The sequence below is a fragment of the Triturus cristatus genome, unplaced genomic scaffold (genome assembly GCF_964204655.1).
Source record: "Triturus cristatus unplaced genomic scaffold, aTriCri1.1 SCAFFOLD_196, whole genome shotgun sequence".
Taxonomy (NCBI): Eukaryota; Metazoa; Chordata; class Amphibia; order Caudata; family Salamandridae; genus Triturus; species Triturus cristatus.
In genome coordinates this window covers 1,103,976-1,248,154 of record NW_028187565.1, presented here as the reverse complement: position 1 = coordinate 1,248,154, position 144,179 = coordinate 1,103,976, and the positions used below count along the sequence as shown (strand labels likewise).

Here is a 144,179-nt window from a genome sequence, read left to right as displayed (position 1 = left end):
GCAGTTTGAAATGAAGAAGAGGGTACATGGCTCATGTCCTGTGCCCAGTGTATGAGATGCAAAAGACGGTACACAGCTCATGCCCTTGGCCCTGCGTGTGAGATGCAGAAGATGGTACATGGCGCATGCCCTGTGCTCTGTAGTGTGAGATGGAGAAGACGGTACACGGCTCATGCTCTGTGCTCTGTGGTGTATGATGGAGACAGTACACGGCTCATTCCCTGTGCTCTGTAGTGTGAGATGGAGATGGTACATCGCTCATGCCCTGTGCTCTGTAGTGTGAGATGCAGAAGACGGTATATGGCTCATGCCCTGTGCTCTGCAATGTGAGATGCTGATGACGGTACACGGCTCATGCCCAGTGCTCTGTAGTGTGAGATGAGGACAGTACACGGCTCATGCCCTGTGCTCTGCAGTGTGAGATGCTGAAGACAGTACACGGCTCATGCCCAGTGCTCTACAGTGTGAGATGCAGAAGACGGTACATGGCTCATGCCCTGTGCCCTGCAGAAGACGGTACACAGCTCATGCCCTGGGCGCTGTAGAGTGAAATGAAGAAGACGGTACACTGCTAATGCTCTGGGCCCTGCGTGTGAGATGCAGAAGACGGTACACTGCTAATGCTCTGGGCCCTGCGTGTGAGATGCAGAAGACGGTACACTGCTCATATTCTGGTTCCTGCTTCTGAGATGCGGAAGATGGTACACAGCTCATGCCCTGTGCTCTGTAGTGCGAGATGGAGAAGACGGGACATGGCCCATGCCCTGTGCTCTGTAGTGTAAAATGGAGATAGTACACAGCTCATGCCCTGTGCTCTGTAGTGGAGATGGAGATGGTACACGGCCTATGCCCTTTGCTCTGTAGTGTGTGATGCAGAAGACGGTACAATGCTCATGCTCTGGGCCCTGCGTGTGAGATGCAGAAGACGGTACACTGCTCATGCCTGTGAGAAGTTGGCCTGGTATATGCTGTCCACTAATTAAAGTGAGCACCTTTTACCAGTCCTAACAACCCTTATTGATGATTAGGTTAGAGACAACCTTTATTGAAAGCTATCCTAGTGGTAGCTATGGATAGCAGCCTTCAGGCTAAGTCTTGAAGGAATGTAAAGCAGCTTGGTGTACCAGATTATAACCTCCTGAATGACCAAATGAAGGGAGAACCACACAAGGTATATTTAAATATATGTATTTATTACTAAACACTCTCTACTATCCTCTTTATGAGATTAGAGAACAAGATACACAATATTAAAGCACTAGAACAGTAAATAGCACAATACACAGTGGGCCCCAGGGGAAGAACAAACCATATATTTGGAAAGTGGTATAACAACCCCGACTTGACTAGACACAGTGCCTAGAGCACGTAGAATCGCTGAGACCCCAAGGAACCACCCAAGATAGTGACACAGGGGACTCACGGGGGACACGTGCAGTGTGAGAACACAGCCGCGAGCTCCGTACAATCCTATAGGAAAGTCGCGCTTGGAATTTCAAAGCTGAAGGACACTCAGGAGAGGACTTGGAGCATACCCTTTCAAACTTAGAAGGTTCTAAGGCCAGCACCCATGTGAGCACCAGAGTACTTGTGTTACCTAACCCAGGGAAGCCGGGTGCATCGGTGTCAAATGGTGTCGGGCATGTTCGTCGTTTTCAATGGCGTGATGCTGCAAAGTGCTGCTGCCGTGAAGAGGAAAAGTGTCCAGTGTGATCCAAGCCTGGATCAGAGCTGAGAAGAACCTGAAAGCAGAGGGGACAGAGTCTGCCAGTGACCAGTGGCACGATAGACGAATGCCCACCGATGTCGGGTGTTTCAGGTGAGAAGTGGTGAAGCTTGATTCTACAGCCACGGGGACCAGGAGACATCGATAATGACCAAAGTCTGCAGGCGAGCTGTCCCACAAAGGATGTCGAGTGCTGGGGGGTCAGTGTCCGGATTGGAGACCAACAAGCCTTGGCAACTGCAACCCACACAGTCAGAGAAAAGATGCTTCGGTGTGGACCAGCAAGGTCCTGGCAAGCGATGGAGAGTCAGGGTACATCTGGAGCAACCAGGAAAGCCCACTGAAAGTTAAAGTACCCTTCTCAGGCACCCACAGGTCGACGGACCAGGGATCGCGAAGGGACCTCAAGAGGAATCACAAAATACCAGCCCACGGAACACTCTTGGAGTATAGGCCAGTAATCTTCAGTGGAATCACTGCTCAGGGTCTGGACTATAAGTAGCCCAAAGCACAGCCTCAGGGATCGCCAAAAAGCATATGCTGCTGCAAATTTGCACTTGTCCAGGGGTTAGGGTTGCACGGTCCCGAGGGCTGCGTGTCTCAGGTTTGCTGGGAGCACTGGTCAGCCTCGCGGAAGCTGAGGAACCCACCTCCTGTGTTGCAAAGTCTTCGGAGGCCGTCAGGAGCTGCATAGATGCAAACCGGACAGATGCGTCTTTGATGCCTGCCTTGCAGGGGAGTAACTCCTTTACTCCAAGGGAGATTCTTCAGTCATCCAACGTAGTATAGATAGTTGAAGTACTTGGTTTCTGTAGCAGAGTTTCGTCCAGGTAAAGCTAAAGTCCTGTAGCCAGGGGTTCCTACTTTATTCCCAAGGAAGGGGTGTAACAAACTCTGGGGACCCACCTATGGGAGGGTAAGGACAGAGGAGTGGCTACACCCATGTCCTTTGTCCAGTTTCGCACCAGAGTAGGGGCTGATGGCTCCTGCAACCGGTTTGAGCTGGACTATGCACAGGGACACCAAATGTGCCCCCAGTGCAGACATCAAAGCACTCTCAGAATGCACCCACCCAGCCCCAATACAATAAAACCTGTCTGGGAGGTGGTCACACCTCCCTGTGACAGGAAACCTATTGTCCAGCCTTCCCCTGCCGGAGTTTCGTCCAGCAGCAAGAGGGCAGACTTGTGTCTGTGGCTGGCAGCATCCATTTTGTGATGCCAGGGTATGTGAAGTTGGTACCGGGTGTACCGGTGCTGTCATATTTCTCCCTCTAGTAGGGTGGATTCATACCTTCCACACCAGTTACTAGTGTGGAGGTATGATTCCAAGGTGTTTGACATCAAACACAACATGTTTCCAGGCAGCCGTTTTAAAGTTAGCATTTACCGCAAGGTTATAATGCACTTAAGAGTATATGGTATGCTGCATCACCCAGCACCCTGCCTTCAGGATTGATAAGGCCTGCTATAGGGGTGACGGATAGGTTTATATGTGCAGTGATATGGCTGATGCCCTGTACCCAGCATGGTAGACAGAGAAGATGGTACACAGCTTTTGCCCTGTGCTTTACAGTGTGAAATGGAGACTGCACACAGCACATGCCCTGGGCCCTGCGTTTGAGATGCAGAAGACGGTACACAGCTCATGCCCTGTGCTCTGTAGTGTGAGATGGAGACGGTACACGACTCATGCCCTGTGCTCTGTAGTGTGATACAGAAGACGGTACACGACTCATGCCCTGTGCTCTGTAGTGAGATACAGAAGACGGTATACGGCTCATGCCCAGTGCTCTGTAGCATGAGATGCAGACGACGGTGCACGGCTCATGCCCTGGGCCCTGCTTGTGAGATGTAGAAGATGGTACACGGCTCATGCCCTGTGCGCTGCATGTGAGACAGAGAAGACGGTACACGGCTCATGCCCTGTGCTCTGCAGTGTGAAATGAAGAAGACGGTGTATGGCTCATGCCCTGGGCCATGCTTGTGAGATGTAGAAGACGGTACATGGCTGATGCCCTGTGCCCTGCATGGTAGACAGAGAAGATGGTACACGGCTCATGCCCTCTGCTCTGTAGTGTGAAATGGAGACTGCACACAGCTCATGCCCTGGGCCCTGCGTTTGAGAAGCAGAAGACGGTACACAGCTCATGCCCAGTGCTCTGTAGTGTGAGATGGAGACATTACACAGCTCATGCCCTGTGCTCTGTAGTGTAAGATGGAGACGGTACCGCATTCATGCCCTGTGCTCTGTAGTGCGAGATGCAGAAGACGGTATACGGGTCATGCCCTGTGCTCTGTAGTGTGAGATGCAGAAGAGGGTATATGGCTCAGGCCCTGTGCTCTGTAGTGTGAGATGCAGAAGAGGGTAGATGGCTCAGGCCCTGTGCTCTGTAGTGTGAGATGTAGAAGATTGTACATGGCTCATCCCTTGTGCCCTCCATGTGAGATGCAGAAGATTGTACATGGCTCATGCTCTGGGCCCTGCGTGTGAGATGCAGAAGACATTACACAGCTCATGCCCTGTACCCTGCGTGTGAGACAGGGAAGGTGGTACACAGCTCATGCCCACTGCTCTGCAGTGGGAGATGGAGAAGACGGTACACGGATCATGCCCAGTGCTCTGCAGTGGGAGATGGAGAAGACGGTACACTGCTCATGCTCTGGGCCCTTCGTGTGAGACAGAGAAGACGGTACACGGCTCATGCCCTGTGGTCTGCAGTGTGAGATGGAGAAGACTGTACATGGCTCATGCCCTGGGCCCTGCGTGTGAAGTGTAGAAGACAATACACGGCTCATGAACTGTGCCCTGCATATGAGACAGAGAAGACGGTACACGGCTCATGCCCTGTGCCCTGCAGTGTGAGATGCAGACGACGGTACACGGCTCATGCCCGGTGCTCTACAGTGTGAGATGGAGAAGACGGTACACAGCTCATGCATTGTACTCTGTAGTGTGAGATGGAGAAGGTACATGCCTCATTCCCTGAGCTCTGCAGTGTGAAATGAAGAAGATGGTACATGGCTCATGCCCTGTACCCTGCGTGTGAGATGCAGAGGACTGTACAGGGCTCACGCCTTGGACTCTGTAGTTTGAGATGGAGACGGTACACTGCTGATGCACTGTGCCCTGCATGTGAGACAGAAAAGATGGTACACGGCTCATGCTCGGGGCCCTGCATGTGAGAAGCAGAAGACGGTACATGGCTCATGCCCTGAAGTGTGAGATGCAGGAGATGGTACATGGCTCATGCCCTGTGCACTGCCTGTGAGATGCAGAAGATGGTACACGGCTCATGCCCTGTGCCCTGTGTGTGAGATGCAGAAGATGGTACACGGCTCATGCCCTGTGCCCTGCGTGTGAGATGCAGAAGATGGTACATGGCTTATGCCCTGTACCCTGCGTGTGAGATGCAGAGGACTGTACAGGGCTCACGCCTTGGACTCTGTAGTTTGAGATGGAGACGGTACACTGCTTATGCACTGTGGTCTGTAGTGTGAAATGAAGAAGACGGTACATGGCTCATGCCCTGTGCCCTGCGTGTGAGATGCAGAAGATGGTACACGGCTCACGCCCTGTGCCCTGCGTGTGAGACAGAAAAGATGGTACACGGCTCATGCTCGGGGCCCTGCATGTGAGAAGAAGAAGACGGTACATGGCTCATGCCCTGTGCTCTGCAGTGTGAGATGCAGGAGATGGTACACGGCTCATGCCCTGTGCGCTGCCTGTGAGATGCAGAAGATGGTACACGGCTCATGCTCTGGGCCCTGCTTGTGGAATGCAGAAGATGGTACATGGCTCATGCCCTGTGCCCTGCGTGTGAGATGCAGAAGATGGTATACGGCTCAAGCCATGTGCCGTGAGTGTGAGACAGAGAAAACGGTACATGGCTTACGCCCTGTAGTGTGAGATGCAGAAGACAGTCTGCAGTTCATGCTATGTGCACTACCATGTGAGATGGGGACCAGGGTGCACTTCTCTGGCGCTGAACGCTGTAATGCTGGGCATCCTGTATTGAGTGATGGGGTTGCTGATTGTGGATTAGAGATGAACACACAGGGGATTGTCATGGCGTGAGAACCAGTGGAGGCTCAGAAGCGATTCTTCCAAATGAGGACACTAGACAGACAGTGGTGTCCTGAAGAGAGCCACGGCGTAATTCCACGAGGGTCAAAACGTCACCACTCCCACAGGGTTATCATTCACACTTGAGTCAACACTATGATGTCTTCATGTTCATTCTGTAGAGTATAATATCTGGACACTCAGTGTTTTGTGTGTGTATATATATATATATATATATATATATATATATATATATATATATATACACACACACACACACACATATATAGATATATACATATCTATATATAAATTTATATATCTATAAGGATGTATATAGCTATACATATATATATTCAGTGAAAAAACCATAGGTTTCACACATGTTATAGTTAGCTGGACATTTTACTCGTAAAAAACCAATGAAATTCCCCCGTTATAGTTAGTTCAGCTAACTATAACTCGCGCGCCCGCAATGCACTGCTGATGACGTCACATATTACATCACTCATGACATGGTCAGTGACATCACTCATGACATCACTGATGACATCTCAAATGACATCACTCATGACATCATCCAGTGAATGTGTGTTTTTCTGAAAATTAAATATGTTTTATATATGTATATCTCAAGGTCGATGGAAGAATAAATGGGTATATTACTGTCTAAATGGATGATTTCTTTTTGAAAAATTGATTGTGTAACTGACTGATTAAGTGTATCATAGTGAATACATGGCTTAGTGAGTAATGTTTAAATATATAAATATCTGTATCATTTTTTCACTTTGTGTATAAGTGGCTGCATGGGTTGGTGAGTAGCTACATGGGTGTCTATATAGGTTATTAGTTGGTTTTTTGAGTATCAGTATGAGTGTCTGCATGGTTTGGTGGGGGGTATTACGTAGTGCATAGGTGCATGAATGAGTGACTCACTGTTTGTATGTGTTGAACAGAGCATGTGTGCAGGACTGCATGGGTGGATGTGTGTGTGTATGGGTGTGTTAGTGAGTGAATGACTGTCTCAATAGTGTCTTTATGAGTAACTACATATGTTTAAAACTAGTATATGTGACTATTGGTTTATATATGTGAGTATATGTGAGAGTGAAAGATTGAAAGAGTTCCTGTATGAATAAGTATGTATTTCTATAAGTGATTGTTTAAAAGACTAAGTATGTGTAAGTTTCCGTAGAAGTAAGTGTGGTGGTGTGTGTATAACTGTATATGCAAGTAAATGTATGTTTGATTCTTTATTAGCATGAGTGACTATGTGTGTGAGTAGCTCTATGGATGAGTGGCATTGTGTAACAGGATGTATAGGTGTATGAGTACATATGATAAGTGAGTACATGTATGAGTGACTGTATTGGACTGTTGGTAAATGAGTGGATGTGTATGTGGATCTTAGAATTACTGAAGAGGTTGTTGTAACTGTTATTGGTATGTCCATTCTTATGTAAATTTTAGTCTCTATTTTTGAATGTGTGTATCAAAGGTTTTATTAGGGGAAGAGGAGGTCTGCCACTCTATCACAAGGATGATGTCATCAGTGAGGTCATCAGTGATGTCATTTGAGATGTCATCAGTGATGTCATGAGTGATGTCACTGACCATGTCATGAGTGATGTAATATGTGACGTCATCAGCAGTGCATTGCGGGCGCGCGAGTTATAGTTAGCTGAACTAACTATAACGGGGGAATTTCATTGGTTTTTTACGAGTAAAATGTCCAGCTAACTATAACATGTGTGAAACCTATGGTTTTTTCACTGAATTTCTAAGGTTTTTTTAAATGCTAATTCCTAACTATAACGTGTGTGAAACCTATGGTTTTTTCACTGAATTTCTAAGGTTTTTTAAATGCTAATTCCTAACTATAACGTGTGTGAAACCCATGGTTTTTTCAGTGAATTTGCAAGGTTTTTTAAATGCTAATTGTTTTTTTTTTCTTCTATTTTTTTTAACATATTTTTATTTTAATTTTCTTACCTTTTATAAAGACTATGGTTAAATTTTTAAAATTCTTTAATATGTTTTTTTTAAATATATTTTTTAAAATAAACATGTAAAATTTATTTGCAGTACATTTTTTTTTTTTTTTTAATTATTTTTTTAGTACGCGTACCGTAAGCTTACGGTAAGCGTACGGTTTACGCAACGCCCGTAATTTATCTACGCTGTTTGCGTATAGTTACGCAATTTGCGTAGCCGCGCGTACTCCGCGTGGGACGCGTATGCGTGTACGCTACACGCGCACGTTACGCGGAAGTGTCGGGTAGTGACTGTTATGCGCATGCACGCAAGCGCGTGTCTTTTTTACGCGCATGCGCACTTTTGCCGTAAGCGTACCGTAAGCGTACGGTAGGTCATGTGATCATGAAACACAACTTTTGATTGGTTGAAACTACTTTCAGTTCTAGAACTCTCCTACACCACACCCATTCCCCTCATTTCTGCTTGTGATCCCTTAGGAGAAGGAGCTGGGTTGTCTTTGTGATACGATGGCAGAACAGCAGAGCTCTTCTGAGAGTGAGGCTAGCACTAGCAGCACTACCTTGAGGCAGAGAGCGAGGAAACAAAAGCCCTCTTATGTATGGGATTATTTTACTTTTCCTGAAGGCCAGCAAAAGGTAAATGCACCTTTAGTAACTTGTAAGCTGTGCAAGCGTGTACTTTCAAGAGGTAATCCTGACAAGAAGTATTCCTTTGGGAATCATACCATGAAGAGACACCTCAAGGATGTACACAGAAGGACACATGCTCGACTTTTTGGAGGTTACTCTTCAGAAAGTCAACCAAGCACATCCACAGCAGCTCAGCCTGGACCATCATCTGCAGGGCTGACTCCTTCTTCTGCAGGTCAGGTGAGCCCTTCATCTGTGGGGGGAGCATCTCCTTTTGCTGGCCCTCTGGAAATGAACCCTCGATTTCGAAGGGTTGATATTCGATGCGCCTTTTGTCAAGATCTAATTTGCCATAGGGAGACCAGTGTTTCCCTAGTGAACAACAAAATAGATCAGCACATTTGTCGCTTTGAATAATTTTCCCATTCTTTCTTTCCTCTGTCCCTGCATGAACACAACGGTTCTTTTAAGAGCCAACCTTATCTTTCATCTTTTTTTTACATATGTTTTTAAAAACTTTTTTTTTTTTTTTTTACCGTACGCGTACGGTGCGCGTACTTTTTTTAAAAAAAAACACTAAAAATCAATTATCACATTACAAGGTCCTTGAGAGACTACAATTATTATTATTGACTTACCATACCCACTCAAAAAAATATTTATTCATTTGTTTTTTAAAAAAATAGCTTTAAAAATGGTTCTAGTTTTCGAAATTTTTCTATATCAATCTGAAAAAAAAGAAGAAAAAAAAAGTATTAATATTTTTAAAACATTTTATAATACAGTACACATATTTACATATTTTTCAAAAAATATTTTTGCCTTATTTTTGCTGTTTTCAGAATATATTGCCTTAGTGATGCTGAATGTATTTGCATTACAGACTGAAACCTGAAAACCCCACTCGCTTGTAAATACTGTGCATGATTATACATGGCAAGCAGATGGGTGTGTGCTAAGAGTCTGCTTCTTCCCCCAAAAAATCGCTCCCCCTTTTTCCTACTAATGCAACTGTGAAATCACCAGAAAAAAACGCAATAAATCTCTGCCTGTAATTCCTATTTCCACACAGAGTCATGTTTTCACATTAGTCCCAAAACGAAATTTCTTTGCCAATTTGAAAGCACACTTACTGCTCTTTTTTTTTGGCAAGTGAAAATCACTTTTACAGACTGACACATTATGAAACCACTTTTTTGATTTTTTTAAATGCACATGTCCAAACTGCTTTTTCAGACCACCACCATGTGTAACCTGGGTGGCTGCCTACATTCCAGCAAGGGCAACCAGCCTTAGTGATGCTGAATGTATTTGCATTACAGACTGAAACCTGAAAACCCCACTCGCTTGTAAATACTGTGCATGATTATACATGGCAAGCAGATGGGTGTGTGCTAAGAGTCTGCTTCTTCCCCCAAAAAATCGCTCCCCCTTTTTCCTACTAATGCAACTGTGAAATCACCAGAAAAAAACGCAATAAATCTCTGCCTGTAATTCCTATTTCCACACAGAGTCATGTTTTCACATTAGTCCCAAAACGAAATTTCTTTGCCAATTTGAATGCACACTTACTGCTCTTTTTTTTTGGCAAGTGGAAATCACTTTTACAGACTGACACATTATGAATCCACTTTTTTGATTTTTTTAAATGCACATGTCCAAACTGCTTTTTCAGACCACCACCATGTGTAACCTGGGTGGCTGCCTACATTCCAGCAAGGGCAACCAGCCTTAGTGATGCTGAATGTATTTGCATTACAGACTGAAACCTGAAAACCCCACTCGCTTGTAAATACTGTGCATGATTATACATGGCAAGCAGATGGGTGTGTGCTAAGAGTCTGCTTCTTCCCCCAAAAAATCGCTCCCCCTTTTTCCTACTAATGCAACTGTGAAATCACCAGAAAAAAACGCAATAAATCTCTGCCTGTAATTCCTATTTCCACACAGAGTCATGTTTTCACATTAGTCCCAAAACGAAATTTCTTTGCCAATTTGAAAGCACACTTACTGCTCTTTTTTTTTGGCAAGTTAAAATCACTTTTACAGACTGACACATTATGAAACCACTTTTCAGTTTTTTTAAAAAGCCCATGACCAGACTGCTTTTTCAGACCACCACCATGTGTATCCTCAGTGACTGCCTACACTCCTTCAAGGGCAACCAGCCTTAGTGATGCTGAATGTATTTGCATTACAGACTGAAACCTGAAAACCCCACTCGCTTGTAAATACTGTGCATGATTATACATAGAAAGGAGCAGGGTGTGTGCTAAGAGTCTGCTTCTTCCCCCAAAAAATCGCTCCCCCTTTTTCCTACTAATGCAACTGTGAAATCACCAGAAAAAAACACAATAAATCTCTGCCTGTAATTCCTATTTCCACACAGAGTCATGTTTTCACATTAGTCCCAAAACGAAATTTCTTTGCCAATTTGAAAGCACACTTACTGCTCTTTTTTTTTGGCAAGTGAAAATCACTTTTACAGACTGACACATTATGAAACCACTTTTTTTTTTTTTTTAAATGCACATGTCCAAACTGCTTTTTCAGACCACCACCATGTGTAACCTGGGTGGCTGCCTACATTCCAGCAAGGGCAACCAGCCTTAGTGATGCTGAATGTATTTGCATTACAGACTGAAACCTGAAAACCCCACTCGCTTGTAAATACTGTGCATGATTATACATAGCAAGCAGATGGGTGTGTGCTAAGAGTCTGCTTCTTCTCCCAAAAAATCGCTCCCCCTTTTTCCTACTAATGCAACTGTGAAATCACCAGAAAAAAACGCAATAAATCTCTGCCTGTAATTCCTATTTCCACACAGAGTCATGTTTTCACATTAGTCCCAAAACGAAATTTCTTTGCCAATTTGAAAGTACACTTACTGCTCTTTTTTTTTGGCAAGTGAAAATCACTTTTACAGACTGACACATTATGAAACCACTTTTTTGATTTTTTTAAATGCACATGTCCAAACTGCTTTTTCAGACCACCACCATGTGTAACCTGGGTGGCTGCCTACATTCCAGCAAGGGCAACCAGCCTTAGTGATGCTGAATGTATTTGCATTACTGAGTCCAACCTCAAACCCTTAAACTATTCTTTTTTTTTCCAGTACACCTTAATTTATCGTGAAAACATAGTCCATATTATTTTACATGTTCCTCACATTTAAATTTCTCCCAAAACAGAAAATGATAAACGCAACTTCAACAAAAAGAATTTCCATTTCTATTATTCATTTCTTAATTTACCATATACATCTCCTCTCAAACTCTAACCTCACCTTTAAAATTAGTTAGTTGTGAAAGAAATGTGGCACTCAAACAGCAGATTATCAGAGCCAGGATCTCTGTTCTGTTCACCTCTCTCCTCTCAGCAGAACCAGATAATGGCAAACTTTCCCTCTATTTTTCCACACATATACATGTAAGTTTCAAATCTCAGTGCTTCCCCCTTTTTTTCAAATGTAATCACACATTTCTATTGGTTGAAAACCAACCCTTTTCCAAAAGTACCCTTCCCCCAACTTGACTTCTGCCTAGTACCCTTCCCCCAACTTGACTTCTGCCTGCTACCATAGCAACAGCTCATGGAACACTGCTGTGTGGAGTTAGGTCAGAAGTTCGCCACACAATGTTTCAATTCCACAGAGCAAGAGTGCTTGACTTTTCAAACCTAACAGCAAATCCATAGTACTGTTCTTTGGTAACACATTTTTTTGTACCAATACAAAACATGCTTCTATTAATTTACACATACAGCCTAGTTTTTATTCTAGAATGGTATGAAACAGCCAATCAGTTCTTTTTGTTTTGAAAAAAATATGTATGCCTCCATTTCCAAACTGTCTTTCTTTTCATATTGCCATTCTACTGAAAGACACCTCCTGAGTGCATCCAGTTCTCCTTTGAAGATGTTCACAGTGTGGATTGTAGGGCACAGCTATGTCTTCTGGAGTGAAAAGTTTGCAGAGAAAACAGATATGGTGAGAGACCTTGCTTTGCCAAATGTAGACATTAAATGGATTGGTCAGAGAGGGTTAAAGTGGCACCAATTGATGCCATTGGTGAAATCCTTCATGCAAATCCAACACCCTGACCTCATAATAGTGCACTGTGGTGGCAATGACCTAGGCACTTTGACTGGGGTAGGTCTGGAAATGCTTATGAAGGACACCTTTGCACAACTGTTTTCACTTTTCCCTAAAACTGCCTTTGTGTTTTCCAACATATGCCAAAGGCAAAAATGGAACTGGTCCAATCATTTCTGTCCGCAGATTGACAAAGCAAGAAAGCACGTCAACAAATCTGTTTCTGCTTTCCTCCGTGACTATGGTATGGGTGCCATTTACCACAACAACTTGCGTTATGACATGCAAGACATTTATAGAGGAGATGGTGTGCACTTCAATGATGAAGGGAACAGAGTCTTCCTCTTGAACCTTAGACTCTGCATCGGTACTTACTTGTAGGTACCACTAACAAAATGACTTCATAAACACAACAGCTCTTTTTAGAGCTCCCTAATATCTAAACTCTTAAATCTGCATTTCATTTCTTTTTTAATTTATTTTTTCTTCCGTACGCTTACCGTAAGCTTACCGTACGCGTACCCCGTGATTTTTTTTAAAATCAATAAATGTTTTCTTTGTACTTTACAGTCCTTCTTTGACCCCCTCACAAATGTAAGGGGGTCTGTAACTCTCCTCATTGCCCCCTTTTCTTGTTTTCACTCTTTTTTTTCTGAGTGAAACACACAAAATGGCGGCCGCCGCTTCCTGGTTTCGGCCGATTCGAATGTTTACTAAGATCTAACAGCCAATCAGAATCGCGCTCGCGCACGCCACCGTACGCGTACGGTAAGCGTACCGTAAGCGGGCTCAGATATATATATATTGATTTAAAGGCTATTTTCTCAGAATCTACTGAACAGATTTACACCAAACCTACAAAAGGCACTTCCTTGACATAGGGACTACCTCTCTGCCAAATTTCTAGTAATTCTGTTCAGCCGTTCGGGCTGTAGCTCGTTCTAAAGGTCCTATGGAAAAATGCATGGGAAAAACGCGTTTTGGGACCCCCCTTTTATCTCAGCCTCCGCTTGACGAATCCCCCCGAGACTTTCAGGGTAGGAGCGTAGCGCCCCACCTATTTTGAGAAATTCGCGAGGATTCATCGACCGGCGCCAAAGTTATTCAAAATAGAATGTTGCGGATTTCCTATGGAAAAGGGGTCCTAACTATAACTACCTACTGGCGACCGCCAGTAGCTAATATATATATATATATATATATATATATATATTATCTACTGGCGGTCGCCAGTAGATAGTTATAGTTAGGACCGTGTTTCCATAGGAAATCTGCAACATTCTATTTGGAATAACTTCGGCGCCGGTTGACGAATCCTCGCGAAATTTTCAAAATAGGTGGGGCGCTCCGCTCCGCTCCTACCCTGAGAGTCTCGGGGGGATTCGTCAAGCGGGGCTGAGAAAAAAGGGGGGTCCCAAAACGCGTTTTCCCCATGCATTTGCCCATAGGACCTTTAGTCCGAGCTACAGCCCGAACGGCTGAACAGAATTACTTGAAATTTGGCAGAGAGGTAGTCCTCAGGTCAGAGATGTGCCTTTTGCAGGTCTGGTGTAAATCTGTTCAGTAGGTCCTGAGAAAATAGCATTTAAATCAATATATATATCTGTAAGCGCGCTCCGTGCGCTTACGGTAAGCTTACCGTACGCGTACGGTGCCGTGCGCGAGCTCAATTCTGATTGGTGGTTACATGACTGTAAACATTCGAGTCGGTCGAAATCAGAAAGTGTCGGCCGCCATTTTCTGTCTCTCGGTCTGAAAAACAAAGGTGGATAACGTGAAAAGGGGGCAACGAAGAGAGTTGCAGACCCCCTAGCGTTTGTCAGGGGGTCCACGAAGGACCAAAAAGTACGAAAAATACATTTAATAATTTTTTTAAAAAATCGCGGAGTGCGCGTACGGTAAGCTTACCGTACGCGCACGGCAAAAATAAATAAAAAAAAAAAAAAACGAAATAACAATCACATTTATTAAATAAATTGAAGGACCCGCAAGGGAGAAAAAAAATTGTTACTGTGTAAAAAAAGGCGAGGCGCGCACGGTATGAACTGCGCAACGTGGACGCTCGGTGAAAAATCAGAAAAAAAATAAAAAATAAATACATAACTTAGCATTTAAAAAACCGTACAAATTCACTGAAAAAACCATAGGTTTCACACACGTTATAGTTAGGAATTAGCATTTAAAAAACCTGCGCACGGTGAACAATCAGAAAAAAAATAAAAAATAAATACATAACTTAGCATTTAAAAAACCGTACAAATTCACTGAAAAAACCATAGGTTTCACACACGTTATAGTTAGGAATTAGCATTTAAAAAACCTTGCAAATTCACTTTAAAAACCATAGGTTTCACACATGTTATAGTTAGCTGTACATTTCACTCGTAAAAAACCAATGAAATTCCACGTTATAGTTAGATCAGGTAACTATAACTTGCGCGACCGCAATCCACAATGTGTCATTTCAGATGTCATCATTGATGTGATGAGTGATGTCACTGACCATGTCATGAGTGATGTAATATGTGACGTCATCAGCAGTTTATTGTGGGCGCGCAAGTTATAGTTACCTGATCTAACTATAACGTGAAATGTCATTGTTTTTTTACTAGTGAAATGTACAGCTAACTATAACATGTGTGAAACCTATGGTTTTTTAAGTGAATTTGCAAGGTTTTTTAAATGCTGATTCCTAACTATAACGTGTGTGAAACCTATGGTTTTTTCAGTGAATATATATATATGTGTGTGTGTGTGTGTATATGTAAATATATGTCATGCACTGAGCACTTTATATGCTTTGCGCCGTCTGCTCTTACAGGCTGTTGCTTCACAGGTACCATGCTTTGCACTGGCACTTTGCTCTGATGTGCATGGGACTTGCTGCACTGTCCTCTATTGTGTATTCAAACAGACTTTACCACACAAGTACTAGTGATCATTGTGAGTTGCACACTAGTAAATACATCTACGCAAAGGCTTAATACCTTTATAGGAGGTTTTACCTCAAGTACTCCACGTCTAATAAATGCAGAATGTGATACACACCGACCAGCAGCCTAAAGGCTGCCACAGCTCAGCCCTTCGTCAGACTGACCCCCCTGATTTACACTCCCAGGAGAATGACCTACAGACCACTAAGAGCATCACGTCCCCAGAGTAGGTATAGGCAAACCATTAACAGACCTTTGACACAAAAACAGACCAGGGCACAACAGTAATGCGCGCTGTATAGTAAGTGTGGACAGGCAGCCTGTCCCTGCCTAGGGAAGTAACTTATTTTACTACTTCCATTCCACTAACAACTCTCCATATCCCCAGCCCGTGCCTCTCCGGGGTAGTAACTCCTATTAGTTCTTCAATTCTGCTAACATCTCTATTCATCCCCAGTTTGTCCCTCCCTCTGGAAATAACTGCTGTTAGTATTTTCATGAAAGTAACACCTCCACAGCCTCATCCTGTCCCTACCCAGGAACCTAAGTCTTCTTAGTACTTCCAAGTCAATAACACCGGTCCACAGCTCTATCTATCATTTCCTGTGGGTTAAATTCTGTTAGTCCTTCCATGACAGTAACACCTCTCTACAGCCCCAGCCCGGCTCTCGTCCCTCCTGTTTGTACTTCCATTGACATAGCCTTTGCATTTTCTACTTATGTACCACCACTGGATTTCATATATTAGTATATTCATGTATCGGAGAACACATTTTTCATTTACAAATGCAAGCTGCATTTAGTATTGATTGCATTTGTATAATGTATAACATTTGCTTTATTATAGTTTGATAGCACATCAATTATTCATATAAGTATTTATATGATTTAAAGAATTCATAGAATTTATTGAATGTGCAACAAGATTAATATGCTAATTCTTACATTTTACTTTATTTATCATGATGCTGCCTTTTCAAAATAATCAGAGTAGTGTATTCAAGCCTGGTACAGACAAGTAGAAGTCAAAGATGAATCTTTGCCTTCCTGGGAGATTTGGTTTGTGTCAGCAGAAGAGGCACTTCTAGAGCTAAAACAGCTTAATAAGGAGCTAGATGAGGAGGGTGTGGTGGGTGCGTGGCTTTGTAGGCAAAAATGGCGGATGCGTTTTAGAAACACTCTGTCCCTGCTGGTCATGTCTCACTGGAGCTGTAGTGATTTTGGAGGAGGAACAGTCTGGCTGGGGGACAGAGGACACAGCTCAGCGGTCATGGGGGAGGGATGGAGACCGATTCTACACCCACACTGAGGTGAGTGACGGAGGCCTAATTCCCTGCTAGCCTGCGACCCAAACATGGAGAAAACCAGGGCTGAATGACTGTGGCGGCTCCCGGAGCTTGCCATTTGCTCGTACTGCCGCCAAACATTCTGTGTGCGCAGTAAGTGGTCCTTCAGCTCGGGTGCCAATCTGGAACTACACCAAACCATTTAGGGGCAGAGGAATGACATCTGAGGTGGCTCGGACACAGCCACTGAGGAATTGGAGATGACTCTGCAGCGCCTGAATACCTGCTGAACTGACTGTGTAGCTGAGGCATTGGGAACCGATCGATGCAGTACAAGACGGTTGCAACAAAGTGACCTGGACTGGGTGACTGCTGCAGAACCTGTCGTTTTGCGTACCATTCATACCACCACAAGATATCCTCGACGCATGGCGAACTGTGCTCACAGCCTGGGCGCTGATATTGATACTGTCCTGGCCCTTCACCGAGCCACTCTGAGAAGGAAAGGAGATGCTTCCCTGGCAGTCCCTACTCGATCGTTACTGATTGAGAGCCCTGGCGTATGCAGGTAACGAAGAGCCCGGGCGTATGCCGGTACTAAAGACAGTCTTCCTATCATAGGCCTATTAGGCGACAACTAGATTCCTATTTCCTGGGGGTGACTGCTACTGTGTCCTACTGCTGATGCCTCTGACCAGCGATAAGTCAACAACAGAAGATAGAGAACTATACTACATCACTGCGGTCTAGCAACAGAATAACTGACTTGGTGATTGACATGGTTCTGGAAGATGAGCAACAGATGGGCCTACAATCATCAGCATCCCAGATCCTACGGGTCATACACAAATTCGAGGCGGCCAGTGAGACAAAAATAGAGGAGGTTAGCTGTGATGTGTCACTCCTCCGACAGGACCTTCGAAATGTGGTCGGAAGGGTGACCGAGGTGGAGGGATGAATCTCACAACTAGAGGACACATGAAAAAGCTGAAATACTTGGTTAACCACCTCAAAATTGAATTTTAAGACCTAGCTTTCCGAATCAATGATGCAGAGGTCTGTTCCCTCAGGAACAACCTGCGCATTGTGGGCTTTCCGGAGGGTGTTGAGGATACTTACCTGGGGTGATTCTTGTCTGACTGGCTATAGTCTCTAATCCAGGAATTTTCTCAATGCTTTGTCCTTGAGCGAGCTCATCGGCCCATGGGACCATAGCCAACTCCAGGCACCCCTCCTAGGCCCCGCGCATTGCAATGTTCCTCAACTTCTGTGACCATGAACTGATCCTGTGCACAAATAGAACTTGGAAGGATGTAAAATACACTTTTAAAGCTATCATGATTCTACCTAACTACACTCAACTGTTACAAAAAAGGACCAAAACGTTTGACTCTGTAACAGAAATTCAGAGCAATGGGACTACAGTATGTGTTGCTCTTTCCTGAAAAGCTCAGAGTGATCCACTGGTCCAAATCAACCTTCTTTGAGTCTCCGGAGCAGTCATAGCGACAGGTGGAGGAGCAGCCTCCTCAGACAGATTTATGATTGCAAGGGGGCGGGGGGTGGAGGGTGATGGCTCATGCCGCAATAAAACCGCAGAAGACATTTCCACCTGTAAAGAGGGAGAGGGAAAGATGGCTCTCCCCGATCACCTAGTAAGTCCGTCATAGATGGAGCGGAAGCAGAATCTGAATTATCACATGCCAGATCTCCAGGTCAATTGAGGGCAGAACTGGCACCGCCCCCTCAACCAGAGGTGGACCTGGATGCTGCAAGAAGGCTGCTTTGAGCTGATGTAGTGAGGGCTGTTTCTGTTAGCTGCTGTGTGTGGCCTCCCTCTTGTAGTTGCCTCCTTTGGTGGTGGCAGTGCCTGAAACTCCTAGTGGATCCTCTCTCCGCTACTCATGCTGCTAGATTATGAGCTTGGACTCGACTTGGCCACTGACTTGATTGTCACCCCCACTTTTATTGTTGACGGAGTTTTTAAGTTCTTTGGGATTGCTAGATGGCAGGACCGAGATAATTGTCGTCTGGTTAAGTAGCATGGTAACAGGTACTTCATAATTAGAAGAATGAAGAGGGGGGGAGATTTGGAGAGTTATTTGTTGTTTGAATGTTCACCTGACATGTTTATCAAAGCCATTGCATACATAAGTATTCCAATATTCCGATGCATAGCACAGTTGGTAACTATGTTGCCTTGCATTTTAAATAAGATTAAATGAGGTGCAGTCATTAAACATGCTAAGCAACTGGCGGTTGATATACTCTTGCTCCATAAAAGCTGCCTAATGGGCAACAATTGCAGATGCCTACAAAGAGATGGCTTCTCCAGGGCTTACCATGAGGAATTCTACAGGGACAGACTGTGTCGATATATATGGGTGGCAAGGAAACTTAGGGCATTCCCGTTGACATTTTTCTCTATATATGCTCTGCCCTTATGGGTCCTTCCTCTCTCACTTCAACACTGCACTGTTATCTGCTCTGGCGGGCTTCGCAATTGTGGGAAACGATTTATTTTAATGACCTTATAGATGCAACATTAGCTAGGTCGGAGTCAACAGTGTAGACAGCCCCAACATGAAGTCTACTGAAGACCTTTGCTTCTGCCCTAGGTCTCTGTGATATCTGGCGACACTACAACACGACCCAGGGAGGGCACACCCTCTATCCTTCTTGCGGCTTGACTTTTATTTTGCCCCTTAAAGATATCTAAGCCAGACAGTGAACATCTCACTCCTTGGGAGGGGACTATCTTACCATGCTACACTGCAGCTCCAAGTTTAGGGAGACAGCCCTTGTTCCCCTCTACCCTGGAAGATAAACACATGGTTACTCAAAAAGCCTTTTGGGGAAACACTTAAAATAATATCTACTCCACATTCTCAACAGAACATGGGTTCTGTGGAATCTCCAAGAATTATTTGGAAAGCCTATGAAGCTGTGGTAAGGGGGGATATTATTTCAAAAACAGTATTCCATAAGCATGAAAAACTATGCATTATTGGTGCATTCGAAGAGTGAGTAATGGATGCTGACCTTCCATAAACTCAATGTGGCCACTTTAGCCTCTCGGAACCTTCTAGTGTGTTTTGAGATTATAAAGCTGGGGTTTGTTGACTTGAAAATTGGGATTTGGGCCTCAACGACTTACACGTCTACAGTGCAAGAGCTCCTGGTTTGCTGAGTCTCTTGACCCCAGCTGTGAATCCCCCAGTCTGGAGTGGGCCAAGATCAAGTTTGCAGCCGGTGATGTATCTTGTTTTTGATTATGCCATTGTGATGTGTGAGTGTCTGTGTGCACATTCAAGTCTCCAATGGCTATAATCGTCATTGTTATGTGTCAGTGTCTGTGTGCACATTCAAGTCTTCAGTGGTTATAACCATCTGAGGTGTTTTCATTGTGATGTGTGTCTGTGTGCACATCCAAGTCTTCCATGGTTGTAACCATCTGATGTATTGAGTGTATATATCTTTCCGATTTCTTGTAGTGGACGTCCATCATATTATTATTCGCTTGTGTTTCATTTCATTGTTATCTGCTTGCATTCATTTCATATTATTAGCCACACATTTAACAGTTGTATTTGCCTACTTATAAGTTTGATATTATTGCTTGCACATATATATACACTTATATATCTCTATATACATTTGAATGTTCATATCACATCTGGGAAAGCCTTTTTGTTAAAGAGTGTTGCTCAAATAAAACCCTAGGCCTTATTCTGAGAACCGTGTTTTGATGTGTTTCATTTTATAAAAGGGAAATCCCTTCCCTGGTGGTGTGTGTTGTTTTTATTGCTTCGTCGTGTTTGAGCCTCCATGTCGGAGAGTGGTATTTTCCATTACTTGGGAAGGTGAAGCAATATACACCCCTTCAGCTACAGAGGGGCATGCAACAGGGATGACTCCTATCAGCCCTGCTATTCGCCTTAGAAGTTGAACCCCTAGCACATTCGTTTAGAACAGATGGGCATCTGGTGAGATTTAAATGGTCAAACACTACGAAGGCAGGGTCTCCCTCTATATGGATGATGCTTTTCTGTATGTGGGCAAGTCAGAGAGCTCGGGGCCTGTAATCGAGGATATCGTAAATGCCTTTCTTAACGCCTCTGGTTTAAGGGTAACTTAGAGCAATGCAACATCATTTTTAATGGGACACAACAGGCAGACCTTGACTTGGGCTGATCGAGCGGGATTGATGGTCACATACACAGGGTTTCGATACCTAAGGATACAAATAACTGATAGTACAATATCTGCAAGAGCAGCTAACATCACATCCTGAATTGCAGCCAAGAAACATGGTGGTCCACTCTACCCTTACCGCTATTATGGTGTGTGGCACTAACCAAGATGATTACCTTTCCCAAACTCCCGTACTGCCAACAGAATCATCCATCTCATATTCCAAACCGTGCAACTGCCACCTTCAATAAATTATGTACCACATTTGTGTGGGGGGGTCTTGTGGTTGGAAAGAGGGGCATAGCCCAACACTGGTGGAAAGCTGACTGTCCAATAGGCTCTGGATGGAGTGCATGTGCAGATCTATGCTGCATCCAAGAAAACCAAACTATGAAGCCCGGGGATGTTCACAGAATCATTCCAGAATGTGGCAATGTTGGACAAGATACAGGGAGGGCCCGTGGTGGGATGAAGGAACTACAGCCATAAGCAGGAATGGGCACTATTTGATTCTATGCATGTACTTTCATTGGGGTGAATGTATAAGATAATGACAAATTGGCATATTATACTTTTTCATTTATGGTGATTTTTTTGTTGAATACTAGTGGGCACACATTTTTGTTATGTGTTTTGCATTTATATGCTGTGTTTTCCAAAACTTAATAAACAGAATTGGGGGAAAAACAGAGTTAGAAGAGAGAAACTGACTGACAAAGACTGGTTCCATCATTTAATGGAACGAGCTTCTGAAACACGGTCACGATATTGCAATTCTTTTTAATATTTTCCTTATTTTTTACTTTCATTGGTATTATACTGTTTCTTTTCGTAGTTACATCTGTACATATTGTTTGCACTAGGCTAGGACGCTGATTGTAATAATGTCTTCAAATATATCTATTGTGGGTATTCTTGGGTGTGTCCATCCACTGTGAAAGGAGTTTCGGATTTCACGGCACCTCTTCACAACCCCAGCCTCTCCCTACTTCGGGAAATAACTCCTATTAATAATTCAATTCTAATAACACTTCTACACATCCCCAACCTGCCCATCCGCATGAAATTAATTCCTGTTAGTGCTTCCATGATAGGAACACCTCATCACAGCTGCAAGCCTGTCCATCCTTGGGAAGTAATTTCTATTACTACTTCCATTCTAGCAACATTTCTCCATATCCTGTGTCCCCCAGGTAAGTAACTCCGATTAGTACTTCCATTCTGGTAACATCTCTCCACATCTACAGCCTGTCCCGCAACAGGGAAATAGCTTTTGTTAGTAGTACTCCTATGATAATAACACCTCTCCACAGTCACAGGTGGTCCCCCTTTGGGAAGTAACTCCTATTAGAACTTTCATTTTAGCAACACCTCTTCACATGTCAGTCAGTTGGCTGACTTCATGTTACAACTGCAGGGCCACAAATGCTGAAGAAGATGTCTTAGCAAATTGGTAGCCACAGTCTCTTGACCACCACTGACCGCCGATGTGCAGCTTGGGAAACCAAATCTCGATGCTCAAAATTTGCACCAGAGTCTGCTAGGCCGGGAGAGCCATTGTAGTGCAAATTGGGAGCACAAGATGTACGCTTGTCTCAGTTAAAGCGAACCACTGGTCTCACTGTAACTAGAGACCAGTAGACCAGAGTTTACTGTTTTTGGATGGACTTCAACCAGACTTCAAGGGACATCACCCCATGTGGCCAAAGATGTCCCATAGTGTTCACAGACCAAGGATGGACCCAGAAAGACCCCTGCCAACCAGATCAGCATCTTCAGCTTTCTGCATCCCTTGAATCAGGACCACTCATTTGGTGTCTATGGCGGATCGCCCATAAAGGCTGGAAATGTCATGCCATGCCTTATTGGCATCTGTGATTTTCTTCCTGCCAGAAATGGTCACCCAAAGCCGGCCGGAGTAACCAAACACACCTTTCCAAAAGTTTTCAAAAGTTTTTAAAGTAACTGATAACCACCGTAGTGGCCAAAGCTTATTTACGATTTGAATGAAAAGCAGTGATTAATATTTGCTTAATAACTTATATCTCCGGAACTCTCTGATGGATTTTATTTGTTTTGGTGTCTAAAAATGTATAAAAATAAGAGATATTTTTTATAAATTAGTGTTTGATTACCTTTGTGTCATGATCATTTCTTATTCAACTGTTTCAGTACTTCTAAATGTAAACACGTATTCCTGTGGCAACACCTGACTGCTCGAAGCCACAGCTACCAAGGGATGAGCTAAGGTCTTGCAAAGGAACCTGACTGGACTCAAGACATGTTTGTGGGTTTATTACACAGTAAGGTCGCACAACCACACCAAATCATAAACTACTTTCTTCACACCAGTGAAATAACTCCTGTTAGTACTTTCACGCTAGTAGCAGTTCTCCATAGCCCAGCCTGTCTATCCCTTAAGGTAACTCCTGTTAGCATGACCTATTCTAGTAACAGCTTTCCACGCCTCCAGCCTGCCTATCCCGAGGAAGTAACTCCATTTAGTACTTCAGTTCTAGTAACACCTATTTAGTAGTAGCTCCAGCCTGCCCCCCAGGAAAGGAAACCCCTGTTACCCCTTTCCTGAAGTAACACCTCTCAGTAGCACAGGCCTGACTCTCCCTCTGGAGTAACTCTGTTAGTGCTTGCATGTTAGTAACATCTCTCCACAGCCTGGGTCAGAACTTTCTCACCAGACGTACCACCTGACAGTACTACCATGGTAGTAACATATCTCTACAACCCCACACTACCCCTCTCTGGGAAAGAAACTCCTGTTAGTATATCCCATGATAGAAACAACTCTCCACAGCCCCAGCCAGTTTCTACCTTGGGACGTAACTCCTGCGAGTATGCGAGTACTTCCAGGATAGTAACACCTGCCATAGCCTCCAGCCTGTCCCTCTCAACTCCTGTCATCACGTTCATGACAGTTACCCCTCTCTACAGCCCTGGCTTGGTAATCTCTGTAGAAGGACTTCCTGCTACAAGAACATTGTGGTGCATCAGTCACTCCTTCACCTGGGCCCACAGGGGGCCTCGTCCTGTCTTTAGCTGTCATCAAGGCCAGTACTCCCACTCGTTTCCCGGCTTCACGTCCGCATCTGGGTGTGATCTTGTGCACATCTCTCCTGTCCTTTCCTCGAGCTGTCCTCTGTCATGGAAAGTCATGCATGTCCTTTCTGAGGTTTTACTTCCTCCATCGCGCACCACCTAATACCGGCCTGGGTTAACACACCCCTCTCCTCGGATAACAAGCATTGGCATAGCCAATAGGTCTCGCCTTTGGGACCTTGTAAGTTTTTACCCATGCAACAGTTAATGTTGTTGCACCAATTATATTGCGCTGCATAACTAAATACTTATAAGGTCCCAAAAGCGAGACTTATTGGCTATGCCAATGCTTGGCGTGGCATAGCATAGCATAGCGCTATTGTCATTCGTATTATTTTGCAGCGCTGGAAAAATAGAAAATGTGAACTAAGTTATGACACTGGCCTTTCACCGGGCTGAACTGGTGTGTGGGTCCATACTTTTTCATAAAGTAAAAGGGTGGAAGGCGGCTGCCAAGACTGAAGCAGGCGATGGATCGAAAGCAGCTTCCAAAAGGCAGTTCATACAGCCAGGGGTCAGTCTTGCCACAAAAACTATCCAAGGGGTCCCCACTAAGGAGAAAATATGTTGCACAGTGCATAAACTCTATGCCACTCAAGGCCAACAAGCCTTATGCAGAGTACATACACAGAGCAAAGTGACGGAGCATACTGAAGCATGTCATGTGTGAATTCATATGGTATGAGCTGCTTCATAGAGAGTTGTAGAAGTCATCCTACAATGCGAAAGATGTGAGCTCCAGAGCAGAGAGTTGTGGCTAATTATATATGGTCCTTCAGGGACAGATGCACAGAAAGACATATGTACAAAATGTGATTGGTCACCAAAGGTCAGACAGTGTTTCTTTAGATTCAACAAGAAGTGCCCAGTCATATCCCATCATACTACATGCATACAACAGGGCCTCTCTCAAATCCTTTAGCAAAAAAGTGGAGGTTTGAAAACGTAGCCCTGTCTCCTTCGAGCGAGTCTCTGTACCATACTGCTGAATGACCGCCATTTCAGAATGCATATCCTGGGTCTTCAAGCTGACAAGATAGGTATCTCCAGGTCGCGCAGTGAATTGCTTCTGTGTTTTTTTTGTGCAGTTTTATATAGCGCAAACGCGACCCGAAGATATTGGAGCAATATACATGAGCACCAGCTACGTGTTTAAAAAGGTAATACAATAAGCAATACTAGACTGTTCTAATTATGAACAAGGCCAATAGTCACCTAATAACTTGGCCAAGCAAGTGTTCCGGACAGGGCATTTACCAGGTTTGCTCCACTACCCAAACTTTAAATTTAAATACAGCACGCCTCCAAATTGAGAATGAATGAGATGAATAGGCATTCAATGAAGATCTTGGAAAAAAAAGAAAACATTAATTTGATCTTCTATAGTTAACTCATTAATGCTGTTAAAGGTTTGAGTGATCAAGGTTAAGGCCACAACTATTCCTACCTTTAGGTACAGTTAAAAAACATCTTCCACATGGGGATATACATACTAAATTTGGTTCAGTAAAGCACCGTCAGTGGCCTAAGAAATCCATACCACCACCTTGCTATCACAAGAATATTTTGCCCGCTTGACCCTACTCCCCTTTACCAGTATTTACATAAAAGTAAGGATTGTCTAAAATAATAAATACACCAATCACAACAATGGAAAATTCTGAGTTCATGTTTTAAAAAGATAGTTGAGTTGCATTCAAGTATACTCAAAAGTTTTAGGTATTCTCAAAGTGTGGTCAATGGTACCATTCAAACACAGTAGAGGGTCAATTTTAAAACGACTAAAAAAGCGAGATTTTTTTTTTTCTAAAAAAATAAAACCACATCTTCCCAATCAGGCAACAGCTCATATGGTAACAGGGCAAAAGGACACTATGAGGTTCACAGTAGTATATATGTGAATACAACAAAAACTATGTTTCAAGCAATTGAGTTGCTATCAAGCTTACAGTTTTTAAGGGCTTTTGACATGCAACAGGACCAACCAAGCTACTCTAAACCACAAGCTCAAGATGTGGGTGGTGTTTGGAGATGAATATGTGGATAAGCTGAAACATAGAAAATTAAACACTTGGGTGCCGATTCCGATCCGTGTAAAATATTCCCCATACGAATCGTATCTGGATTTTCTTCCGTACGAATCGTACATGTCCCGTACAAACTGGCAAGTACGATTCGTATATGAAAAAATCCATACGAATCGCATTGGGAAAATTCCCCGACACGTCCTCGGGTCGGAAAAAGTATCTGACACGTCCCTGGACAGTTTTACATACGAATCGGGAAACTGAAGTCCGAGCGCGCAAGTACAATCCGTCCCGTCCGTCCGAATGCACAACCGTATGGAAAAAACACCGTACGGTGCAAACTCCCATAGCAACTATGGAGACATCCAAATATGTGCCCGCACACGCGCCGAACACCCCCCCAGCACACCCCCCCACGTACGCGCTGTACCCCAGCACCCCCCCATGTCCACGCCGTACCCCCACCCCACCCCATAGGTACAGAGCGTACCACCCCCCCGTAGGTACGGAGCGTACCCCCACCCCGTAGGTACGGAGCATACCCCCCCCTAGGTACGGCGCGTACCACCACCCCCGTAGGTACGAAGCGTACCCCCATCCCGTTGGTACGGAGCGTACCCCCCCACCCCGTAGGTACGGAGCGTACCCCCACCCCCCCCGAAGGTACGGTGCGGGGGTCCACGCTCCGTACCTAGGGGGGGGGTACGCTCCGTACCTACGGGGGTGGTGGTACGCTCCGTACCTACGGGGTGGGGTGGGGGTACGGCGCAGACATGGGGGGGTGCTGGGGTACGGCGCGTACATACGGGGGCTGTGGGTACTGCGCGTACATATGGGGGGATGGGGGGATGTGCTGGGGGACGGTGCCTGCATACGGGGCTGGGGGTACGCACCGTCCATACGGGGGTGGGGGCACACACCGTACCCCCAGCACCCCGTATGTACGTGCCGTACCCCCAGCCCCCCCATGTATGCGCCGTACCCTCGGTTCACGTATGTACGGCATTTACCCCCAGGCCCCTACACCCTGCCCGTGCCTGTACGCACCCTACCCGAGGCCCCTACACCAGCACCCTCACCCAGCCTTGCGCATGTACGAGTCGTACCAAGCCATAGCAAATGTGAGCACTGTACAACAACATGACCGATGTACGCACCTCACAGATGCCAAAAACACACGTACTGAACCAGGACACTGCAAAACACCACAAGGAGAGTCAATTCGAATCGCACAACACCACAAAACACGTCCAACAAGCCCAAATACATCCAATACACTGACCTGCAACAGCCAAACAGGTAAACAGAGGCCCAAAACACAACCACTCCTTATAACACACCCACCCAAAGTTCAAACACAGTCACACCCACAAATGGACCAATAAAAAGGGCCCACACACACAAACCATGAGCCTTTGCAACAGACCCACTGCTGCCAGACCCCACAGACAACCCACAGCACCATACTTGAACCTTTACTACACCTTACACTTGCACACCTTCCCACAACCACCTTCACAAACACCCCCTCATCACATTCACACACACACCTTCACAACCGCACACACACACCCACAACTATCCACACTCACACCCCACACCATGCCCACAGACAGGAATCCAAAGTTCACAACAGCAGAGCTGGAGATCCTTGTCAACGAAATCATCAGAGTCGAGCCACAGCTCTTTGGAACATTGGTCAGACAGACCAGCATATCAGAAAAATCAGCCATGTGGCAGAGGATCGTCGACAGGGTGAATGCTGTTGCGTCCATCAGAAGGACCAGGCATGAATGCCAAGCCAGGTGGTACGATCTGCGGAGGACGGTCCGCCGCAAAATGACAGACGAATACAACCAGGGGAACATCACTGGAGGTGGCCTGCCCCGCAGACCCGTACACTACCATCCCTGGAAGGAGAAGGTGATGCGCACGCTGCCGCCGGTGGGAGTACACGGAGTAATAGGAGTCGCCGAGCCTGGTGAGTACACAAACAACTCACCCCCCATGGGGGGAACCGCATCAACAACCCAACTCACAATAATGCACGCAACTACCCCAAAGCCATCACCGGACACAACCACACTCCAAAAACACGCACATGCCACTAGCGGGTACATGCCCCATGCACCAAGCAAGGCCATGCCAAGTCACAGGCCACACAAAACACCAACACAAGACAGGATGTCCGTGATGCCGGGAGGGGGGGCCTCCAAAATCACATTGTGCAACTCAGAAGCAGACACCAATGCCCTCAGCCCATATGGCCTAGGGAACAGCTATACAAACAGTGTGTCCCGACACTGTACTGTGTCGCCTGCAAATGGCGGCCGCGTTGCAGGATGACATGGGTATGAAGGCCCAATTTGCACATAACAGCAGCTAATGAAGAGGCATCACTGTGAAAGAGTGTCAGCACACACCGCCGCTGCAGCGCAGACTCACAGACACTCTGCCCAATGGGGTCCAGGAGATTCTAAACAAAGCCACATGAACAAGCCAATGGCCTTTGAAAGACCTGCAAAGTGTGTGTGCCCAGGAAGCTGGGCTGAGGTGACAGAGGGTGACAGACAGACGGAGGGAGAGAGAGGGAGGGAGACAGAGGGCGACAGAGGGCGACAGAGGGTGACAGAGAGAGGGAGGGAGAGGGAGAGAGAGGGAGGGAGACAGAGGGCGACAGAGGGAGACAGACAGAGGGCGACAGACAGACGGAGGGAGAGGGAGAGAGAGGGAGGGAGACAGAGGGCGACAGAGTGCAACAGAGGGAGACAGACAGAGGGAGGGAGAGGGAGAGAGAGGGAGGGAGACAGAGGGCGACAGAGGGAGACAGACAGAGGGAGGGAGAGGGAGAGAGAGGGAGGGAGACAGAGGGCGACAGAGGGCGACAGAGGGAGACAGACAGAGGGAGGAGGGTGACAGAGGGAGACAAAATCACCCTTGGGTGGTGTGGGCATGTCCGCTCATCAGCAGGTGGACTGTGTGCATGTTGACAAGGTCTGACAGTGCGTGAAACACCTCTCATTCGTTTGGAAAGCACTGGGCCATGTGTCAAACTGTGCACGAGTCGATCCTTGCTGCAGGCACAAACCTAACCTGACACCCAGTATACCCACTCACTGTGTTTGTTAGAACCCAGTCACAAATGCATAAGTTACCTACCTGCATTCTCCAATAGACATGACAAAGCACCATTTGGCCACTTACAGTGCAACACGTAAGTCGGTTCTGCAGCGCTCGCTACGCACGCTCGCTACACTGCTCACTGCGTTCAAAACTGATGCAACAACAAAGAGTGTGTCACACATAGGAAAAGTGTTGACAGCTGTGGCCAAGGGATATACCCATGCACCATGCACAGGGACTTGCCAAGTACAGACAAGGTAGATGACACATGGCCCTGCTGTAGACAGCACAAGGCAAACCTGTGACCACTGTACACTCAAACACCAACTCCACATGCCACCTACCTACCACAGGAACTCACATTCACTGTCATGCCAGCAGGCACCATGAGGGGATAGACACATCACCTGGTAGACCCAATGACAAATCACACCACACCCAACAGCATGCCCGGTCACACACACACCCCCCCTTACACAAGCACACACCCCCGGGGAAGCCAACGCAAATTGGCACTCCCACAATGGATATGTGACACAACAAGACCAATCCATAGCCAAATAAGCATCCCACCACTCATTAGACAGGCCAAATAACCAGGAGTACATATCAATCTGTCCCCCGCAACATACCCATCCACAAGTGCACTGTGAGAGGAATGCAAGACATATCCAACTACCCAGAGGAACTGTGCCAACTTGAATATGTATGAAACATGGATGACGCATGAAACACCATTAACATGGTCTCTCCCTCACACACAGGGCAACGTCGTCGATCTCCCCCCAACACTGGGGGGGGGAAGAATCACAGGACCAGGCTCGGCGTGACGATGATCCCACCGGCAGCGACGACTCTCACCACACCGCGGATGACCCCGACCAACCTGGCCCCTCTGGTGCCCAAGCACCTGCAGCACCTGCGTCAGGTACAACTGTGCCAACCACCACCCCCATTCCTGCCACATCCCAGGATACACACAGGAGCCCTGCTCGCACTCAACGCAGCCAGTCTGACCAGGAGGGACAAGGTACCCCGGGCACCCAGGAGGAGGCAGGCGACCCCGCAAATGCCATCCCTCAGGGGTCCCGGAGACCCGATGTGCCCACAACGGCAGGCCAGGCTCAAGTGGGCAGGGGTGGTGGGAGTGGAGGACGGCGGAGGTGCGAACCTGACCAGACAGCTGAGGATCCGGTTATGACACACGTCCGCAACATCCTGGACACATACCGGCGTGACACCAGGGGCATCAGCCAGGCCGTGGAGGCCCTCAATCAGATTAAGAACCTGCAGGCCGAGCAATATGCCAGTCAACAGCAACACCAAGGACGGATGGAGGCAAGACTGGCTGAGCTCGTGGCGGTGCAAACGGACATGACCCGTGTACTCCGTCGGATTGCCGAAAACATGGGCAACCCTCCCTGTGCCACCAGGCGTAGATCACCACCAGCCACAGGGAGGGATCAGGAGGAGGATTCGTCCGACGGAGCATCCCAGACATCGTCATGGCCTGCTTCTGAGGTTCCCCGGAGGAAGGTGGGTCGTCCACGCAAAAGACCGTGAGAGTCAGCGGACCATCACCATCTCCCAGGTCACATGGCCTGGCACCTGGACCTCTGGCGCAACAGCAGCACCACATCCAATGACATTCTCTGCCACATGGACTTGCTGGTCACTGTCTGACCAATGTTAACAAAGACTGTGGCATGGACTCTGATGACTTCCAATGGCAAGGATCCCAACTCCCAATGTGAACTTTGGATTACAGACACCCGGCGAGCACCACTTTACATCCCCCCAAACACGTACCCCACCACTAATAAAAATCTTAGAAATCACGAGATGATGCCGTCATTTAGCATTATTCCATTACATGTGTGTGTTGGAAAGTCAAACCATGCCTGAGTTTTGTAGTAACTCCAACCATGCATACCCTGGGGTCTGAGTCTGGCACAGGACACACATGGGTCACAATGTATCATCCAATACAGACATGGAGCACCATACTCACCCGTGATGGGCCCAACCAGCTGAGGGGGTGCCTGCACAACTGTGCGGACAGACCTATTCCAAAGAGCAACAGTCATGCGCAGAGGTCAGGGATCATGTGGAGTGTCCTGGGGTGGGAGTCCCAGGTATGTGTAGCCAGGTGGGAGAACTATGTCCTGCAAGCAGGAGTCAGGTGGATGTGGAGAATGGTGGCCAGGCCAAGGTTGGATGCATGGAGATGGCACAATGTGGTCTTGGATGACAGTGCCACAAGGTTGTGTTGGCAGGCGTGGTCGCGGGCTGCATCCTGAGTGTGGGCGTGGATTGTGAAGGTCATCCTGCAGCTGACAGTGATCCATTGCAGCTATCTCTGTTGGACGGTGATGTGGCTGGGTCGCCGGATGTTGAAGCAGAGCTGTGCAGATGCACCCTGGATGTGGACAAGTCTCATGGGAGTTGTAACGTGCTTCTCCCTAGAGTGCAGGGTAGGATTAGACACGGATGTTGAAGTTGACCTGGGGGATGGTCTGTCTTGCCTTGAGGTGGATCGAACTGTGGATCTTGTGCATAATGCAGAGTGTGCTGAAGCCTGAGGTACAGATGCTGGTGATCAGCATAGCACATGTGAGCAAGCAATCCATGATGCACACCAGCTCGTGTGCGTGGACACTGTGTGCCTGTGCAGGGCCCTTGCGGGTGGGACACAAGCAGTTGACCCAGCTGTAAGGGGACAATCCGCAGATGAACACCTCAGTTGTGTACAAGTCCAGCATCAGGTGGCCAACGTGCAGCCATCTGCCAATGGATCCCATGCATTATTCAATATGAGAACTGGCAAGGACTGCGTCTTTGGGGAGGGTGAGGAGCACCTGCCTGTCAATGGGACACCAGAAGATGATGAGATGCAGTGCGCATGTCATGGTGTAGAGGGGGATCCTGGACACATTGTAGACTGACACGCTGAGACATGATACCTGTGCCATGTGTCCCACAACAACACCATACTACATGCAGAGGCCTGGAGTACCACTCACATGGCCATGTTGGGGTACAGAGCCGGTGGGGAGTAGGAGGGACATGACCTAGTTGGTGTGACAGGGCCTGGAAGGCGTGCCAGCGCTGTGTAGGCAGTTGGAGTTGCACACTCATTATGCAAAGGTGTTGTGTGGGCGATGACTGCATGCCAGAGTGCATGCAACAGATGTATTGGATGGACATTGCTTGGTGGGTTGCCTCAACATCATGGTGTAGCGTGATGTGGCACATGCAAGGACATGAGGCACGTGCAATGTGCACGTAGCATGTGCAGACGGTCCAGCCTTTCCCACCGCAACTGTGTCACACACAAGCAGATTACACCAAAATGAATGGGTGGAGGGAGGAAGGGGGGTGCGTCTTAGAGGCGTGTGTGTGAGGGCAAATATAGAAACTCTGTGTGCCCTTGCTGCAGGGCCTGCAGCAGCAGGCGCCATGTCCTGAAAACCATGCCACAAGTTGCACAATAACACAAGCATGTCAGAAATGATTACTGCAAAAGGTGTATGAGAAGGGAGGTGTGTCTGGTTCAACATGGCACACACACAGACAATGGATGCACATGCAGCAAAGTGGCCGTTGTGGGGACTGAGATGCCAAAATACCTACACAGCCATGTACATCATGCACGATACATATCATAATCCCTGACATACAGCTTGCATCTTGCTACTCTACACATAGACTCATATGCACAATCTGTGACAACTATGCCAGACATGCCGCATGCACAGTGGCAAGAGACCTGCATTGACAGAGATGAGGCACCTTGGAGGCTGAGGGACACCTTTATTAGTCATGTTTGCCGGAAGGCAAATGCATCTATATTAACAGATGCACAGGTCCTGTGGATGAACATGTGGAACCTACACTGGCACCTCCCTTTGCACCACAGATGCAGGAAACCCATAGAACTGGCACACAAGTGACGGGTTTGAGGCAAACACCCCCTGCTGCTAACGGAGAGGATGCATTTCACCATTGAGCCACTAATGGGGATGTCCCACACTATGTCAACCCGGTGCATCCCGTATGTTTCCAAGGGCAGTGTTACACACATTGATGCCTTCATCACAATCCACAATCACATTACAGATGACTGTCACCAAGTGTGACTATCAAGTCAGGTGACTCCAGCTCCATGTCATGTGACCCATGGTGATCCTACATGTATGCTAAGTAACCAAACATGAACAGGAGCAGTGCACACACATTCCAAACAAATAGCACACCCAAAAAGCCGTGGTGCATCCCTTACCCTAAGGTGATTTTTCGACATGTCCGTGCATGTTACGCTGATTCAGCACACGTTGCTGTATTCATGAGGAATAGCAGGAGCACAACAATGCCACCAGCAGACAGCATGTGCAAATACCTGGGGATGAGAGACACACAAGAAGTGAGCCAAAAGAAGCACATCCGCATGCATGGGCATGTACTCGACACGTATAAGGTTGTCAACATGCTAGGTGAAAATAGTGTCTCAGGTAAGACATACTGTTATTACACCATCACTCGAGTGACACATCCAAACACACCTCTGATTCACTTGCCATACATGCAGATGGACCCACACATTGCAACACATGCCACACAAGGCTCAATGCGTGCACACTCAGACACAGCAACTCACCACTAAGCAAAGAAATTGCGTATGAGCCGACTCCGGATGTCCTCTTCCTCCTCCTCCTCAACATCACTTGCCCCGTCACCAAGCCCCTCGTCCTCCACGGGTGGATGTTCCTGCTCATCCGGATCCAGGATGACTGGCACAGCTTTCTCCACTGCCATGTTGTTCAGCATGCAGCACACGAGGAAGATTTTGCAGACCTTCACTGGTGCATATGGGAGTGCGCCGCCGGTCTTGTGGAGTCACCGGAATCGGCTCTTCAGGAAGCCAAAGGTCCTCTCTATCACTCGCCTGGTCTGCCCATGGGCGTTGTTGTACCGGTGATCGGCAGCTGTTCTGGGGTTGCGGAGAGGCGTGATCAGCCATGGCATGTTGGGATAGCCAGAGTCCCCTACATGGAAACATCATGGACAGAAGTGGGTCAGGAGAAGCAGTAAGACAGAAAGATGACGCTAAATACAGGAGTAACAGAGTATACCCACCAACAAGACATGCTTGTTCGTTGCGCAGCTGCAGCATCATTTCAGGCACCCTGCTACGCCTCATGATGTAGGCATCGTGTGCTGATCCTGGAAAACAAGCACAGACATGGGAAATCACCATGTTAGCAAGACACACCACAAGGGCATTAATGAAGTGGTAATGTTTCCTGTTTCTATAGGCTACCTCCTGTGCCTGTGGTGGTACCAAAGCCACATGTGTCCCATCAATAGACCCAATGACATGGGGCATCTCTCCCAGGGCATAGAAGTCACCCTTGACACCTGTCAACTGCTCAGGAGTTGGGAAATAAATGAACTCATCCAGGTAAACCAACATGGCCTCTAAAAAATCATGCAGGACACGGCTGAACATGGTCTGGGACATGCCACCAACATGAGCTATGGTCTCTTGAAACGTACCCGTGGCAAAGAAATGTAGGGCTGCCATCACCTACATCTTGGGTGTCAGTGCAGTAGGATACCTGTGTAGCGGTTGGAGGTGTGGTGCCAGCCTTGCTGTCAAGTTCAGAATCAACCGTTGGGTGAAGCGGTAGCGGCGTATACAGTCACGTTCCCTCAGGCCAGCCAAGTCTGGGATTGGTCGGGGGAGAGGCGGAGCCCTGCAGTGATTTGGAAGGGACAACGAAGAGTGAGTACAGTACAACAACACTGTCAATGTACTGAGCACATGTTGAACAGCCAATACACATATGCTACATGCAGAGTCAGGTCTGTGCAATATATCCTGGACACGTATGCCAGGCAGGTGACACTCCTACCAAGAGCCAGCTACAAACGTGGATTCACAAGCTCACCATGACATGGCATGAAACTAGCTGTGGGCCAGTGTAAGTGAACAGGCAGACGCATTACAGGAGTGACAGACATCCACATGTGTGCAGAAGAAGGATGTGTATCATACAGACAGGTTGCGGAACACTAGAGGCACAGGTCATATGTCCCTGAAAAAAGGACAGACCACACACCTTGCCATGAAGGGGTACATGTCAAAACTGATCACACATACATTGATACTACGAAGATATGTCCTTGTCTCGCATGTCCATGTTCGATGCATACATACACATGTTACGTCTGATTCCACGTGTCCTGGTGTGCATAATAGTGTGCCATGCCCATCCACACACATGCACATGTTGGATGCAGCAACTGCAGATGCATTTGACGGAACACAAGCTTATGGGAAAACATGACACACACATGACATACTCACATCGTACAACGCCGGTAGTCACATGTCAGGTGTCATTATCCGTGTACCTGGCATCAGGGGACAGTTGCGGGTGTTGGCGACTGTGCCATGCCAGTGACGCAGTGCTCAACAAGTCTGTACTACATGCACACATGTCAAAGGTGTGAAGGGGATGTGTGGCACATAGTGCACCTTGACACATGACATGTGTACACAGCTCTTCACACATCTATTGGGTTCAAACATGAGGAGATTTGTGCCACATCACAGCCTGACACACCTAGGCCCGAGACATGTAGGACTGCACTGCCAATAACTTGATGTCCAGCCTCGGCCAAGTATGACAGCTCAATTCCTTTCTGTGTGCTGCCTGTCACCAGTGTAAGGTGTGAAACGCACCGTACACACGCTCTGAGGGCGTCTGTAGGGTCCTTATCACTATGGTTGTGTTGCCGTAGGTGTACGCCATAGTGATACGGTCCGTACACGCGTGTATAGGGTCCGTACCACTATGGTTGTGTCGCCGTACGCGTACGCCATAGGGATACGGTCCGTACACGCATGTGTAGGGTTCGTACCACTATGGTTGTGTTGCCGTAGGCGTACGAAATAGGGATACGGTCCGTACACTCGTGTGTAGGGTCCGTATCACTATGGTTGTGTCGCCGTACGCGTACGCCATAGTGATACGGTCCGTACACGCGTGTGTAGGGTCCATATCACTATGGTTGTGTCACCGTACGCGTACGCCATAGGGATACGGTCCGTACAGGCGTGTGTAGGGTCCGTATCCCTATGGTAGTGCAGCCGTACGCGTACGCCCTAGGGATACGGTCCGTACGCGCGTGTGTAGGGTCCGTATCCCTATGGTAGTGCAGCCGTACGCGTACGCCCTAGGGATACGGTCCGTACGCGCGTGTGTAGGGGCCGTACCACTATGGCATACGCGTACGGCGACACAACCATAGTGATACGGACTCTACACACGCGTGTACGGCCCGTATCCCTATGTCGTACGCCTGCGGCAACAGTACCATAGTGATACCGACCCTACACACGCGTGTACGGACCGTATCCCTATGTCATACGCGTACGCCAACACTACCATAGTGATACGGACCCTACACACGCATGAACGGACCATATCCCTATGGCGTACACCTACAGCAACACTACCATAGTGATACGGACCCTACACACGCGTGTACGGACCGTATCATTAGAGTAGTGGTGCCCTAGGGGCATGGAACGCACCGTACCTGTGTGTGTATAGTGAAATTACATAGGGGACACATGAGGGACAAGTATAAGGGCCTAAATGCATGCTGGTTTGTAATGGAGACCGAGTTTCCAGTTCAAATTATTCATCAGGTGGGCAGCAAAAGTCGGTTGGAGACAATTAACAATGTTGCCAAGTGGTTGTTGACTTGACATCATGCTCAATTTTTGAATCATGCAAAGGCCCTCACTGGGGAAGATTTAAAGGGATTGGAGGAAACGTAGGATGCAAATGAGACTGACCAATCACTCTGTACTCCTGTAAATGAAACAGGCCAGCAAGGCCAATATAAGGCAGCCAGGTCCCATGAGAGAGCACTTGCCTGCACAACCTTTCATTCCACACCACTGCTGCTGCTTGTGATTCCTCTGGCACCATGTCCAGGTCTGTGGCGAGGGCCCAGCCATTCACCCTGGAGGAGAATGTGGCATTGCTGGATGTCATCCTCCCACAGTACCCCAGCCTGTATGGGAGACCAGGGGAGCAGGTGAGTGCTGACTCCACTAGCTTAGACTGTGCCCCTTTTTTGTGACTGTCACTTCTGGCATTGTGTCCAGGTGTGACAGACATGCAATGTTCTTTAGAGTGGGTCCCTGGGGGGGAATGGCTCATGTCTCCCATGCAGAGCATGCTGTAGTGCATGCCTGCACTCCTCACTTGCATAGTGCTTACTGTGACAATCACTGCATGGTGCATGCCACATTCAGCCTGGCTAATCCTCTTGGGAATGTTGTTTCTACAGTCCTGATGTGATTCTGTGTTCCCCCCAGTGTGACAGGTGACTGTACCCACAGATGTGTGTGAGTTGAGTGTACCTGTGGTGAGAGTGTCCAAATGATGTGTTCGTCCCCTGGACATTGGTGTGTGTGTAAGTCCCCTGTCATGTGGGTGAGTGTCTATGTGGAGTGTTGCTGCCCAGATGCATGAGGGATGCATATACCCTACCCATCTGATGTGAGCAGGGAGCAGTGCTGTTTGTCTGACGTGCTGGGCTAGCCCAACACCTGTGACACCCCCCAGTCAAGTGGCACATGTGCAGAGTGAGGTTTGTACCCGCAGTTGCCAATGGCAGGTGATTGTCCTGTGCCGGTGTGTGTCTGTGTACTCTGCTGAGGTTGCGTCAGTGGCCTGGGGCATGTGACTGCTTTGAGGTGCTGCACATAATCCTGGTGTAGCTTGTGATGGCCAGTGTGAGCCAGGATCATTGATTGTGTGGCACCCCTCATTCCACCTGTGTACTTTCAATGCCACGTAGTGCATTTGGCCTTCCCCAGAGGATAATGCCCCTATGACAAAGGTGCAATGAGTTGGCTGCATACTATGCCCTGTTCACACCAGCCAAATTGTTCAAATGTGTGTCTCTGTGACATGTAGCAGGTGTATTGATGTTGTCTCACTTTGTCATCCTCACAGGTAGGTGCCTATGCCAAGGGGGAGATCTGGAAGGAGGCCGTCAGGGCCGTGAGGTCGGTGGAGGGACGAAAGCGGCACCTGGCACAGGTGAGGAAACGCTGGCAGGATATTCGGTGCTGGACCAGGAGGATCGCCCGGGTCCTGCTGGGGGACTCACCTGAAGGTCATAAGAACCGTGGGCGCCGCCACCTCACCCACATAATGAAGCGTGTCCTGGCAGTGGTCTTCCCAGAGATGGATAGGCGCTTACGGGAGAAGCAGCAGCAGGAAGGGGGTAGGTACATGTGTGTTTGTTGTGTGTCACCAGCTTTTGGAAGTGCCCAGTCGCATGGATACACAGCCAGGGTTTATATGTGCAGTGCATATTCTGTTCCCTCAAGTCAACCCGTGCTGTTCTTCCTCCCTTCCCCTCCTTGACATGTGTACCCTGGTCTGTGTGTAGTCACTCTTGCACAAGGTTATCTAGGCTGCCAGTTAATCCAAGTGCCCAATGCTTGCAGCATCATGTGTGGGGGTGGTGTGTGACATGTGTTGGGACCTTGCCTGTGCCCTGGCCAGTTCAGTCATTGTGGGGTCCATGTTAGTTGCCACTGATGTTGTCCCGACATAGGAGTGTGTCTTACAAGTGTACTGCCTTACAGCATGCATGACCAATGTTGTGCCCTCAGATATGATGTGCATGAGTGGGAGATGTGCATAGTGCAGGGACGGTCACTTCTGTTGCTGTCATATCCATACATGACCATGGAGGAGTGTGGCCACTACAGTCCCCTGGGGCACCTTTTCCTAGGTATCATGTGTGTCATCCAACAATGTGGACATTCTCTGTGTCTTCAGCATAGGTTGGGCTCTATGGCATTGTACTCTGGCCTAATTTGTATTTACGTAAAGTGTGCTACGTGTCCACTGTACAGGGTGACCAAATTTGGCTTGTGCATACTCACAGTGGCCAATGCCTGTGTGTCTTGGTACAACTATCTGATGATGGTTGTTTGTCAATTATATGTGTGGACAGGCTCACGAGGGGTACTTTGTGTACACTCAGGATTTATTGAAGGGCATGTTTGTAATCCCCGAGTAGGAGGTGTAAGTACTTCCTCTGTCTCAATCACATTGTCTCAGGTAGGGTGGGGTTTGTGCAGGGAAGGCCTACATGTCCAAACCTTATGTCTCCTTGCCACGTCTGGCCTGTGTGTGATGATTGTCTGAACATACACTCAACATGCAGTCTCCCAGTCATGTTGGGCATGGTTTAATGTATTTGGTAAGCAGCATGTGCCAAAAGTTAGGAGACATGGTTCCTGCTCATCCCTTTTTTGGCAACGGTGTGTGGACCAGATGCTGTGCTCGACTGTCCCCAGAGACTGGCTCCTCTGTCTAATTTGATATCAAGTTACATGCTCTCCATTGTTTCCCAGTGGCATGGTGGGTCAACCAACTGTGTGGTGCAGGGCCTACATATGTGCGTAGTATTGTAGATGTTACTCATGTTGTTTTTCATGCTATGCACTGTGACCTATGTAGTTTTGAATCATGTGTCATATGTATACAGGTGTCTGATTTTTCCTGTCTCTTCACCTTGCCCACAGCATCATCGGGGGAAACCGAGGGAGACACTGGCACGGACCTTGAGGAGGGATCCAGCACCTGTGCCACCAGTGCTGGGGAGAGTGGCACGGAGGCCGAGGGGAGTGAGGCGGAGGACCTGTCCAGTCCCACCACCGACTATGACGCTGACGGGTCCGAGGCTGAGCTCCCAGAAGGGGCGGAGGCTGCTCCCAGAGCTGAAAGCAGCACTCACATCTCTCGCCGCCCCCTCCATTCCCATCACCGGCCTCCCACTTGCTCGGGTCCCTTCCCTCCGTGCTAGGCGACAACATGTCTCCTTCGTGCCAGGCACCGCACCCCCTGCCCCTGTCTCCCCTGCTGCCATCAATGCCGAGTCTGTGGACATTCTGCGGCAGTTGCAGGTTGGTCAGCCATCGCTGCTTAATGTCCTCCATGGCCACACCAGACTGCTGACACAGATGGTGTCGTACATGGAGGGCATGTCAGCAGCGATGTCTGACCAACGGATGTTGCTGAAGTCCATAGACTCGTCACTGACTGCAGCAGTGGATATCCAGCAGCGCTCCGTCCCCCCCCATACCCCTGCACCATCCACACTTCCCACTCCCATGCCTGTCCCACGCACACCCAGACGTCCCCATGCACGCACCCCACCAGACACAGGCAGCACACCACCAGGGAAGGCCAAGCGCACACCTCCTGTCACGCACACACAGGGGGAAGTAGGCACACCCACTGGGTCGGGGGGCAAACGGCAGCCACGCTACCACAGTGGGAGTCCGCAGTCATCACGACCCACTTCCTCCAAACCACTCCCCTTAGCTCTCCTGGCCAACTGTCAGATAAAGAGTCCTTCGTGGCCAGTGTGTCCCTCAGCCCCAGTGTGACACCACCCCGCAAGCGGTGGAGGCAGTGCCCGGCCAGGGTAGTTGAGTCCCCCCCCTGTCCACACCCTCCTCCAGTAGCGCTGCAACCCATCCCTCCGACCTCCCCCCCTCCTTGGGGCCTGTGGTTCATTCGGGTGCAGGGGAGACGCTGGAAGAGCTTGCAACCGTGTGCAGCGCCCTGCTAATCACCACCTTTGGCGCTGCCCCACCCCCTGTGGTGGAGTCGTCCGTCCCTGCACCCACAACACCTACCCTTGCCCCTCCTGTCCCTGCAGTGCCTGGTCCTTCCCCCCCACATGATGCCCCCCCTTCTGTGGATGATATGGAAGAGTGAACTGTGCAGTCAAGCTAGGGGAGACGCGTCCCAAAGTGTCCCCCACCAGGACTTAGCACATGGCCTGGCCTATGGGCCCTGTATATAGTGGACATTTCTTTTGCTATAATTTTTTATGCTGAATAAAGCATTTTGGTTTTCATTTGCACACGAATGCTTTTCTGGTCTTGCTGTTGGTGGTGCTGCTCCATGATTTGGGGTGGTGTTAATGTGTTAGGTGTCTGGGAAATGTTGTGATGTGCTGCTCATGGGGTGGACCCTGGTATCTGTGTGCCATCACAAGGTATCTGCAAATAATCTTTGGTCATGTAAGCTCTTACTGTATGGTGACATTGTCCCAGGGTGTGTTCCTTCCTCTGTGGACCCTGACATCTTCCCTGCAGGGTGTTTCCCAATTGTTGTGCTGAGCTCTGTCTACATTTCCTGGGTGTGTGACGGATCCCTTCAACTTTGGCCATGCATGCTCAGCAATGTCTCCACTTGCATCATTTGTGGCATCCTTGGTGGTCACTGTACTTGTGTATGGAGTATATTGACATGTGTGTACTTCCAGCCTCGCACACATGTGTTACGTGTTCTGCAGGGTCTTTTGGGCACCTGTCTGACAATTGTGGGCGTTGTATCTGTGGGTACTCCACCCTTTTCCTTCCATGGGAGGCAACAACTTGTTGGCTGCCCCAGCACCTGTACATTCCTATCAGTCCTGGAATGTGCGTGACAGTGTGTGTTCCCTTTGGGTCTCTTAGTTTAGTAGGGTGGCACATGAATATACAGTCTTGTTGCATGCTCTCAGTGTGTGTATGGTGCTGCCAGCGCCAGGGGTGGATAAGCATGTGTCATTTGTCATCACACCCACATGTGGTGTGTCATGCAGTGGGCGATGGACATCCACCCTCATGGGAGTAGGACACTGCTGTCAGTGATGTGTTGGCATGCCACTCTCAATATAGTCGCACTTTGTGTATGCCTTCATGCACCCATGGAGTTTTGCTAATTGTAGGATGGTGTACACACCACTATGTCTCTGTCCACTGCTGGGAGGACTCTGCACCCACCCCTCCTGTGTCTGGGCACTGCTGGGAGTGATAGGCACCCACCCCTCCTATGTCTGGGCACTGCTGGGATGACTCTGCACCCACCCCTCCTGTGTCTGGGCACTGCTGGGAGGACTCTGCACCCACCCCTCCTGTGTCTGGGCACTGCTGGGAGGACTCTGCACCCACCCCTCCTATGTCTGGGCACTGCTGGGAGGACTCTGCACCCACCCCTCCTGTGTCTGGGCACTGCTGGGAGGACTCTGCACCCACCCCTCCTGTGTCTGGGCACTGCTGGGAGTGATAGGCACCCACCCCTCCTATGTCTGGGCACCGCTGGGAGGACTCTGCACCCACCCCTCCTGTGTCTGGGCACTGCTGGGAGTGATAGGCACCCACCCCTCCTATGTCTGGGCACCACTGGGGGGGCTCTGCACCCACCCTTCCTGTGTCTGGGCACTGCTGGGAGTGATAGGCACCCACCCCTCCTATGTCTGGGCACTGCTGGGAGGACTCTGCACCCACCCCTCCTGTGTCTGGGCACTGCTGGGAGGACTCTGCACCCACCCCTCCTGTGTCTGGGCACTGCTGGGAGGACTCTGCACCCACCCCTCCTGTGTCTGGGCACTGCTGGGAGTGATAGGCACCCACCCCTCCTATGTCTGGGCACTGCTGGGAGGACTCTGCACCCACCCCTCCTATGTCTGGGCACTGCTGGGAGGACTCTGCACCCACCCCTCCTGTGTCTGGGCACTGCTGGGAGTGATAGGCACCCACCCTTCCTATGTCTGGGCACCACTGGGAGGACTCTGCACCCACCCCTCCTGTGTCTGGGCACTGCTGGGAGTGATAGGCACCCACCCCTCCTATGTCTGGGCACCACTGGGAGGACTCTGCACCCACCCCTCCTGTGTCTGGGCACTGCTGGGAGTGATAGGCACCCACCCCTCCTATGTCTGGGCACTGCTGGGAGGACTCTGCACCCACCCCTCCTGTGTCTGGGCACTGCTGGGAGGACTCGGCACCCACCCCTCCTGTGTCTGGGCACTGCTGGGAGTGATAGGCACCCACCCCTCCTATGTCTGGGCACTGCTGGGAGGACTCTGCACCCACCCCTCCTGTGTCTGGGCACTGCTGGGAGGACTCGGCACCCACCCCTCCTGTGTCTGGGCACTGCTGGGAGGACTCTGCACCCACCCCTCCTGTGTCTGGGCACTGCTGGGAGGACTCTGCACCCACCCCTCCTGTGTCTGGGCACTGCTGGGAGGACTCTGCACCCACCCCTCCTGTGTCTGGGCACTGCTGGGAGGACTCTGCACCCACCCCTCCTGTGTCAGGGCACTGCTTGGAGTGATAGGCACCCACCCCTCCTATGTCTGGGCACTGCTGGGAGGACTCTGCACCCACCCCTCCTGTGTCTGGGCACTGCTGGGAGGACTCGGCACCCACCCCTCCTGTGTCTGGGCACTGCTGGGAGGACTCTGCACCTACCCCTCCTATGTCTGGGCACTGCTGGGAGGACTCTGCACCCACCCCTCCTGTGTCTGGGCACTGCTGGGAGGACTCTGCACCCACCCCTCCTGTGTCTGGGCACTGCTGGGAGGACTCTGCACCCACCCTCCCTGTGTCTGCTGGGAGGACTCTGCACCCACCCTCCCTGTGTCTGGGCACTGCTGGGAGGGATAGGCACCCACCCCTCCTATGTCTGGGCACTGCTAGGAGGACTCTGCACCCACCCCTCCTATGTCTGGGCACTGCTGGGAGGACTCTGCACCCACCCCTCCTGTGTCTGGGCACTGCTGGGAGTGATAGGCACCCACCCTTCCTATGTCTGGGCACCACTGGGAGGACTCTGCACCCACCCCTCCTGTGTCTGGGCACTGCTGGGAGTGATAAGCACCCACCCCTCCTATGTCTGGGCACCACTGGGAGGACTCTGCACCCACCCCTCCTGTGTCTGGGCACTGCTGGGAGGACTCGGCACCCACCCCTCCTATGTCTGGGCACTGCTGGGAGGACTCTGCACCCACCCCTCCTGTGTCTGGGCACTGCTGGGAGGACTCTGCACCCACCCCTCCTGTGTCAGGGCACTGCTGGGAGTGATAGGCACCCACCCCTCCTATGTCTGGGCACTGCTGGGAGGACTCTGCACCCACCCCTCCGGTGTCTGGGCACTGCTGGGAGGACTCGGCACCCACCCCTCCTGTGTCTGGGCACTGCTGGGAGGACTCTGCACCCACCCCTCCTGTGTCTGGGCACTGCTGGGAGTGATAGGCACCCACCCCTCCTATGTCTGGGCACCGCTGGGAGGACTCTGCACCCACCTCTCCTGTGTCTGGGCACTGCTGGGAGTGATAGGCCCCCTCCCCTCCTATGTCTGGGCACTGCTGGGAGGACTCTGCACCCACCCCTCCTGTGTCTGGGCACTGCTGGGAGGACCCTGCACCCACCCCTCCTGTGTCTGGGCACTGCTGGGAGGACTCTGCACCCACCCCTCCTATGTCTGGGCACTGCTGGGAGGACTCTGCACCCACCCCTCCTGTGTCTGGGCACTGCTGGGAGGACTCTGCACCCACCCCTCCTGTGTCTGGGCACTGCTGGGAGGACTCTGCACCCACCCCTCCTGTGTCTGGGCACTGCTGGGAGGACTCTGCACCCACCCCTCCTGTTGTCTGGGCACTGCTGGGAGGACTCTGCACCCACCCCTCCTGTGTCTGGGCACTGCTGGGAGGACTCTGGACCCACCCCTCATATGTCTGGGCACTGCTGGGGCTGATGGCCACACACCCCTATGTGTCTGTCCACTGGCGTGGTACGACCCGTACCCACGCTCTTAAGGCGTGGGTACGGGCCGTACCCCTACGGCACCCCAACAATGGCGGTACGGCCCGTACCCACGTCCCAAAGGCATGGGTACGGGCCGTACTGCCATTGTTGGGGTGGGCGCGGTACGACCCGTACCCATGCTCTTAAGGCATGGGTACGGGCCGTACCCCTACGGTACTACAACTATGGCGGTACGGCCCGTACCCACGTCCCAAAGGCATGGGTACGAGCCGTACCGCCATTGTTGGGGTGACGTAGGGGTGGGCGTGGTACGACCCGTACCCATGCCTTTGGGAAGTGGGTACGGGCTGTACCGCCATAGTTGGGGTGCCGTAGGGGTACGGGCCGTACCCACGCCTTAAGAGCGTGGGTACGGGTCATACCACGCCCACCCCTACGTCACCCCCACTATGGCGGTACGGCCCGTACCTACGTCCCAAAGGCATGGGTACGAGCCGTACCGCCATTGTTGGGGTGACGTAGGGGTGGGCGTGGTACGACCCGTACCCATGCCTTTGGGACGTGGGTACGGGCCGTACCGCCATTGTTGGGGTGCCGTAGGGGTACGGCTCGTACCCACGCCTTAAGAGCGTGGGTACGAGTCGTACCACGCCCACAAATACGTCACCCCAACAATGGCGGTACGGCCCGTACCCACATCCCAAAGGCATGGGTACGAGCCGTACCGCCATTGTTGGGGTGACGTAGGGGTGGGCGTGGTACGACCCGTACCCACGCTCTTAAGGCGTGGGTACGGTGCGTACCACAATTGTTGTGTTGCCGTTCGCATCCATGTCGACTTCCGTTGTGGCGGACGCAGGCCTTGGTGGAGACGCCCCCGCCCCCCGAAGTGACCAGGCCCTGGGGGTCAGGTATGTACAGGGCATGTATGATTTTTAACTTGGGTGGGGGTTATGTTTCCTGCCCCTGCCCCCCCCTTTTCCCCTGGGTGTTGTTCTGACCTTCTGCGGCGTCTGCGTCGGTTCCTGTACACCAGGTGGACTGCTATGAGGGCCGGGATGACACTTAGGTTGGGGTCCATGGCTGTCCGTCGCGTACAGGTGCTCCTTCTGCGCGTCGTCCTGATTTCCCGGCAGTTTTTGGCTGCCGTAAAATATTGTCCGTGCGGAGTGACTTGGGCACGAATCGTACTTGCTGGTTCGTGAAACGCTGCCTGACTCCGTCCGGACGTCACGTCCGCGGTGTCCCGGATCCGATTTGTATTTTTTTTTTGCCGGTCGGTGTTTTTGACGATTCGTACGGAAATGGTGTTTCTGTACGAATCGTACTTGCGGGTTTGTAAGGTGTTTTTCCCGGGTACGAGTCGGACGGAGAAAACGCTCCATCCGATGGTTCGTACCCGGGTTTTAACGGATCGTAATCGACACCTTAATGTAAGCTATATACCTGCGTAGGTGAAATTGTAATCACACAGGGGCAATTTATGAAATTCTAGAATTTACTGTTACACAAAATTTGTGATATTTCTAGAAATTCCACATTACGCAGTTTTGTTTAACTTTCTTACCCAAGTTTGCGCCATGCATAAAAAAGTCTTACCAGATAATAGTGGGATACTGGTTTGCACAGATAATGTTTTGCCAAGAGTAATTTTCTCCTCAAATTACTCTTCTACTGGTATTTTGCAAAACCTTTATACACAAGGTGTGGACTCAGGGAAAACATTGATTTGAGATACTTTCAAGCCACATTTCATTGCATAGGTTCACAAAATTGTCATGGAAATACACAAAAGTTTACAGGAAGCAACATGTAATTTTGCACACTCAAAGGTTAATCCTTTGTATTTAATTCCTTGAGGTTTGGAATCAGTGCACTGTGTTAAATCCATGTAGGCTATGCATGTTTCATACGGCTAGGTGGTGATAGTGTTTGGGGAGGGTGATGGCTACCGCTAGACCACTGCTTTAACAAGGACACCTGATCAACTCATGGGGTGGATCCGTGAAGTTATGGCTGGACGCATATACAGGGAAATACTGAGAGGTTCCGGCTTTGTTCAAAGGAGGGCAGTAACCACACAATCACAGCAATGTGAGAAAGTATACAGGGTACATAAGGTAAACATTGAAACAGGGATTCTGCAAATGCAAATGCTGGAGTGGATGTTGTCCTATGTTCAGCCTTAAAGTTTGATTTGCAGTCTAATTACATAAATCAAAGTAGGATTCATTTTGGATGCCCACGGTTGTGGTATATAGGTTTTTAAACACAACAGAGACCCAGATATTGCTAGGGGCCTGGGGCAATTGGTAGAACAAGGAACAGAGGAACCGAATTAAAGGAATATGCAGACATTATGTGCAGTCAAATGACAATTTTAATCAATAAACTATTAAAATCACAAAAGGGTGCAGTCAGAGTTAGTTCAGAACAATGTACCTTGTGCTCCTTCATAGGTAACACACTCACGTGATAAACATGATCATCTCAGTGTCAAAGTAACAAGAACAACACAGCCCATCATAACAAACCATATATTGAAAAGTGGGTCTGGGGTACAATCAGTTGACGGCGTTTTGATCCACGATCATCATCAGGACTCCAACATCTATCAAGAGCCGAGATCATGTTAGCCAGCACTGAGAAGCATAGTAACTCTGCAGCACAAGTCTGTGGAGAAAGAATTTGTCAGAATAGCCTTAAATTCCAAAAATTGTTGGCATAAACCAGGGGTCGCCGTAAGGGACTGTTTGTGAGTGCCTGTGTGCGGAATCATTCATGAGGCAGGGAAGAAGCCAGGGTGGGCTGAAATGGGCAGCAGGAGCAAGAGCAATGAAGTCCCGCTAGCCAAAGCAGGAGCAATGTTCGAAGACTACAACCATGAACACAGGGCACAAGACGGGGGTGAGGACAGCTTCCTCAGACAGTGGAAGTGTATTGCCTGCATTCCTGTGGCGGGAGGGTAGAGACCCTGACAATGACATGTATAGATTGTAGACAGTGCTACTGTTAGCAATCCCATGAGCCTTGTTAGTGAGCGGATGATGAGTAGGTGTTCCAAAGCATTGCTACTAGGTTGATGCAAGGGGTGAAGGATGGGACTGTAGTTCTGATTGTTCAAGGTGTGGAAGTAGGCCAGGCCTGGTTTTGTCGGTCTGTCCACCTATGAAAAACAATCCCTCTGCATGCCGCATGCAACAAAACCTCTGCTAAATTCCAAAAGCCCTCAGCCACATTCCTTATGCTAGACATGTGTTTGCTACATCTCACATGCACAAAGAGCTCCTCCATCACCTCCCATATGCAAGAACTACTTTAAAAGTATCCCGTACATGAGAGGACTTCAATCCGCAACAACAAACCCTTCACCCTTATTCCGCATGCTAAACAATCTGTACCACAAGACACATGTAACAGATGCTGCCATGTCCCACCTGCATCAAACCTCTTCTACATCCCAATAAGATATAAATGTCTGCCACATACTCTAGACAATAAACATCTACACTGAATAAAAGACAACAAAACAACGGATGCATTCCATATACGACAAAAAAAGCTTTACATAGTTTTCAAATGAGAAAAAAATCATTTCCATGTCTCACATGTAATTTCTGGGATGGAGCACATCTCAGACACTTCAGGAGGTGTAAAAAGAAACATACCATTAAATACCATACTACAACATAAGAGCGATATTGAGTAACCCATATGGTTTTAAAAACCTGGAAGCAAAATACATCACAGTCTTTATCGTTTTACAAGGAGGAGAAGAAAGAAAGGGGCGAAGGGTGAAATAACAAGAGGATAAAAAACAACCGTAAATAATCAGTATCCTAAATATAATCGTCTAAGAAAGAATGTTCTCATCTATAAATTAATACTGAAAGAATGAAACAAATATCATATATTAAACCTAAGAATGTCAATTTATACAATTACAATTGAAAGGACCGAGATAGAATATTTATGGGGGATAACATTTTTCAGATAATGCAGAATTAGTAACCTGACTAAGAAATGTAGTGAGAGGCAACCATAACAGACAGTTCAGCATTATGAGCAGATAAACATTTAATAGTGTATATAGTAACTAATTTATGATGTAAGCATACCGAATCCCACCCCCCCTACAGGATAATTTAGATGATGCTTTCCAATTAAAGGTGATTTGTTGAAAAGCAATTGCCAATAAAATATCTAATAACTTATTTTTAGTGAAAGATGGTACAAGATAATTAGTTAAAGAGCCTAGAAAAATGTAAAGTAAATTGAAGGAATACTCTAGTCTACAAATCCTTCTAATCTGGGACCAGCACTTATGCCAAAAAAAAAGTGTATTCGGACACCTAAACAGCATATGCATATGAGCTAGCAGAGGCATCTGAGGAGAATCTGGAACAATTTAGGGAATTAAATGTAATCTGTGATAAATAAAAAATAAGGATTGAGTGATACTTGCTGACCTAGACATTTTATATATATGTGCCCAAATCTTTTTCCAGATAGTAACTTCCCAATTGAGAGCAAGGTCCTTTCCCCATAAGGATTCCAACTTGGATTTGGTCCAAGAGGAGTCCAGAAGAGACAGAGTTTTATAGATAAATTAAGCTTTATGGCCAGTTTTCAAGAAATCAGTTAGTCCAGAGCTAAGGGAATTGAGGAAATAGACTGTTGTAATGACACATGAACATCAAGAATGATATTTATTAATGATAAATAACGTGGATAGAAAGACTTGAGGGCAATGATAATCAAGACATAATTGATGAAAAGAGATAGGAGAATTACCTTGAAAAAGCTGAGATACCCAAATAAGACCTTTATCCTTCAAAGTACGCCAAAAACGAAGGCTGTTGTAGAGTTTAATCAACAAGTTATGCCATAATGGCATTTTCAGGAAAAGAGAGGGAGTCAAAGTAATGGGGAGAAATGTAGATTGGATTAATGATGCCGTATTTTGTAAAATATCAGAGCGAAGAAGCAACTTTGTGGAGGAAAAAGAAAGTATCTCTTTGAAAGTAAAAGGAGCAATAAAGACTTTTCAAGCTCTAGCCACAATGGAGAGAAAGGTGTAGACAATTCAGAGGTCCAGAGCGCTGCCGGATGTAGGTCAAAGGCTTTATGGTACTGGCAGAAATTCGGAAAATTCAACCCTTCTACTGATTTGAGTCTCTGTAAAGTAAATCAGGCTACTCTTGGTTTTTTATTGTTCCATAAAAATCTAATTAGAAGAGAATTAATTTACAGTAAAAGAAGAAAAATCATCATGTTAATAGAATCTAAGCGAACCCGCCATGATAAAAATAAAGGATTCCAAGAAGATAGTATAGTCTCTGCTCTAGTATTAATTTCTCTAAAGTTAATTTTGAATATTTCGGAATAGAGCTGGTAAACCAAATCCCTAAATATTTCATCCTGACCGAAGTAGGCCACTTATACCTAGTAGAATTAAAAGAGTGACTAAAGGTATAATTATTAAGTGGAAGATTTTCTGTTTTATCTTTATTTATTTTATATCCTGATACCTGCCAAAAAGAAGACATTTCCTGTAAAAGCGAGGGCAAGGAACTTTCAGGAGAGGAAACAAACAAAAGAATATCATCTGCATATGCAGCACACTTCAAATGACAATCTCCGTAAGGAAAACCAGAAATAGAAGAATTATTACAAATGCGAGCAAGAAAAGGTTCAAGCGAAAAAACAAATAATATTGGAGAAAGCGGGCCTCCTTGTCTAACTCCTCTATGAAGGGAAAAATAAGAATAAACTTTACCATTAACTAATACTGATGCACGAGGAGTACAGTATAAAAGATAGATAAGTGCTGTAAAGTTAGGTCCAAAACCATGCCATTTTCATGATTGAAGCATAAATTCCCAACTTATTCTATCAAACGCTTGCTCAACATCAATGGTTTTAGCTGCAAGAGAAGGTTTAAAAGTATGAAATTTACTGAGAACATTCAAAAACAAACAGGCATTGTCTGATATAAGTCTTCATTTAATAAAACCAGATTGCTCTTTTCCAATAAGATGGGGTAGAAACAACTCCAATCGAAGAGCTAAAAGCTTAGCAAATATTTTGTAATCCACATTTAATATAGAGATTGGCCTATTATTTTTAAAATCATGAGGATTTTTACCATCCTTATGAATTAGACAGATGATTTCTTCTTTAAAAGAAGCTGAAGTGGTAGAAGAGTCAATAACATGGTTAAATAACCGAAATAAATAGGGAAGCAGGAGATGAGAGAAATGTAAATAAAATTTGACTGTGAAACCATCAGGGCCTGCTGTTTTTCCCAACTTTAATGACTTTATTGCTCCAGACAGTTCATCAGAAATAAGCTCTCCTTCTAAAGAATCAAAGTCCAGTTTAGAAGGGGTAACATGAGGAGTCTGATCTAAATATTCTGTAGTTGTGGAAAGGGGAGGCACTTCCTCCAGGGTATAAAAAGACTTACAACATTTTACAAATTCTTCTAAAATAGCTTGGTGATTAGTGACAGACTACCCCTGTGATGAGGATATAGAATCAATAACGTGTCTCTCTTTTTTAACTTTTAAATAATTCGCTAGCAGTTTACCAACTCTATTTTTCTCACCATAATATCAGGCACTATTCCTCAAAAGAATATGGTCAGCTTCCTCAGTAGAGCCAGTATTAAATCGCAATTTAGCCCGCAACAAACTATGCAAATCTGAAGGCGATTTAGAAGAGAAGTACCGCTGCTCCAAAGTTTGTATTGATGAAAGTAACGTTGTAAGTTCTTGCGCTTTGCTTTTATTTTTCTTTTTCTTTGAGACATAATTTAAAATAAAATCCCTTGCAGACGCTTTAAACGTGTCCCACAATAAGGCAGGTGAAATTTATGAATTATCAATGAAAGTGAAAAATTCTGAAGCAAAGGAGATAAAAGAACTAGAAAATTGAACATCCTGAAGCAAAAAACTATTAAATATCCATCTATGAAAAGGAGGTCTAAGGGGAACCAAATCCAAGTCAGTGATAACCATGGCATGGTCAGAAAGTACATTTGGAGTGATGTGGGATTGCACAAGGAATTGTGAAAGATGTTTAGAAAGAAAATTATGGTCTAGTCGTGAAAGTGTACTGTGAGTAGCAGAGTAAAAAGTATAATCCTCAGGAAGTATTTTGGAATATGAACTGGTATCGTGGAAAGGAGATACAGTAAAAGTGGAAAGATCATCAAATCCATAGGTTAATACAACCTCCATGAATCAACTAAGGCACTTTTAGAAATGATAAAAAGAAATTGTTTGTACATTTTATATGACACAAATTGAACTGATGACTTACTATCCAAAGAAAGGATCTAAAATTTGTTTACGATCTCCTCCTAGGATAAAGTATGCATCATAATACTTCGCACATTTTCTTGCAATTGAAGGCCAAAAAGTATGATCAGGTTTTGAAGGAACATAAACATTCAATATAGTTAGAGGTATATTATCTATCAGTACATTAATAAAAACCCACCTACCAGCATCTTCCGTTTCTTGTGAGACCACAGTAAGATTAAGAGACTTATTACATAATATCACAACCCCATTCTTTTCAATTACAGAGGGAGAAACAAACAAGTGTCCCACCCAGTTTCTTTTAAATTTCAGTGCCTCAGAATGGATAAGATGAGCTTCTTGTAGATAAGTGCTTTCCAAACTTTTCATGTTGGTGACACACTTTTTAGACATGCATCATTTTGTGACACGGTAATTGAGTTTTACTAGCAATATATATGATTTTTAAAATAATAACATATATACATTTCCATGACTGCTGTCATTTAGGAGTAACAATATGTAAATATGTGCAAGAATTAAAACAATTTGAATATAACCAGCAGCACTCACTATTTTAATGAGAAGTATGAGGTTGATAGCGAGCATGTGGAGCTGAAGGAGCCACGTCACTGGCGATGCTGCTGTCACCTCCCCCCTGTGTAAGCTTGAATAGGTCTGCGGGAGGCGGCAACAGCGAGCGCTGCAGGATCCCCATGTATGTGAAGCTGTGTCACTGGTGATGCTGCTTACTCCCTCCCTGCGTAAGCTTGGAAGGGTCTGCGGGGGCAGGAGTCTGCGGGGTGGCACCAGCGAGAGCCGCCGCTGTCTTTACTCACCGCCGGAGGTTCCACAGGTCTGCGGGAGGGCAGCAGCAGTATGCGCCGGATGGCTGCTGGCAATGGTGCTGCTGGCCTCCCCCTGGCCTAGATTGAACGGGACTATGGGGGTGGCGAAGAGCACTGTACTGCAGGAGCCACCGGCAGTCTTCTCACCGCCACTGCCGAATGCTTCAACTGGTCAGCTGGAGTGTGGCAGCGAGCAGCAGTGATGCTCCGATTCCAATCACGGCTCGCTGCCCTGCCACAGGAGACTCTTACTCTTTCGCAGGAACAGGTAATGCATCAGTAGCATGCACAGTACCGTCCTGCATGATGCCTAGACCGCATTGCCTAGACCACGTTGTGTGACACACCTACAGACAACAGCCGACACACTAACGTGTCGCGACACACCGTTTGGAAAGCACTGTTGTAGATGAATGAGGTCAGGATTAGACTTACCTAAATACGGTAATATTCTCTGTTGTTTAACCGGATTGAGGGACCCCTTAATGTTCCATGATATAACCCGGAATTATATGGAGTGAATCAGGGGCAAAAAATGTGAGAACCTAAAACTACTAAAGTTTAACATCATTACTATCAAGAGAAAAACAGGTAACGATGAAGGAGAAAAAGAAGGAAATAGGAGAAAGCACAGGAGTAAAAGAAGAAAAAAGTGCAAGATAAAGAGAGAAGAAAACTAGAAAAGGCAGCGAAAGAGTGTAACAAGAAAAAAATGAGAGACAAAGAGAAAAGACAGTACATATCCAAAAAGGATGACTGTAAGGACATACCTGAATAAGTAACAATAGGAGAAAAAACAACAGGGTGGTGACGACACACGAATGATGACACACCCAGAGGAGAAGGAGTCCACGTCTCACTCGGACTATACACACTTACGAGGTAGGACTGCACAAAGTAAACATATATGATGAATCTGTAAAGAAGACGAGGAGAGAAAAAAAACTTAGAAGGAATAATGTAACATATTATAACATTTCTGACAAAATTACTCATGAGACATATTAAAACTTCAAGGAGACCTTATTAAACTACCAGAGAAGAGAAAACCTGTAGGGGACAGACAAAAAAATAAAAACATCAACCATTGGAGGGACCAGCTGTATTCATAGTGACCAATGTATAAGACTGTGTGATTTTTTTAAGTTCAGCTGGATCTTCAAACGTTGTAGTGTTATTCTGGAATGTCACCTTAAAAGTACAGGGATGAAAGAGACCATATCTGGCACCAAGGGAGCGGAAAGGAGTACGAAGATTCAGGAATTCCTTGCTTTTAGCTGCTGTTGCGTTAGAGACATCCTGAGATAGAAAAACTCCCTGACCCAACCAGGAGACTTGACGTTTCGCTTTAGCCGCACAAAGAACCATCAACAGGTCAGTAAACTTTAAAAAAAGAATAATTACTCCTCTTGGTTTGCCTAGACACGATGACAATGCAGGATGAGAACCTAGCCTATGCGCTCTCTGAATGTTCAGTGTAGTAGAGGGAGGCATATCTAACAACTTAGGAAGGAAGGAGGTAAAAAAGGAGACAGGATCATTCCGCTCCAATAGCTCCGGAAGACCATAAATTTGAAGATTATTCCGCCTGTTCCAGTTTTCCAAATCCTATGTATGTTAAGTCAAAAAACTTCCTTCTCCAGACAACTGATTTTATTAATTTCTTCACCCATGTCTACAATGTGTTGCTCTACCAAAGATATTCGTTCCTCCATCCTTGACCATTTATCATCCAAGCATTGCAACCTGTTATTAGTATCTTCCACAAAGGGGCGTAATGCACAAATCTCTTCCAGTACTAGTTCCAGAGAAATAGGAGACATAGACTTCTCAGGTGAAGGAGGATCTTATTTAGGTCGCTTAGATACTGAGGAAGGAGACTGATCCTTACGTTGGGAGGATTGCAGAGAAACAGCAAGAGGTACTGTAGCATTGGCCATTTCACAAGGAGAACCCAAAGAGACAATTGATAATGTCTTTGAAGTAGAAATAATAGATACAGCACCTGACCCAGGAGACAAGGGTTGAGCCGTAGGAGTGAAAACAAACTGCGGTTTCCATAATTTTCCTGTGGAAAAGAAAATTACTGTAAGTCAATATTCTCCACATATGCAGTATTACTGCACTTATTTATATGAGGAGGATTCAATAGCAAAATGAACTCCAAATGTTCACCAGCAGGCAAAAAGTTAAGATTATTCAGGTGCCAAAATATAGTCATAATACATCATTTATGACCTTAGAACAGTGTTACAAGAAACATATTGCATTAAGTAAATCCTTCCATACATCACTGCAGCATAAGATCTCTGCTCTTTAAAACTGCTGAAAATAACTATGTTGTAAGCGTTCCTCAAAGCGAATCCTAAGCAGTGAAATTCTGTTAGCGTGAGACAAGATATAAAATGGCAGCGCCCATCTGAGGAAAACTCTACAACGGTGAAAAAACATTCAGAACACTCTGTTGCTGCTTATAAAATAAACAGCTTGGCAGCTTCCCTAACTCTCCTCCTTTCCCACAGTCACACATCTCTTTTAAACCCGGCTTCCAAAATGCCAAAATGTCATTCCTCGTTCCGCGGTGCACTGGAGCCTCTCCGCTAGGTGGCGATTTTACGTAGCGCCAAAGCCACGCTCCTACGTCACACACCGTTGACCTTAATGACATCAAAGGAAGTGGCATTGTCATGACCTTTGACCATAGATCTTTAAATTTACAGGAAGTGAGGCTACAACCTTTAGGGTACTTATTTGGTAAACCTTGCATACTCCTTTCTCTTTTTATTTAAAAAAATGTAAAAGTTTGAAGAGAATATAGCACTACTGAACAGTACTGGTAGCATAACGTATTCACACTATAGCCATAGCTTAATGGTTCCCCCAGTTTAAAGAACAATGGGATATCTGTTAATAGATAGCAGGAAGTATTTAAGTTCACATGTATAAAATGATATACACCTTATATTGAATATGAATGTATTATTCCTGATTGCCAATAAAATGTAATTACTGATAATTTGTAAGGCATTATCACTTGGGCAACTCACAGAGCTTAAGGAACTTTCATACACACACTTTTACATGTATTAACAACAATTAAACAAAGCAGTAACGTGTATTATCTGCCTTGTAGTTAATTTTTACTTAATTGGAAGAATAAGCATTGCATTGCTGAAATTATTTATTTTACAAAACTTAAATGTAACGCCCTGGTCCCAGAGAAATCTCATTAAGATACCTTTCCCCCGTATGCCATGGGTGCCCTCTTAGGTCAAAAACACCATACAATACGCCAGTGCCACACTTTTCCCATTAGTGCTGTCCATGTACCATGGGTGACCCTTATGGCAAATATTACCTCTTGTATGTTAGGACCAGAATTTGTAAACCAAATAGGGGGCACTGTTCCAGGGTTTGTGTCTGCAATTAGTTAACACGTAGTCCTCACACTTAGGGGGACAAAAAAGAGAAACAAGGAGAGGAAGGAAGAGAGGTGTCAGGTCATGGGGTGGGGAGAGACACAACTTGTCTCTTGTAGACCTCACACATCCCAGGGGATGTCATGCTTCATCATTGGGCAGTTGCTCCTCGTCGGGCCGGCGGTGCAATGCCCTACGGGTCCCCCGAAGGGTATCTTTGACGGAATCTTTTAGAGAGCTGCCGATGGGTGCATGTGGGTGTGTGGGTAACAGGTTGGGTGTGAGGGACAGTGCGTGCGTGCAGTGCGGATAAAAATGCCTAAGGGTAGCCAAAAAAGTTTTTAATGAAGAGGTACCCTTGGCAGAGTAAAACAACCCGTAGGTTAGGGGTTACCAGCGTGGGCGCAATGTGCCCTAGGTAACTACGTTAAGGTCGACATGTTTCACGCCTGAAAACGGTCAAACGATCCTTGGTGTTTCTTCAGGACCAAGAGTGTAGGTGGAGAGTGGTGAATGCACGAAAATATGTGTTAAGGGTGGGGTAACAATGGCCCACTTGAATTCTAATAAGGGGGGGAAAGAAAAGAAGGGGAGAAGCCTACAGCTACTAGTCAGTGGCTATCATAGATCCTAATTAGATTAATGCCCCCTTCGAATATGACCTGTGGAAACAGAAAAAGAAGAGATGCAACACATAGGGGTCAGGATACAAAGTACTCTGTCCTCTGGTATGTTCGCCCTGCCAAGGAGGGTGCAGAGGAGGCAATCGAAAGTAATGGGGTGAGACAATGAACACAAGTGATCTAAAAGAGATCTAAAAAAATAGTATTGATCACCCAAGGGGTGGTTGTGTCACCAACCGTGACGGGGCGCAATGGAGGGGGAGGCAATTCAAACCCCAATCCACCAGGCAGAGGGGTAGTGCCCGGGCTCAAGGGATGAGAAACCTCCTCACAACATATGGATCGCCCCAGACCAGGTCACGGCAGCAAGTAGAAAGCCCTTTAGGTGAAGCACGGGTAGAGACACGCACCACTTGTATACAGCGCCTCGTGGCCACACTTGGTATGGTCCCAAAATCGTAGTGTGGTGTCAGAGGCAAGGTGCACACCAGGTCAAGTCTCTAAACTTATTACTATGACCAGGAGCAAAGAAGCTGAGCACAGAACTAATAAGGTGGTGATCGGCTTACCTAGATACAAAGATAAAGTTTCTTCATGAGCTAATGGCATGGGATGCCTGCACCTTCTTGGGCTGTGGTAATCAGAAAAAACAGAAAAAACGCCATGGGCAGTAGGGAGAAAGAGATAGCAAAAGACGTGCAATAAGTCGTCTTGTTATATACGAGGCATTATCGTGCAAGCGTACGCTGTAAAGTCACTCAAGGCAATACATTTGTAGTTTACTCACGGTTTTACTCGGGTGTCGGCGTGACTAGCCTACCCCGTCCGGACGCCTGCTCGTAGGTAGAGAGCTGGGGGCATCTGCCGTTTCTTATAGCTCCGCTACGGTGACTGGGGAGCCGCCCACTTCTGGGTTGATCACGTGGTGTCCACGTTGAGGAAGATATGGACAGCGCATGTGCATGTCATGCTCCACTAAGGTGCGGAGGTGCGCATGCGCCTGAGATAAATCTGAGTAATTCGAATTTGTCGAGAGTTTGGAAGCGCTGTATAAAGGCGAGGTTGAAAGGAGTAGTATGTGTTGGTGGCTAAAAACTTTATCAGTTGGTGACCCAAAGTTGTCTCAAAACGGTTGCAAGAGCCCAATGCTAAATGGGGGGTTGGGCACCGAAGGTCGGAAAACCACACAGAATGAAGGATGAGCATGTCCTCTATCCAAGGTGACAATGAATAAAAGAAGCCACGAATAAGTGTAAGTATGGAATGTAATGTGTGTCAACATACACACGGGTAAAAAATTACCGAAAGCCTACTAAAAAGCGAGAGAGATGAGATCACGGTGTGGGGGTAAGGTACTCACAGACCGTGTACGCACAGAGGTGAGCGAGTTTCTACCAGAAGGACGCTGCTCACCATATCAACAACCAGGACCCATGTGGTATCCTCCATATAATGCACCACATCCGGGTTTCCAACAGCCTTTCTTCCACAACCCTCCTCCTCCTTTTCAGAACAGAGGCAGGGGCAGAGGCAGAGGAAGAAGAAGAGGGAACAAACAGGTTCAATGGCAGGACACAGACAACCAACAGAGAACAACAACAACAAGGAGCATGACGCATCAAAAAAATTAATCGTGAACCTCTCATCCAGGTCACTGAATCCGGATGAGACTGCAGCACTTGAAATGGGTTTGGGATTCGTTCCAACTCCAAAAGAGGACAACTTCCGGCTCAATGAAGAGTTACACCAACTCTTCCGGAAGGTCAGACTCAGGGCATTCTTCAATGACACAACTATACCTGAACAGGAAGACACCGGACTGAGGCCACCCTCTAGATTTACTCCTACTGCGGGGATGGTCCCTGTGGAAGTCCTTACCTTTGAAAAGGCGGTGCTTAAGGAGGCCAATCTTCTCAAACCACCCACCACCTTCAACAATATGCCTAGGAGACTACGAAACGCCGTCAATTCCCTTAAAAACGATCCGAACATCGTGATCAAACCTGCGGACAAAGGGGGAGCCACAGTGATCCTCGATACCAAGGACTACGAGCTGGAATGTGCACGACAACTTGGCAATACAGAATATTACAAAACCCTTGACACTGATCCAACTGCACGTCTGCTTGGACAGATCCGCATCATGGTGAATGAGGCATCCACCGAGGGTTGGATCACAGCCAAAGAAGCGGCATTCCTTGTGAATAACACACCAAGAATGCCCTATTTCTACCATCTGCCCAAAATTCACAAGGGTGTCACACCCTGTCCCGGTCGCCCCATAGTATCTGGCATCAACTCACTTTTGGAACCTCTCAGCCAATTCAGTGATTTCTTTCTACGCCCCTTGGTTCAATCAACACCGGCGTACCTCAAAGATACCCGTGATGTTCTCAACCTCATCCAATTGATCAACGAAGAGAACACAGAGGACATCAATCTCTTGATCACCCTCGATGTCGAGGCATTATACACCAACATCCCCCAAGATGCCACCATCGAGGTTACCAATAACCTTCTGAGAGAATCCGAACTCGCTACCAACACGCCGGCGGAGTTCATAACAGCCCTCATCTCGATGGCCCTGATGAACAACTTTTTCAGGTACAAGTCCTCCATATACCATCAGGTCCAAGGTACCAGTATGGGGAGTACCTTCGCTCCTAGTCTGGCAGGCCTGTACATGGCACATTTTGAGGTGACCTACATCTTCACTGACACGAACCCCTTCAATGAGAACCTTGTCACGTGGAAACGCTACATCGACGACATTCTGATCCTTCAGAGGGGCCCAAATACCCTAGCTAAGTCCTTCCATGAATGGATCAATAACCAGGACCCTCACCTACGCTTTACCATGATGGCTAACATAAAGGAGATTCCATTCTTGGACCTCAATATCAGCATTGAAAATGGAGTATTGCATACCACCACCCACAAAAAGGACACAGACCCGTGCTTCACCTAAAGGGCCTTCTACTTGCTGCCGCGACCTGGTCCGGGGCGATCCATATGTTGTGAGGAGGTTTCTCATCCCTTGAGCCCGGGCACTACCCCTCTGCCTGGTGGATTGGGGTTTGAATTGCCTCCCCCTCCATTGCGCCCCGTCACGGTTGGTGACACAACCACCTCTTGGGTGATCAATACTATTTTTTTAGATCTCTTTTAGATCACTTGTGTTCATTGTCTCACCCCATTACTTTCGATTGCCTCCCCTACACCCTCCTTGGCAGGACGAACATACCAGAGGACAGAGTACTTTGTATCCTGACCCCTATGTGTTGTATCTCTTCTTTTTCTGTTTCCACAGGTCATATTCGAAGGGGGCATTAATCTAATTAGGATCTATGATAGCCACTGACTAGTAGCTGTAGGCTTCTCCTCTTCTTTTCTTCCCCACCCTTATTAGAATTCAAGTGGGCCATTGTTACCCCACCCTTAACACATACTTTCGTGCACTCACCACGCTCCACCTACACTCTTGGTCCTGAAGAAACGCCAAGGATCGTTTGACCGTTTTCAGGCGTGAAACATGTCGACCTTAACGTAGTTACCTAGGGCACATTGCGCCCACGCTGGTAACCCCTAACCTATGGGTTGTTTTACTCTGCCAAGGGTACCTCTTCATTTAAAACTTTTTTGGCTACCCTTAGGCATTTTTATCCGCACTGCACGCACGCACGCACTGTCCCTCACACCCAACCTGTTACCCACACACCCACATGCACCCATCGGCAGCTCTCTAAAAGATCTCCGTCAAAGAGACCCTTCGGGGGACCCGTAGGGCATTGCACCGCCGGCCCGACGAGGAGCAACTGCCCGATGATGAAGCATGACATCCCCTGGGATGTGTGAGGGCTACAAGAGACAAGTTGTGTCTCTCCCCACCCCATGACCTGACACCTCTCTTCCTTCCTCTCCTTGTTTCTCTTTTTTGTCCCCCTAAGTGTGAGGACTACGTGTTAACTAATTGCAGACACAAACCCTGGAACAGTGCCCCCTATTTGGTTTACATATTATCCTTGTGGAGCACGGGCACTGGACCAATAACAGGCTCCCGGTCCCCCCCCCCCCCCTCAATTTTTTTGAATTGAGGACCAGAATTTGGCCAAGGTTGCCGTCCCACGGAATGCCACAGATATCCTCTATTAAGGCAAGGAATTACCATTAGCCCGTGCTAGTGTTTTGCATTGTGTACCCCTATGTCAAGAATCTCCTCCTGCACTCCAGCGACAGCATTTTTCAATGACTGTCCCGATATGCCAGGTATAACTCCAGCATGTTAGTCTCAGTGCCATGCTAAGAATTGTTTCTAGTGTGCTCGCACAAGCATTTTGCCAGGGGGGGCCTCTATACACCAAGAGTTACCTTCAGAATTCCAGGGCCTACTGCAGACTTGCCAGCATAACACCACATTCTCTCTCATACTCACTCCCATTAACTCACTCATTCACTCTCACTCGGATACACTCATGAATGATCACACTCACTTGGACTCATTCTTTCTCACTCAGTCATAATTACTCTCACACTGACTCACTTATTCTTTTTCACTTATTCTCACTCACATTTAGTCTTACTCATACTTTCTCACTGCCTCAAACTCACTTGCACGCAGTCTTCCTCTCATTCATTTATTCACACTTAATCCCACTCACAATGAAACATTCATTCTCACTTACAGTTACGTTTGCTCACTGTAACTCACTCACATATTAATGTCCATTAAGACTGCCTCACACTCTCTAACAGTCTACACACTCATTCTTCTTCATTCTCACTAGCTCACCCTCACTTCCATTACCTCTCTCACTCACTAATGCTCACTTACTCTAACTCACTTAAAGACTCGGTTTTTCTCTTTCTCACTCACTACCAGTCACTGACTCTCTCTCACTTTAACACACACATCCTCACACATACTCTATCTCACACAAATGCACTCTCACACCCACACACGGACACAACATATATTTAAAGGCATTTACCTTACCTCAACTATCAGTGAATATCTTCTTCCAGCTGTTTGTGCTACATTTTTTACTACACTATCAGAAAATAAAAGGCTATTATTTATTAATATACTAAAAATGGGCACAAAACAAGGAGGTGGAGCCCGATACCTGCGAGGAAGATTACGGATAACACTCTCTCTTTCTTGCATGTTTCCCTCTTGCTCCTTGTCTCTCTTTCTGAGTTCTCTTACAGCAGTCTCTCTTTATTATTACTCTGACTACTGTATCCTTACCTTCCACTCTCTTTGAACTTTCGGTCTCATCACATGCCCACCCTCTCTGCTCTCTTTCTAGGCTTTCTCTTTTCCACACTGGTCTCTTCCTCTAATTCTGTCTCTTAGCTACGCCCTTCTCATTTTTCCGCCTCTTTTTTTTCCTTTTGCTGTTATTTCTCACCTGTCTGTGTAGTGTCTCCTCTTCCTCTTTTCTAGTCTCTCTACTGCCCGGTCATCTATTAACCCTTCCTTTTCCCTCCCTCTCATCTGACAATGCGTGAGAGAATGAGAGCGATTTAGACTCCTTTCTTGCAGCCCTCACAACTAACTAACAACAATAAATCCTTTAAATTGCAAATGGTATTTTCGGTTTAAGGACACCCCTTAACAACAGGCTGTAAAGGCCGCTCATAACCGGGCCCCTAGTTCACAAATGGCAGTAACATTGTTTCTTTGCAGTGTCAATTTCACTGCTGCTGAGTCAAACGTCCCCGGCTGCTGTGGGACATGAAAGTATAAAAAGGGTTTTGTTCCTGGCTCTGCTTTAAGAACGCCATATGCCAGGGGTTGCAATGCCAGTGCCAGGGTCGCAAGGGGGAATCCAGGGGTCATAGTTGTTAACCCTGGTGACCACTAAATGACGTCCATGGATATGGAGTGCTACTCTATGCAGGAATAGTGACTCTGCTAAGATGTATGTGCAGTGGTAGCCGGCACTGATCGGGGGTGGCAGGGCGGGGAGGAGGATGGGGGGAAGAGGGTAAATAAATTAAAAAATGGACTTCCTGCTCGCGTCCCGCGTCATCCTCGTCGCGTTTCTCCACTCCTTCCTCCGGCTGGAACAGGAAGTACACGGGAAACACCCAGGCTACCCTGAGCCAATCATAACGTTACAGTGCAGGGTTGTGATTGGTCTGAGCGCCTTGGTTCGGCGCTCAGACGGGGAATGGGGGCCTGAGCATGTTCTCAACCCAGGCAGTAATGCAGCCTGGGTGGAGAGCATGCTATGTGTGCATGAATGTTTGGCCGGCACAAGACGGCCGGCCAAACATTCATTCGCACATAGGGAGTGAAAACCACTCCTTCCTTCCCCTGCTCCTTCAGCAGAGCAGCCTCGCCCCGTCCCGCTTCCCAAAGCTGCTGCGCCCGCAACAAGAAAAAATTAAATGATTATAACATTAATAGATAGAGCAGTATTGTGCAGTATATGTGTGTTTAATGTATGTACTGAGTGTATGTATGCCTGCGGGAAATACATTACATGAGAGATATAGTGCTGTGTTGTGCAGTGCTTGCGCTATAAAAGCATGTGCTTGGTGTATGTTTGCTTGCGTGAAGTACAATACACGAAGGGTGAAATGTTGTGCAACGTGCACATGATGAGTGTGTGTGCTGGCATTGTGTGCGTTTGCAAATACCACACCCTGGAACAATATACAGAAGTTATATTACTGAACAATACGCGCAGACTGAATGTGTGTTCCGAATGTATGTATTTCTGTAATGGTACAATGCATGGAGGTAACAGTGCTGGACAATAAGTGTGCTGTCAATGTACACTGAGTGCAAATGCGCCTAAACTGGTACGTTACATGGAGGACCTTGGGTTCCATTTTGGGAAGCCCAGGCCTGCCTGGTGAAGACATGAGGAACAGAAGAATCCCCCAGACAGATTTGTGCATTGCTGCATTCTTGTGACGTCTTGTGGTGCAGGGATAAGGAAAATCAGGGCACGAGGGAGAGAGCAACTAGTTGGTTGGGGCAGAGAGCACTGCAAGGGAAAAGCACATGATGGAGTGGAGGCTTGGGGGAGCAGAACACAGAGCATGTGGGGGAAAAGCACTTGAGAGAGCAAGTGGGACACCAGGGTGACAGAAACTCACGGAGCAGGGAAGAAGCACACGAATGAGAGAACAACATAGAGCATGTGAGCAGGTTAGAATCACACAAGAGAGACTCTCGGAGCTCAGGGGGCACTTGGGGGGAGCACATGAGGGAGACAGTATAAAACATGCGCACCTCATGGAGTGACAAAAAAGGAACAAGCATTGGCATAGCCAATAGGTCTTGCCTTTGGGACCTGCTGCATAACTAAATACTTATAAGGTCCCAAAGGCGAAGCCTATTGGTTATGCCAATGCTTGTTCTTCCTTTGCCAGTCAGCCAGAAATCGTCTCTTACCATGGCGTGCACGTGGCTCTACAGTGACTGTGACAGTTAGTGTAAAGACGACAGGGAGCTATCATCATTTCCTCTATTAACAAGTCAGAGGCAGGCGTGTTTATTTCTGGCCCATTCCCAGGGGTGGTGCCTAACTAAGTATAGCTCTCAGTGCTGAAAAAATTCTGCAGCTGACGTTGAGGTCATTTACATTTTGAAAAGCAATTGCTGCATTCTCAGTTTAAAGGTGGTAAGCTGGTTTAAAACCCAGCCCGAGCCTTATTAGAGTTCACAGCAAACACTTTGATGCTGAAGGGGAGCGCCAAAGTGCGCCTTCTTCGCGCTCCGTTTGAAATGTTCCAGCGAACCTCCCCACCACCCACTGTTGCTGCTACAACATAATTATTCTAGCATGGCTGACATGCTGAATTAACAAGTAGGCAGTGCCTTTGAAGTAGACGAGCGAAGGTGTTTTCCTCAAAATAAATTGATCTAATCCTTGGCGCTTGACAGGAGGTGCGTCTCTTCATTAATTGGTTACGCAGGGGTGTCAGTTTAAATTATCAGACTGTTTGCAAGGGGATCTATAGATCCGGCTACCACAAAACTACAACCCGCAAGCAACACTGTCCCACCACAAATTACAATACACTATGCTCACACGAGAGAATGTACACATTTTTGTGAACCACTCAAGTCCAAAAACATTCACTGCTTATGTAAAGTGAGTTTCAAATATGTCCTTGTATATGTCAGAAAGGTTCTGTACATGTATTATATGAATTGTACAATAAAGTTTAAATCAGAACTACGTTTGTTACATTAGTGTTTTGATAGTTATTTCACCCGTACACCCTTTTAATTCCACTATCCCTCCTTGGCAATAGGTAAATACGCATTTCTGGCGGGATTTGTTTAACTTGTGCAAAAATAACGTACATGGCACGTTTCTGACTATGAAATACATATATAAATGTTTGCTTCATACCTGATATGCAAATGATTAAATGGGCTTAAAGAATAAAAAAAAGACATCCCAAACAATTTCCAAGTGGGACGGGAGAAAAATGCAATGAAAACGTCATGGCGAGCGCTTGTTATTTTCTTACTGTCACGCGCTATGTCACTGTAAACCGTGATTTATCTGCAGGGAGTCCTTCTATGCCACACACAAGCACCTTCATGGCATTTTGTGCCACAGCAGTCATTCCTAAACATCTCTAGCTTCCTTGCGTGGACACAGTTCAAGCAATTTCCGGGCGTGTAAGATTTGCAGAGCCGTGTTTTTTGTCTCGCAGTTTTATATAGCTCAAATTCAACCTGGAGGTATCAGGGCGCTTCACAGGAGCACCAGCTGTTCCAGACGGGCACATCCATGTTTTGTTAAGCGCGGGGAGATGAAGTGATTTGCCCAGAATCACAAGAGGTTGAGCCGCAGAGACTCGAACCTGGTTACCCAGCTTCGAGGTCATAAGCTCTAACCGTTAGGCCACATCTTAATGAGTCCAGGCTGCAGGGACAGGGGCCCCTGTACTTACACTCCAGAGTGTGTCACTCCTGGGCGAGTCACTCTTAAGTTTGTCAGTCCTGTGTGTCTCTCCTGAGGTTATCACTCCTGTATGTATCACTACTGGGTGTGTCATTACTCAGTCAGTCAGAAGACTTTATTTCGGCTGTTAGCCATAAAAGTTCAAACATCACAATTTTAAGACAATAAAAGTAGTTTAGAAACCAGCATTAAAACTATACATTAAAAGAATAAGTATACACTTAAAGAATACAAAGGGTTTGTCACTAAAGTTAAAAAGATGATACATGCAAATACCTCATCATTGTATTAAGCGTCTTCTAGTCAGCCACATTGAGAATAAAAATTTGGCAATCACTGTGACAAATACAGGCGATGGATCATATTTCAACAGCCTATAAAGATCTCTATAATTTCTAACCCCCAGGTTTTTAGCATTACTGAGGGTCTCACTCCTGAGTGAGTCACTGGGGCGCGGGGGAGAGCAAACAACCCCGTACTGGTCACCGTGTTCTATTTGTATGCCGATGCTTGTTTAAACCCGAGATGCGCTTGGTGGGCGCTATACCCCGACCTTGTCACGTGAGAGCTTGTGTCTCACTCTTCGCCAACCAGCAGGAAGTGCGTAAATCTTCTGGGAGTGAGAGGCACTTATGGAGGGGAGAGAGTGCATCCCCCACGAGCACGAGAGTACCTCTGAGGCACGTGACAGTGAGTGCATGTGTGAGGGCGTGTAAGATCCGAAGATCTGTGTATTTTGTCTTGCAGTTTTATATAGCTCGAACTTGACCCGGAGGTATCATGGCGCTTTACACCAGCACCAGCTGTTCCAGATGGGCACATCCATGTTTTGTTAGGCGTGGGGAGATGAAGTGATTTGCCAAGAATCACAAGAGGTTGAGCCGCAGAGACTCGAACCTGGTAACCCAGCTTCAAGGTCATTCGCTCTAACAGTTAGGCCACATCTTAATGAGTCCAGCAGGCAGGGACAGGGTCCCCTGTACTTACACTCCAGATTGTGTTACTCCTGGGTGTGTCACTATTAGTTTGTCAGTCCTGTGTGTCTCTCCTGAGGTTATCACTCATGGATGTATCACTACCGGGTGTGTCATTACTGGGTGTGTCATTACGGAGGGTGTCACTCCTGAGTGTGTCACTGGGGCGTGGGGAAGAGCAAACAACCCCGTACTGGTCACCGTGTTCTATTTGTATGACGATGCTTGTTTAAACCCGAGATGCGCTTGGTGGGCGCTATACCCCGACTTTGTCACGTGAGAGCTTGTGTCTCACTCTTCACCAACCAGCAGGAAGTGCGTGAATCTTCTCGGAGCGAGGGTTACATATGGAGGGGGAGAGTGCATCCCCCACGAGCACGAGAGCATCTCTAAGGCCCGTGACAGTGAGTGCACGTGTGAGGGCGTGTGAGATCCGCAGAGCCGTGTTTTTTGTCTTGTGGGTTTATATAGCTTGAACTCAACCCGGAGGTATCAGGGCGCTTTACACGAGCACCAGCTGTTTCAGACGGGCACATCCATGTTTTGTTAGGCGTGGGAAGATGAAGTGATTTGCCCAGAATCACAAGAGGTTGAGCCGCAGAGACTCGAACCTGGCTACCCAGCTTCGAGGTCATATGCTCTAACCGTTAGGCCACATCTTAATGAGTCCAGCCTGCAGGGACAGGGGCCCCTGTACTTACACTCCAGAGTGTGTCACTCCTGGGCGTGTCACTCTTAAGTTTGTCAGTCCTGTGTGTCTCTCCTGAGGTTATCACTCCTGGATGTATCACTACTGGGTGTCATTACTGAGGGTGTCACTCCTGAGTGTGTCACTGGGGCGTGGGGGAGAGCAAACAACCCGGTACTGATCACCATGTTCGATTTGTATGCCGATGCTTGTTTAAACCAGAGAGGCACACTTCACACGTACTGTAATGTACAAACTACGCACAACCCGTCATGCTCAGTCTTCTGAATGAAAGGCAGCTACCGTTAAATAAATAAACACTGATCGTGTCTCCCAGCTGTTTCACATGCAGACCCCACAGAGGGCAGTGCTTCGACGCGCACCTCCGAGATTTGTAACACTCACTTGCAGCCTCCGACTCTGTACATGTCCAGAGCCACACACCTATTCCTATGTTTACCTCTCCTCTGTCCCCGCCCACACGCTTTCTCAGCGTACTGAAACTCCCCTGGATGTCTAGCTCCTCTTTACTCCTCTTAGCGGTATGTCGTATGGTGCAGGAGCAGGCGCAGTGCTGTGAGGTGAACAAGGGAGGGCGCCTCTTTTCCTCACACCTGTGATCGGTAGCAATCTGAGTATGTCAGGCATGTGAGGAGGGGGCGGGCACCGACCACCAAAAAATACAATAATTCTGTTTTAAATGCAAGCCTGCAGCTGTTCCGCAACTACAACGTATCAACAACATCGGTAGTCATAGGCGCACTGTTGACACATTCTGTAGTGTGCACGTCACGCACACACTTGACACATACTGTAGTGTACACACCACACACACACTTGACACGTACTGTAATGTACAAACTATGCACAATCCGTCCCGATCAGTCTTTTGAATGAAAAGCAGCTACCATTGAATAAATAAACACTGATCGTATCTCCGAAGTCTGCGCTGGGCATTACTCACAGTGAGGACTCTGGAATCTTCCTTTCAGAAACTGTTGCTAAGCTCGAAACTGAATTAAAGGTTTGCAAGATTTGGCTCCCTCTAACCCATGGCTCTTACCTTCATTAGGTACGCCTTCTGTGTTGTGTACCATTCCCATTGTACCCTTCACACTTTGTAGCACACAGTGTAGACAAGGGTATTCATAGACAAGTGTAGACACTTTCTAAACAAGCATTGAAAATGCAATAGGTCTCGCCTTTGATTAAGTTAAAGCCATTTGCTTTGCTAATGGTATTATATAGCAAAGCAAATGGCTTTAACTTAATGAAAGGCGAGACCTATTGCATTTTTAATGCTTGTTAACAATAGCGAGAAGTAATTCAGTTGATTCCCAGTTCATCGCTTCTCCTCCACGGGTTCCACAAATGCACACTACTTACAAGTTTTGAGGCAGTAGTTAAGGAATTCACTGACATTAAACAACCGGCATACATATATTTTTTTTACTGGTGAGGCCAATTAACTGTCACAATACACGGCAGGTCATTAAAGGAACGCATTTGTTTTTTTTGTCAGTGCATAGTAAACAACAAGCACCCCAGGCCTGAGCTGTGGAAAGTAAAAACAAGATAACCAGCGCGACCAGCGCTGACCGCCATCTGTTTCCAATTAACACGACCGCAAGACGCGGGCGCGATAATTGGAAACAGATGGCGCTGCTGCTCGCTCCCGAGCACCCTAGGCCAGGGGACAGAGAAGGCGGGACATGCACCCGCCTTGGACCAATTGCGTGCTGTCTTTCTTAGAAAGACGCATGCAAAGACCAATTGCGGGTGATAAAAAAAAAGCACACGCATGAGTGTGTATTTAGAGTTTAAAAGCCCTTACTGAAAGCTTCGCAGGGCAGCGCATGCGCGCTGGCTCAGGCGAGACCTAAAAAGTAGTTCTCTAAAAGTGAGCAATCAAAGGGCAGATTACAGCCAAATGAAGAGGAAGGTAAATAGGTTATGCTCCAGCTGAGGGACAAAGACAAGTTGAAACAAGATGAACAAAGCCAACCAACGAATAAAAAACAAGGAAATGGCAGTGACAATGAAGCCAACAAATGGTAAGTAATGGGCAGGTTCTAAGCCCACTATAAATTCTTTGTCAGCCCACAATAGGCCTTTTTTCAGTCAGCCAGTGGTAGGCTTTACCTTAAATAAAAACAACAATCCATAAACTATACATATGCAGAATGCTGTAGTGAAGACTGTGTGTGGATTAAAGAAATAGGTTTTGTGGAATCTTCGCCAGTTTCATTGGCTTCAGGTCCGAACAGACTCCTGTTCAACATTGCAGTTTTCAGGCACGGGTTTCCGGCGACTCTCATCCCGACAAAGAAATGTGTCTAAATATACACCTGCTGTCTGTCTCAGGTCAGCAAGAAGAGGATCTGCCCACTTTGGAACGGGGAAACCAGGTTTGAGTCTTGGCGTTGGCTCAACATCCTGTGATTCTGGGCAAATCATTTAATCTCCCCGTACCTACCAAAACATGAATGTGTCCTCCTGCAATGTAACTGGTTCTCATGTAAAGCACTCCAATACCTTCTGGTTGAGTTCACACTATATAAAACTTCAAAAAAAAAGTATGCTCCATTTCATAAGGGTTTAGACATTTGGCAGGTCACTCACAATGCAGGGTGCTCTGCTGTGAAACACCTGCCCTCTGACCCCGAGGAAGGGATCCAGTCACCCTGCATTCTACAAGTGGGACTGGCTGTTTGATACGCTTATTTAGCCCTGTTTTTTCATTGGCTGGACCAGGATGGTGTTACCCTTGGGTTTTCTACAGCGTCAAGAAGCCCATTTACGAGGCAAATGTGGTCTAAATAAATGTGCATATAGCTACACAGACCTCCAAAGGCCAGGCTGGGGCAACGTCAGCTATATTATCTCACTTGTAATGGAGGTGCTTAGCTGCCCGCCCCCTCTGCCCCTCCCGTGCAGATCCGGTTATCCATCATACTGCAACCTTTTAATAGAAACTGCTCCCGAAGGGGACTGCAGAGTGACGGCTCACCACCAGACAAACAGGTTATTAGAGTGAAAAGCAAACATGGCGGGTCCCTTAGACATCTGGCCCAAGAAGAGCCACGGGTGGGGTGGGACATGTCATGTTAGGTTAAAAGAGTGCATGTCACCTGGGGGGAGAGGGTAGCCTGGCACGGGGTCCCGGCGGGGGGCTAGTTTACAAAGCAGCTTTCGAGCTTCTTGTGACACTCAAGGACAGAGCTTGGGGCTCTGAGGTGCAGGGGAGGTAGTTCCAGGCTGTAGGAGTGAAGTAAGAGAAAGCTCGCCTGCTGGCCCAGGCACTGAGGATGCAGGGGTTGTGAGCTACCAGGATGATGACCGAGTGGCGTGTTCTGGACGGTGCGTGGAAGCTGATGTGGCTATTGACGTAGGCAGTGCGTTAGGTGGGATGAAAAAACAGGGGGGGGGCTCTAAAAGGGGCATGGCCGGTGTATATGTGCTTAGCATAGTGTGCTGCCCAACTGGTATTATGCTGTTTCTGCCATTGCATCCAGATATGTAATAAGAGCAAGTAATATTGCACCTACAAAAAGCCAGGACAATTGGCTTTGCCAATTATTTGTTAGTTGCATAAGATAAATAAGCACCTATGGCTTTGTTTTTATAGAATATTGAAAATGCCCACTTCTGAATTGATGAGACTGTGAAAGAACTAAAATCATTCTCTTTTTTTAGTTACATAAAAGGCTTTGAGCAGTGAGGGGTACTGCTGCAGAGTTAAGATATTTTTTTTCACCCTCTGGTTTAGGGCAAAAATGGACAGACCGATAGAGACCCATCTCAACACCTGCTTCTTAGAACTGCCGGTGCTGAGCACAGGCAGCACCTGGCCCACTTAAAGCACTGGACATAGGTGGGGCAATGGCGTGATGAGGCCTGTATGCGTGACTGGAAAGTTTAAAGAGCGCACGCTTGTGAATAGAAAGCCAGTGAATCCTTTTGAGGTGGTTTGAGTGTGTGTGTGGCGGGGGGTAAGAGTGTGGGTCTGGCTGCAGCTTTTTGAATGACCTGCAAACGTTTGGTATGGTGAAAAGATGCTCACAAAGAGAGCATTGCTGTAGTTATCAGAGCCTGGGCGACTGTTCTCTGACAGGTCAACGCCGTCACCTCCAGCTGCTTCAACACCCTCCGCATCCTTTGCAAGACCTTCAAATGGATCCACCCTGAGTCAAGGAAGACAACTGCCCACGCACTCATCACCAGCAGACTGGACAATGGAAATCCACTCTACGCCGCCATCAACAATTCCCTACTCCGCAAACTCCAGACGATACAGAACACTGCCACTAGACTCATCCTCGGCATCCCCCGGCAAGAACACATCAGCCAACACCTATGAAGACTCCACTGGCTCCCCGTACAGAAAAGAATCACCTTCAAAATCCTCACTCACACCTACAAATGCCTACACAACAACGGACCCAAATACCTCAACGACAGAATCAACTTCCACGTACCCAAAAGAAACCTCCGATCTTCCAACCTCGCACTGGCCGAAACCCCGTGCATCCACAGAGCCAGAGCAGGCGGAAGATCCTTCTCTCACATTGCAGCCAAGACCTGGAACGAGCTACCGGCAGACATCAGACACACCCCCTCCCTGAACACCTTCAGGAAAACTCTCAAGACCTGGCTCTTCGGCTAACAGATCTGCGGAACTCGCCCCGACCCCAGCGTCTTGAGACCTTCACGGGTGAGTAGCATGCTTACAATGCCCCTGATTGATTGATTGATTGAAGTGTATTATGCGCAAATTACAGTTAGCGGTCAGCTGTCGTGTCACAGAACAACTGAAGTTTCAGTCCTCATCTTTAAGCATGATCCTCAGTGTTGTTTCCCACTGCTCCCTTGCTTTGCTAGAATTGGGTGCAGTTTCTGCTTGCATAGCGTTATACAACCGAGTGACTAATTTAATCCACGAGGGGCCTGCCAATAACAATTGCAGTGGACTCAGTGCTATAGGCTCTGCCGGGGGCCTAAGTGCTTCCCGTAGCCTGTAATACGTGAATACTGTCATTGGTGAACTGGGATGTCAGTCATGTATGGCAGCCATCGTGACAAAGGTGCCTTCTGGGTACGCATCACCGATTGTACCTATACCCATTCCCGCCAGTGTTTCCAAAGCTTGTTTGTCCTGTGCTACAGAGATGCTAGGGTGATGCGCCAGTGGGAGAGCCGGTGCATATATAGGGGATCTATCCACCCGTCTCGTGATTGCACGCCATGCCTGTGCCGTGCAGTCAGCAGTGCACATTTCCTTAGAGGGATAGTTTTTACGAGCCTTCGACAACAATGCCACTAGTTGATCTGGAAACATATCATCTACCTCCACCGCTACGTGCGGAATAAAAGGAGGGGGGTAAAACCAATAGTGGGCAAACTATGCCTGTGCACACAAATAGTACACGTACAAGTCTGGAGCCGCAAATCCCCACCTGAGAGTAAAGTCTTGTGATAGTTCCTCATCTGCACCTGGATTTCTTACCTGCCCAGACCGTACAAATTAACATTGAACACAGCCTGGCAAAGAAGAATCCCAATAGCTTAATAGGTACATTAGTGAAAAGATACAGAAACCTAGGGAGCATAACCATCTTTATCACTTCGATTCTGTCAGCCAGAAACAATGGTAATTTAATCCATCTATTCACCTGCTCTTCTGTTGAGACCAACGCTCTGCCAAAGTTTTCCCTCAGCACTATCTCTGGATCATGGTGTACCCATACCCCTAGGTATTTGACAGGTTCCACCGTCCATTTCAGCAGGTACTCCAGTGTGAATTGCCTTGTGCTAGTGGTTAACAGGAAAATGGCTGACTTTCCCAAGTTAATTCTGAGCCCCGACAGACGTTCATACTTAATATATTCACGGATCAACTAATGTAGTTCCTCCTCTGGGTTGCGTATATATAACACATATGAGCGGCCGCTGTTTGAATTGTAATGCGGCGCCCTCGTGCCTCTGTCGCACCATGCGCTCCAACGGCTCCATCACGATTGCAAATAGGAGCGGGGCAACCGGGCAGCCCTGCCCAGTTCCTTTGTGTATTTTTATAGGTTTAGAATGTGAGTTATTGATCCATACTCTAGCCACAGGGGAGGCATACAGAATCTCTATCCATTGTATAAAAGCAAAAGGCAGTCCCATCCTCCTCAGCTTGTCAAACATGTATCCCCATTTAATAGAATCGAATGCCTTAGCCACATCAAGCATCACAGCAGCAGCTTTAAGGCCCGGGTCTAATTGATGCAGCACAGCAAACACTGTTCGTAAGTAATGTGGGATGTGGACCAGGATCGGACGAATCTCGATTGGTCTGGTAGAACCAATGTTGGTAATAACGGAAGTAGTTTGTTGGCTATGATTTTAGCAATTATTTTTGTATCAGTGTTTATTAAAGAAAGCGGTCAGTATGACTCGCAACTGTCTATACGTTTACCCGGTTTTAGTAACGTGACGATTAACGCTTCCCTAAGCGTAGGAGGTAGAATTCGTCTATCATAGGCCTCACTGTACATATTTACTAGGTGCGAAGGTTGAAGATCCACATACGCCTTGAAACTTCCCATCAGTGCCAGCTGCTTTGCCGGACGGTAGTGTCCGTATGGTCTCTTTCACATCCTCGATCGTGAGGGGTTGCATCAGACACTCCCTTTGTGCATCTGAGAGCCACGCCAGTGCGTCCTCATCAAAGAAAGCAATGATCTCTGTGCTTCCAGCTTCCTCCTCAGGACCATATAATTTGGAGTAGTACTCCCTAAAGCATTCAACTATTTCTGGTGTGTTGTGGCATTTGGTACCGTCTGGACCCTCTATATCCGTGACGAATTCCTGTGTCCCCGGGCCTTTCATTTTTGCTGCTAATGTGCGGCCTGGGCGACCTCCCTCCCCATACGCCCTTGCCTTCCAAAGTCTAGACATATGCTTAATCTCTTGATCTGCCATTTCAATATATTTTGTCACCAGTTCCCTAATTTCTTCCAACCTTTCCATGTTTAATGTGTTTGCATACTCTTTCTCTAGGCGTGTCCCTCAAGTGCCTCATACAGGAACATAATGCTTTTAGAACGCCTGCCTGTAGCCATATGCAGGTCCCCCTGATCGTAACTTTGAACGCTTCCCAAGAGTAACAGCCTCGTTTACTGTGCCTTCATTCTCAAGAAAAAAGTGCTTAATGGCCTGGTGCACCTCTTCGTTAAATACCAGATCTAAAAGAGACAACTGCTGCAGTCTCCACTGAAACGATTGATAATGTCTAGTCAGTATATTAATGTCCAGCACCACCGGAGAATGATCCGAGAGCGTTTGTGGCATGTGTTTGACACTCTTAACCCAGGGAGCTATTGATTTAGCGATAAGCCAATAGTCCAGTCTGGACCATGATTCATGAACTGCTGACAGGAACGTGCCCTCTCGTGTGGTGGGATGTCTATCCTTCCAAATGTCCCTCATTCTATATGCATGCATAATATCATGTATAAAGATTGATGAGAGGCAACACATAAGGGCAACAAATTGTAGTGCATACAAAACAAAATTCGTTCAGCAGGCGTAGTAAGTTTAGTTTTTGTAAGACTTTATTTTCCAGAAAGTTCTAAGTAACAAACAGCCAACGCGTTTCACCCCTCACAAGGGCTTCTTCAGGGCTGTGAAGTCATACAATATAACAAAATAATAGAAACACTATTCAATAAGGAAATCACTTAGTTCGATAAGAAGGACAGGTGTGTTTGCGGAACAAAGGTAGAGCAAAAGTGATAAGTTTGGACGTTCAAGGTCCAAAAGTAGAAGCATAAGGCACAAGTCACGACAGAGGAGGAAATTACCATGCCGATTGTTATTCAAGAAAAAATGCTAAAAGGTCAAGAGGTAGACATGAGCTAAAAGGTGTCCCAGGGGTCAATAAACTTATTTCAGAGAGGCCTGCCTTAACATTCAAGAGATGTAGAACTATCAGGGACGCCCTGTGCCCCAGTTACATACTTTACAAAACACCTGGGGGCATATGTATCAAACTCCCGTTTAGCGAATCCTAATTTGCGATATTTTGCGATTCGCAAATTGAGATTCGCTAAGCGGGATGTAAAAAATTTATCGCAAATATATTGCGATTTCTTAAAAATCGCAAAATATTCTCAGACACCCGTTTTGCGATTTCTTAATAGCGAAATTTGCAAATTAAGAAATCGCAAAAACGGGAATCAGCAAACCAGGTGCAGCCTGATGACATCACAAACAGGAAACTGGAGTGATTTCCTGCACCTGCCCACCTGAGCCACACCCAGAGGCTGCTTGGGGAGTGTGAGGAGGCATCCCAGGAGAGTGCAACCAGCAATGGATTCCACCAAACAACAGGAGGGCAAGGATGCAGAGAAGAGGAGGAGAAAGCATAAGTTCTCAGAAAAGGAGCAGGAGGTCCTCATTGAGGAGATGGTCTGCAGCCATGAGCTCCTCTTTGGCAAGAAGGCACTGCGTGTCCCAGAGGCGAGGAAGAGGAAAATTTGGCTTGAAATACAAAATAAGGTGAATGCAGTGGGAGTCACCAATCGTACCATCGAAGAGCTGCGCAAGCGGTGGTACGACATGCGCCAGAGGTCCAAGGAGAGGGTGGCAGCCAGACTGAAGGACGCAAATCAGACTGGAGGAGGACCATCCACTGCAGAGCAGCCAACACCCCATGAGGAGCTTGTGGAGTCAACTCTCCTGCCTGAGAGCGTTGGTGGTGTGGCTGACATAGACAGCTCTGACCCTGCATCCAGCAGTCAAGGTAAGATGCATGCAAAATCAATCTGCACTCCTCCCCATCCCATGCACACTTCCCCAAATGTGCATAGTAAACTCCAAAAATGTCATTCCAGCCCAGGTCTTACAGCACACCCAGCAATGCATCATGGGACTCGTAGTACTATGTCTGACAGTGTGTCCATGAGACAAAGGAAATTTAATGCAACATGTGGGTTGGGGATAAGTGAATGTTACAGTGTCAGAGGTTAGCCAAAAAAAACTGTAGGAACTTTATTGATTGCCATATGCAGACAATAACACAAACTCATGTAGTCCCCTTTACATCCACAGCACATTCCAGGGCACAAGAAGACAGCGCAGAGGGAGAGGAGCCTGCACACCCTGCGGACTCCGGTGACGACACTGAGCAGCAGCCAATCCAGCGCAGGAAGCGCGCACATGTGCCCCCACTGCCTCCATTTGAGGACGAAATACGTGCCACAGGGGATGACACCGACAGGAGAGAGGGGAGTCAGGGTGTGTCACACATGCCCATTCATGACACACAAAGGCCAAGGAGTAGACCACAGGATACATGCAGATCAAGGCCCAGGAGCAGCACTGCGACTGCAGCAGAAGGATCCGTGTTCTCAGGCCTGGAACAGAGCATGCTGCAGGAACAGCGCCTGCAAAGCAAAGCACTGAGATCAATAAATAGGCAGCTATGCCGCATACACAATGAGCAGAAGAACATGGGGGAGGGCTTCATGGCCATGGCAGGGGCGATCCGTGAGCTCTGTGACACTTTGAGGCAAAACCAAGCCGCCAATGACAGGGCTGGCCGACCTGCCAATGCACGCCTCCACAACTACACGAAGGCCGTGAACCGCCTCTGCACCACCACCAGCACCCTCACACGCAGAAGCGTAACTATGCAGGTCGAGATGGCGCACTGCTGCCAGGATATAGCCCGAGGACTTGCGCAGGTAACCACTGCGGTGGAGCAGCTGCAGAAGGCCAATGCTGGTGGCAGCGCACTCATGGCCTCTGCCGACAGTGAGGACACCTCAAGTCGGAGCAGCGTCACTCCCACCTTGCACGGGGAAAGACGACGCAGTGCCAGACAGGGCGCAGGACAAGGGAACACCATGGGGGGCACTCAGCCTGGACGTCACCGAAGGAGGTGAACGTGTGCGGTGACACTTACTGCAACAAGGGGTGAATGAACCCTACAATGCTGTTTGCACAGTTACTTGTGCCTTACCTGCACTGTGTGCACAACATGTGCTGGGGACAGCTACTATTTCATTAATGTGAAGTGTGAATAAACACTTCACACATCATCAAGCTTTGTTGTCTCATTTCATCATTACTCACCTAGAAGTAGTTTTGTGTGATCTCTGTCCGTCTCTGGCGTCCAGCAGCTGTCCCAACTCCTGCTGCAGGCCTGGCAGGGGGAGCAGGGCGCTCGTCATCCGATGTGTCTGTATCGGTCACATCAATTGTGGTGCCTTTCCTCATTGCCATGTTATGTAGCATTGCACAGCTTGCCACGATTTTACAGCAGGTCTCAGGGCTGTATTGCAGTGCGCCTCCACTTTTATGCAGGCACCTGAAGCGGCTCTTCAGGATTCCAAAGGTACGCTCAATGACGCAGCGTGTAGATCTGTGTGCCCTGTTGTAGTTCCTCTCACTTGCATTTGCAGGATCCAGATATGGGGTCAGAATGAAGTCGCGCACTGCATAGGCACTGTCACCTGCATGGACAAACACAATAGGTAAGTCAATGTCCCCCCCCCTCAAGTGATGTAGTGGATGTATTGATGTGTGCCATGAATTTACCTAGCAGGTACCCCTCCCCAAACTCTCCAGCACTCAGACGTCTGTGTATTCCACTGTGTCTGAAGATGAAAGAGTCATGTGTACTGCTGGGGTATTTGTGTACGATGTCTGTGATGATATACTTTGCGTTGCACACAATCTGTATATTGAGGGAATGGTAGCATTTCCGATTTCTGTAGACATATTCAGTTGCTGATGGGGGTGTGATGGCCACATGGGTCCCATCGATGCAGCCAATGACGTGGGGGAAACGTGCAATCTGGTAGAAGTCCAGTTTTGTTTGCTGTAATGCCTGTTGGGTGGTGGGGAAGTATATGTGATGTGATAGCCTCTGTAGCATTGAATCTAGAAAGGCATGGAGAAAGCGCGAAAGTGCACTCTGTGACACCCCACCAACCTCCGCTATTACCCGTTGGAAACTCCCCGACGCCAGGAGGTGCAGGGAGCAGAGGACCTGCACATGTGTGGGAATTGTTTGTGTCCTGCGTGTAAGGTGTTCCAAGTAGGGTTTCAGCTCCTCAATCAGGTCCATTATGGTCTGTGGGTGCAGCCTGTACTTGTCATAGATGTCCTCTTCAGTGTGCTGGAACAGAGTGATGCGCAGCTTGAATATACGTTCCTGTCTCATTCTCCTCTGTGCAAGAGCCCGAATACGCAGCCTCCTGGCTATCACGAACATTGCTGCCATTGTGGGTGGGTCTGTTGCATTGTGGGGTGGTTTAAGTACCTTGCACCAGTGTACCACCTGCATGCAATTGGTGTTAATAGCAATTTCTTAATTAGCGAATTTCGTGAATTCGCAATTTGCGATTTTTTCATACATGTGTCAGCGAATTCTTATTTTGCGATATCCTTTTAGCGAATTTCGCTAGGTTGAGAAATCGCAATTTAAGAAATCGCAAGGAAAATCGCAAAAATCTTGTTTCGCAGCCTAAGAAATCGCTAATTTTGCGCTTTCTACGTTTTCGCTCAATATGTGTGTCATACATGTGGAATTGCGAAAAATCAGTCGCAAGCGCTGCTTTTTGTGATTCGCAGCGTTTGCGACTAATTTTTGCTTTCATACATATGGGCCCTAGTTCACAAAGTTGGCTGGGCAAACCCATGGGTTTCTACATCTGTGGAACCTGCAACATATGTAATTTGGGCTGTAACAACACCATGACCTTCAGATACAATACAAGAACACAGTATAAAATAAAACATTTTATCAACTATCTCACAAGCTATGTGATTTATATACTGATCTGTGTTTGTGACAAGATCTATATTGGTAGTACGACTAGACAACTCAAGACATGTATTCAGGAACATCGCAGAGCTTGTCTGAATGGTGACACTTCATACGCACTGGTCTCCACTTCAAGTACCTACACCAGACTTACTACACGCCTGCTAGGCTTAACAAATATGGGCTGCGCACTGATTCTAGATGTAGCCGCTGCAATGAAGAGGGGGCAGACTTTGTACACCTGGCATGGTCTTGTAGGGCGATTACAGAATACTGGTCACAAGTAACGCAGATGTTGGGAACCATGGTGGGCAATGAAATTGGATGCACAGTTCGCACATGTTTGCTGGGTCTAATTCCTGGGGTGCAGGCCCAGAAGCGCAAGTTCTGTGTAATTTCGCTACTATTGGCCAAACGGAGAATATCAATGTGTTGGAATGGCAAGAAGGCTCCCAAGATCAAAGAATGGATCTCTGACTTAACGTATTGTAGGGATACGCTACAGACATATGAAGAAGAACTTCCAACTAGGTCGAAACCAAGAGACTATTGGAAATATTTGACTCAATACTTGCAACTGCATCAAGTGAACTGATTGCTTATATTAACTGCATTGATGATCGAAGGGTATAAAGGGACTTTGAATAGATATGAAAAGGGATGAAGGATGTTGTTGTACTGTGGCCGAAATGTTATGGTTATATTTGACTTGTATACTTTCAAACTGCTAATAAAAAAAAAAAAAACATTTTTTTTTAAAAAAAAGGATAGTGGGGACAGAGCTAAGTTTCGATTCCATTGCATAGATATTGCACAGGGTAATATGAGAGGAGGTGACAGGGATCTTACACTCAGACAACTAGAAGCGAGATGGATATGTAATTTGCGCTGTATAACATTGGGTCTGAACACTGATACTGAGATGCATCATTTCTTGTGAGAATCTTGTATTAATGCACTGCATGTCATCAGAATCCGGTTCAACCCACTGATCCGCTGTGCAGCCTAGTTCCCTTATTTACAGATGTTGATTAAGCAACCACTATGTATACTGTAAATTTGGGGCACAGTAACCATATTGCCCTAGATGCTTCTAACTTTGATTCTTACGGGCATCCTTCTTGTCCTAGCGCTAAATACTTATAACAATTCTCTAATGTTAAACACGCAGGCTATTGTAACCTTACTGCCCCTGGTGTGTATTACTCTGTGTCACTCATGTATGAAAAACGGTTCCAGTGGTTACCGTTTTTTTCACATGCTCAATTGAGGTTTTATGCACTGATTGATGCATTATTTTCTTGTTATTCTTTCCCTCTCCTTGCTTACCCGTGAGGTTCGCCATATGCTTTAATTGGTAGGATAGGATAGGCAGAGCGGGTGGGGGTATAGCTATAATTCATAAAGAAGCCCTAGCAATTATCATTTTAGTCCAAGTGGGTACAGAGGCATTTGAATGCCTCGTATTCAGAATAGATCTTTCTGCACGCTGTAGCTGGAAAGGTGCACTGGTATACAGACCTCCTGGCCCAACACTGGACTTTACCAGTCAACTGCAAGATTTTATCTCTCCACATATAATCGCTACTCGTAATTTCCTTTTGCTAGGAGACTTTAATATTCATAGTGAAGATGCTCAGAACCAGGATGCAAGGATATGTCTGCAAGACCTGACTGCCTCTGGATTAATTCAAATTAACTTCGCTCCCACTCATGTAGCTGCCCATACCCTAAATCTTATTTTAACAAACTCTCCGGATATCAAGTGTGGTGATACCATCCCGCTCACTTGGACTGACCATTCACTAATACATTTTCAACTTACCAGCCCTACTAATAGTACTCTTGATGCACCCACAATCCCAGCCACTCGTCAGTATAGACCATGGAGTAAACTGACCCCTGATCATTTTTTCTCTTTATTCTCCTCCTGGGACAGGATAACCATGTTCTACAATGTTGATCAACAACTTGACCATTTTAATTCTCTCATCTCAAATATGCTTGATAAGATAGCCCCTATGAAGCTTCTCACTCATCCACCGAAAGGCACCTCCACCGATTGGTACTCCCCTACTCTGCGGGAGGAAAAAAGCTCTTGTAAGAAGCTTGAACGTCTATGGCGTTTTTCACACAATGAGCAACATAAAACTAACTATAAGACTGCAATATCCAAATATCATAATAATATCAAAAAGGCTCGCAAATTGCATATTGCATCCTTGTTGGATCAAGCAGGAAACAACTCTAGGATGCTTTTCCAAATCTTGAAGGATTTTTTCTAATCCTAAAGCCTGTGAGACCAGAGACATCTCCTCTCAACTCTTATGTGACAATATTTCCTCTTTCTTTATTCAGAAAGTTGAAAATATTTACCAAAAAATTATCACAGCAAATACCTCCCTTCCCGTTTCTATTGTAGATCTATCGAATCATACTAATGAAGACTCTCAATTATTTACTTTCCCTAGTGTTACTGTCACAGAAGTGTCATCCCTATTGGAATGTACTAAATCTGGTTCTCCACTTGATATTATTCCAGCTAAAGTTTCATCCAAACTTTCGGCTCAACTTGCATTACCCATATGTTCCATCATTAACAGTTCTCTGAACTCGGGTAGTCTCCCGTCAGAATGGAAACACGCCCAAATCATTCCCATCCGCAAAAAGTCCAAAATCCATCCTTCTGAGTTGTCCAATTACCGCCCCATTTCTCCGATTCCTTTACAGAGTAAGCTCATAGAAAAACATATCAATAGACATCTATCGGCATTTATTGAGTTTACTCATACACTTGACATCTCTCAATCGGGCTTTCGGGCTAAACATAGCACGGAGACTGCACTTGTGGAGGTAACGGACAATATCAGGATGGCCCTGGATAATGGTCAAGCAGCACTTTTGGTGCTGCTTGTCCTCTCAGCAGTATTTGATACCATTTCTCATCAGATCCTGTTGTTGAGATTACAGGGGCTTGGAATTAAGGGACTTGCTCTGAAGTGGCTGACTGATTTTTTAACGAACAGAACTCTGGCAGTTACTATGTGCCCTTACAAATCTGCTCCCTCTCAAGTTACCAAGGGTGTCCCCCAGGGCTCTTGCTTGACCCCTACCCTTTTTAATATCTATGTGACCCCTTTGGCGAAACTCATGAGAAACTTAGGGTTCAGTCCTATCTCTTATGCAGATGATACCCAACTCCTCCTCACCTTCGATAAAAAAAGATCAGATACACAACATATTTTCTCCCAGGGTATGATGGCTATTGCCTCTTGGATGCAAAGTAATTTCCTCCAATTAAATTCCGAAAAATCTGAGATTATGTTGTTTGGAGGTGCCGCCATCTGCTGGTCGCCTAATTGGTGGCCTGAGGAGCTGGGTAAAGCCCCTATTCCCAAAGAGGAGATATAAAATCTTGGCATCAAGCTTGATCAAAAACTTACCTTAGATGCCCATGTCAATTCAACGATCGGCACTTGTTATCATGTTCTGGGCCTACTCAGGAGAATTTTTCCCCTGCTTCCTATTTCGACCAGGAAGACTCTGATTCAGGCTCTGATCATGAGCAGAATCGACTATTGCAATGCTCTGCTTCTCTCAACACATGAAGCCTCCCTAGGTAAACTACAGGTCATACAGAATACGGCTGCCCGTCTAGTGACGGGATCACCGCCCAGGACTCCCTCTATGCCTTTGTTAACAGAGCTTCATTGACTCCCAGTGAAGAAAAGAGTGGAATTTAAGAGAGGATGCATGATCTTTAAGGCCTTAAATAAGCTTAGTCCCTCCTACCTTGCCAGGAAATTCAATATCTATACTCCTTTACGCTCTCTTAGATCTGGATCTAAAAGATTACTTTCTATACCCAGAATCAAGAAGTCGCGTACTGGTGGTAAAGCCTTTTCTTACCTTGCCCTGAGTTTCTGGAATAATCTTCCACAATACCTCCGTACTGACATGACCTTACTCCAGTTCAGAAAGCTTCTGAAAACGTATCTTTTTTAATCTGCTTGCCGCGGCTGTAGGTCTGTTACAAGCGCAGACATACCCCTCGGGGTGATTCAGCGCTATATAAAATTATAAAATAAATAAATAAATAAATAATAGTAGTCAACTGACACTTTGTACATGATTTCCCTTTACAATATTTACTGTTTATTTACATCTCATGTATATTTACTCAGTGGCAATCTGTTCTTTGTTTATATTTGAAACGCTGAACACGCTGTCATGACGCCTTGCTGGTTAAGGCACCAGCCTTTAAACACTCATTGAACAACGCAGTAATTTTTTCTTAATGGAAGCACAATACACGCTTTCGGTTAGCGCACCAGTTTTTAATAGTCATGTGTGAGAAGTTGGCCTTGTATATGATGTTCACTAGTTAAAGTGACCACCCTGTACCATGCCAAGCAACCCTTATGGTGTGGTTGTAAGTCAACCTTTTCAGACCAGCTGCCCTAGTGGTAGCGTAGGCTAAGCAGTCTTTGAGGCTAAACTCGTTTAAGCGTGTTAAGCAAGCTGTTTTACCATATGTAACCCCCCTTTATACCAATGAAAGTACACCACACAGATATATATTCAAAATATATATGTATTTATTACTCAAAGTATCCCCTAGACTCTTTATGAGCACAGGAGCATAAATCGTTAAACAAGAAAGTATCACAATATACAGAAGTTGCACTTTATATGGATAGGCCCTGGTGGCCGCTCAAACCATATACTAAAATAGTGGTATAAGTACCACAAACAGGAAAGGGAAAAGGCCTAGGGCCTAGGGCCTCTAGAATCACTGGGCCTACAAGGAGCTAACTTCAGTTAGTGACCAGGAGGTCCACGGGTCGCGTGTGCAGTGAGGAAAGTTACACGCGGGTTCCCATAGGTTTTCAATGGGTGCGTAAAAGTTTAAAAGTTACTGCTAGAAGGGTCTTCTGGTTGGACTATGAACTCAAGACTTCAAACCTAGACACTAGAGATGTTACTCTACACTAGTGCACTGGAGTGCCAGCTTTACCTCACCCACAGGAAGCGGGTGCATAGGTCTCGAAGTGCGTCAGGTTACGTCTATCTGTTCAATGGAGCCTGATGACAAAGATGCTGCAGGCAGTCGGTCCAGAAGAGATGCGGTGGATCCAAGGATGGATCGGAGTTGTAGAAGACCGGTAAGCAGAGGGGACAGTGTTCACAGTCACTAGCCAGTGACCGGCGTGGCACCAGGTAGGTACCAGGCGATGTCGGGTGCAAACAGGTGAAGAGGTGTAGCTTGTCTCTGCAGCCACGTGGTCCCTGAAGGTCGACGACGTCCAGGAGTCGGTTCACGAGCTGTCCCACGCAGGCTCTCGCTGTCGGCGGTGTCGGCGACTCAAAAGAAGCAAACAAGCCTTGGCAAAAGCAGGAGTCGCAGAAAGTGAAGAAAGCTTGTAGCTCTGACCAGCAAGGTCAGAGGGGCTGCTCCTTTGGAGGGAAGCAGGGGCCAGGCAGGGACTGTGGATCGAGCTGTGAGAGGTCTGGAGGTCCAGTTCTTGTCGGTCTCTGGGCTCGGGCTCCGGCGGGAGGCGGCGGCAAAGCAGACGTCGTTTCGCTGGTTGGTGCTTGCGTTAGCAAGATGGTCACTCCCTGACCATAGGGGAGATTTCCTTCAGTCTTCTGTGCAGCAGAACCTCGAAGTTCCCATCTTCTTCTTAGTGTTAAGTTGATTCCAGGATGTCTGAAGTCTTAGGACACAGCTCCTACCTTTAAGTGGATTCTAGGGGCCGGACTGCCTGCTAGGTCCCTCCCTAAGGGTGGGACCAGGAAGGGGGTGGTTACACCCCCAATCCTTTGTCCAGCTCGCCCCAGGTCCGGGGCTGGTGTGCCCCAGGACCGGTTTGAACTGGCATATGCACCGAGGCTCCTTGTGAGCCTCAGGCATGTCTGATTCTATTCAAGCCCTACCTGACCAATACACAAAATCCTGTCTGGGGTGGTGCTCGCACCTCCCCTGGCAGGAAACCCTTTGTCCACGTCTCCCAAGCTGGAAGGACTCCCAGCAGCAGGAGGGCAGACTGGTGTCGGTGGTGGCAGCGTCCATTTTGTGGAGCTGAGGCTATGTCTGATTTTACCCGGGTTTCAGGATCTGTACATGTCGTGTCCCTCTAGAAGGGTGGAATGCTTACCCCGTCGCCAGAATTGGCGAAGGGTTAGTATTCCAATTCATACGACACCTTACTCGACATGTTTTGATAAAGCCATACCAAAGTTAGCATTTAACCGCGAGGTTCATAATGTACTTAAGAGTATATGGTATGGCGATATCTGGAAACGGTAGAAGGAAGTTGTTCCGACCACTGCAGACAGGCTCAGCTCATGCCAGAGCACCATCTCACATGAAACCAAGCACTCTGCCTTCAGGATTGTTAAGGCCTGCCATAGGAGTGACTTATAGGTTAACATGTGTCCAATTTAAGGTTAGGTATAGGTATACTACACCTAAGTAAGAGGTGGATACACCAACTTACCCCAGCTGAGTGATCAGCCAGTTGTGTCAAATTGTTAGGCCAGGCCAGGGGTGGCACAATACATGCTTCAGCCCCTGGTAGGCCTTAGATACACCAATGCCCTGGGTACCTAGTGTACACTGGTACAGGGGCTCACAGGGTGATCCATTCCAATTGGTTATGCACCTAAAGTGCATAGTGTCAATTTAGTAGAGAGAACAGCAGGCTGGGGGTCTGATTAGCAGGCCCACAGCCTCAATATGTCAAAAACCAGTAAAGCAAAAAGCAAATATTTGGGGTGACCATAGGATAGCAGACCCTACTCTCCTACACAACCCCCCCCCCCCCCAAACGCAGGGACATTAAACTAGCCTTGACCAGTCTCGTCTTCATGTCCTAAGTGGAAGTACCTGGAGAGACCATCTGCATTCCCATGGTCTGTACCTGGCTGGTGCTCCATAGTAGAGTCCATCCCCTGTAGAGAAATGGACCACCTAAGCAGTTTGGGGTTTTCACCCTTCATCTGATTTAGCCACAAGAGGGGCTTATGGTCGGTCTGAATCTTGAAGTGAGTGCCAAACAAGTATGGCCTCATCTTCTTCAGGGCCCACACCACAGCAAAGGCCTCCCTCTCAATAGCTGACCAATTCTTCTCTCTGGGGGTCAACCTTCTGCTAATAAAAGCAATGGGTTGGTCTTGACCATCTACATTAAGTTGTGACAGCACAGCTCCCACACCCAACTCAGAAGCATCTGTTTGGACAATAAACTCTTTGGAGTAGTCAGGACTTTTCAGGATAGGTGCAGAGCACATGGCCTTCTTCAGGTCATCAAATGCCTTTTGACAGCTTACTGTCCACTGAACCTTTTTGGGCATCTTCTTGGATGTCAGATCATTAAGAGGAGTCACAATGGACCCATAGTTCTTTAAAAAACTTCCTGTAGTACCCAGTCAAGCCCAAGAGAGCTCGAACTTGAGTCTGGGTGGTTGGAGGAGACCAGTCCTTGATGGATTGTATCTTACTCTCCAGTGGTTGAACTTGGCCTCCACCTCCAAGGTGGCCCAAATACACAACCTTACTCTGCCCTATCTGGCACTTAGTAGCCTTGATAGTGAGGCCTGCCTTTTGCAGAGCCTCAAGTAACTTCTTCAGGTGGATCAGGTGATCCTCCCAAGTGGAGCTAAAGACAGCAATGTCATCAAGATATGCTGCACAAAAGTCATCCAACCCAGTAAGGACTTGATTCACCAACCTTTGGAAGGTGGCAGGTGCATTCTTCAGACCAAAGGGCATCACCAAAAATTGGTAGTGTCCTCCTGGGGTTGAAAATGCTGTTTTGGCCTTAGACTCCTCAGCTAACCTGATTTGCCAATAGCCAGCTGTCAAATCAAATGTGCTCAAAAACTTAGTAGAAGCCAGTTTATCTATGAGCTCATCTGCCCTTGGAATAGGATGTGCATCTGTCCTAATGACAGCATTGAGTCCTCTGTAATCCACACAGAACCTCATCTCTCTCTCTTGCCATCTTTGGTGTGAGGTTTGGGGACCAGAACCACTGGGCTAGCCCAGGGGCTCTCTGAGGGCTCAATGACACCCAGTTCCAGCATTTTGTGTACCTCAGCCTTTATACAGTCCCTGACATGTGCAGGTTGCCTGTAAAGTTTGTTCTTCACAGGAAGACTGTCACCAGTGTCCACCACATGGGTACACCAGTCAGTTTGACTAGGTATCAGTGAGAACATATGCTGAAATGATTGTAGAACTTGTCTACATTCAATTTGCTGATGCTCAGTGAGGTTGCCTCCAAGGGTCACTCCTTCAATTGAACCATCTTCAGGGTTCTGAGACAACAGGTCTGGGAGAGGGTCACTCTCCTCCTCCTGTCCCTCATCTGTAGCCATGAGCAAGCCCATGTCTGCCCTGTCAACATATGCTTTTAACCTGTTAACATGGAGTACCCTGTGGGGACTCCTGGGAGTGCCTAGGTCCACCACGTAGGTAACCTCTCCCTTCTTTTCCAGGATTGTATGGGGTCCAGACCATTTGTCTTGGAGTGCTGCTGGGGCCACTGGCTCCAACACCCATACCTTCTGTCCTGGCTGAAACTCAACCAAGACAGCCTTTTGGTCATGCCAAGCTTTCTGTAAGGCCTGGCTTGCCTCAAGGTTTTTGGATGCCTTCTCCATGTACTCAGCCATCCTGGAGCGGAGACCAAGTACATAGTCCACTATGTCTTGCTTAGGCTTTTTGAGAGGTAACTCCCATCCTTCCCTCACCAGACATAGTTGGCCTCTTACAGGGTGCCCAAACAACAATTCAAAGGGGCTATAGCCAACTCCTTTTTGTGGGACCTCTCTGTAAGCAAACAGAAGGCAGGGTAGAAGGATGTCCCATCTTCACCTGAGCTTTTCAGGTAATCCTTTGATCATACCCTTTAGGGTCTTGTTGAATCTCTCAACAAGCCCATTGCATTGTGGGTGATAAGGAGTGGTGAACTTGTAGTTGACACCACATTCCTTCCACATAGATGTCAAGTATCCTGACATGAAGTTGGTACCTCTGTCAGAAACCACCTCCTTAGGAAACCCCACTCTGGAGAATACTCCCAGTAGGGCCCTGGCCACAACAGGAGCTGTTGTGGTCCTAAGGGGAATTGCCTCTGGATACCTGGTGGCATGATCCACTACCACCAGTATAAATCTGTGCCCAGATGCAGTGGGGGGATCCATGGGACCCACTATATATATTCCCACTCTTTCAAAGGGAACCCCCACCACAGGTAGTTGTATTAGGGGGGCCTTTGTTGTGCCACCTGATTTGCCACTGGCTTGGCAGGTCACACAGGAGCGACAAAACTCCTTGGTATCTTCATTCATGTGAGGCCAGTGAAAGTGAGGGACAAGCCTGTCCCAAGTCTTGTTCTGGCCTAAGTGTCCTGCTAGAGGAATATCATGGGCCAAGGTAAGAAGGAAGCCCCTAAATTGCAGAGGTATAACCAACCTCCTGGTTGCACCAGGTTTTGGGTCTCTAGCCTCTGAATAAAGGAGCCCATCATCCCAATACACTTTATGGGTACCTTGAGCATTCCCAGCAGCCTCAGCAGCAGCCAGCTGTCTGAGGGGTTCAAGAGATGGACAGGATAACTGAGCCTGCCCCAAGTCAGCCCTGGAAGGTCCCCCTGTCCCCAGAAACTCAACCTGGTCAGGTTCAAGCTCTTCAGGGACAGTTCCTTCAGGGTTCTCTAGATCATCCTCCTGGGAAGACTGATCACTACTTGGAGGCAGGGGGGAAGGCACAGCCTTTACCCTCCTGTTCTTCTTCTTGGTAGGTGCTTGGTCCATTGTTCTAGGATCCAAGACCTGAGGTTCAGTAAGGCACTTTTTGGCCTGTGACCTGGTCACAGCAAGGACATGTGGTGATATACCTAACATCTCTGCATGTGTCCTGTACTCCACTTCTGACCATAGAGAACTCTCTAGGTCATTGCCCAACAAACATTCTACTGGGAGGTCTGCACTAACCACAACCCTTTTGAGGCCAGTTACCCCTCCCCATGAGAAGTTAACAATAGCCACACTATGAGAAGTAGTGGCATTGCTGGCATTGGTCACCAGGTAATTCTCACCTGGTATGTACTGTCCAGGATCCACAAAGCCTGGTGTCACCATAGTGACACTGGCACATGTGTCTCTGTAGGCTTGAGCCACTTTTGTATTAATCAATGGAGTCTGTCTGTACTTGCCCAGATTACTGGGGCTCACAGTCAGGGACAAATCCATGTCCCCATCACAGATCAAGACTGCCTGTGTAAGGGTTCTGTCTAGGTCAGAATCTCCTTCAGTTCCCATAGTGATTCCCACTACACCCTTTGTCTGGGGACCAGCACTGCTAACAGTACTACTGGGAGCAGGTGCCTTAGGGGCAACAGTGTTGGGGGCTCCACCCTTCTTACAATCACTAGTCCAGTGAGTTGTATTCTTGCAAGATTTGCACCAGGGTTTCTTTGGACCTTCTTTCTTCTTTCCTTTAGATTGTTGGGACCCACCCTCATTAGTACTAGTTTGGGGCCCTGTTGAAGGCTTCTGGTCTTTGAATTTCTGATCACCACCCTTTTGGTCTGTTTTCTTCTGATCACCCCCTTGGCCCTGGTTCTAGTTCTTTTGCTTAACCCTGGTTCTGACCCATTTGTCTGCCTTCTTTCCCAATTCTTGGGGAGAGGTCAGATCCGAGTCAACCAAGTGTTGATGCAGTTGCTGGTTTTGACAGTTATTTAAAATCTGTTCTCTCATCATCAAATTGTACAATCCTGTATAATCTGAAACCTTACTTCCCAGCAACCAACCCTCCAAAGCCTTAGTGGCACATTCAATATATTCAGACCAGTCCTGAGTCTGTGTCTTCTGGGTATCTCTGAACATTAACCTGTACTGTTCAGTGGTTAAGCCTAACCCATCAACCAGGACACTCTTCAGGGCTCTGTAGTTTCTGACATCCTCCTCTCTAACAGTGAGGAGTCTATCTTTGCCTCTACCTTCAAAGGAGAGCCATAAGAGTGCTGCCCACTGGTCCTCAGGAACCTGCTGCACTTTGCAGGCTCTCTCAAGAGCAGTCATCCACTTGTGGATATCATCCCCACTTTTGTAGGGGGGCACAACCTTGGACAGGTTCCTATTATCAAAGACCCTATCGTTGTCCCTCGGGACAATGCTGCCACCAGTGGGTATAGACCCACTCTCTCTAGGTTGCCTAGCCTTGCTCAGTTTCTCTTCCATTAGGGTTACCTCTAGCTCCTGTTTCCTGATCCTCAGCTGGGCTTCCTGCATTCTGGCCTCATGCTCCCTCCTCTGAGGGCTGGTCATCCTTCTTCTGGAATGACCCCGAGAGCCTCTAGAGGCATGAGAGCCATTAGAGTCACCTGAGTGATTCCTCTGTCTCCCAAACCCCTGGTTAAGTCCACTGGAGAAATTCAATGGGGGGAACCCATTGTCATTCCCCAATAGCATTAAGTTAGCTGTGCCAAGTATAACACCTGGCACTGGGCTATTTCTCCCATCAGAATCACTGCTACTATCAGACTCATCCCCTTTGCCATTCTTGTCCCTATGCTGATCCTCATGATCTGTAGTCTGATTCTCATCTAAGGGGTGACTGTTAGGAAGGGGTGCTTCAGTAGCATCTTCAGAAGGAGGGCCTCCTGTTCCAGTCCCTAAGGGGCCTAACTGGGAGGCTTTCTTGAGAGCTCTCTGATCTTCATCAGCTTGTAAGAGTTCTCTGAGTTCAGCAGAGGTAGGGTTCTTGGGCTGTTTAAGGCCCCTAGAATTAGCCAACTGCCTGAGCTCATTCTGATTTAGGGTAGCAAAGATGGATGGTGCCCTCTGGGGGTCACTCTCGACAGAGATGGGTACGTTGGACCCCTCTGCCCCAGCCATTTCTCTTAAGTGTGGGTGGATGTGTTGCAACTACCTACACTTGGGTTTTCCTACTAAACCTATCTAGTAGTTGTAGTCAGGGTGTGCTACTCCCTTTGCTCTACAACAACTAAGTTCAGTAGAACTTAAGTATATAACTATCTTGTTTTATATGTACCTAAAGGTACCTGTATGATCTTTCAATTGGTAACAAAGAGATTACAGGGGTAAAACACAGCAAGCTCAAATCCAACCGCTGCTCACCAATGTGAGAAGTTGGCCTGGTATATGATGTTTACTAGTTAAAGTGACCACCCTGTACCATGCCAAGCAACCCTTATGGTGTGGTTGTAAGTCAACCTTTTCGGACCAGCTGCCCTAGTGGTAGCGTAGGCTAAGCAGTCTTTGAGGCTAAACTCGTTTAAGCGTGTTAAGCAAGCTGTTTTACCATATGTAACCCCCCTTTATACCAATGAAAGGACACCACACAGATATATATTCAAAATATATATGTATTTATTACTCAAAGTATCCCCTAGACTCTTTATGAGCACAGGAGCACAAATCGTTAAACAAGAAAGTATCACAATATACAGAAGTTGCACTTTATATGGATAGGCCCTGGTGGCCGCTCAAACCATATACTAAAATAGTGGTATAAGTACCACGACTAGGAAAGGGAAAAGGCCTAGGGCCTCTAGAATCGCTGGGCCTACAAGGAGCTAACTTCAGTTAGTGACCAGGAGGTCCACGGGTCGCGTGTGCAGTGAGGAAAGTTACACGCATGCTCCCATAGGTTTCAATGGGTGCGTAAAAGTTTAAAAGTTACTGCTAGAAGGGTCTTCTGGTTGGACTACGAACACAAGACTTCAAACCTAGTCACTAGAGACGTTACTCTACACTTGTGCACCGGAGTGCCAGCTTTACCTCACCCACAGGAAGCGGGTGCATAGGTCTCGAAGTGCGTCGGGTTTCGTCTATCTGTTCAATGGAGCCTGATGACAAAGATGCTGCAGGCGGTCGGTCCAGAAGAGATGCGGTGGATCCAAGGATGGATCGGAGTTGTAGAAGACCGGTAAGCAGAGGGGACAGTGTTCACAGTCACTAGCCAGTGACCGGCGTGGCACCAGGTAGATACCATGTCGGGTGCAAACAGTTGAAGAGGTGTAGCTTGTCTCTGCAGCCACGTGGTCCCTGAAGGTTGACAACGTCCAGGAGTCGGTTCACGAGGTGTCCCATGCAGGCTCTCGCTGTCGGCGGTGTTGGCAACTCAAAAGAAGCAAACAAGCCTTGGCAAAAGCAGGAGTCGCAGGAAGTGAAGAAAGCTTGTAGCTCTGACCAGCAAGGTCAGAGGGGCTGCTCCTTTGGAGGGAAGCAGGGGCCGGTCTGGAGCAACCAGACCAGCATTGTAGTCTTCAAATAGGTTCACCAAGATGGCCACTAGCCAACAGGCCAGGGACCGGTTAGGCGCATCGAGTCGCAAAGTGCAGAGGTGCCCCACGCAGATTGTGGAGATGCTGGAGGGCTCACCTTTGGTGCAGATGCTGCTCGGATGTTGGGCTTCTCAGGACCCAAAGAACAACTCAGAGGGAGCCTCTGTTGTCGCGCTTGCAGCTTGTCGAGTGTCTTCCAAGATGGCTGGCTCCACGTGTCTCGGTGCCTCTACGGGTTCCTTCTTTGCAGGGACTGTGGATTGGGCTGTGAGGGGTCTGGAGGTCTGGTTCTTGTCGGTCTCTGGGCTCGGGCTCTGGCAGGAGGCAGCGGCAAAGCAGACGTCGATTCGCTGGTTGGTGCTTGCGTAAGCAAGATGGTCACTCCCTGACCATAGGGGAGATTTCCTTCAGTCTTCTGTGCAGCAGAACGTCGAAGTTCCCGTCTTCTTCTTAGTGTTAAGTTGATTCCAGGATGTCTGAAGTCTTAGGACACAGCTCCTACCTTTAAGCGGATTCTAGGGGCCGGACTACCTGCTAGGTCCCTCCCTAAGGGTGGGACCAGGAAGGGGGGTGGTTACACCCCCAATCCTTTGTCCAGCTCGCCCAGGTCCGGGGCTGGTGTGCCCCAGGACCGGTTTGAACTGGCATATGCACGAGGCTCCTTGTGAGCCTCAGGCATGTCTGATTCTATTCAAGCCCTACCTGACCAATACACAAAATCCTGTCTGGGGTGGTGCTCGCACCTCCCCTGGCAGGAAACCATTTGTCCACGTCTCCCAAGCTGGAAGGACTCCCAGCAGCAGGAGGGCAGACTTGTGTCGGTGGTGGCAGCGTCCATTTTGTGGAGCTGAGGCTATGTCTGAGTTTACCCGGGTTTCAGGTACTGTACATGTCGTGTCCCTCTAGAAGGGTGGAATGCTAACCCCGTCGCCAGAATTGGCGAGGGGTTAGTATTCCAATTCGTATGACACCTTACTCGACATGTTTTGATAAAGCCAAACCAAAGTTAGTATTTAACCGCGAGGTTCATAATGCACTTAAGAGTATATGGTATGGCGATATCTGGAAACGGTAGAAGGAAGTTGTTCTGACCACTGCAGACAGGCTCAGCTCATGCCAGAGCACCATCTCACATGAAACCAAGCACTCTGCCTTCAGGATTGTTAAGGCCTGCCATAGGAGTGACTTATAGGTTAACATGTGACCCATTTAAGGTTAGGTATAGGTATACTACACCTATGTAAGAGGTGGATACACCAACTTACCCCAGCTGAGTGATCAGCCAGTTGTGTCAAATTGTTAGGCCAGGCCAGGGGTGGCACAATACATGCTTCAGCCCCTGGTAGGCCTTAGATACACCAATGCCCTGGGTACCTAGTGTACACTGGTACAGGGGCTCACAGGGTGATCCATTCCAATTGGTTATGCACCTAAAGTGCATAGTGTCAATTTAGTAGAGAGAACAGCAGGCTGGGGGTCTGATTAGCAGGCCCACAGCCTCAATATGTCAAAAACCAGTGAAGCAAAAAGCAAAAATTTGGGGTGACCATAGGATAGCAGACCCTACTCTCCTACATCATGGTACACCGGAAAGGATGGTCACGCGCTGGTGCACATTGGTCACCATAGTTACAGCTAGGCTTATAGTCGGCAGTGCCGCGCTTTTCTCGCGTGCTGCTGCTGCTGCTGGACAGGGCTTTTCGCAGACACACGCCGATACTCATAAGTAAGTCTGCAAAGCCAGGATACCATATATTCCCTATTTTTATTTATTCCCCGCATTTGAAATTTTGAATTTGAAAGTGATTTATATAGCGCATGGCTACCTGGAGGCTTCACTGCAGTGACGATAAGAGCTGTGATGCAAGACATAAGGCCCCCTAATGGCTAGATGGAAAGAGCCAGGTCTTCAGCTTCTTCCTGAAAATTAGTTTGTTGTGCTCCCCTCTGATGTCCAGCGGGAGAGCATTCCACAGTTTTGTCAACAGGTGGGAGAAAGATCTCCCTCCCCATCTGTGTTTTTTTTAATTCTAGTGGTGCTGAGGAGGTGTGAGTGAGATGACCTTAGAGATCTCGAGGGGGCGTAGACCGAGATCAGGGATTTAAATTTGGGTTGGCCTTTGTTATTTACTGCCCTATGGGCTATGCAGAGGGCTTTAAATTTCACCCTTGATGCTACAGGCAGCCAGTGGAGTACTTTCAGGGATTCTCTCACTGGCGCTTGTCTATGGAGTTTGAGCAAGAGCCTGTCTGCCGCGTTCTGCACAGTCTGGAGCCTCTTGATCACATACTTGGGGGAACCCAAGTAAAGGGAGTTCCCATAATCAAGGCGGGAGACTATTAAGGACTGTATGACGGTTTTCCTGAGATGCTCCGGGATGAGTATCTTTCTGAGTGTCCTCAGGAGCCCAAAGCATATGCCCGACAGTTTGTTTGCTTGTACGTTCATTGAGAGTGCATTGTCGAGCCACATACCAAAGTCTTTAACCGCCATTTTAGGAACTTGGGGGTCTCCCATGCAAGGAGGCCAGTGATTTAAGGGTCTTGAGATGGACCTGTTGCCCAATATCATGTATTCGTTTTTTTCACCGTTCTATTTTAGAAAGCTATTAGACATCCAGTTAGCCAATTTGTTCAGGCAGGGGTCCAATGAGGGGATTCCCTGATGGTCGTCCTGGGGCAGAACGACGATCAGTTGGGTTTCGTCCGCATACGAAATGCCTAGGATGGCAAATTCCTGTATTACGTTGACAAGCTGATTTACATATATATTAAATAAGGTCGGGCTCAGGGAAGAGCCCTGCGGCACTCCAGACTTTAAGGGTAGACTGTCAGAGAGGCAGTCCTGGTCCATAACTTGGAACAATGGATCCTCTAAAAAGGAGCAAAACTATTCCAAGGCTCCACCCTGAATACCTATTTCCTTCAATCTATTTTTTAGCAATGTGTGGTTGACGGTGTCGAATGCCGCACTAAGGTCAAGCAAAATAATTGCTGCTGACCCTCCACTGTCAAGTAGGCCTTTGAGTTTCTCTGTGACAGCCAGGAGTGCTGCTTCCGTACTGTGATGGGAGCGGAAGCCGATCTGCGTGGAGTGGAGGAGTGCGTTAACTTCCAGGAATTTGGTTAAAGCTTGGTTGACATGCCCTTCCAGGAGTTTACCCTGTAGAGGAAGAAGGGAGATAGGTCGAAGGTTACTTAGAATGTCAGGGTTCAGCCGGGGTTTTTTTTAAATTGGTTTTATAATGGCGTGTTTCCAAGCACGAGGGACCGACCCCAATTCAAGTGACTTATTCAGAATTTTCACTAGAGGGGGAAGGACCACCTCCGTCACCTTAAGGATGGCATGTGGGGTGCCGAGTCCAGAGGAGAGCCTGACTTGATGGCATTGAGCAACTTAAGAGTGGCTTCCTCATCAAGGCCTGGGAACTGTGCAAGGCTAGGGGATAATTCTGGGACACTAGGCATGTGAGATTCAGCTAGAACCAGCTGGGGAGTGTTTTGGAAGAGTTCACAGATGTCAGACACTTTTTTTTGGAAAAAAGATGCTATTTGATCGCACCTTGCTATCGTGGCCTTTGGAGGGCTGTTAGTTTCTTGCCGCGAGGTCAGGTTTTTTACCACTGAAAATAAGTGCCTGGCTAATTTTCTTCTCATAAAATAGAGCCTGTGCCAGTTTTAGTTCTTTATGGTAGTTTCTGATTAAGGCTTTGTAATTCCTTTTTTTGTCTAGGTCAAAGTCTTTTCTCCAGTCCCTTTCTGCTCTCTTACTGAGCTTTTTTAAGGAGAGCAGATGCTGATTAAACCATGGTGCCCTTTTGGTCTTGTGTATTTGAGAGGGCGTTTTTTTCAAAGGGGAACAGGTTACTAATGACTGGGTGATCCACTTTTCCCATTGTTTAAAATCTTCTTCTGGGCCAAGGTCTAGAGAAGGCAGGGATCGCTGCAGGGCGTTAGACCAAAGATCGGGGTTGATCCGTGACCAATTTCTTGTGGTGGTAAACTGGAACTTGCTTTTGGCCTGTTTGGCTGGGTTTGATAGCCCAAATCGAATAAGGCAATGATCGGACCAGGGGACGGGCATAACCTCGGACACCGAGACGAGAGGATGTTTTTTTCCAGGGCCAGGGACGCTAATGTGTCAGGTAAAGTCTCTAGGAACAAAATGCAAGGGCCAGGAGGTCTGTAGGCCAGGATGCCGGAGTAGGTGCAGGGGGGAGAAAGATTCATATGAAACTGCATACTTTCGCAGCCCAGCAGAGCTAGTGGAGAAGAAATGCAGCTAAACGTCGTCTTTAGAATAATAGCAATTCCACCCCCTGATTATTTTTTTTTCTTGATCAGGTCTGTGGATGTAATGTTCTGGTGGAAGTGCTAAATTAATATCAGGAGCAGAGCTATCCTTTAACCAAGTCAGGTTTCGGTAATGAATAATACATCTAGGGAATTATCTTCTAACAGGTTCCAAATGTTGATGGTATGTCTACGTACTGACCGGGCATTGATGAGCCCAAATTGCCAAACACATGTATGGCAGTTGTTGGGTCCTGGGTGCATCCCCTTGAGGGCGAGGGTCCTGAATCCGCATTTCTGATAGCCGGCATTGGAGCCTAGAAGCTTGGCGGGGTCTAACCAATGTATTACACACATACCGCAACGGGACGCTGACACCGCGTCAGACCAGCAGGACAAACAGGCAGGGATCTGGAAAAGGTACGCCACAGTATACCGGGCGCTGCAAGCCTGGTGGCCGGGAAGACGAGGCAACCAAAACCCGGAATCGAAGGGCAGGAACTACAGTCCCCAGAATCCTGTGTGGCGCGTCGCGTTAGAGCGCCCAGGAAATGACGTCAACCCACAATGCCGAGGGCTATGAAAGCAGGGCCATGGGAAGACACCGGCGCAGATTATCCTGTTCCTGGAGAAACTGAGAACGCGTGATTTGGTGTTGCAGATCGTCCGGTGCGGTAAGGGTGTCACTGACACCACCTCCCCTGTTTCTTCCTGTGTGGCCGATAGATGGGGCAAAACCGTTTATACCAGGTGGTATATTAGTTGCTTGCTCCTTAACGTATACCAAATACTTGCCATTGAAGGAATTGCTGTGACTAATGTTTCGGTGCATTATGATTCAAATAATGCTCACAAGACTATCCTCAGACTAAACAATTATTGACTATATTCTATGTTACAAGTTGTGTGTTTTTGTTCATCCTATTTAGCAAGGGGTCAGTGAGAGGATGAAACAAGAAACCATCCTTCCTCCCTTGTGACGTGGGGCTTTACATCAACATTGGTGGGTTATCTCTAAATGATAAAAGTGTCCAGCGTGTGTTGTTAATGGTTTCCTGTATTTGGCCTAATCCTATGGTTTATGTTCACAGTACTGTCTGACAAAAAAGGCTTTAGCCACTAGGAAGAGTTTTGATGTCTTTCAATCATCCTTCTTGAAGCTACTGCCAGAAGCGGGTTTATTTCCCCTTACAGATATACAGGGAGATTGCATACTGCATTAATGTACAAACTTGTCTTTATTTATGTGTCACCAACAGTGTTACAGTAAGGGGTTCTTCTTTTCTCAGATCTCCCTCCCCGCTGTTCCCTTCCTTTCCTTCCCCTGATTGACCACCTTAACCTTGCTTGCTATAATAGCAGTTTGGAATTGAGGGTGTCAATGGGTGGGCCCATTTGAGCAACTAACCAATCCTGAGAGGCCTCCGAGGGACACGTGACAGAATAATCTGCCTAATTTATAATATCTCTCCCGGTCGGTTCGTAGTGAACATGGCCACCTTAGAGGAGGTGTTAGCCACGTTAGTTACATTACAGCAGGAGATCATTGCATCTAGAGCAGAGCCAGCGGCTCTGCAGGACACCGTGGATAGACTTCAAAGAAATCCTTTTGATGCTCAGACTGGACGTAATATCGGGGGGGGGGCCCATGGCAGTTTGGGAGTTCCCCTTTCCCTTCTCAGCTTACAGTGGAGGTACCCACAACTATACCTTTGGCGGCCCCAGAACGTTTTCATGTAGACGCGTCCAAAGTACAGGTCTTCATGACCCAGATATTGTTACACTTTTCATGTAGACCCAGGCTAGGGTAGCGTTCATTATTTCCTACCTAACGGTGGATACAGCACAGTCGTCTGTTCGTTTTGTACGCAGAGACGACCCCCTGTTATATGACTGGGATGAATTCAGGAAGGAATTTGAGGTGGTGTTCGATCGTCATTCTGCTTCCTTTTCTGCAGATATAGAATTGCTGGAATTAAAGCAAGGTAGCAAAGATTTGGTAGTATACATTAACACCTTCCAGCGATTAGTGGCAGAAACACAGTGGCCTGAAGAAAAAAGGCCGCCTTTATTTTATCAAGGTTTAAACGATGAGATGAAGGACGTATTAGCCCAAATTTATCCCCAACCTTCTACCTGCATCGACCATATCAATCTCACCCTACGGTTGGATTACAGTATGGGGGAACGTAGAGGGGATAGGAAAAGGGTAGAATGACCACCCACTCGGTTCGACAGGAATCGAAATGCAGTCGGAGCATCGGGGTCTGTCGCTGAGCCTCTGGAAATAGAAGAGGTAAGAGCACCACTGACCCAAGCAGAAAGGGAAACAAGAAGAAAGAACGGTCTCTGTATGTATTGTGGTAGAAAGGGCCATTTCGTGAAAGAGTATTTAGTTAAACCACGAAACAACCCGGGGTTCCAGAAACCGCATGTGGCTTCCACAGATGCCAGGCAGTAAAACTAACAAACTCAAGGTTACCAGAAGGGAGATTCTTGGGTGGTGTGAACCTCCCTTCTATCAAACGAAAAGTGGGTCTATCATCAGACCCTTTTTTTTATACCCATCCGTTTAATGACGGAAGAAGGATGGCAGAGAGTTGATGCCATGCTTGATTCAGGCGCCATAGGGCTATTTATGGACAGTCTTGTAGCAAAAAGACTATGTCTCAAATTAAAGGCCAAAGACAACCTTGAAGAGGTTTTGGCTGTGGATGGGAGAGTATTGAGTACAGGCCCCATAAGGTTCCAAACAAACCTTGTTGAGATGTGCTGTGAGGAAAGACATACGGAAAATTTGACATTCAATATCATTCAGGCTTCGCAGTATGGTGTTATTCTGGGCCTTCCTTGGTTGGTGTTAAATAACCCCAAGGTTAATTGGGAAGACAAAAAGGTGGAGTTTAGTAGCCCATGGTGTGAGGAGCATTGCTTTACCGAGGTGGTGAATCCAGTAATCAGTCTAGTTACTATCCATAGCGTTGCCACAGCAGCAGAAACAGACATTAAGTTACCGGTATGCTACACAGACTACCAGGACGTATTCTGTAAGAAGCAAGCAGACACGTTACCCCCTCATAGGCATTATCACTGCCAAATTGACCTAATACCCGGAGCAGTAATCCCGTGTGTGAGACTGTATGCTTTAACAGAACCTGAAAACGCCCACCTACGTGTGTACCTTAATAAATACCTAGAGAATGGGTTTATACGCCCCTCAAAGTCACCAGCAGCCGCACCGCTTTTTTTCATCCCGAAAGCAAATGGCGAAAAAAGAGCTTGTATTGACTTCAGGGCTTTGAACAACGTAACAATCATGAATAGGTATCCTCTACCTCTAATACCTGTACTTCTTGAGCAGGTTAAGGCAGCCAACATATACACACGTTTGGATTTGAAAGGAGCATACCACTTAGTTCGGGTAAGGGAGGACGACGAGTAGAAGACCACCTTCCGTACTAGGTACAGGTTGTACGAGTACACGGTAATGCCGTTCGACCTGTGCAAAGCCCCCGCAGCATTTCAATATTTTGTGAAAGAGGTGCTGCGGGAGTTTCTGGACAGGTTTGTGGTGGCTTATATCAACGATATTTTGATTTATTCCCCCACAGTCAAGGAACATTACTCACATGTTTGCCAAGTGTTTAAAGCACTTCGCCTAAATGGCCTCTACTGTAAACTCAGTAAATGCGAGTTTCACGTAAGGAAGGTGGAATTCCTGGGTGTTATGTTATCACCCACAGACCAGGAAATTTCAGAACTTAAAATACAGGCTGTTAAAGAATGGCCAACACCTACCAACATTAGAGACATAAAATGTTTCCTCAGCTTTGCGAACTTTTATCGCAGATTCATAAGCCATTTCTCAAATACTGTGGCCCCCATCACTAAATTACTAAGAAAAAATGTGCCCTTCCTCTGGACCCAAGAAGCAGAGAATTTGTTTCAGAGTCTGAAAAAAGCCTTTGTTACAGCTCCCGTTTTGGCTCACCCTGATCCAGAAAACCCCTATGTGATGGAAGCTGATGCTTCTGATGTAGCCATCGGAGCCATACTCTCACAAAGACACAAAACCACTGGCCAACTACACCCTGTAGCCTATATGTCATGTAAGTTAAATGATGCGGAGCAAAGATATACCATAGCGGAAAAAGAGTTGCTGGCCATGAAAGATGCATTCGGGATTGGAGACATCCTTTGATGGGAGCTAAACATGTGGTGACCGTATATACGGATCACCGCAACCTACAGTTTATGCGGTCCACCAGACTGCTCTCTCCAAGGCAACTCCGTTGGATGCTCTTCTTTTCGGAACTTCATTACATTGTTACGTATCAACCAGGGGCCGAAAACAGGAAGGCGGATGCCTCATCCAGACAAGAAACGAGTCAAGAGAAAAGACCAGAACAACAACATTCTATCTTGGATCCATAACAAGTAGTAGGGCTACTCCAAACAGATACCTTTCTACAAAGGGTAGCCCAGGGGGGGCAAACCCGCCAATGGCTCAAGAACCATCCTCAATGGACCTTAACCAAAGGATTGCCAATAAAAGGCAAACAATTGTTAGTGCCAAATGTGGCCTTACGCAAAGAGGTGTTCCAGTGGTGTCATAACGCTCATAGCGCAGGACACAATGGCATCGATAAAACCCTCGACAGAATATATATCACCAATTTTGGTGGCCTTCAGTGGTGACAGACACAAAAAACATGATTCACAGATGTGAGACGTGTGTACAAGCCAAGGTAGAATATGGAAAACCACAGAGTTTGTTGCAACCACTCCGAACCCCTATGGTTCCTTGGGAGTCCATTTCGTTGGATTTTGTGTTGGGATTGCCCAAAGACAAAGGCTGTACAGCAATTTTGGTTGTGGTAGATTGTCTAACCAAGATGGGTCACTTCATTGCCTGCGCACAGGAACCTACAGCAGGCCAGCTAACAAAAAATATCCTGCAACATGTGATCTGGTTTCATGGTCTTCCGACCAATATTGTCTCAGACAGAGACCCACAGTTCACAGCCCGGTTTTGGAAGGCATGGTGTGAAGCCTTACACATGAAGTCCTCTAAATCAACCAGTTTCCATCCGCAGTCAGACGGACTGGCCGAGAGACTCAATCAGACTCTGAAGCAATATTCAAGGTGCTATGTAGACGAGAATTCGGATGAATGGGTGCATCTGTTGTGCCTGGTAGAGATAGCCTACAACAGTGCCAAACATCAATCCACCAAACTGGCTCCCTTCTCCAGCACTTATGGGTTTCATCCTCGATTCATACCCGTCATCCATCCACGGATGACTCACAAAAAGTACCTGAAGTACAAGAAAGAATTACCCACATACAGCAGATTTTGAAACTCAACTACCATAATCTAAACGAAGCCAAGAAAACATATAAAGCAATGGCAGCCAAACATCGAAAACCACAACCCCTATACCAGGTGGGTGATGTGGTATGGCTCTCTACCAGAAACATCCATTTCCGCAAATACAGTATCTTTAACCCGAAGTGTAGAGGACCCTATAAGATCAAGAAAATCATTTCCCCTGTGGCGGTGAGGCTAGCCCTCCCAAGAACTATTAAGATACACACCGTTTTCCACATCTCACTGTTGAAACCCTCATATACACCGGTTAAGAAACGGCCTTCTCCTATATGGGTGAACAATGAGCCAGAGTATGAGGTACACAAAATACTGGACTCCAAGATGAGAGGATCACAACTGTGGTACCTAAGATCATGGAAGGTATATGGCGTGGAGGAGAATTTATGGGATACAGCTGCAGGAATGCATGCCCCAAAGTGTGTCAAGGCATTTCACACTAAGTTCCCAAACAAACCTGGGTCGTGTCAGCGTTCCCTGGGAGAGGGATACACACATACCGCAAGGGGACGCTGACACCGCATCAGACCAGCAGAACAAACAGGCAGGGACATGGAAAAGGTACGCCACAGTATACCGGGCGCTGCGAGCCTGGTGGCCGAGAAGACGTGGCGACCAAAACCCGGAATCGAAGGGCAAGAACTACAGTCCCCAGAATCCTGTGCGGCGCGTTGCGTACACGCGCACAGGAAATGACGTCAACCCACAATGCCGAGGGCTATGAAAGCCGGGCCTTGGGAAGACACCGGCACAGATTATCTTGTTCCTGGAGGCGCTGAGAACATCTGGTTTGGAGTTGCAGATCGTCCTTCCTGTGTGGCCGATAGATGGGGCAAAACCGTTTTTTTCACGAAACAACAAACCTAACCTGCTACTGCCAGAAGCATGTTTATTTTCCTTTACAGGTATATAGGGGGATTGCATACTGCATTAATGTACAAACTGTCTTTATTTATGTGTCACCAACAGTGTTACATTAAGGTGTTCTTCTTTCCTCAGATCTCCCTCCCCGCTGTTCCCTTCCTTTCCTTCACCCGATTGACAACCTTAACCTTACGTACTATAATAGCAGTTCGGAATTGAGGGTGTCAATAGGTGTACCCATTTGAGCAACGAACCGATCCTGAGAGGTCTCCGAGGGACACGTGACGCACTAATTACAAGGGGGAAATACATTGGGTTTGTACCCTAAAAGCTGTTCCCTAGAGTAAATGTACCTGTCTGTGGTGGTGGGGGCAGGGTTCCTGGCACCTGGCCCCTGGTCCTGTTCGGGCGCAGAAGTGCTTGCTTTAGGCGCCTGCGGCTCGCCAGCTGCGCGTCCAGCTCAGCCTCTGCATTTTATTGCTGGCCGGAAGCGGTAGTTGCCATGAGGAGGGGCGGCGCTGTGTCTCTCCGCTCAATCGGCTCCACCGTGGCAGACCAGAGACACTGTGGAAAGGCAGGGGCAGCGACAGGAGTAAGCACGACCCCAGCTGGAGTCCCTCATTAAGGGAAACTATGCACAACTAACCCGCTCCCTCCATGTAAAGTACCTCCGTAATTTAGACAAGATACGGCGAGAAGTAAAAGTATAATCTAGGAAGCACTAAAATTTGAACATTAAAAAACGATAAAACACAAGTAAAATGTTTCCCCAAAGTAGAAGTAGCAGCAAAGTAATTTTAGCAGACGAATAAAGTCTCTCAGTTATTTTTTAAAGATAGAATCAAGTAAATCAAGTAGAAAGACAGGGTGTGCGCGGGCAATGCCTCGCATTCACCAGCTCTATCATCTGCGCGTCCGGCTCAGCATCTGCATTATACTGCTGGCCGGCAGCAGAAGTTTCCGTGGGGAGGGGTGGGGGGGCGGTGCTGTGTCTCTCCGCTCAATTGGCTCAGCCATGGCATACCGGAGACACTGTGGAAAGGCAGGGGGCAGGGACGGGAGTCAGCACGACCCCAGCTGGAGTCCCTTGATAAGGGAAACTAAGGGAAGCATTCTAAATGGTTATACAGCCATGTTTAGCACCCTAGAGCATTTTCCAGGGGGCACTGTACTTAGAGCCATACTGCACGAGTTTGTATCTGGTGAAGTCAGCCATGCTTGTGCAATTTTACAATTTTTTACACTTTGGTATCCTTTTTGGCTGGCTTGAGCTTGCTCCTTTGCGCCATTAATATACATTTCATATACTTCTCTAGCGCTTCATAGCGCCTGCCAGGGAGCATGTTACTCTTAGTTTTAATGCGATTCCAACGCTTAGCCTTAGCTTAAACAGCTACGGCTCGGTGCTTACTTAATTTCTGTATATTTTAGGGTTGTTATTTTTACACCGATGTTAATGCGTGGGACGCCACGGATGTCTTGACTTTTGTACTTTTGACTATTCTTTGACGTTTTTACGGTGTTTATACAGGTAACTCTATAATATCCTTTTAGTTATTCTTTGCTTGCTCTGCCCTTAGGCACTTTACCCCACTACACTGGAGGCTCACTTTTGCCACAAGACCTAGCTCTCCTTTCCTTTTGATGAGACACATTCCATTTGGACTAAGGGATTTTGAATACTTACGTAAGTCCATTTATATGCTTTACATTTTCTCATCTTTTCCGTGGGTGATAGTTGGCTTCAATTAAGTATAGATTTTAACTACTCACCTTTCTGATGATTAGGACTGTAGTAGTGTCGCATTAGGCACATACCTAGTTACCTTTCGCTCTTCATTTGAGCCTCATGGGTGGAGATAGTGTTATATACGTCATTGACGTTTCTCAATAACACTTATTGCTGAACTCTGTTTAACTGCGACACGAACCAGGTCATCTTACCTTAGGTAAGAGGCAATTGTTTGAGAATATTTTTTTAATGCTTTTAGTCTTGACACTCTATTGAACTTGCACCTTGGTGTACATTGATGATTAAGTTTCAGGGTATTCTTTGGTTTCTGCCTTTGAAACCTTCTTTGGCTTTATGACACTATGAATACAGACTTTGGTTCAACGGCTCACATCTCGCTCTTAACCGCTTAGAATTTTTTCTTGAATAACAATCGACATGGTCATTCTCTCCTCTGTTGTGACTTCTGCCTTATGGTTCTCCTTTTGGCCCTTGAACGTCCAAACTCATCGCTTTTGCTCTACTTTTGTTCCACAAACACACCTGTCCTTCTTATCTAACTAACTGATTTCCTTATTGAATAGTGGTTCTAATATTTTGTTATATTGTATGACTTCACAGCACTGAAAAAGCCCTTGTGAAGGGTGAAACGTGTTGGCTGTTTGTGTACTAAGAACTTTCTGGAAAATAAAGTCTTACTACTAAACTTACTACGCCTGCAGAATGAATTTTGTTTTGTATGGACTACAATTTGTGGCTCTTATGTGTTGCATCTCATCAATCTTTTTTCCTGAATTAATTTGTGGTCTTGTGGCAGCTGCCCATTTGAGGTGGGCAATACAAGTTCTAAGCACCTTTTGTGACTAGCCTAGGTAGTGCAGTTGCCGTCGTACCCTGCTGCCTCCTGCCTTTTTTTGAAACCATTTTAAGGGTCTTACTCAGGGCCGGACTGGCCACAGCGGGCACTGGGAATTCCCCTGGTGGGACGTAAGGGTGGGGGCCGTTTTTGTTACAGGGCCGTTTTTGCAGCATAGCTGCAAAGTTGGCCCCTGTAACAAAATTGGCCGAAACCGGCCCTAGCAAACAGCTCGGCTGCATACCCCAACCCCCAGGGTGCCGGCTGAGCACTTTGCCAGGGCCAGTTTTGGTTCCCAGTCCGGCTCTGGTCTTACTTGCACACCTGGCGCACTTTCACACTACTACTCATCATGAGTTTTGATGACAACTGGTAAGAACTAGCTAAGGACCTCTTTAAACCTAATAGTGAGATCAAACAAGGTGTCTCCAATGCAGGCAACAAGAAGGAAGGTTTGAAAATCAAATTTCAGAGGCTCGAACGACTAAAAAAAAATGAATTGTCGAAGTGGTGGGACGGGGTCACCCTTATACATTACATAGACAATAAAAAAGTCCCCAGGGGACTGAGGAGCCTCACTTTTCCCAATTTTGACGATATTGACACAGATCTATTATCAGATTGGGAGGACAATTTGCACAATTCTTCATTTACCATGATGAAGATGCTAATCCAGCATTCTGAAAGAAAATGCATCAAAATCCAGACTGAAATTAAGGCTCTGGAGGAAGAAATTAGCCAATTAAAACTTGCTGAGGCCACGACCAAAAATTATGTAATTTTGAAAGAACAAATTGCTGCCCATCAGGCATTAGTCAAAAATAGGAAGCTAAATAAGATCATGAGGGATGACGGCGACTATAACAATGGTCGCATTTTCACATTTGCGAAACGTTTTGACGATATACAGGTCCCTAAGGGAATTACACCTACCACTTCTAATACTGGAAGTATTTCTAGCATTAGTGCTAGTTTAGAGGCTTCTTCCATTGATGAAGCCAACACGGAAGGAGGCAATGAGACTGGGTTACAGGGAGCCTGTGCCTCAACTTCCTTAGAGGAGGCACTCCGATTCAGAATCAGAAACAAAAAGCAAATTGAACAAACGCTAATGTCAGCAATGCATGTAAATCCTAATCAATTATCTGAGCAAAGCTCTGTTGATGATCTTGTTGTTAATTTATCTTACTATACTTTGACCATGCATGAAAAAAACTTTAATAAACAAAGGACTTGGATTCTGCCCTTTATCCTGGGGTTTGTTTACTGAGTTACATATTGATCTATTTAAGTTTGTTAGGAAAGCCAAACTCAAGTGTCACTTTGCTGTCAACAGCTTTGAGCGCTCTGCAGCTTCAATTGTTGCACCACACACAGAAGTAACGGTTTCACATATCAAGGATGTGTCTACACTCTTGTCCCTTGACCCTGACAATAAATCCTCGGTTGAACATGTACTGGACAGCCTTAACATCATGCAGGATTACACCTTTGATAGTGGTCTGCACACACAGAGCAAATTTACACCTCAGGGCTCACATCTTAATAGCATTGATGTATTTCACAACTTGGTGACAGATGACCTACACCGCTTAGAGGACAGACTTAAACACACCAGCAGGAGACATGCCAAAGACAATCGACACTAGAGGAGAGAAAGGCCATTAACAATCTCTGAAATAATGACTCGCATGTAATAGGGGAAGCAGATAAAGGAGGTAACGTTGTGGTCAGGAATAGAAGAGACTATGAGTGTGAAGTTGAGAGGCAACTGAACAAAACAACACACTATGCCAAACTGACACATAATCCGTGTGTACAAGCCTCCACTGTGCTTAATATCCAGCTCTCGCATTAGAAGGAAGTGGGCCTCCTCTCGGATACTGCATACAACTTTCTCAAAATCAAAGATCCTAGATTTCCCTGTATTTATCTTCTACTGAAGATAAATAAGAAACAACACTTTCCACCAGGACACCCAATCCTCTCAGGGATTGGCTCCATGACAGAGGCACATTCAAGGTTTGTTGACACCTTCCTGCAACCACTGGTAGTCAATTTGCCTTCCTATGTCGGGGATAGCATGGACATACTCAATACGTTTGAGGACCTGGATAGGGACGACACGATGTGGTTCGCCACATTAGATGTAGAATCCCTATACACTTGTATCAAGAGAGAACTACGGGCGAACCTCTTTGATCACAACTTGATGCTACTAAAGATGATTGACCTTATCCTTGACAATAATTTATTTCTTTTTAACAAGACATGGTTTAAACAACAACAGGGGACTGTGATGGGCTCCAAATTTGCTCCCTCTTATGCTAACCTCTTCATGGGGTGGGTGGAACACACATATACATGGTCAGCAGCGGCTTCAGACTGGACTAGGCATATCCAGTTCTGGGGCCGCTACATAGATGACATTATTATCATTTGCACAGGGACTGGACCGGAACTGCAGGAATACTTTGGTTTTCTGAATAACAACACACTTAATGTCAACTTCACCCTTGAGATATCACAAACAAGGATATATTTCCTTGATCTTGAACTATACATCAGTAAAAACAGAATTGAAAGTACTCTACACAGAAAGGAGACAGCGGTGAACAGCATACTAAACTACACAAGTTCACATCCACCGTCTACCAAGAAGTCTTTCCCCTATGGGGAACTACTACGCATACGCAGGAATTGTAGTGAGGAGGCCAACTTTATTACACAATCGAAGCTAGCGACAGACAGACTTAGAAGGTGGGGTTACGATCATCGCACCTTAATCAATGCCAAAAACAGGGCGAGGAACACTGACAGAAAGGACACACTTGTCAGTAAGAAATGTGAGACCCTTGACCCCGGCAACCAAAGACTTTCTTTCATCACAACAAATTCTGCATTGAATCACAAACTTTTTAAAGTGCTTGGAAAACATTGGGCACTGCTAAAAGGTGTCCCAGGGGTCAATTAACTTATTTCAGAGAGACCCTCCTTAACATTCAACAGATGTAGAACTATCAGGGACGCCCTATGCCCCAGTTACACACTTTACAAAACACCTCGTTCACAAAGTTGGTTGTGCAAACTCATGGGTTTCTACAACTGTGGAACCTGCAACATAAGTAATTTGGGCTGCAACATCACCATGACATTCAGCTACAACACAAGAACAGCATAAAATCAGACATGTTATCAACTGTCCCACAAGCTATGTGATTTATATACTGATCTGTGTTTGTGACAAGATCTATATTGGTAGTACGACTAGACAACTCGAGACACGTATTCAGGAACATCGCAGAGCATGCCTAAATGGTGACACTTCATATGCACTGGTCTCTCACGAGTGTAAGAGTAGTGGGGACAGAGCTAAGTTTTGATTCCATGGCATAGATATTCCACAGGGTAATATGAGAGGAGGTGACAGGGATCTTGCACTCAGACAACTAGAAGCGCGATTGATATGTAATTTGCATAGCACAACATTGGGTCTGAACACTGATACTGAGATGCATAATTTCTTGTGAGAATCTTGTATTAATGCACTGCATGTCATCAGAATCCGGTTCAACTCATTGATCTGCTGTGCTTCCTAGTTGCCTGATTTACAGATGTTGATTGAGCAACCACTATGTATACTGTACATTTGGGGCACTGTAACCTTATTGCCCTGGATGTCTCTAACTTTGATTCTTACGGGCATCCTTCTTGTCCTAGCTCTAATAACTTATAACAGTTCTCTAATGTTAAACAACCAGGATAGTGTAACCTTACTGCCCCTGGTGTGTAATACACTGTGTCACTCATGTATGAAACACGGTCCCAGTGGTTACCGGTTTTTTTCGCGTGCTCAATTGAGGTTTTAGTAAAAACCACAGGAGAGTAACCCGTAGACCACATTGAGATCTGGGTGAGTTCAATGCAAGTAACAATAATATCTCAACTGGATTCATTAGAAGTTAGTATATATGTATGTACAAGACATTACAATGAGAGAACAAAAGGGAGAGACTCTAAATTATTTGTTGAATGTGCTCATGGCATCATATATTTTGCAAAAAGTAAAACATGACAGTTATATCAGCACTGTATCGCAAAAATGCAGAGGCAACCCTAAAGAACTTAGTGCACTTTGTGCTCGTGACAAGAGGTGACGGCGCAAGTGACAAGTGAAGAACACAGCGCTAGGCACCGAATTGAAAAAGTGATGTAAAATATGTACAGGATGATCGTTTCTAAACAATAATTTTCTAGAAATAATTTAAACACGATTCAGAACAATTCCAAGAACCAGAGAAGGATGTGCACAATATGTTGCACTGGAAAAGAATGGTCGACGGCGTTTTGATCCTTAGTAAGTCAGGATCATCATCAGGAGCGGGAAGCCAAATTCATGGGTGCTGTATGGGCAAGTAAAGGAGAGTAAAGTAAAGGAGAGGGATAGCGCGGCTGGGGAAGGGGGATATGATGGACAAATGGAGGGGAGGGTTGAGCAACCCTGCCTACCTGTAGTGAAGGTGATCAGGATTCAGGAGTTGAATAGGTCCTTTGGAGAGGTAGCAGCGTTGTAGAACGTTTGCTATCAGTGGCGACACACGGGTGTGTGATCTAAGGAGAGAGGAGGGTAGACTGGTCTGAGATAAAGGCCCAGGCTAAGGGTATGCCTGGGCGGGGATCGGGCAGTGACGATGGGAAAACAGACTCACCCATTGGTAGCCGGAAAGAATCCTGTGCCAGATGCAGGGTCGGAGCCCCGATCCACTGTTGAAGGGAGCCGGATATGGATTCCTGGGGAGGGACGGTGGGAGAGGGTTAGAGGCAAAGAGCGTGATCGCGGGTGGCAAGGAACAGCAGAACCCGAGACCCAGTGTATGGAGGAAAAAGCCATGACTTACCTGGGTAAATCTGGTAGGGAGGACGGAAAAAGCCAGTAGTTGTTTCGCATACGAGTATAGCCTGGCCGCCACGAGCGTGTGCGGTGTCCACCGGTATCGCGTGGGTGTGTGATGGCCGGGCTCAATTAAACCGTCAGTGAATTTCCAGCGAGCGCATCACGGAAACACATGACTGACTTCTGATGGGCTGTGTGGGGGGGTGTGGGTGGGGCGTCGTTGGGCACGCTATGTAGTCGTCAAGGTGACGGGTTGGAGGAAAGGGAAGAGCTACTCTAGATGTAGGGGACGTAGATACGGGTTTTGGTTCCCAGTCCGGCTCTGGTCTTACTTGCACACCTGGCGCACTTTCACACTACTACTCATCATGAGTTTTGATGACAACTGGTAAGAACTAGCTAAGGACCTCTTTAAACCTAATAGTGAGATCAAACAAGTTGTCTCCAATGCAGGCAACTAGAAGGAAGGTTTGAAAATCAAATTTCAGAGGCTCGAACGACTAAAAAAAAATGAATTATCCAAGTGGTGGGACGGGGTCACCCTTAAAAACGTTATATAGACAATAAAAAAGTCCCCAGGGGACTGAGGATCCTCACTTTTCCCAATTTTAATGATCTTGACCCAGATCTATTATCAGGTTGGGAGGACAATTTGCACAATTCTTCATTTACCATGATGAAGATGCTAATCCAGCATTCTGAAAGAAAATGCATCAAACTCCAGACTGAAATTAAGGCTCTGGAGGAAGAAATTAGCCAATTAAAAATTGCAGCGGCCACGGCCAAAAATTATGTAATTTTGAAAGAACAAATTGCTGCCCATCAGGCATTAGTCAAAAATAGGAAGCTAAATAAGATCATGAGGGATGACGGCGACTATAACAATGGTCGCATTTTCACGTTTGCGAAATGTTTTGACGATATACAGGTCCCTAAGGGAATTACACCTACCACTTCTAATACTGGAAGTATTTCTAGCCTCAGTGCTAGTTTAGAGGCTTCTTCCATTGATGAAGCCAACACGGAAGGGGGCAATGAGACTGGGTTACAGGGAGCCTGTGCCTCGACCTTTTTAGAGGAGGTACTCCGATTCAGAATCAGAAACAAAAAGCAAAGAGAACAACCAGCAGAGGGGGGAGGAGGGAAAATCGTAGTCAAGGACAGAGTTCTAACGAGAAACCAGAGGAAACAATTGAGCAAACGCTAATGTCAGCAATGCATGTAAATCCTAATCAATTATCTGAGCAAAGCTCTGTTGATGATCTTGTTGTTGATTTATCTTACTATACTTTGACCATGCACGAAAAAAATGTACTAAATAAAGGACTTGGATTCTGTCCTGTATCCTGGGGTGTGTTTACTGAGTTACATATTGATCTATTTATGTTTGTTAGGAAAGCCAAACTCAAGTGGCACTTTGCTGTCAACAGCTTTGAGCGCTCTGCAGCTTCAATTGTTGCACCACACACAGAAGTAACGGTTTCACATATCAAGGATGTGTCTACACTCTTGTCCCTTGACCCTGACAATGAATCCTCGGTTGAACATGTACTGGACAGCCTTAACATCATGCAGGATTACACCTTTGATAGTGGTCTGCACACACAGAGCAAATTTACACCTCAGGGCTCACATCTTAATAGCATTGATGTATTTTACAACTTGGTGACAGATGACCTACACCGCTTAGAGGACAGACTTAAACACACCAGCAGGAGACATGCAAAAGACAATCTAACACTAGAGGAGAGAAAGGTCATTAACAGTCTCCGAAATAATGACTCGCTTGTAATAAGGGAAGCGGATAAAGGAGGTAACGTTGTGGTCAGGAATAGAAGAGACTATGAGGGTGAAGTTGAGAGGCAAATGAACAAAACAACACACTATGCCAAACTGACACATAATACGTGTGTACAAGCCTCCACTGTGCTTAATATCCAGCTCTTGCATTAGAAGGAACTGGGCCTCCTCTCGGATACTGAATACAACTTTCTCAAAATCAAAGTTCCTAGATTTCCCTGTATTTATCTTCTACCGAAGATACATAAGAAACAACACTTTCCACCAGGAATCCCAATCCTCTCAGGGATTGGCTCCATGACAGAGGCACATTCAAGGTTTGTTGACACCTTCCTGCAACCACTGGTAGTCAATTTGCCTTCCTATGTCGGGGATAGCATGGACATACTCAATACGTTTGAGGACCTGTATAGGGACGACACGATGTGGTTCGCCACATTAGATGTAGAATCCCTATACACTTGTATCAAGAGAGAACTACGGGCAAACCTCTTTGATCACAACTTGATGCTACTAGAGATGATTGACCTTATCCTTGACAATAATTTATTTCTTTTTAACAAGACATGGTTTAAACAACAACAGGGGACTGTGATGGGCTCCAAATTTGCTCCCTCTTATGCTAACCTCTTCATGGGGTGGGTGGAACACACATATGCATGGTCAGCAGCGGCTTCAGACTGGACTAGGCATATCCAGTTCTGGGGCCGCTACATAGATGACATTATTATCATTTGCACAGGGACTGGACCGTAACTGCAGGAATACTTTGGTTTTCTGAATAACAACACACTTAATGTCAACTTCACCCTTGAGATATCACAAACAAGTATATATTTCCTTGATCTTCAACTATACATCAGTAAAAACAGAATTGAAAGTACTCTACACAGAAAGGAGACAGCGGTGAACAGCATACTAAACTACACAAGTTCACATCCACCGTCTACCAAGAAGTCTTTCCCCTATGGGGAACTACTACGCATACGCAGGAATTGTAGTGAGGAGGCCAACTTTATTACACAATCGAAGCTAGCGACAGACAGACTTAGAAGGTGGGGTTACGATCATCGCACCTTAATCAATGCCAAAAACAGGGCGAGGAACACTGACAGAAAGGACACACTTGTCAGTAAGAAATGTGAGACCCTTGACCCCGGCAACCAAAGACTTTCTTTCATCACAACAAATTCTGCATTGAATCACAAACTTTTTAAAGTGCTTGGAAAACATTGGGCACTGCTAAAAGGTGTCCCAGGGGTCAATTAACTTATTTCAGAGAGACCCTCCTTAACATTCAACAGATGTAGAACTATCAGGGACGGCCTATGCCCCAGTTACACTTTACAAAACACCTCGTTCACAAAGTTGGTTGTGCAAACTCGTGGGTTTCTACAACTGTGGAACCTGCAACATAAGTAATTTGGGCTGCAACATCACCATGACATTCAGCTACAACACAAGAACAGTATAAAATCAGACATGTTATCAACTGTCTCACAAGCTATGTGATTTATATACTGATCTGTGTTTGTGACAAGATCTATATTGGTAGTACGACTAGACAACTCGAGACACGTATTCAGGAACATCGCAGAGCATGCCTAAATGGTGACACTTCATATGCACTGGTCTCTCACGAGTGTAAGAGTAGTGGGGACAGAGCTAAGTTTTGATTCCATGGCATAGATATTCCACAGGGTAATATGAGAGGAGGTGACAGGGATCTTGCACTCAGACAACTAGAAGCGCGATTGATATGTAATTTGCATAGCACAACATTGGGTCTGAACACTGATACTGAGATGCATAATTTCTTGTGAGAATCTTGTATTAATGCACTGCATGTCATCAGAATCCGGTTCAACTCATTGATCTGCTGTGCTTCCTAGTTGCCTGATTTACAGATGTTGATTGAGCAACCACTATGTATACTGTACATTTGGGGCACTGTAACCTTATTGCCCTGGATGTCTCTAACTTTGATTCTTACGGGCATCCTTCTTGTCCTAGCTCTAATAACTTATAACAGTTCTCTAATGTTAAACAACCAGGATAGTGTAACCTTACTGCCCCTGGTGTGTATTACACTGTGTCACTCATGTATGAAACACGGTCCCAGTGGTTACCGGTTTTTTTCGCGTGCTCAATTGAGGTTTTAGTAAAAACCACAGGAGAGTAACCCGTAGACCACATTGAGATCTGGGTGAGTTCAATGCAAGTAACAATAATATCTCAACTGGATTCATTAGAAGTTAGTATATATGTATGTACAAGACATTACAATGAGAGAACAAAAGGGAGAGACTCTAAATTATTTGTTGAATGTGCTCATGGCATCATATATTTTGCAAAAAGTAAAACATGACAGTTATATCAGCACTGTATCGCAAAAATGCAGAGGCAACCCTAAAGAACTTAGGGCACTTTGTGCTCCTGACAAGAGGTGACGGCGCAAGTGACAAGTGAAGAACACAGCGCTAGGCACCGAATTGAAAAAGTGATGTAAAATATGTACAGGATGATCGGTTGTAAACAATAATTTTCTAGAAATAATTGAAACACGATTCAGAACAATTCCAAGATCCAGAGAAGGATGTGCGCCATATGTTGCACTGGAAAAGAATGGTCGACGGCGTTTCGATCCTTAGTAAGTCAGGATCATCATCAGGAGCGAGAAGCCTAATTCATGGGTGCTGTATGGGCAAGTAAAGGAGAGGGATAGCGCGGCTGGGGAAGGGGGATATGATGGACAAACGGAGCAGAGGGGTGAGCAACCCTGCCTACCTGTAGTGAAGGTGATCAGGATTCAGGAGTTGAATAGGTCCTTTGGAGAGGTAGCAGCGTTGTAGAACGTCTGCTATCAGTGGCGGCACACGTGTGTGTGATCTAAGGAGAGAGGAGGGTAGACTGGTCTGAGATAAAGGCCCAGGCTAAGGGTATGCCTGGGCGGGGATCGGGCAGTGACGATGGGAAAACAGACTCACCCATTGGTAGCCGGAAAGAATCCTGTGCCAGATGCAGGGTCGGAGCCCCGATCCACTGTTGAAGGGAGCCGGATATGGATTCCTGGGGAGGGACGGTGGGAGAGGGTTAGAGGCAAAGAGCGTGATCGCGGGTGGCAGGCAGCAGAACCCGGGACCCAGTGTATGGAGAAAAAGCCACGGCTTACCTGGGTAAATCTAGTAGGGAGGACGGAAAAATCCAGTAGTTGTTTCGCATACGAGTATAGCTGGGCCGCCACAAGCGTGTGCGGTGTCCACCGGTATCTCGTGGATGTGTGATGGCCGGGCTCAATAAAACCCTCAGTGAATTTCCAGCGAGCGCATCACGGAAACACATGACTGACTTCGGATGGGCTGTGTGGGGGTGTGGGTGGGGCGTCGTTGGGCACGCTATGTAGTCGTCAAGGTGACGGGTTGGAGGAAAGGGAAGAGCTACTCTAGATGTAGGGGACGTAGATACGGGCAAGAATTAGAGGGAGTGAAGCGGCTCTGTAATCGAATTCAGGGTACAGTAGCAAGGGAGGTGAAGTAGAATGAATAAATTAAATGTTCCACAGTAACAAGGAATTCATTACAAGGTCTATCCGGTGCAGGCTGGGTGACGGCAAAGAAGGTTACAATTACCATTCAGAGTGAATCAATTAGCATGTAGAGGCAATTGTACACAGTTCGGATGAGGGAGCAGTCTAAAATTATTTGTACACCTATCGGATGAGGACGCAGTCTAAAATAAAGGATGGCAATTAATAACAATATGGATACAACATAAATGTGATAATCGGTGAACTAGAGATCAAAATAAGGTGTCACAGTTGGCAAGCAGGTGGGTGGCAATTGGCCATTAGCAGTGACATTTCAATGACATAAGTTGGCGCGTGTGATGAAGACTAACAACCGTGTCATCACCCGAATTATATATCTAATGTATGTGGAAGCCCGGCAGACTACGTGTAGATGTAAACATTACCAATGACTGGGGGTCATGTTTGGGCTAGGGACAACCATTTCGGATGGGAGTGGTGACAAGGTACAGGAAAAACACAGGATGAGGGACAGGGATCACAACTGGATGGTGCTGTTCCACTCATCTATCGTATTCAAGCCCTGGGTCACTGAGTTACAGCTTGTGATCCCTTTACATTCGTTTTTGTTCAGTAAGGTTTGCATGTTGCTCCCTCTGAGGGGAAGCAGAGGTTGGTCAATGACTTGCCAGAGGATGTCGAGTTCACTGTGTTTTTTCTCAAGGTGTCGTACTTTAATCTCTGGGACCGCGTAGGGAACAGGGCCCTACCCCTGTCTATCTTGGTATTAGCAAACCGCAAATGGTAAATGCGGTATGTACAAGTGCTTTATATATCGTTCTAGCTATGAATGCACTGTGTACACGTTATTTTGCTTCACTACGCGGGTTCCATTTTGGAAGCAGTGGCCATCTTGTCATTGCCCTCACATAGGCTATAATGGAGTAAATACGGGCCTCACAGTACATGGGCTTCTCCTCTGACTTCTCTGTGACCTGGGCAGCTGGCTCTGCTGCCCCAGGTCAAACCGGTCTCACGAGCTCCCCTTCCTCCGTCCACCTGTGATTAGCATCAGGGCTTGACCCATCATAAAACCCTTTCATTCTACACAATCCTCCCGCTAATCTCTTTCACACCTGCTTGTTCCGGCTTTATGACTTGTTTCCCAAAACAGGAGATGCTCATATTTATTGGGGGGTCTATTGACATCCAATGTGGGATCTGAACCTTACTGTGTAAATCATTGTGGGCTGGCCGAACTGGAATGTGGGATGGTCATCATGACTCTGCTTTTTCGTTTGTAATGTATACTTGTAATGGCCATATCATAAACCTAGGAATGTATGCTTGAGGCAAGAAAAAGGGTATTTAAGATGAAGTCCATTCCTATGATTTTCAGCAGTCTCCTGAGAACATACACGCTGTTGTACTTCTAGGATACCTGTAATTGGTCTGCTGCCAATAAATGAATCTTTGACTTCACCCAGAAGACTCTGTGTTTCTGTAGGGCTGGAACAGGGTGAACCCAGAAGTCATAGGGTGTGTGCCCCTGCACCGCTGGTTCTAAAATACCCAGTACTTCAGTTTGGCGCCCAACTCGGGACGATTTCAGCGGTACCGGTCCAAGCCAGAGGTTCGTGGGGAGCTTCGTGTGGAAATTCTGGAGGAAGGCCGCCACTTCATCGACCCCTGCATGTCGACGTGGTCCGAAAGTCTTTTCTGCGAGGTTCTCTGCGTCCCGACGGCTACGAAGGACTGCTGCCCTGATTAATCGACCTATTTTGGACCCTTGACGAGTTTTGAGAGAGCGAAAAAATCGAGAGAGTCTTCTGGTGACGCCATCGATCAGCAATATTCAGTTAAGTATAAGTGGAGCGTCTCCCATTTGTTTTTGGTATCCTTCGGGATCGTTTGATTTGGTAATTTGGTAATTTGGAGTTTGCAAACGCCAAAGCCAGAGGACTCGTGTATTCACGAGAATATCGTAATCGATAATCCTTTGACGTTTGGATCTAGACTAGTGAGCAAAGATGCCTGGTTCTGGACTATTTGGTAGATTATTCTGTTTGGGTTGTGGAAAAGATTTCCAGCTGGAGGAATCATGTCCGGTTCCTCCGGTTGGACCTCCAACTTATGAGCTCTATGTAAAACATGGCGTAGGCCCCATTGCATATAACGAAGTATGGATCCACTACACCAGGAAAGACGGTGTTTTAAAATGGCCCCAAAATGGTAGTTTCGATACCGATATTTTAGATAATTTGGAAATTAAATTGTTTAAGAAGAAAGCCCGGCCGGCGATGTTTGACTCTTTCCGCTTAGGGCGAAAGGAAGCCAAACAAAAGGAAATTAAGCTAGCGAAAAAGAATAAGAGAGAGAAAGGTATGACAGTAATGCAAGCAGATGTACAATTTAAAGACAATGAGGAGGAGCAGATGAGTGAGCAATTGCACAGGCAGCGCAAGTTAGGGATTGACAAATGTTACCCAGCTTTACCATATTCTAAGCAGAATGAGTTAGAAGAAAAGGAGAAAGATCCCCTGATGTCACATTTGTTGAGTTCGCCACCCCCGTATGCTCAAAACGCCACGGCACCTCCCCAGCTTGTGAATATGCCACCTCCAGTCAATATACTACAAGCCTTGCCGCTACCGCCAGTTGCTTTGCAGCCGGCTCTTATCCATGTAGCGCAGCCCTCTCAAGGGCCGCCAGTTGTGCTTCCAACTGCCCCCGCACTTCCTGCGACTTTGCCTAATACAGCAGCTGCCTCTTCTGACACTCTTCCTTGCACCACTCCAGTACCTGTTTCTACATCCTCTTTTCTCCCCTCTGTTTATCCCCCTGTTTTCGCCTCAGCTTCTCCTTCAGCGCGACAGCGCTTAGCTAATGTGGTTACTACATTAATGTCTCCTCTCTTTGAGTCATCTGGTGCGACTCCTGGTTTACAGCGTAAGCAACTGCGCAGTCAATTGCCTAACCCCGATGAGAAAAAGGTAATAGATAACATGGCGCGTAGATGGATTGTTTTCCCTTCACTGTATGATGTGGAATCAGTTGTCAACGTTTTCCATCAATGGGATGCCCCAAAACAGAGATATGTGTTTGAGAAAATGTGCGAAATTCTCTGTGAAGAATTGGAGGATAGTGGTAAAAATCCGAGCCCGCAGGAATTGTGTAGAGTGAGGTTTGATTTTGGAACTGGTATAATTGTGGACCGCGAAGTAGATAAAGCAGTTGCGGTTGTATTGTCCTTCAGGAATGATGATTGTCAACAGTCATTGTTTGAACAAGATGTCCTTGTGGGGAAAAAGGTAAAAGCGCGACAATACCCCATGAGAGAAGTTCCCCCGGTATGGAAGGAAGCAGTTGCAGCTGATGCTAACGCCGGTATCGCCGCTGTGCCAGCGCATTTCCAGCGTGTTTGGGTGCATGTTCCATGGAAGCGCTCTGAGGTGTTAGCACTTAAGCAGTCCTTACCTGATCCCCGTAAAAACCCAGCAGGTTATTATAAAGAGTTGTCACAGACGGCAGGGTCATGCGTTATGAATCTGGCCGACATAGACATGTTGTTTGGTAATGTTGTTCCACAGCCTCTATGGGGGTCAATTCGTAATGTAGATCACGATGCAGAACTAGGGGATACATGGGCTAACATTATTGCTGCTGATGCTAGACAAACTGGCGGCGCGAAACCAGAACCTTTAGTAGCTGAACTGCCTGGTAGAATCATCACGTATATGAAGACAATAATGCCTGCGATGCGCGTAAATTGGGACAAGTTATCTGCATGTAAGCAGAAGAAAGATGAGACAGTGTCAGACTTCTTTACTAGGTTTGAAGAAACGTTTATTGATCACAGTGGGCAGGATATGAGTACTGAGGGTGGCCAACGGTTATTTGTGGATAAGTTTGTGCAGAATCTACTTCCTGACCTGTGTAAAAAGTTAAAAGATTCAGAAAGTTCTTGGGCTGTTTCTTCTTCAGCGCAAATACTGGCTACTGCACAGTATTATGAAAATAGAGATAAAGACAAGAAAGATAGAACAGAAAAGAAAACGAAGGAATTAAAGACAAAGGTCCTTTTACAGCAGGCCTATCCGCCACGTGGAGGTCAGAATAATTATAGACAACCCCAAGGTGTCTATCACCAACCCCAACAGTTTCAGAACAACCGGCAAATAAACGGGTATTATCAACCACGTGTCCCTGTAGGTCCCAACCAATGTTCATACTGCAAAGAGGAAGGTCATTATAAATATAGTTGCCCTAAATTAATGCAGCGGAACGGTAATGCGTATGGCGCAAGAGGTAGGGGTGGTCAGCAAGCTCCTAGAGGCAGAGGGCGTGGAAATGCTCCCCAGAACGCGCGTCCTCTGCCGCCTCAAAGTACCATCAATAGCTTTGATCAGCAAGCTAACGCGACTAGTAATACGGCCCAGTATTATAATAATGATTATTATGCAGAGGACGGTGATGCAGAAAGTAATGATTACTAGGACAGCCATAGACAGAGAGAGGGAGTTGTTTTCAGTGCCAGTGGATCAGAGTGGACCGTATGTTGAGGTAACTACAGCAAATGTAACAGAGCCTTTTCTGCTAGACACTGGTGCTGCAAAGAGTTCAATCATGCATTCAAAACTCCCTGGCGCACCTTTGTCTGGCGATATAAATGTTTCAGTAGGTTTTTCTGGCGCCCCGGTTAGGAACCCGATTTCTAGTCCCATGTCACTTTCTGTTGGACCTTGCGAGCTGAAAGCACCCCTGATCCTAACAACAGGTTGTGGTGAGAATTTACTGGGATTAGATTTGTTGAAAAGATTGCATGCTACACTGTATTGTTCTCCTTCAGGAGTACAACTTACCTTAGGTAGGAAAGTGATTTCCCCAATGTATTTGTCTAAAAATACAATGCCACCTGAATTATCATCCCTTCCGGATGCCCTTTGGGCTACTGGTCCCAATGATGTGGGCCTCTTGGAGATACCACCATATGTGGTGACTTTAAAGGCTAATGTCAGACTGCCACGTATTCCCCAGTACAAGATCTCTAATGAAGGGCAGAAAGCATTGTTAGACATTGTCAGCGACTTGATTAATAAGGGTGTGATTGAAGAGACAAGAGGCAACGTTTGCAATAGTCCGATTTTACCTGTCTTAAAACGAACGGACCCTTCACAGCCACCTGTTTACAGATTTGTGATCGATCTCAGAGAGGTTAATAAGATTGTTGTGCCACAGTTTCCGGTTGTCCCTGATATAACTGCCTTGTTAACGATGATTCCAGCCTCTGCTGCATGGTTTTCAGTGATTGATTTAAAGAATGCTTTATTTAGTATCCCAATTGCAGAAGAGAGCAGAGACATTTTTGGTTTTAGTCTGGGAGGCCGAAGCTTCCGCTTCAAACGCGCTCCCCAGGGCTACTGTGAAAGTCCATCAATATACAGTCAAGCTTTGAAAGCGCAGCTTGATGCACTTGTTTTACCTAGTGGCGCTATCCTGATTCAGTACGTGGACGATTTACTAATTGCCGCGGATACTGAGAAGATCTGTAAAGAAGCCACATTGTCACTGTTGCGCCATTTATCCGCTTTCCATCACAAGGTGTCTCTCTCTAAGCTGCAATATTGTCGACAAGAAGTGACCTACTTAGGTCATCTCTTATCGAAGGAGGGAAGGAAACTGACCCCAGAAAGAATTCAAGCCATTGCACAGTTGAGTGTGCCAAGAACACAGAGAGAAGTACGTGCTTTCTTGGGCATCACTTCATACTGTAGGCATTGGATCCCTAGTTTTTCTTTGTTGGCAAAACCTTTAGTAGCCTTAACATGCAAAGACACACCGAATCCTATCCCATGGTCTGAAGAGTGCCAGAAAAGTTTTGTGGAATTGCGTAATGCATTATGTTCAGCACCTGTGTTGGGCACTCCTGACTACAGCAAACCTTTTACATTGTATGTTCACGAGAAAGATGGATGTGCGTTGTCAGTGTTAACACAGCCTTTTGGCGACAGACCGCGCCCATGCGCATATTTTTCATCAACCTTGGACCCTGTAGCGAGGGCATTGCCAAGCTGTCTGAGAGCGACAGCTGCTGCAGCGATGTCTATCCGACAATCTGCTGGTTTGGTAATGGACAATACATTGATTGTTATGGTTCCACACGCAGTAGACACATTATTAAATAGAACCAAGACACAACACTTGACTAGTGCGCGATTATCAGGTTATGAGCTCACACTGTTAGCAAATCACATACACATAAAGAGATGCAATACGCAGAATCCAGCTACATTGTTGCCAATTCCAGCAGACTCAGATGAGATTGAGCAACATGACTGTCTGTTCAGAACAGAAGAAGAGACGAAAGGGAGAGTAGATCTAAAAGATACTCCCCTGACTGAGTGTGATGGCACTTTATGGGTGGATGGTTCATGTTTCAAACTCCCTAATGGTGACACGACTGCTGCATATGCTATCACGACTTTACACACGGTCGTGGAAACTGCACGAGTGCCACATAATTCGGCCCAAGCAGCAGAATTAATCGCCCTCACGAGAGCGTGTGTGTTATCTGAAGGAATGAGAGTAAATATATACACAGACAGCCAGTACGCCTTTGGCGTGGCTCATAATTTTGGGCGACTGTGGAAGGAGCGTGGGTTCCTGACGTCGCATGGAGCTAAAATTCAGAATGGCAAGTTGGTGAATGATCTCCTTGAGTCACTGACCCTACCGTTGCAAGTTGCGATCATGAAATGAAGTGCGCACAGGAAAGTCACAGATGATGTTGGACGTGGGAATGCGTTTGCTGATGAGACCGCGAAAGAAACAGCACAGAATGTGAAGACTAGAATGTATGTTGCAGGCCCCGCAAGATGGGTTAATGATGTGGGAATGTGTGAGAACACAATAGAGAGTGTGAAGTCGCTTCAGGCTGAAGCCACAGAGAAAGAGTTAAGCAAGTGGAGAGAAAGTATGGGTAAGTTGGATGAGAATGGTTGTTGGATTGATCTGACAGAACATAAGCGATGGTTATTGCCTGATGCATATGTGCTTCCAGTGGTTACTATGGCACATGGAATGGCACATATCAGTACGAAAGGTATATGCAAGTTGTTGGCTCCTGTATGGCAGAATGCCGGGATTCCTAAGTGTGCAGAGAATGTGGTCAAGAATTGCATGGTATGCTTGAAGTACAACCCTGGTAGGGGAACCCCAACTCCAGCTGGTCACTTTGCACCCCCATCATGTCCATTCGAAGTTTTGCAGCTGGACTTTATTCACATGGAAAGATGCAACAACCTGAAATATGTACTGGTGGTTGTTTGTGCTTTCTCAAAATGGATAGAGGCTTATCCTTTGAAAGATAACACTGCCCTATCCACAGCCAAAGCCCTTGTAAAGGAATTTTTCCCTAGGTTTGGGATGCCAAGAATGGTGTGGTGTGATAATGGAAGTGAGTTTGTGGGTAAAGTGATGAAGAATGTATGTGAAGGGCTAGGGATAAAGCAGAAGTTCCATGCTGCAAATCACCCCCAATCAGCTGGATTAGTAGAACGCTACAATGGAGCCTTAAAGCTCAAGCTGGCCAAAATTCAGGCGAGCACCGGTCTTAAATGGCCTGACGCTCTGCCTTTAGCACTCCTGTCCACCAGAATGACCATACACTCACGAGTGGGACTTAGCCCTTACGAGGTCGTTTTTGGCCGTCCGGCCAACGTATGGGGTGTACCGAGGCCTACGAAGTTTAGTGAGATTGAGCATCCAGTACTACTCGATTACCTGCATGATTTGACTGTTAAACTGCGTGTTTTGCACCAACAGGTACATGATACTCTTCCCCAAGCTTCTGAACCTCCTGGACACCCTATCAACCCTGGCTCGTGGGTCCTGGTCCGAAATTTCCAGCGTAAGAGCAACGACGAGCCTCGCTGGATCGGCCCTCACCTTGTACTCCTGTCGACAAGGTCAGCGGTGCGAGTAAAAGGGAAGAAGCACTGGATCCATGGTACCCACTGCAAAGTAGTCCCCTTGCCTCTGCCATATGACCAGTGGGTCAAGGAGGGTATCGCCGACTCTGAGACAGACACTGTACCTCGTTTTGTACCATTCAGTGACGCACGCATAAGAGACACAGTTTCAGACCAAGAGAGTGACAATATTCTGCAGGAAGCTGTGCCACCATCAAATCGATTGGACACCACTGAGCCTGAACTTTTGTTTCAAGACCAAACAGCACCTGGCCGTCTCCGCTATAATTTGAGACCAAGGCCCATGGACAAATAAAGATTTCCTCACTATTTCCTTTTTGACATTTTTGCTCTCCCATCTGAAGGACTTTCTTGATTTTTGTTTTTCGAACCACCATCCGGGTTCTGCCGCAGGGTCGCGGTGCCAAGACTTTGGGGTACAGGCCGAAGACGTTAGGTCAACGGTTCTGGTTGGTCTAGGGCGTTTCCCTGGACTGACAGGCGTACTCCTTAGCAGAAGAAACTCATCCGCCGCGAGCGGCCCGAGTAGAGGATGGAGTTTTTTAAGATGGAGAGACCGATTGAGGAAATGAACTTTAACGCAAGGATGTGTAGAATTGTAAAAAGTAAATGTTTTGTATTTTTGTGCCTTTTTACACTGTGTAGTATCACAATGTTTATTGTAGGATTTGTGTTTTTCTCCGCTCAAAAGCCCATTACACCCACTGAACAGCCTATACCTCTTTCTACTGCCTCCTCTCACTCTTTTCACCCTTTGCCTGAGCACGAACAGACCAGACGATCGGAGTTCGTAAATAACTCGTTTATCCAGCTCTTGCACCAGCACCAACTAGTAATGAATACGACCAATTGCTGGGTGTGTGGGTTAATGCCACATACCATTAACAAGGGTATTCCCTACCTGGTGCTGCCGTATAGTTACAATGGATCGTCATGGGCATTCCAGACCATGTTTCTCTATGCTCTAGATACGTACTCCCCTCGCCAACCGCGTTCCATCAGACCTATCACCAATAATAAGGCTTTGATAAAAGGAGTTGCCGATATGAGTAGGGATATCGATGCATACTCATCCATTCCCAAAGAAGAGTTGAGACCTTATGTAGGATGGAACGTGACGGGGTATAGTATTAGTCTGGGTGAAAGACAGCGAAAAATCTCATCTCCAATCTGGGTCGTACCCCACATGGGTCGGTTCTGCTTACAGGGTAATGGTCAGAATCCTAGAGCTCAACTGGGAAGAAGTGACTGTACTGAAACGTACACTTTCCCGTCACAGTTTTCCCCTGCGTTTTTGGCTGCCAAGGGCACATATTTCATCTGTAATGACCGAGCATATACATGGCTGCCCCCTGATTTCTCGGGCACATGTTATATTGCGAACTTGCTACCGCCGACATTTACTGCTGCCTCTGACTATCACAAGACCAGAGTTGTGAGAGGTGTGATTAGTAAGGAGGATACTGCCGGTCAGGAAGCGGGAGACTTCTTTTTGGGTTTCCTGCCGTTTTGGGGACCTATGGTGAATAGTAGGAACCTGAGACAGCTGACTCGTGTGGTTGAATCCACTGTCAATGTAACGGCTGGTGCCCTTGGTAATCTGACGGCTGAGCTCCAAGCGGATCGCCTTATGACTTTGCAGAACCGCATGGTTCTAGACGTTATTCTTGCAGACCGCGGTGGGGTATGCAAGGTCATCCAATCTAGTTGCTGCATTTTCATACCAGATAATGCTCCAACAGTGTATCAAGCCATCTCCAAACTCCATAAAATATCTGAATCCATACACGTGGATAAGGGAGACTGGTCACTGGTGGGGTGGTTCTGGGAATTGATATCTGCCTGGGGTTGGAAAGTTCTGATGGTCATTGGAATGATCTTAGCCATTCTTTTCCTGTTCTGTCTGTGCATACAGTGTGCTCCTGCGATATGTGGCCTCTGTGCTACCTTATGTGTAAGGAAACCTGTATCGAGGGACGAACTAAGTAATAGGATGATGCTACAGCAACATCTCCATGACTTTGTGAACATTGACCTGGACTCGGATTAAGATGAGTATAGTGATTGCCTATGTAAGGGCAAAAGGAGGGTCTGTCGTACTTTAATCTCTGGGACCGCGTAGGGAACAGGGCCCTACCCCTGTCTATCTTGGTATTAGCAAACCGCAAATGGTAAATGCGGTATGTACAAGTGCTTTATATATCGTTCTAGCTATGAATGCACTGTGTACACGTTATTTTGCTTCACTACGCGGGTTCCATTTTGGAAGCAGTGGCCATCTTGTCATTGCCCTCACATAGGCTATAATGGAGTAAATACGGGCCTCACAGTACATGGGCTTCTCCTCTGACTTCTCTGTGACCTGGGCAGCTGGCTCTGCTGCCCCAGGTCAAACCGGTCTCACGAGCTCCCCTTCCTCCGTCCACCTGTGATTAGCATCAGGGCTTGACCCATCATAAAACCCTTTCATTCTACACAATCCTCCCGCTAATCTCTTTCACACCTGCTTGTTCCGGCTTTATGACTTGTTTCCCAAAACAGGAGATGCTCATGTTTATTGGGGGGTCTATTGACATCCAATGTGGGATCTGAACCTTACTGTGTAAATCATTGTGGGCTGGCCGAACTGGAATGTGGGATGGTCATCATGACTCTGCTTTTTCGTTTGTAATGTATACTTGTAATGGCCATATCATAAACCTAGGAATGTATGCTTGAGGCAAGAAAAAGGGTATTTAAGATGAAGTCCATTCCTATGATTTTCAGCAGTCTCCTGAGAACATACACGCTGTTGTACTTCTAGGATACCTGTAATTGGTCTGCAGCCAATAAATGAATCTTTGACTTCACCCAGAAGACTCTGTGTTTCTGTAGGTCTGGAACAGGGTGAACCCAGAAGTCATAGGGTGTGTGCCCCTGCACCGCTGGGTCTAAAATACCCAGTACTTCAAAGGTAGTGTGCCACCAAGGGGGCTGTCAGAACTTTACAGTGTATCCTGCTCTTGTGTTGTATGATTCTCTATTTAATCATCTGGGTAGTTTGGCCAATGTATATGAGGTTGCATGGGCATTGGATGGCATAGATTACGTTCTGGAAACAGCAGTTAGTGTAGGTTTTCAAGGCGTAGGATTTGTTGTTGTTGCTGAATTATTTTGTGTTGCAGGTAAGTTCGCAGATGCTGCATGTTTGGCATCTGTAGTGGCCGATCACCGGAGGAAGACCCCAGGCGGCGGTGATCGAGTGAGGCTGGGTGGGTTTGGTTGGCCAAGTAATGGCGTGAACTAGGTGGTTTGACAAGTTCTCACCTCGTTGAAAAGAAAAGAGAGGTGGTTCCTGAAAAGATTTGGTCGTTATCAGTATAGTCCAGTTGCGTTTGATGATTCTTTTCACTTGGTTACTACAAGGGCTGAATTTAGTCACAAGAGGGATTCTGGAGTTCATCTTTTTCGGTTGGGGTGTGAGGAGGAGGTCTCGATGACAATACCACACCCTTTTGCGGGCTCGAGAGATCAGTCTTGGTGGGTAGCCCCTAGAAATCAATTTGCCACTGAGAACATCAGACTCCCTGAAGTAGTCCTTGCACCATGTACAATTTCTATGAATGAGCAAAAATTGACCATATGGTAGGCCATCTCTCAAACAGCGTGGGTGATAACTAGAGTAATGCAGTAGGGTGTTTCGTTCTGTCGGTTTTCGGTTCAGCATGGTTCCAATTTCTCCTTCCTCCGCATGGATGGTGATGTCCAGGAATGGTAAGTCATTTGGTCTGGACTCGTGGGTGAACTTAAGATGAGGTTGTGATTGATTCAGCCAGAGGACAAAGGTATTTAATGTGTCAGGGGTGCCTTTCCAAAGGAGGAGTACATCATCTATGTAGCGGCGCCACAGAGAAATTTGTGTCCTGAGTGGGTTGGTGGAGGTAAGTATGTGAGATTTTTCCAGGTGGCGTACAAACAGAATGGTGACATTTGAGGCAAAACATGCCCCCATGGAGACACCCCTGATTTGTAGGTAGAATGAGTCTTGGTAGAGAAGTAATTGTTCTCAAGGACAATGCGTAATAGGTCCATGATGAAATCAGTAGGGATCAGGGTAGGTCTTGGTCTGTCTTCGAGTAGTTCCTTGATGACTGTGAGACCCTCGTCATGAGGAATGTTTGTGTACAAGGACTCTATGTCCGGTCCAGCCATGAGTTCCGTGTCGATGTCATAGGGTCTGTCTTCTATGGTTTTAATTAGATCCATACTATCACGTATGAAGGTATCAGTCAGTGGAACAAATTCTTTGATGACTGCATCGATATATTTTCCTAGTGGCTCCAGGATCGACCTGCAGCCTGAGACAATCGGTCATCCAGGTGGATTGTTGCTATCCTTATGGACCTTCGTTAGGATGTAGATCACAGGTGTTCGGGAGTGTAGGTTGTTGAGGAAGGTGAATTCTTTGGCAGAGATGATGTTTGTGCTCGGGCGTCACTAGTGACGGGCTGGATCAATCAATCAATCAATCATAGCATTTATAGAGCGCACTACATACCTGTGAGGGTCTCAAGGCGCTAGGGGGGGGGGGGGTTGAAGCTGCTACTGTTCGAAGAGCCAGGTCTTGAGAAGTCTCCTGAAGGTTAGAAGGTCTTCGGTCTGCCACAGGCGGATGGGGAGGGTGTTCCATGTCTTGGTGGTGACGTGGGAGAATGATCTGCTGCTGGCGGTCACTCTTCGGATGTGGGGGATGGTGGCAAGGGTGCGGTCTGAGGAGTGGAGCTGGCGGGTGGGAGTGTATATGCTGAGTCGGCTGTTGAGGTACGCTGGTCCGGTGTTGTGGAGTGCCTTGTGTGCGTGGGTGAGGAGCTTGAAGGTTATCCTCTTGTTGATGGGGAGCCAGTGCAGGTCTGTCAAGTGGGGTGTGATGTGGCTATGGCGAGGGATGTCGAGGATCAGGCTGCAGAGGCGTTCTGGATGCGTTGGAGCCGTTTCAGGAGTTTGGCCGGGGCTCCTGCATAGAGTGCGTTTCCGTAGTCCAGTCTACTGCTGACGAGGGCCTGGGTGACCGTCCTTCTTGTTTCGGTGGGGATCCACTTGAAGATCTTGCGAAGCATACGGAGGGTGTTGAAGCAGGAGGAGGAGACGGCGGTGACCTGCTTCGTCATGGAAAGGGTGGAGTCAAGGATGACCCCTAGGTTGCGTGCGTGGTCGGTGGGTGTAGGGGGTGCTCCTAGTGCAGTCGGCCACCAGGAGTCGTCCCAGGCCGAGGGGGTGGATCCGAGGATGAGGACCTCCGTCTTGTCCGAGTTCAGCTTCAGTCGGCTGTTTCTCATCCAGGCGGCGACGGCCTTCATTCCTTCGTGGAGGTTGGTTTTGGCGGTGTGGGGGTCTTTGGTGAGCGAGAGGATCAGCTGGGTGTCGGCGGCGTAGGAGATGATGTTGAGGTCGTGCCGTCGTGCGACGTGGGCGAGCGGTGCCATGTAGACTTTGAACAACGTTGGGCTCAGGGATGAGCCTTGGGGTACGCCGCAGATGATCTCGGTGGCTTCGGAGCGGAAGGGGGGGAGGCGGACGCTCTGTGTTCTGCCGGAGAGGAAGGAGGTGGTCCAGCCCAGGGCCTTCTCTTGGATTCCGGCGTCATAGAGGCGTGTTCGTAGTGTGCAGTGGCAGACCGTGTCAAAGGCAGCTGACAGGTCCAGGAGGATGAGGGCCGCGGTTTCTCCGTTGTCAAGCAGGGTCCTGATGTCATCGGTGGTGACGATGAGGGCAGTTTCGGTGCTGTCATTGCTGCGGAACCCGGACTGGGACAGGTCTAGGATGCTGTTCTCCTCGAGGAAGCTGGTCAGTTGTTTGTTGATGGCCTTTTCGATGATCTTTGCTGGGAACGGGAGCAGGGAGATGGATCGGAAGTTCTTGAGGTCCTTGGGGTCCGCCTTGGGTTTCTTGAGTAAGGCGTTGATCTCTGCGTGCTTCCAGCTCTCCTGGAAGGTCGCTGTCTCCAAGGAGATGTTGATGGTTTTCCAGAGATGGGGTGCGATGGTGCTGCCGGCTTTGTTGAAGATGTGGTGTGGGCAGGGGTCTTCCGGGGATTCGGAGTGGACGGTGTTCATGATTTTGATGGTGTTGTTGAGGTTGGTCCAGGCGAGCAGGCGGTTGGTGCGGGTGGTGGTCGTGGGAGCGGGGGTCTGAGCGGTTGCCGGGGTGGTGACGGCGTCGAAGCTGTCGTGGATGTCTGCGATCTTGCGATGGAAGAAGGTGGCCAGCGAGTCGCACAGGTCTTGTGACGGTGGGATGTCGTTGGTGTTGGAGCTGGGGTTGGAGAGTTCCTTCACGATGTTGAAGAGCTCTTTGCTGTTGTGTGCGTTGTTGTTTAGGCGGTCTTTGAAGGAGGTCTTTTTGAATGATCTGATGAGGTGGTGGTGTCTGCGGGTGACATTCTTGTGGGCAGTGTAGCTTTCCGGTGTTCGTTCACGGATCCAGTTTTTTTCGAGCTTTCGGCAGGTTCGCTTGGAGCTCTTCGGTGAACCAGCTCGCTCTCTTGCTGGTGTGGGTGTTGGAGGGCTTCTTGAGCGGGGCGAGGGTGTTGGCGCAATCCTTGATCCACTGTCTGAGGCTATGGGCTGCGACTTCGGGGTCGGTCGGGTCTGCGGGTGGGCTCTGGGCGAGGGCGGTGGTTAGCTGGCCCTCTGTGGCTTTGTTCCAGTGGCGGCGAGGCGTCTGCTGGGTGCGGTGGTGTGTGATAGGTTCCCGGAAGGTGAAGTGGGTGCAGCGGTGGTCGGTCCAGTGGAGTTCGGTGGTGTGGTTGAAGAAGACGTGGGAGCTTGCTGAGAAGATGGGGTCGAGCATGTGGCCGGAGGAGTGGGTGGGTGTTGTGACGAGTTGTCTGAGTCCGAGTTTGGCGAGGTTGTCGATAAGACTGGAAGAGTGGATCTTGTTTTTCAGATCAGGCAGGGGATCTCTAGTGAGTTTGCGGTAATGTAGGGCATTTGATAGTTGTCTTTTGATCTCGGAGTCATATTTATCGCTGTCCATGACAACGATCCCACCGCCCTTGTCAGCCGGTTTTATGATTAAGTCTGTTCTGTCTTTGAGGCCGGTGAGTGCTTGTTACTCGGCGAGTGGGAGATTATAGGGAACATATTCGAATTGTTTCTGAATATCCATGACCTCGCGTAGGACCAGACGTTCAAAAGAAAGTATTTCAGGAGGCATGGCTGTTGAGGGTGGATTGAAGGTGGAGGGTGGATGGAAGCGTGGGTTTATCCAGTGGTTCGATTCAGGTTTGTCTGCAAAGAATTGTCTAAGTCTGATGCATCGGAAGAACTGTAAAAGATGGGTTTGGAGTTCAAATAAGTTACTGCGTTCAGTGGGAACGAAACTGAGGCCTCTGCTGAGGAGTTTGGTTTCATCGGCTGAAAGGATGTGTTTGGAAAGGTTGTATATGGGTATTAGTTGTGAATTGAGATTTGCGTTGATGGTGGTAGGGTCTAAGTCTGGGGTATTGTCACTGTGTGGCTGCATGGTTGTGGACACTGTGGTGGTCCCCATCGGTAAAACTTGTTTCTGGTTTGCCTTTCGCCTGGGTATTGATATTGGTAGTTGTTGCGTCCTCGAGCACGATTCTGGCCGCGTCCGCAGCCCTGTTCTAAAAAACTGGGTGCTAGCGGGGGGGGGGGGCTGTTGGTGTTTCTGGAGGTGCTCGGTCCATCGTTGGAGTCAGAGTCCTCAATGGATGTGTTGGAGGAGTCAGAGAACGTGATTTGTTGGTTATTGCGAAATCTACCCCAGTTGCGTGTTCTTGGGGGGTTGGGTTGTTAGGAGTATTGTAGAATTCGTTCTTCAGATACTGATAGATTTTTTCTACGTTGTAGTATTTGATATCTTTCTGGATTTTTGTGATTTTCTTGTTTAATTCAAAAGTAATAAAGGTGGCAATGGTGGAATTGATCTTGTCCAAGAGATTTTGTGCATCAGAAAGGGACCTATCCTCTAATATAAGTTTCTCAATTTCGGCAATTTCTTACAGTTCTTTCTGACTGTGTTCGTTAGCGGTATCAATCCCTAACACCATCCAATGTTGGGAACAGGTGGTGGCCAAGTGACTGAAACCTGTCCGGAATTCGGGGTCTTGGGTGAAGATGGCTGGTATGTTGCGGATTTGTAAGCCTAGTGGAATAATGGCTGATTTTAGATATTCTGAAAGCATGCGGGCGTGAAGGGTCGTTCTTATTTGTTTCTTCTTCAATAGTTCTAGCCTGTCTAGTAAGATTTTGGAGGTATTGGTTGTGAGGGTGGAGGAAATGGAAGGACCAGGGTCACGGAAACACATGACTGACTTCGGATAGGCTGCGTGGGGGGGTGTGGGCAGGGCATCGTTGACATGTCTAGGGAGACTCCTACTTATACAGACGATTATATTCAACGCATCCTGAGCGGTCCCTCCTTACTCTCCAACACTGGTCCTTCCACTTCCACCACCCCCACTACCAATACCTCCAAAATCTTACTAGACAGGCTAGAAAAATTGAAGAAGAAACAAATAAGAACGACCCTTCACGCCCACATGCAAAAATCCAGAAAGATATCAAATACTACAACGTAGAAACAACCTATCCGTATCTGAAGAACGAATTCTACAACACTCCTTACAACCCCCCAAGAACACGCAACTGGGGTAGATTTCGCAATAACCAACAAATCACGTTCTCTGACTCCTCCAGCACATTCATTGAGGACTCTGACTCCAACGACAGACCGAGCACCTCCAGAAACACCAACAGACACCCCCCCCCCCCTGCTAGCACCCGGTTTTGTAGAACAGGGCCGCGGGCGCGGCCAGAATCGTGCTCGAGGACGCATCAACTACCAATATCAAAACTCAGGCGAAAGGCAAACCAGAAACAAGTTTTACGGATGGGGACCACCACAGTGACCACAACCATGCATCCACACAGTGACAATACCCCAGACTTAGACCCTACCACCATCAACACAAATCTCAATTCACAACTAATACCCATATTCAACCTTTCCAAACACATCCTTTCAGCCGATGACACCAAACTCCTCAGCAGAGGCCTCAGTTTCGTCCCCACTGAACGCAGTATCTTTTTTGAACTCCCAACCCATTTTTTACAGTTCTTCCGACGCATCAGACTTAGACAATTCTTTGCAGACAAACCTGATTCCCACCACTGGAACAAACCACGCTTCCATCCACCCTCCACCTTCAATCCACCCTCAACAGCCATGCCTCCTGAAATACTTTCTTTTGAACGTCTGGTCCTACGCGAGGTCATGGATATCCAGAAACAATTCGAATATGTTCCCTATAATCTCCCACTCGCCGAGAAACGAGCACTCATCGGCCTCAAAGAAAGAACAGACGTAATCCTAAAACCGTCTGACAAGGGCGGTGGGATCATTGTCATGGACAGGAATAAATATGAATCCGAGATCAAAAGACAACTATCAAATGCCCTACATTACCGCAAACTCACTAGAGATCCCCTGCTTGATCTGAAAAACAAGATCCAGCGCGTCACTAGTGACGCCCGAGCCACAAATGTCATCTCTGCCAAAGAATTCACCTTCCTCAACAACCTACACCCCGGAACACCTGTGATCTACGACCTACCGAAGGTCCATAAGGATAGCAACAATCCACCTGGACGACCGATTGTCTCTGGCTGCTGGTCGATCCTGCAGCCACTAGGAAAATATATTGATGCAGTCATCAAAGAATTTGTTCCACTGACTGATACCTTCATACGTGATAGTATGGATCTAATTAAAACCATAGAAGATAGACCCTATGACATCGACACAGAACTCATGCTGGACTGGACATAGAGTCCTTGTACACAAACATTCCTCATGACGAGGGTCTCACAGTCATCAAGGAACTACTCGAAGACAGACCAAGACCTACCCTGATCCCTACTGATTTCATCATGGACCTATTACGCATTGCCCTTGAGAACAATTACTTTCTCTACCAAGACTCATTCTACCTACAAGTCAAGGGTGTCTCCATGGGGGCATGTCTTGCCCTGAAATTTCGCCATTCCGTTTGTACACCACCTGGAAAAATCTCACATACTTACCCCCACCAACCCATTCAGGACACAGATTTCCCTATGGCGCCGCTACATAGATGATGTCCTCCTCCTTTGGAAAGGCACCCCTGACACATTAAATACCTTTGTCCTCTGGCTGAATCAATCACAACCTCATCTTAAGTTCACCCACGAGTCCAGACCAAATGACTTACCATTCCTGGACATCACTATCCATGCGGAGGAAGGAAAAATTGGAACCATGCTGAACCGAAAACCGACAGAACGAAACACCCTACTGCATTACTCTAGTTACCACCCATGCGGTTTGAGAGATGGCCTACCATATGGTCAATTTTTGCGCATTTGTAGAAATTGTAAATGGCGCAAGGACTACTTCAAGGAGTCTGATATTCTCTGTGACAAATTGATTTCTAGGGGCTACCCACCAAGACTGATCTCACAAGCCCGCAAAAGAGCATGGTATTGTCATCGAAACCTCCTCCTCACACCCCAACCGAAAAAGATGAACTCCAGAATCCCTCTTGTGACTAAATTCAGCCCTTGTAGTAACCACATGAAAAAAATCATCAAACACAGCTGGACTATACTGAGAACGAACAAATCTTTTCAGGAACTCCTCTCTTTTCTTTTCAACGAGGTGAGAACTTGTCAAACCACCTAGTTCATGCCATTACTTGGCCAACCAAACCCACCCAGCCTCAGTCGATCACCGCCGCCTGGGGTCTTCCTCTGGTGATCGGCCACTACAGATGCCAAACATGCTGCATCTGCGCACTTACCTGCAACACAAAACAATTCAGCAACAACAACAAATCCTACGCCTTGAAAACCTTCACTAACTACCGTTCCCAAGACGTAATCTATGCCATCCAATGCCCATGAAACCTCACATACATTGGCCAAACTACCCAGATGATTAAATAGAGAATCATACAACACAAGAGCAGGATACACTGTAAAGTTCTGATAGTCCCCTTGGTGGCACACTACCTTGACAAAAACCACAGTGAACTCGAAATCCTCTGGCAAGTCATTGACCAACCTCTGCTTCCCCTCAGAGGGAGCAACATGCAAACCTTACTGAACAAAAACGAATGTAAAGGGATCACAAGCTGTAACTCAGTGACCCAGGTCTTGAATACGATAGATGAGTGGAACAGCACCATCCAGTTGTGATCCCTGTCCCTCATCCTGTGTTTTTCCTGTACCTTGTCACCACTCCCATCCGAAATGGTTGTCCCTAGCCCAAACATGACCCCCAGTCATTGGTAATGTTTACATCTACACGTAGCCTGCCGGGCTTCCACATACATTAGATATATAATTCGGGTGATGACACGGTTGTTAGTCTTCATCACACGCGCCAACTTATGTCATTGAAATGTCACTGCTAATGGCCAATTGCCACCCACCTGCTTGCCAACTGTGACACCTTATTTTGATCTCTAGTTCACCGATTATCACATTTATGTTGTATCCATATTGTTATTAATTGCCATCCTTTATTTTAGACTGCGTCCTCATCCGATAGGTGTACAAATAATTTTAGACTGCTCCCTCATCCGAACTGTGTACAATTGCCTCTACATGCTAATTGATTCACTCTGAATGGTAATTGTAACCTTCTTTGCCGTCACCCAGCCTGCACCGGATAGACCTTGTAATTAATTCCTTGTTACTGTGGAACATTTAATTTATTCATTCTACTTCACCTCCCTTGCTACTGTACCCTGAATTCGATTACAGAGCCGCTTCACTCCCTCTAATTCTTGCCCGTATCTACGTCCCCTACATCTAGAGTAGCTCTTCCCTTTCCTCCAACCCGTCACCTTGACGACTACATAGCGTGCCCAACGACGCCCCACCCACACCCCCACACAGCCCATCCGAAGTCAGTCATGTGTTTCCGTGATGCGCTCGCTGGAAATTCACTGACGGTTTAATTGAGCCCGGCCATCACACATCCACGAGATACCGGTGGACACCGCACACGCTTGTGGCGGCCCAGCTATACTCGTATGCGAAACAACTACTGGATTTTTCCGTCCTCCCTACTAGATTTACCCAGGTAAGCCGTGGCTTTTTCTCTATACACTGGGTCCCGGGTTCTGCTGCCTGCCACCCGCGATCACGCTCTTTGCCTCTAACCCTCTCCCACCGTCCCTCCCCAGGAATCAAAAATTAGCTAGCATTCGCGCCAAGAATTTTCAATTCTATTAAGGACACGGAGGCGAGGATTATGCTTTCTCCTTCTTTACTGTATCAACTCACAGCAGCCAATAAACATACAATTAGTAACACAACTACATTGTCCATGTGACTTTGCGTCAGCCACGCCTCCTTAGCCCTCCATAAGAGCCCTGGTCACTGTCCCAGCCTCCTCTTTCTTTGCTCGAACTGTGTAAAGTCTAATAATCCACAACTTTCACAAACTCTTCCAACCTGGAAGTTTAACAGGAACCCAAGTCCTCTGCGCAGTCTTCAACGTGAAGATATCCGCTTCCAGACTTTCCGTCTGATGTGAACGATTAACCGGAACACAACTTCCTTTCAAAAAGCTTCAATGTGAAGGCCTCTTCATTCAGACTTCTTGTCTGCACCTAGGAAAAAACCAACATGAACAACCCGTAAACTCCATTTACCACAAAGGTTTATATAATCATCAACGGGTGGGTAAACATGAACAATCATATTGTGCATAGCCGGGTGGGATAATCCTCGCCTCCGTGTCCTTAATAGAATTGAAAATTCTTGGCGCGAATGCTAGCTAATTTTTGATTCTATTACAGGACCGGAGGCTTCGGATTATGCTAGTTTAACGCTTATTAAATACCACAGATGTTATATCTCCCACCGGCTTATAATAAAACTGTTTGAATGTTGACTCCGAAGACCAATCCGCACAATGCATAATGTCCTGAATACTAGAACCCAGCATAAATGACTTTGAAGCCATTGCACCTCGCACAGAATGTGCGCCAAACATTTGAACATCAACACCTGCTTCCTTCATAACATAACGCAGCCATCTGGCTATAGTTGCAGCCGTCACCGGTTTAAAAGGTTTTTGTATTGCAAGCAAGAGCTGCGTAGAACCCTCAGACCTCAAAGGTCGGGTACATTCCTCATAGGTTTTCAAGCATTGGACCACACATAATTTTTCATTACTCGGAAAAGCATTATACTCAATGTGTCTAGACAGTGTTTTAGTACGACCCGTGATAGTAAAGGAAACCCCCTCCGGGGTAAATACTCTACCTGTAATATCCAATGCCCGCACATCCGATGAGCGCCTACAGGCCGAGAGGCACAACAGCATCGCCAATTTTGCGAAAAGCTGTTTTCTTGACAACTGACTATTCACTGGCCAACTGTTGAACAAAGAAATGACCAAGGACACATCCCATAAGCCCGAGTATTTGGGCTTGGGAGGATTTGCCATCCGAATACCCTTAAGAAGCTTGCATACCATAGGATGCATGCCCACCGGCTTTCCATCCACCGGCGCGTGCCCCGCCGAAATGGCCGATCGGAAATTATTTACAGAGCGATAGGCAAGGCCACTCGCAGCCTTTTCCGAAAGAAAATTCACAATATCGGATAGTCCGGTCCCCACGGGATCCAGACTCCGTTCCACGCACCAACCCATCCAGCTTGTCCAGGCTGATGAGTATCGATCGCTTCCTGGTGGAAGGAGCCCACGCTTGCCTGATGAAGCCTGAAGCTGCTTCCGAAATTCCCGGCATTTCCCACTGTTGCCGGAAATTCTCCATGCCATCAGCGACAACCTCTCCGATGTGATCAGAGGATGCTGCTCCCCGTGAGGTCCCAGGAGGAGAGACTCCGCCCAAGGGAGTCTCCTGGGAAGATCGCAGCTCATTTCCAGCAGTATCGGGAACCATGGTTGCGATTTCCACCGTGGTGTCACTAAGATCACCTCCGCTTTCTGCCTGAGAACATGAGAGGTTACTCTCGGAATGAGGAGGAACGGCGGGAAGGCATAATTCACTGCTCCCGACCAATCCTGGAGGAACGCGTCCGTGGCTGTCGCCACTGGATCCGGTCTCCAGCTGAAAAAGTGGGGAATCTGTCGATTCAATCTGGAGGCAAACAGGTCCGTTTGACACGGCCCCCAAAGCCTCTGCAGCCAGTGAAACATGCTCGGCATCAGCTTCCAGTCGCTGTAATCCCTCAGATATCTGGAGTTCCAATCCGCTATGAGGTTGGACTGCCCTGGAATGTATTCCGCTATTACTGTTATTTGGTGACGCAGGCAGTAGTGCCAAAAGTCCTTGGCAATCTCCACTAACAGGGGCGATCTCGTTCCCCCCAGCTTGTTTATGTATCTCACGGCCGACACGTTGTCCATTCGTAACAGAATGCAGCAAGCTGTCTGTTTGGGCGACAGCGTCCGAATTGCAAAGGAGCCCGCTAGGAGCTCCAGACAATTTATGTGTAATTCTAACTCCTGGGGAGACCATCTTCCGCCTGTGGAAATGTCGCCACAACGCGCTCCCCAGCCCCAACGACTGGCGTCGGACTCGATGACTACTTCCGGCAAGGAGCCGAAGATGGCCCTGCCGTTCCACGCTTCCACGTGCCCCAGCCACCATTGCATCTCGTCTCGAACCTCCTGAGAGATCGGTACCAGGTCCGAATAAGCTAGACCCTTCTGAAGGTGCTGAATTTTCAGTCTCTGCAATGCCCTGTAATGCAGTGGTCCTGGAAATATTGCTTGTATGGAGGATGCCAGTAAGCCCACTATTCTGGCTATGGTCCTGAGGGACACCATCCGCCTGTCTAACATGGCTACTATCTCTTTCCTGAGATCCTTGAGTTTCGCTTTGGGAAGGTGCAACTGCGCCTTCTTGGAGTCTATCACAAACCCCAGGAATTCGGTGCTGGTGGACGGGGTGAGAGCAGATTTGGTCTGATTTATTACAAATCCTAGACTCTGTAAGAGAGCCATTGCCATTTGCAAGTGTTGCAAAACTAGAGTCGGGCTGTGAGCCATGATCAGGATATCGTCCAGGTAAATGATCATGCGAATCCCCTGCTCTCTCAAATGCGCGACCACCGGCTTCATCACCTTGGTGAAGCACCAGGGAGCCGAGGAAAGCCCGAAAGGAAGGGCCAAATACTCGAACCACCGACCTTTCCACTGAAATTGTAGGAAACGGCGGTGCGGAGGAAAAATAGGGATGGACAGGTAAGCATCTTTTAGATCCAGCCTGACCAGCCAATCTCCCGGTTTCAAGAGGTCTGCCAGAAGGTGTATCCCTTCCATCTTGAAGTGTTTGTATACTAGAAAATGGTTGAAATCCCTCAAGTTCAAGACTAGTCTGTATCCACCTCCCTTTTTCTGGACCAGAAAAACGTTGCTGCAAAAGCCGTGAGGTTTGTGATCGCACAAAGCTATTGCGCGCTTTTGCAGCAAGGCCTCTATTTCCTCGTCTATAAAATTGCATTCGTGTTGGGAAAAATGGAGAGGCCTGGGCCATGTGTCCTGACAGGGAGGCTCGTAAAATTCCAGATGGAATCCCTGAACCGTCTGAAGCACCCACGCATCCTGGGTCAGAGTGCGCCAATTGTGTAGATAATACTGAGTGCGACCCCCCAATGGCAGAAGAGACAAATCTGTTACACTCACCTGTGGAATTCTGTGCGTGGAAGCCAGCTCTGTTCCCGCCACTTTGGAATCTGCGCTTGTTGAAGCGGCGGCGGGTGGGGTAGAAGGTACCCCCTCTGGTAGAATCCCAGTCACCTCTTCCTCGTCCGAAATCACCTCTTGGGGGACCTTGGTTGGCGAAGCGGCCTGACGAGCGTCCCCTACCTCGTCCGGCCCTATTGAAAAGGCTCTGGGTAAACACCTTCTTTATCCCCGATTGGGCCTTGTCCAGCGACGTGAAAGTCCCTACATACTTTGACACGTCCTTCACGAAACGGTCCCCGAACAAATTGCCCTCCGCCAGCGGGCCTGGCTCAGCCGCGGCTAAATCAGTGAGATTAGTGTCCATGCGCATGAGCAGGGACTTGCGCCTTTCTGTTGATATGGCACAGTTGGCATTACCCAGCAAGCAGATTGCTCGCTGTGCCCACCCGGCTAAGATATTCGGATCCACTGGAGCTGCCGACTCTTTGGCCACCAAAGCCATCTCTAGAATCTTCGCGAGGGGACCCACGACGTCAAGCAGCTTATCCTGACACCCTCGCCAGGCCCTGTCTATCCCCTTTTTGGGGTCTCTTGCGAACTTTTTCAAAAACGTGAGCAAGCTTACGTCTATCTCCGGTGTCTCTGCTACCTTATCCGGAAGATCCGGTCGAGGGCATTCCGACCGAAGTCTATTCCTGACCTCCTTGTCAAACCCTTTTCGAATATTCTCATGTAGGTAGTCGATCACCTCCGGTGCTGGAGCCCAGTCAGTAGACCTCGGGTGCACTATCTCGCTAGGGTTGAAAGTGAAAGGAGTAGTGGACGCCGTCTCCGAAGGAGCCGGAACCACCTTCTTAGCCCTCTTCTTAGGGGGGGACTCCTCGTCCGTGGTATTGGTATCGGTATCAGTAGCAGTGGTGGTGGAATCAGTGTCCGCATAGACTCTCTGCTTACTCTTGGCCTTTCCGCCAGCCGAATACGCGTGGTCGCCACCCGCGGGTGGAGGAAGAGTATCCAGGGTCGTGGCATGTGGCCAGCGGCGCACTTTTGCCAGCTCTGTGCTCGAGCGTCCCCCGTGCTTCTCTTTGGTAAAACCATGGCGTTTAGCAAAACTCTCCAGCTGCTTGGTAATCGGTTTTAAAGCAGCCACCAATGCTTGATGTACAGTCGAAGGAACTGTAGTCTCCAGTGCCCTGTTGACAGAGGATTGGACCGAAGCGTCCAGAGCCTCTACTATATTGTCCTCAAGGACAGTCTCCTGCTGTCCCTCATAATAGACATCCTCCTCATCCTCCTCGTACCGTACCCACTCATTCATGCTTGCAAGGTGTAGGAACTGAACCAATCCACCAGTGGTAGAGGAGCCAATAATGATATATTCCTGGAGGAGTAATGGGGGGGGCCAGCCCAGGTGCACACAAACAATCTTGTACCTAGCCCCCTCAGCAGATGCTGTATTTATATTCTTGCAGCCTTTTCAGGCGTCAGAGCCAATTTTAAACGATTTCTGGAGTGTGTGCTCACTCCTAGGGCGACTTCTCTTTCAGCCAGTCAGGCGTCACAAGTACGGAGCGAAAATGCGCTCCCGAAACCCCCCGGAAGCCGAGCTCGGCGTGTGCAGCCCAACGCGAGCCCAAATCCTACTGAAAACCAGCCCAAATGGGCTTCGCGTGAGCTGCACACGTCGGCCGGTAACCATCCGGCTCTACGTGTCCTCGGGCGATGAGGGAAGCCCTCGACACCGCGCTGAGCGCGCTGGGCCTTAACGGTCCGATTTAATGCCGCCCAGCGGCGCGGTACAAGTGTGAGAAGCTCGCGCTTCTTAGCGATGCCATCGACCTCGGGGAAGTAATATCGACGATCCCCAGCTAGCGGCGCAGAGCGCCCCTCCACCAACGCTGAATCGCGTGTGACCAACCTCGCTATCTACCATCACAAGTAAGCACTGACTCTGGCAAAGCGCAGCGCGCTGAAACAGTATTACGACTAAATCGTCTCACATAAAAATAATGAAATCGAGGGGTACTTAGCTCGTGCTGTGAGCAGCAAAGAAAGAGGAGGCTGGGACAGTGACCAGGGCTCTTATGGAGGGCTAAGGAGGCGTGGCTGACGCAAAGTCACATGGACAATGTAGTTGTGTTACTAATTGTATGTTTATTGGCTGCTGTGAGTTGATACAGTAAAGAAGGAGAAAGCATAATCCGAAGCCTCCGGTCCTGTAATAGAATCCATATCCGGCTCCCTTCAACAGTGGATCGGGGCTCCGACCCTGCATCTGGCACAGGATTCTTTCCGGCTACCAATGGGTGAGTCTGTTTTCCCATCGTCACTGCCCGATCCCCGCCCAGGCATACCCTTAGCCTGGGCCTTTATCTCAGACCAGTCTACCCTCCTCTCTCCTTAGATCACACACACGTGTGCCGCCACTGATAGCAAACGTTCTACAACGCTGCTACCTCTCCAAAGGACCTATTCAACTCCTGAATCCTGATCACCTTCACTACAGGTAGGCAGGGTTGCTCACCCCTCTGCTCCGTTTGTCCATCATATCCCCCTTCCCCAGCCGCGCTATCCCTCTCCTTTACTTGCCCATACAGCACCCATGAATTAGGCTTCCCGCTCCTGATGATGATCCTGACTTACTAAGGATCGAAACGCCGTCGACCATTCTTTTCCAGTGCAACATATGGTGCACATCCTTCTCTGGTTCTTGGAATTGTTCTGAATCGTGTTTAAATTATTTCTAGAAAATTATTGTTTACAACCGATCATCCTGTACATATTTTACATCACTTTTTCAATTCGGTGCCTAGCGCTGTGTTCTTCACTTGTCACTTGCGCCGTCACCTCTTGTCACGAGCACAAAGTGCACTAAGTTCTTTAGGGTTGCCTCTGCATTTTTGCGATACAGTGCTGATATAACTGTCATGTTTTACTTTTTGCAAAATATATGATGCCATGAGCACATCCAACAAATAATTCAGAGTCTCTCCCTTTTTCTCATAAGTGAGTCTGCAATATCGAGATACCATATATTCTCTCTTTTTATTTATTCTCCATATTCTAAATGGTTATACAGCAATGTTTAGCGCGTTAGAGCATTTTCAAGGGGGCACTTTACTTAGAGCCACCCATACTGTACGAGTTCTTATCTGGTGAAGTCAGCCATGCCTGTGCAATTTTATCATTTTTTACACTTTGAGTCCATTTATATGCTTTATATTTTCTCATCCTTACCGTGGGTGCCAATTGGCTTCAATTAAGTACGGATTTTAGTGTTTTTTTAACTACTCACCTTTCTGATGATTGGACTTCATCCTCATAAATCTGTAGTAGTGTGGCATTAGGCACATACCTAATTACCTTTCGCTCTTCATTTAGGCCTCATGGATGGAGACAGTGTTATACGTCATAGACGTTTCTCAATAATACTTATTGCTGAACTCTGTTTAACTGCGACATGAACCAGGTTATCTTACCTTAGGTAGGAGTCAATTTTTTGAGAATAATTTTTCAATCCTTTTAGTCTTGACACTATATTGAATTTGCACCTTGGTGTACATTGATGATTAAGTTTCAGGGTATTATTTGGTTTCTGCCTTTCAAACCTTCTTCGGCTTTCTGGCACTATGATCACAGACTTTGTTTCAATGGTTGACATCTACCTCTTGACCTTTTAGCATTTTTTCTTGAATAACAATCGTCATGGTCATTTCCTCCTCTGTGGTGACTTCTGCCTTATGCTTCTCCTTTTGGACCTTGAATGTCCAAACTCATCGCTTTTGCTCTACCTTTGTTCCGCAAACACACCTGTCCTTCTTATCTAACTAAGTGATTTCCTTATTGAATAGTGGTTCTAATATTTTGCTATATTGTATGACTTCACCGCCCTGAAGAAGCCCTTGTGAAGGGTGAAACGCGTTGGCTGTTTGTGTACTAAGAACTTGCTGGAAAATAAAGTCTTACTACAAAACTTACTACGCCTGCGGAACAAATTTTGCTTTGTATGCACTATAATTTGTTGCTCTTATGTGTTGCCTCTCATCAATCTTTTTTACAGAATTAATTTGTGGTCATGTGGCAGCTGGCCATTTGAGGTGGGCAATACAAGTTCTAAGCACCTTTTGTGACTAGCCTAGGTAGTGCAGTTGCCGTCATACCCTGCTGCCTCCAGCCTTTTTAAAAAAAAATAATATCTTGTATTACTTGGGCAGTACGTTTACCCTGCCAAGGTGTATTTGCAATCCTATCCGTCGCGGATTCAAATAAGTGTTCAGATCCCCCCCCCCGATATCACCAGCTTCGGTTCCATTTGAAATATCTTATTTTTAA

The 144,179-nt window shown here is 47.1% G+C and overlaps 1 long non-coding RNA gene across 2 annotated transcripts; it reads right to left on the bottom strand.

Annotated features, from left to right (window-relative positions):
* Positions 1-47,210: 47,210 nt before the first annotated feature.
* Positions 47,211-115,967, bottom strand: LOC146771100 (uncharacterized). Of its 2 annotated transcripts, none has more exons than XR_014975228.1 (4): positions 115,786-115,967; positions 55,008-55,070; positions 53,773-53,918; positions 47,211-47,520 (listed from the first exon to the last, which is right to left on the bottom strand). It is a non-coding gene; the product is annotated as an uncharacterized LOC146771100 (long non-coding RNA). The 2 variants fall into 2 exon arrangements; XR_014975227.1 differs by lacking the exon at positions 115,786-115,967 and adding an exon at positions 110,429-110,531.
* Between the last annotated feature and the right edge of the window lie 28,212 nt (positions 115,968-144,179).